Genomic DNA, 119183 nt, shown 5'->3' on the forward strand with positions numbered 1-119183 from the left:
TTAGCTCTAGCAGGGGAAAGGATGCTCCAGTGTGACAACAGACGAAAGCACGGTCAGACCCATCCACAGCCTCAGCTGGGACAGCCAGAGCGTGGTGTCCTGGCTCTGGTGAGAGGTGAGGATGGAGAGCTGGGTCTGGAAGGCTTCACCCTTCTCACCTGCCTTGGGGAAGGGTGAGCGTGGAGAGCGCGGGGCACGTGGAGCCGTCCAAGGAACAGCCTCTTCCCTTGGCAGGAGGCAAAGAGGTGTTCGGGGAGGTGGAGGCAGAGGCAGGGAGTGGTGGGCAGTGGAAAGCTGAGCTGCCGCGATGTGGGAAGACACTAGACGTGGACTTTTCCTTGCTGTATTATAGTGGCTTTGTATGTCCCTCCGTGGGTGAGACCATCCTTGGCATTAGAGCGATTTGCAGCAACGAGGTCTTCTGTGCCCCCCGGGTGGAGGTGTGGGTGAAGTGAGCCCCTGCCCAAACAAGCTGCAGTAAATAAGTGCAGCACAAACCTGCGAAATGCTGCAACAGCTGGCTGGGTGCAGGTAACCCATACAGCTGTGCCCAACACTTAAGCTCCACCAGTGAGACCTCTCTGTGCAGTGAGAGCCTGCTCCTGCACTCCCAGCTGAGGTGTCCGCAATCATCCCTTGATATCAGAGCTCTTGAATGGCACCCGGATGGTGGTGGCCCAAAGACAGATGCAGATGCCTCTTCCACTTCTTAGTGTGTGAGGAGCTGATTTTCGAGCTAGTATGTGTATGTGATGGGAGCCGGAGTTTCAAATCCTCTGGGAGGAAAGCTGGTCCCTTCCCCTGCAGGAACCCTTGACCCACATGGTCCCAGCTCTCCACAGAAGCCAGCGGGCAGCAGCACGCTGGAGGACACCGGGCTCATGTCTGCATGGGGCAGGTGAGCAGAGCTGCCTGGGGAGGGTAGGAGGTTGCTCCTGGAGGCATCGGGCTTGGTTGGGGAGCTGAGAAACAACCAGCAGCATGTGGCAGGGGCATGGCAGTGTGTGCTGTGCCGAGAGCTGTCTGTGGGGATCCCGAGGGCGGCTGGAGAAGGTACTGAGGCTCGAGCTGAGGTGCTGGCACCAGGCGTGATTTCGGCCGGTCTGCACCCGCTGCTGCAGCTCCTCCTGGATGGGAGGGTGGCTTGTGTGTGCAAGCGTGGGCTTGGGGACTGAAATAGCACTGCTCTTCAGGGGGAGCTGGTGGCAGGAGAGACTCTTCCTTGATGTGCCTGCCCAGCCTCCCCAAGAGGAGGAGGAGACAGAGGAGAGGACAACAGAGCAGGGAAGAGGTGGGCTCCCAGCCTGGGCCGTGGGGAGCGCTCATGGGGGCGATGGCAGAGGGGGTGATGTCTCTTTTGGAAGTTCACAGTGCTCTTGTCACTTGAGTAAATTGAGCCCTGTTCCTGGTGGCGGGAACTCTCGCTGGTGGGATGTGCAATAAAGCTCCTCTGCCCATCTGTAAAGGAGCACGGGGAGACACTGGTGGGAGGGGGAGCCCAAGTAACACCCGGCCCGGTCCCTCCCAGGAGCCACCAACCCATGTGAGTCCCATCTACATGAGCCTGGGGGAGCACAGAGGCACAAGGGCAGCTGGGAACCCAACTTAGGGACTCAGGAGGAAGGGACACACTGTCCGAGCCCCTCCTGGCAGAGCCTCAGCCCCAGGGCCCTGGTGTGAAGGCACCTGCTGGAGTGAGGGGGGTTATGTCTGCCTGGGGGTGTCAGAGACATTTCAGGACGCAGAGGAAGAGCATTTGGGGTTTGCACAGGACTTGTTATGGGATGTTTAAGAGAGGAAGCAAAGGTGGGGAAAGGGATGGATCTGGGTGATTCAAGAACAAGCATGGGAAAATAGAGGGATAAGGGGACAGAAAGGGCGGGTTGCCTGTGCGCGGTTTGCTGGTCAGTACGCTCATCTGGCCGTGCCCCACAGCTAGAGATCAGCGCAGGCTGACTTACTTTCTTAGTAAACACCATCTCCAACTCTGCCCTGGGCACGGGTTCTGTATCCTGTGTGCATGTGTGTGTGCACGTGTGCGTGGGGGGGGCGAGTGCGGCAACCGGAGTCAGACCACGGCTTGGAGGGGTGCGTGTCTGAGCCTGGCTGCTGGAGCGGTCCACATGGTATATGTACATCCACACTGTGTCTACGCATACGTACGTATATATATGTTGCCCAGGGAGGGGAAGAGGATGAGGCTGTTGGTGCTGTCTGTGCATCTGTCAGTGCTGATCTGCGTGGCCGGCCGTGCGTGCGTGTGTGTGTGTACCTAGCAGGAACAGATACTCAGCCTTGCTGCTGGTTGGACTGGGGTGCATGGATCTCGCCCCCACTGGCTGCTGGATCCAGCCCAGTTCCTTGACGCCTGCCTTCTCCTGGGTTGGTCAGGCCTTTACCCATGCCCGAGGGATGGAGGGCATGGAGCTGTGCTTGGGACCGGGAGCTCCTCTGGGCAGGCTGAGCAGAGCAGAGCCTGATCGGTATGATGGAGACCCGCTGTGGGCTCTTTCTGGTCATAAATGCCAACTTCCTGAAGCAGTAATCACTGTTCCTCTGGCATCGAGTCCGGCCCAGCACAGCCTGGCTCTCTCCTGAATGTGTTACCCATGTCATGCCCCTGCTGAACTGCCAAACAGGCAATGAATCCGAATCCGCAACTCCAGGCTGGGCAAAGCCCTCCTGCTTACACCCCATTGTAGTAGCGGGTGGGACATAACCAGACACAGGGGCCCAGAGCACCCCTCGAAACATGGCCGAGGTCGTGTGCCACAGGAAATTCCCCTTCGCCCTCGCCGCTGAGGAGGCTGGCCAGGCTCCAGCTCCTCCGAGGGGTCCCCGTCCCTCCTGCTCTGCCTCGTGTCTGCTCCCAGGAGCCACCAGCCCATGCGAATCCCATCCGCACTGTCTGGGGGAGCACAGAGGCACAAGGGCAGCTGGGAACCCAAATTAGGGTCTCGGAGGAAGGGACACCCTGTCCGGGCCCCTCCTGCAGAGCCTCAGCCCCAGGGCCCTGGTGTGAAGGCTCCTGCTGTGGGGGGAGGGGGTATTTCTGACTGTGGGTGTGCGACACATTTTGGGATGTGGGGGATTGCACAGAACTCGTTATGGGATGTTTAAGAGAGGAAGCGAAGGTGGGGAAGGGGATGGACCTGGGTGATTCAGGGAAGAGCAAGCATGGGGAAATAGGGGGATACATGTGGCTCCCGGGAGCCACGGGGCAAGGGTGGCCCTGGCGTTCATGCGGGGGGGCTGTCCCCGGGCGGGCTGAGCTCGGCAATGGTGGTTGCTTTCCCGGAGGAGCGGGAAAGGTGCGTGCCCCCCCCCCGCCCCGCCCCGGCTCCGGTGGGTGCCGGGGTGTCCCGCCCGGGGGGGCGGTGGGTCCGACCCCCGGGGGGGGGCGGCGGGTCCGACCCCCGCGGGCCCCCACCGCGGCCGCCAGGGGGCGCCGCGCCCCAGCGTCCCCACGGCCGCGCTTCCCCGGGCGGGCCGCGCGCGGCCTGGTGGCTGCGGGCACGGGCGCGGATCCCGAGCCGAGCGCCCCGGGAAGTTGGGCAAGACACGGCTGGTGCCCGGCGCAGCAGAGGCGAGCGTCAGGCAGCGCTTGGCTGGCGGGGCCGCAGGCAGCAGGAGGAACAAGCGGTGCTTCGTTCCCTGGAGCACTGCCAGCCACAGGCGGGGGTGTCCGCCCGTCCGTGCCCGTGGGGCTTGGGAGGACAAGTCACCTGCTAAGGGAGGACGAAGGATGCAGCTTGAGAGCAGCATCTCTCAGCCTGGGCGTCCCCCCCGCCACAGCTCTGGGCTGCTCCCGCGTCGCAGGGAGACCTTCACGCCCCCAGCAGCGAGCCCCAGCGCGTTGGGAGGGAGCACACGGAGGGGTCAGGGCTCTCGGAGGCAGCGGGGAGGCCACATCCCCGTCCTGGAGCCGAGGGCAGCGGAGAGTGAAAGGCCAGGAGGAGGGCTACAGGGAAGAACTAAAACTCACCAACACCAGGTTTATCTGTGGTGGAGGTGGTGGAGCACCGTGAGGGGAGCCCCACTGTGCCCCCAAACCCCGGGATCTCATCCTGCAGCCACGTCCCTGCCAGGCGCATCGGGAGCCCCGGGCTAAATCCGTGTCTGACAGGCTCCCAAGAAATCTCTGAGCATCTCCTCCGACACAGGCAATGTGGCATCTCCCAGTCAGCTGGTGGTCCCTCATTTCATACCCCACAGCAGTTTGCTTAGGATTCATGCCATTTTCATTCTCTAAAATCAGTCCGAGTCCCTCAGATGTTTAATCCGATCATCTTAATTTTTCTATGGCAACATTTAAACTCGAGCAGGGTTTGCTCAGGCCTTTTCTCATCGAGACGTAGGTCCAGTTCCAGGGATTATCTGCTCAGTGCGTGAACCTGGAGGACCATGGGGAAGAGGTCTTTGTCAAGACACTGAGTTTTGATGGCTGGATGTTTCCCAGGGAACAGGAGCGGAGTTTTCCTGGGACATTTCTGCTTGACTCCCACCTGGCTGGTTTAGGACACCAAAGGCTATTCCTGTGTAGAGCCACTCCCTTCACTGGTGGCTCTGGAGCTTCTCCCTGGCACAGGAGCACTGTGAGAAGGAGACTCGAGCCGCCGCACCAAGCGCATCCCAGCGCTGGTCACCCCAGGGATTCTGGACACATCCAGGGCTGCTGGAGCTGCGGCCAGTGGCCCTGAGGCTGGACCAGCTGGCCCCAGGGCAGCCCCAGAAGGCAGAGGAACCTGTGGGCACAGGCTGTGGGAGGTCCCGCTCCTGCTCTGTCCCTGGGAAAGGGGGTGCACAGGGGTGTCTCCCTGACACCGCCTGTTCCCCCAAAAGCAGCAAACTGGCACCACCTGTTTGAGCCCTGCTGGTGCCCCACTGCTCCCTGCGAGCCCGTGGTTGGGGTCCCCCAGGGTGGACCCCCGCGCTGCCCCTGCCCGTCCCTGGGCTGGGGGTCAGTGCAAGCCCCTCCTGCTGGTGCCCCCAAACTGTGGTGTCTGCCGCATCCCTGCCCCTGCGCTGCCGCTGCCCCGGGGACCCACAGGTGTGACCTTGCAGTCGGCCAGGGGTCCGTGTGCCCCCCGGGAGAGCCCCTTGACGTGATGTCCCACAGGTGTGCCCCCCGGTGTTATCCCCAGGTGGGAGACCCCAGCTGAGCCCCGAGTGTAAGCCCCAGATGTGATCTCCCCCTGATGTTATTCCCAGGTGTGACCCCCCCCCCCCGAGTGTAACTCTCCCAGTGTGGCCCCCCCCCCCCGTGACCCTCCCAGGTGTGCCCCCTCCGGTATAAGACCCCATGTGCTCCCTCATTTGACCCCCCCCCGGCGACTCCACCCAGTGTTGATCCCCCCCCGGTGTGAGACCCCATGTGCCCCCCCTGGGTCTGACCCTTCCGGTGACTCCCCCCCCGCTTTGACCCCCCACAGCTGTGTCCTCCCCAGCTGTGCCCCCTCTTCGGTGTTCCCCCCCCGTTGCCTCCCCCCGCGGTGTGACCCCAAAGTGTGACCCCCCGGTGCCCCTCCGGCAGTGCCCTCCCCCGTCGCGCCCCCCCGCCGCCGGCCCCGGCCCCGGCCCCGGCCCCGGCCCCGGCCCGCTCCCGCCGCCGCTCCGCTCCGCCCGGCTGCGCGCATGTGCCGCGCCCGCCCCTCCCCCGCGCGGCGGCCGGACCCAGCGGCGGCGGCGGCGGCGGCGGCCGGGCAGGATGAAGGACCGGACCGGGGAGCTGCGCGCCGTGAGTGGGGGGCGCCGGCCGCGGGGGGGTGCGGGCAGCGCCTCGGCCCCTGCTCGGGGGCCGCCCGGCGCCGCCTCGGCCCCTCTCCCCGGGCCGGGGGCCGCCGTGCCCCGAGCGGCGGCGCCGGGGGGGGGGGGGAGCTGGGCGGGGGAGGCCGGCGCCGAGCCCCACCGGCCCTCGCGGGGGTGTCGGGGCGGGAGCGGGGTTCCCCGGGCTGCGCCCCCCGTCCCCACCGCGGGCCGCTCCGGTTCCCCCGGCGCCGGGCGGCTGCGTCTCCCGGGCGGGCGGTGCGAGCCGCGGGCGCTGCTTTGGGGACCCCATCTTCCCCGGCACCGGGTGACCCGGGGGGCCGAGCCGGCCGCAAGCGATCCCGGTCGGAAAAAAATAAATAGAAATGTTTATTTTTACCCGGAGCAGGGAGGGCAGCGCCCGGCGGGGATGCTGCGGGCAGAGGATGCCCCGCGGGCAGCAGGGCCCTGCCCGTGCCGTGCCGGTGCCCAGCCGGTGCCGTTTCCCGCCCCGGCCGCCCCGCTCTGCACCCATTTTGCTTTTTCATCCTCCTGGCTCTGCTGATGTCATCTGGCCTGGGAAGAGCCCGGGGCCACGCAGCCCTTCGGGTGCTGCCTCGCCGGGGCGACGCCAGCCTGTGCCCGTGGTCCCCTGCCCGGCGCTGCCCGGTGCCCCCCGCTGCCCTTCGCCGCCCGGCCTCGGCACCTCCGCTGCAAACGGCCGCTTGGCGCCCGGTGCCGTGACCGGGGGTCCTGCTGAGGCCGCGGGGGTGAGCGGGGCTTCGCACCGTCTGTGGCTGCAGCCTGTCCCAGGGGAACGCCCGGGCCCCGTGCTCTGCCCCGCCGGTGGGGCACTCGCAGCCCCTCGGAGACCCCCCGTGGGTCATGGGGGCTTGGGTGGTGGAGAGCAGGTAGCAGCTTCGATGCGTGCCATGGCGGACCCCTTGCTGTCCCTTTGCTGCCTGTCCCCTTGCCTGCCAGGGACTGCTGCGGCGGCACCGCGGGCACCCCCCTCGCTCACACTGGGGTGGGGGGTGCTCCCGCCCACGCGTGGGTCCGAGGTCTGCGGCGGGCAGCGGGGATGCCTGGAGGTCGAGAGAGCCTGAAATCCCAGGGCGCTGCTCCGGCATCCAGCCTCCCGTCTCGTGCCATCACACCAGCACTTGCTTTGCTGCTTTTTACTGTTTTGGTTTTTTTTTTTTTTTAAATTACTTCACAATTGGGTCTGCCGAGCCGCCTGGGAGGCGAGCTGGGGGGTGTGTGGAGAGGGAGGCGAGCGGGGGTCCGGCCGCGCCATCTGTGCTCCATCCCAGGGGGGTGACCTGCAGGAGGGGAGGGGGTGACCCAGATGTGGAGCAAGGGGTAGCGGGGACGACTGTGGGTGCCCAGGCTGGCTGGTCCCCGCAGAGACCCCACCGGAATTGCTTCAGCCGGGAGTTTGGCTTGATCTGGAAAGCGCCAGGAGGATGGAGCTGGGGTGACGCCAGCAAGGGGACGAGGGGGTGGCTGTCGATGCTGGAGGAGGAAGGGACTATATAAAGAACAACTGCACCCTCCCCGCCCAGCCGGAGTGCCTGGAAAGCACCCAAACAGGGGGCTTTTTCTCCACCAACAGCGCAGGCTGTGAAATAGGATTGGAAAATAGACTTTTTAATAATAATAGTAAAAACCAGCCCTGTGAATGTCCTCTTGGCAGCCAGTGCTGGCTGAGAAGTGATGCCGTAGAGTATTTTAAAATCTCTCCATTCCTTTAAATATGTCTTAAGAAAAATAAAGTGCATTTTTGCCTCACTGCTGCTGCTGGTTCCTTATTCATCAGCCTAATGCTGAAGGGCTGCGCAGCCCCCGGGCGCAGCATCCTCCCTGGGGCTCCCTGCTGTATCCGGGGGCTCCTGGGGATGGAGGTCCAGTTTGGAGCATCCAGATGCCCCGGAGCTGAGCGGGTGCCCATGCCAGCGCAGAGCCTGGCAGGGCTGCAGGGAGTGGGGCAGCGCGTGTGGGAAACGAGGATTTACAGCCTTGGTGATGCTGGTCACCTGGGAGGAGCGAGATGCTGCAGTGGACGGAGTATAGGAAGTGTTTGGGCTTGTTTTTCCTGTGCTGCCAGTAGCCAGCCTCATTGATAGCCTGGGCCAGTTTCTTCACGTTTTAATATAGTGTCTAAATTCTGCCAGGGATGATAAAAAAGAAGAATTAAAAAAAAAAGAGCTGGCTTTATTGGAGCCGAGGAGGGGATGCCGGGCTTTCACTGCTGTGCAGAACAAGAGCTTCATGTCTTAATGGGATTTTTAAAATGGAACTTGAAATTAAAAATGCTAATCCCATGTCTTTTCTGAACCTTGGTGCTCCGGTTGTGTTCAAACTCACTCGAACTTATCTAGTGCGCTGGGGTGGTGGTGCCCCCAGGCCTGCTCTGAACCAGGGGCAGGAAATTTAGCTCATGGCTGAAAAATGTCCTCTTGTTGTGGAGGAAGAGCAGCCGAGGACCGGCCATGAAGGATGCCCAGAACAAGAGCAGCAGGTCTTTGCTCTCAGCTGCTCGTGGGTAGGTGCCACCGCTCTGGCCACGGGTGGTGCTCCTGCCCATCCGGAGCAGAGCTGGAGCCTGTCCCCTTCCCCGAAACCCCCAAAAGCAGCTCCTCCTGCTGCGTTTGTCCCGCTGCAGTGTTGGTGACAGAGCAGAGATGGGACAAAAATTATCCGAAAAATAATTCATTTTGCTTTTGGGACAGTCTCTAAGCTGCTTCTCCCTGTGCTCAAGGCACCTAATATGTCTTGATTTAGGCTCAGCTTGTGTTGCGTCCTACAAAGCTTGAGGAGGGCTGATGCTCAGGGTGCTGCATTATAAAGAGCCATCAGCTGCTGCAGATGGAGGAAGAGCCTGAAGCTCTGCTCGGCGTGTGAGGACTCTGCTGTCCAGGCTCAGCAGGGCACCACGGCCAGGGTGCTGCACCAGGCTGGTGTGTGCGTGCAGGACTGCGAGGGTCCCACGCTGCTCCGTCCTGCCTGGGAGGTGACAGCTCAGTTTGGGCGAGACGTCGGGATTTCCAGGGTGGGAGACAGGACCAAATGGTAAAATAATTATGAATGATGTTTTGAGAGAGAGCGGGAGGAGGTGAGGGAGATGTGCAAGTGTGATAGGATCACAGGGTGGTTTGGGTTGGAAGGGATCTTCAAAGACCATCTAGTCCAACCTGTGGCCGGGGCAGGGACATCTTTCCCTAGATCAGGTTGCTCAAAGTCCCGTCCAACCTGACCTTGAACACTTCCAGGGATGGGACATCCACAGCTTCTCTAGGCAACCCGTGCCAGAGTCTCACCACCCTCATCATACAACATTTCTTCTTATGTCCAACCTAACCCCACCCTTGTTCAGTTTAAAACCGCTGCCCCTTGTCCTGTCAGTGCAGGCGCTGCTCAAAAGTCTCTCCCTCTTTCCTAGAAGCCCCCTCTAAGTACGAGCGGCCGCAGTAAGGTCTCCCCGGAGCCGTCTCTTCTCCAGGCTGCACAACCCCAACTCTCTCAGCCTTTCTCCACAGCAGAGGTGTCCCAGCCCTCGGACCATTTTGGTGGCCTCCTCTGGACCTGCTCTACCAGGTCCATGCCTGTGTTGTGCTGGGGACCCCAGAGCTGGATGCGGTGCTCCAGGGGGGTCTGAGGAGAGCGGAGCAGAGGGGGAGCATCCCCTCCCTCGAGCTGCTGGCCATGCTGCTGGTGATGCAGCCCGGGAGATGCTTGGCTTTCTGGGCTGCAAGTGCACATTGCTGGCTGATGTCCCATTTGTCACCCACCAGTATCGCCCAGTCCTTCTCCTCAGGGCTGCTGTCCGTCCATCCATCCATCCATCCATCCATCCATCCATCCATCCATCCATCCATCCCCCAGTCTGTGCTGGTGCTGGGGGTTGCCCTGACCCAGGTGCAGGACCTTGCACTTGGCCTGGTTGAACTTCACGAGGTTCTCATGGACCCACTCCTGCAGCCTGTCCAGGTCCCTCTGGATGCCACCCCTTCCCTCCAGCATATTGGCTGCACCACTCAGCTCGGTGTCACGTCCAAACACACTGAGGTGCACTCGATCCTACTGTCTGTGTCGTTGATGAAGATGATGAGCAGGCCATGGAAGTGGCACTTGGCAGTCCCTGGTCTCAGAGTGCCCTGTTTCCAGCAAGACTCAATTCCCTGCGCTTGCTTCCCCATTGCTGAAGCAGTGAGATGGTGCCAGGGAGCTTCAGGCTGCTGTAAGTTGCCTGCCCAGGCCAGGAGAGGGGGTTTCGAGGAGATACGGGGGCTGGAGGGGCATGGGGGGTCAGTGGCTGGGTGGACCTGGATGGTTCGGGTCAGGGTTGCTGTTGCTGGAGGAACTCCACGCACTTGGCGTTACTGGCCATTAAGAAACAGGTGGTTGGGTGATTTCGGGAGGACGGGACTCTGCTGTCAACATTTCATACAGCCAATTAGCAGAATTTCCAATAGTTAGTGATTTTTGATGACTGTAGCAGTTGCTGGGCTCTAATTGGCCTGGGAAAGACCATTTATCGGCTGACAGATCCTCTCCCTGTTCTCTACCAGGCAGTGCTCGCCTGATGTTTTATCTTGCAATTACATGATGGAAGTCTTCCTTGAGGTGCTAGGGTGGACACTGCCCAAATCGCATGTTTGGGCGCTGTGGGGAGAGGTTTGGTAAGGCCACCGTGCTTGAGGGATGGTGTCCAGGCCTGGCAGGTTTCAGTGCTGGCAGAAGCTCCCCCAGGATGATGAGGACCTTCTCCAGAGCGGTGACAGGAGGAGGACAGTTTCAACGTGGAGGTCCCCTTTGGCCCCCAGCACAGACCTCGTGTGGTGGGACTGGTCATCTGTCTAAGACTGGGGGGGCGTGCAGGTGTTTGTAGGACTGAAGCCTCAACGGTTGCTTGCAATGAAGCAAGCGTACAAAGTGATGGTCACATTTCTGATGACCTTCCCGTTGGGTCTAAAGGCTTGCCTTGCTCAAATGAGTGTTAATTGAGAATAATTCCTCCGGGGTTTGAAGAGTTGCTCTTTATTTCATGTCTAGCTTTTGTTTCTCATCATACCTTGTTTTGGAGTAAGGAGGTGTTTCCCAACCCATGCCAATGGGAGGGGCAAGGGTGCAAAACCAGACCTGCTTTACATGTCACCAGCTTGCAGAAATGGTCGAAATGGTTTTGTGGGGCCCTTTCCTCCTGCGCCCATCGCTCCTCTCTGGCAGCCGTTTTCAGGTGCCTTTCTCCAGCGATGTCTGTATGTCTGTGCCGCGCCGTAGCCTCCCCAGCCGGCTGAAACCCCCCGCTCCTGCCTGCCTGCCGCGTCCCTGTTCAAAGCACTGCCTTCTGCCCGTGGGAGTTGCGGGGAGGTGTGCGTTAAAAATAAAAGGAGAGAGAAAGTGAAGTCGGCTCCCGGTCCGGCTCCATGGATCCACCCTCTTCCCTCCTGCAGCAGCTGAAATCTGCAGCGTGGCCCCCCAGGACTGGCAGCCAGACTCCATCCCCTCTCGTTAATAACCCCATGCTGCTCTGGCTGATGGTTTCTCTCTTGGGGGCACAAATGTGAAGTCGACCAAAGTTGCTGTTTGCAGCAGGAGTCGGGTCTCGTTGATCTCCATCTGGGCAGTGGGGCTTTTCCCCGTGAGCCACCCCCCGATGCAAAAGTCCCTGCTGACCCTGGAGATAGAAATATTTGCTTATTTAAATGCTGTCTTCCTTTCCTTTTTTTAACCCTCTTGGTTGCCCGGCATGCTTTCCAGCTCTTCTATTCAACCAAAAGGGTCACGTAAATAATTCAGCTTCTCGTCTTCCCTCACCCATCGGGGAGCTGGGGCTGTCACGTGGCAGGTGGCAGCCGGCAGCTCTGTATTACATGTCCGCAGCCCGCACAGCCGCCTGGTCTGGCTGTAGTCGGTGGGGTGGGTAGCGATGCCGAAAAGCTGATTTTCTGAGGGCTGGAAGGAGCAAAGCTGCTGTGCACCATGGCTGCCCTTGGACCATGCCTGGCCCCACCATCTCCCCGCTGTGATGGTGTGTCTCCAGGGCAGGGAAGCTTCTTCGCCTGCTCCCTCGTGGTCCTGGAGAGCTGGAGGGGGTGAGACACGGGTGAGTCCTTGCTCCCTGGGGTCTGCCGGGCTGTCAGCCAGGCATGGTAGAAGATAATGGAGGTGATGTAGAGTGAGCCTGCAACGCCTGCCTTGCACGCTCTCCATCTGAGAAGTTTTTCTGCTCCCCAGCAGTTTTGGGGTCCTGGGCGTCCCTGTGCTGCAGGGATGCTGTTAGCAGCAGTGGGCATGCACCCGAGTGGGGCAAGCCAAAGAAAACTTAGAATTGGGAAGACCCTTTGATGTGCTTTAAACACAGCAGCATGCAAAGCCCAGCCTCTAGGTCAGCTCTGGGTGGTGTTTCATGTCCCCACCCCGGGAGGAGGCTGCGGTCTGCAGTGGGGGTCTGCACCCCGCGGGGGATCGGCGCGATGGATGGGGGTTTGGAGGACAGGCGGGCTCAGCCCCCACTGGCACCGGCCTTGGAGGGGGATGCTGAGCCCTGGGGTCCCTTGCTGTCTGCTGGGGAGCTCAAGGTCCAGTGCGGTGAGGGCTTGGTGGTCCCACTGAAGTCAAGCTGAATGCAGAAATACTTTTTGTCTCCTGAAACCTGGTGCCATGCTGTGGACGCCGAAGAGTAATGAGACATTGCGTTCGCAAGCCACGTGCGTTGGCTGTGCGCTGGATGCCTAAAAGGGCTCGAGCCAAAGGGGTTTAGACTAGTTCCCATTGTTTTAATTGCAAGTGTCTTTGTCTTTGTGCAAGCTGCTTGGAGGCTATACAAATGTTTGTTTTTCTATGTATCTCTCCGTTAACAAGATTTCTCAGGAAATATGCAAAATTATCACTACAGGCAGAATACGTACAGTAAGATCTCCCCAGGCTGCACAACCCCAACTCTCTCAGCCTTTCTCCACAGCAGAGGTGTCCCAGCCCTCGGACCATTTTGGTGGCCTCCTCTGGACCTGCTCTACCAGGTCCATGTCTGTGTTGTGCTGGGGACCCCAGAGCTGGACGCGGTGCTCCAGGGGGTCTGAGGAGAGCGGAGCAGAGGGGGAGCATCCCCTCCCTCGAGCTGCTGGCCACGCTGCTGGTGATGCAGCCCATATGTCTTTTTATGTGATGCTGGCGGTGATATTTGGAGGTGAACCTGGAGGCACCCCGCTGCCATTCCTGCAAAAGGCCATAGGCATGGCCCTTGTCTACTGCACTTCTCCATTACCTACTCCACACTAATGTGTTTGAAAGCTTTGAGGTTGAGGGTCCCTTTGAGGTTGAGGCCAATGCTGTGTGTGGGCGGCTGCGTTTGAGACCTTGCTGTTGCACACAACCTCCTTGGCCCATTCCACAACCTTCTTGAGACCTGTTGTAGAGAAGTTGCTTGTCGCTGCTGCCATTGGACAGCCATCGCAGGACTACAATCATCGAATCGTTGAATGGTTTGCGTTGGAAAGGACCTTCGAAGATCATCTAGTCCAACCCCATTGCTGTGGGCAGGGACATCTTCCACTAGATCAGGTCCTGACGGGGTTGTAAAATTCTGAATCTCCTGCCCAAAATTCTTTGTGTTCATTTGTTCTTAGGTCAGTGTTCTCCTTCTGCTGGAGAAGGTTCCTCCTCCCTGCTGCCTGCTCCTCTGGCGTCCACCGGCACCTCGGCGTTCACCGCCAGGTGTAGGGGACAAACCCGGGCTGCATAGCATCAAAATCTGCTGCAAGATGGGACTGAGCTTTCTGTTAATAGTGCGGTATTTCAGTTTCTAGTGGATACTTACAGCCCCGGGTTTCTTTTCCTGGGAACTAACTAAAAAATAATTAAAAATAAAATCTTCTGCTCACATTGTCCTGTGAGTTTTCAGAAGCTCACTGCCAGCTGTGGCCACTTCCCGTCGTGCAGTACTTCTGCTGTGATGTCTGCTGCAGATTTTCTGGTATTAAGTCTTCCTTTTCATCTGCCGTTGCTTTCAGATGTTCCATCAAGTCCTGCCAGACTTCGGGTTTGTGGTGTATGAAACAACTGTTCGTTTTGGTTTTGCAGAAGACATTTGCCTTCTGGGAGGGTCGGTGTCTCACCTGGATGGTGCTAAGGTTCCTTTCTATGGTCTAGGCAAGAGCACCAAAGAAACGTCATTCCCATGTTTGAGCATTCATGACCATTTGAGCAACCTGGTCCAGTGGAATATGTCTCTGCCCATGGCAGGGGGGTTGGACTGGAGGATCTTTGAAGGTCCCTTCCAACCCAACATGTTCCATGAGTGTCTGTTTGTAGGCAGTGCAGTCTGATTTGAAGGATAACCATTTTACAGACTGCCTTGATTTTCACGTGTTGATCCTTTCCTGGTGACACAGGCTGTGGGAGCTGTGGAGCTGCCTGTGTTGCCTCCTCTGCCTGAGGCTTTCCTTCTCTTTTCACCGGCAGCTTCTCGGTTCAGACCTCATGGTCACTGGTGGGCATCACCAGGGCTTTGTGTCAATTATAGAGCACTTGGTAGACACCAAAGCGTGGTGGTGAGCCTGGCAGAAACCTCTCCGAGTGCTGACTCTGGCGAATACGCGATGGGGTGGAGAGGAGAGATGAGTGCCGTGGCTGCAGGTGCTTCTGCTGCCCCCGTGAAGCTCTGGTCTGCACAGCAGCAGTAACAAGGATGGTGCCACTGCCAGAAGGATGTTAAGAAATTAATTTCAGATGAATTTTCTGCTGTTTTCCACCCAAATTATTCTTTAGCCATGTTTGCAAATTTGTACAGTATTGGCTGTAAAGTATCGATGCCTTTCCAGTAGATCATAGTACTGTCCATGTTTTAGAGCTACAGGAGGAGGTCGGTGAGCTCAGCTCCTTGCTCTCTGCAAGACTGGTGGCACCTCTGTCACCTCTGACATTTGTTCTTAATAGTTAAGTGGAATTTTACATACCTGCTTCTAAAACTGAGTTTAAGAGTTGACCACAGCTCTGGTAAAAGGCTTGGGCTTCGTGCCAAAGGCCAGTAACGTAATTCTGCAGCAATGAAAGCCAACACCTAAGGACAAAACTCTTGGAAGTCCTGTTCTCCCTTGCACTGCTAGTGTTGGAAATTGGAAATGCCTACTGACTCATGCAGATGTTGCTGAATGCTAAAGTCATTTGTGCCTTGAACTTTTATTCATCAAAATGTTGTTAGTCGGAAGTATGGGCTGGTTTTGGTGAATATTGGAATTGGACATAGCTGAGTTGAGGCCTGCGTGCTTAAAATCCCCAACTTATTGTGCTGCATAGCTGTACTATATATATAGTCTGCAACAAATGCTAAGACTGAAGCTGTAGGTAATTTAAGCCGTGGTCTCAGGTGGTTCAGCTCTCCAGGGCACTCTCCCGGGAGCAGACCCTCCGGCAGTCTTTGTCCTCAGCCTTGACACCACCTCCCTGAAAACCCTCCGGAGCAGGACTTCTGCCTCCGGACTCCTGAGGAAAGACTTGGTTTGGCTGCTGGAAAATGCTAAAGCAAACCCTAAGGTGTGAAGGGTTAACGCAGCCTCCCAGGATGAGGGTGGTGGTAGTTTGGTGGGTAGGAGACCCATGGGTGCTTTGGACCTTGTTCACGTGAAGCTTCAGCAGCAGAGCCGCAGTGACCTGCTCTTCTGCTGCCGAGCATTGCAGAGCTGGGCTGGGATGTTTCCAGGGATCTGGGCATCTGTACGCTTTAATACGTGTCCTGTAGGCTTTTTAAGATGGCTGAGAAGAGATCTCGGTGCAGCTTGCTGCTGAGTTATTCTGACCTCGTCCTTCTTCTCCACGATGGGCGCAGCCTCACGTCGGAGCCATGGGGAGCAAGCTCTCCGGGTGCCGACAGCAATGCCCTGGGCTCGTGGACTTGGACGCAGGGAACAAGGCAACTGCTGTTGGATCCCCATGTGCCGCTCCGTGCAGGGACGCGGTCCTGGCCACGACCCACTGCTGCTCAGAGAGCATCCCCCCACTGAGCAGCCTTGTGTTGTGCATCCTGCGGGGCACTTTGGTTTTGGTACAGAAAGGGCGGTCATTTTGCAAAGAAAGTCAAGCCCAGATGGCTGAAATTTTTTAGGCTGGGCAGATCAGTGTGGAGGCATCCGGTAAATAAAAAAAAAATAGATTCAGCCTGAAAGCGAAGCCGGCGAGCAGCATCCTGCATCTCTTAGGGACGAGGCCTTTTTTTCCTTAACTCAATGGTCCCTAAAAGGGGGCTGTTGTGGCTTTTTCCTTTCATTGGGCTTTTGTGAAGCTTGCCTTATCTCTGGTGGGGATGGGAGGCAGCGCGTGGTGTTGGACCCCGCAGCCCTGCGTGGCAGCTGGGGGCAGGGCTAGGGCTCGCTGCCTGCTGCCTGTTTGTGCGCGCAGGCGTTCCCTAGGAAAGGGTCAGCTCGTGCGGTTGTGAGTGCCGCTGGCAGGGCTTGGCGAAGGGATGAGCCGGGGGGTCAGGATGGTCCCCTGGGCAGAGGTGCCCAGCGGCGGTCGAGCCCATTGCTCCTCTGCCCTGTCGTGGCTCTGCTGCCTGTACCGGCTCCGCAGATGCATCTAGACATGGTCAAATTCATCTGCAACACTAGCAGAAGAGGGCAGGAGCTAAAGCTGAGATAATAGCGACCTCCTTACGCCCTGCCGCAGCTCGCCCTGCCTGCCACCTCTTGCTTTTCGGAGGAGAGCTTTTCCTTTGGTTTGTGCCCCTCTGCTGTCTTCCAGAAAGCGCCTGCAGAGGCAACGGGGCTGGTTTGAGCCAGAGGGATGTAATCTGTTCAATAATGAATTTATTAGTGGTGTGCTTGTTGCAAAACCCACGGAGCTGGGATGCTCCGGGGCTCTGGGCCATCTTCCCATCCACCGCTCCGCTTTGCCGGGGAGGGTGTTGCAGCTCCGGGAGGGTATCACAGCTCGGGGATGGTATTGCAGCTTGGCTCTGCCTCCTCTTGGGATTTCGGCCTTTGTGGAGGGGCACATTTAACCCTGCAAGGCCCCAAAAGACGCTGGAGGAGCTTTGGCTGACCTGCCCTCCCCATCCCGCTGCCCGCACTCACCGGCACTGGAGGCACCAGGGAGGCAGCAGCTCCCAGAGCCACCCCCATCCCGCTGCCCGCTGCGCTGCCTGCCGCTTGGCCTCCAGTGGGCTGGAGAAATAAAAAACCCTAAGAAAGAAGGGTTATCTTCACCTATCCTGTGTGGGAGGCAAAAGCCCGGAGAGCCCGGGCTCCCTGGTGCTGCCTGAAAGTGCCCAAGGCAGGACCGGGTGTCGAGGGAGGTTGATCAAACCCCTCCTGCTCTTCTGCTCTAGACATGCTGGTGGCAGAGCACCCGCGCCCCGTGCCAGTGACGCAGGCGGCGATCAGCACTGCCATGCGGTACCTATACGCATAAAGTGGGCAATGCCAGTGACCCACCAAGGCTGCAGGGCGGCGGAGCTGCTTGCTGGCTGGTTGTGTTAATTAACTTGGTCTCGTCGCCTGCTGTAAGCTGGTTTTAGAGCTAGTCTCACCTAAGGCACTTAGACTTGCAGCGCTTTGCTGTGGCTCTGTTTCCTCTCTCCCCTGAAGGAGTCTTGGGGCAGCCTTTGCTGCCTGAGGTTGCAGCACACCAGGTGCACCCGGCGAACGCAGAGGTGGGTGGACAGCCGTGTCAGCAGCTGAGAAGCACAAGGAGGATGGCGTGACCGGCGTGCTTGCGTGGCGTTGGGAGTGCATGCTCCTCGCTGTTGCTGGCAAGCAAGCCCGGGCTTTTGAAGGCTGTGAATTGTTGAGCTGCACCAGCGGGTAGCTTTGACCTAGACCGGAGCTTTCCATGTGGCTTTGAAAACCTGGGATGCTCACAGCTGGGACGTGTGAAACTGTCGGCTGGGTGGACGCTTTAGGTTTCCTTAGGAAAGGTATTTTGGTTTTGTTTCTACTTTGGCAGCAGTGTATGGGAAGACACTTCAGGCCTGGGGTGAGAGTGCCTGTGAGGGCCAGCAGTGTGCCTGGACCGAGCCCTGGGATGGAGGGAGATGCTGGGAGCAGATGATCCTTCAGTGCCTTGCGTCCCAGGCAGCTGTGCCTGCCCGGTGGTATCTCCTCCCCCTCGAGTCCTGGTTAGACCCGCAGCTAACGCCACTGCTGCCTCCCTCGTGCGGGGGTGTCGGGCTGGGGCCGGTGGGGCCGGGCAATCAGCCTGATGCTGTGTGTCAGAGGCGGCGTGGCACGGAGGGTATTTCCAGTGACGTGGGTTGGACAGATGGTGCCCTTCTCCAGCCCGGAGTGACGTGTGCCCTCCCTACCAGCAGGCTCCATCCTTGTAATTTCCTCTTCGCAGGGCTCCCGGCCGGGCTTTTGTGCCGCTCTCCCCGCGCGCAGCAGGGCAGCACCACGTTCAGTGCCTGCCCTAAATAACCATCGCCCTGCCTGTGCGCGCTCTGCTGCGCCTGGGGGGCGAGCTGCCTTGAAAATAGAAGTGCCTCCAACAAGACTGCCTGTGGCTTTGGCAGAAGCCCTCTCGCTGGGTGGTGGGTTGCCTTCCTCCGGGATTTCTGGGTCTAACAAATGGCAGGGTCCAGTGGGCAGCAGGGATGGGACCAAGCGGTGATGTGGCATCCTGCGTGCAATGAGCCAGGACCGTTTCAGACGTGGAAGGGACAGGCAAGAGGTGACAAGGAGATGGGCATCTTTGCGGGCAGCGTGCTGACCTGCTGCCTTTCCTCTGCTGCCAGTACTCTCTGGCCTGTGTGGTCACGGTATAAGCCTGCGTTTAAAATTAATGACAGAGAATGCTTTCCTTGCAGGCTTCAGAAAGGGGCTCAAAATTCCTGCAAATTAAGATCCTTGAAGGCAAGAAAAGCCGGATAGGCTTGGGGGAAGTTGTGACGGAGGTGCATTTTCCTGTGCAGGGCTGCAGAGGTTCGCTGGTGCTTTCCATCCTGCTTGCCCTCCTCAGGAGGGGGCTTTCGTAGGATCACAGAGTGGTTTGCGTTGGAAGGGACCTTCAGAGATCATCTGTTCCAACCCCCCTGCCGTGGACAGGGACATCTTCTACTAGATCAGGTTGCTCAAAGCCCCGTCCAACCTGACCTTGAACACTTCCAGGGATGGGGCATCAACAGCTTCTCTGGGCAACCTGTGCCAGTGTCTCACCACGCTCACAACATTCCTTCCTTATGTCCAGCCTAACCCCACCCTCGTTCAGTTTAAAACCGTTGTCCTGTGCTGGGGACCCCAGAGCTGGATGCGGTGCTGCAGGGGGGTCTGAGGAGAGCGGAGCAGAGGGGGAGCATCCCCTCCCTCGACCTGCTGGCCACGCTGCTGGTGATGCAGCCCAGGAGACACTTGGCTTTCTGGGCTGCAAGTGCACATTGCCGGCTGATGTCCCATTTGTCACTCACCAGTATCGCCCAGTCCTTCTCCTCAGGGCTGCTCTCAGCCCCCTTTCCTTTGACCCTTTCCTGTGGATGGCCATCCTGTTGGGCGCGTGGCGAGGTGGCACGGAGCTGCAGGCAGGACACGTCCCCTGGCAGAGCTGCTCTGCAGGCAGAGCCTCGCGAGCCGTCTGCCCCCAGCCCGGCCTGTGGTGCCAGCCCTAACCCCCTGCACAGCCCCTGCGCTGTGAGATAAACCTCCGGGCAGGACGTCGTGGTGGGCTGCGTGCCCTGAGATGCAGGGATGAGCCAGTCTGTCCATGGCGGGTGCTGGGGCTGGATCAGGTGGTGGGCTGCTGCCCGAAGAAAAGCTTTGTGCACGGAGCTGGAGTCAGCAGAGCTGGAAGGAGCACACAAAAGTAGTGGTACGGTGGGTGTAGGAGGTAGCAAGAGGTGCTCATCCTCAGCTTGATCTCGCCCAGCTCCGTCAAAATCTAAATGCACTGACCCGTTCCCGGGCTGGCGGCTCCTGCCATGCCCCAGCCTCGCCGTGCAGGCAGCGCCTGCCTGCTGAGCCCTGGCTTGGGGGCCCAGCTGTGGCCAAAATGGACAACTCCTGAATTCCTGGCTTCAGGGAACGTTTCTTCTTTGTGCCCACAGAGTGGTGGGCCAGGGCAGCAACGTGCCTGCTTTTCCTTGTCAGGGTGAGATTTTCACTTGAATCGTGGTAGCTCTCGAATCTCAAGGTCTCTGGATAAGCCATTCATGAAGCGGCCACCAAAGCAAATGGTGCCACGAGCGGTGGCAAGGCTGAAAGCTGAGGTCTCCTCTGGGTGACTCCACCCAAATGGGTCACCCTAGGTTGAAAGGACAATTTTAGGAGGAAGGATAGGTATTTCATCTGACTTATTGCAAGGTAAGAGGCATCTCTCTGGAGACTGTATTGGCTAGCCCTGCGAAGTGCGAAGGGGCCATAGGGTGACGTGTAACCATCTGTAAAATGTGGGACAATTATGACATGAGCAGAGACAGTCCTCTCTCTTAAATCTTCTCCATTCCACTGGCTCCTTCTCTCTAGTGAAGATGGAGTATGAAGAAACTTTTCCACCCCATTAATTTTCCATTTCCCTCCATCATGTATCTGCTTTGGATAATAATCTTTTAAATGTCTCCTTATACAGAGGACTGTAATTTTTCTTCCCCTGCGAGCTTGCGTCCTCTGCCTCGCTGGGACGGGAGGTGTTTTGATCTCTGGTGACAATGACACCCAAGGACAACCCCTCATTTGCCTGCTGCGGCTTTACTAGTTCTGTTGTATTTTCTGTTCTCTCCCACCTTTCCTGTGCTCTGCAGCACCCCTTGTATTTTCCCGTCGCAGCATCTCTCGTGTTTTCCCCTTGCAGCATCCCTTGTGTTTCCCATCACTGCTGTTTGCAGAGCCGTTGTGCTCACACACAGCTGAGGATAGCTCATGAAGTTCTCCAGCTCTCTGTAAATGCATAGGTATCCTTACTCTTGTTCTGCGCTTGCCATGGGAGGCCACACGGTGTGGCAGCTGGCTGCGGTGGTGTTTTGCATCATACCTTTATTGCTGGAGCTGGCCGTCCTCTGCTCTCTTGGTGTCTTTAGTGCTCCGGTGCAGCAGTGCCCGGGGCGTCCCACGCTCTGGCTGGCGTTTGCCCCCGCTCCTGGGAGCAAGTGAGCAAAGGAGAAGGGGAAGACGCCCCTGAGGAGCTCCTGAAATGGAGCTGCAAACTTTGCAGGAAGCACTTGTTGATGCCTCTCCCCATGTCATTGCAGGCAAAGGACAGTGATGATGATGATGAAGTCACCGTCAGCGTGGACCGGGACCGCTTCATGGACGAGTTCTTTGAGCAGGTGAGAGGTTTCTGCACTGCAGCTTTAAAGCCAGTTCAGACCTTTCTGTTAGCGCTGGCACAGGCTGCAGGGCTGTGGTGCGTGCTCCCACTGCAGGTGGGGAGCAGTGGTCGAGGTGGGATGGGGGTCCTGCCCTGGCTGATGCTGCTCAGCTGATGCTCGGGGTCCTCAGGGGTTACGCTCAGAGCGCTGATTAGCAGGAACCAGGCTTCCACGCAGAGCTGGGGCTGTCGTGGGCTTACCTGCCCCTATGGATGCTTTGCTGCGCCACCTCCTCCTCCAGAAACCAGTGGGGCAGCTGGGCCAGGTGACCAGTTGGGGGGGCGGGTGAGCCTGCTGCTAAAGCGGAACGGCTCTCAAACCTCTCCTGAAAGCACCTCTGCAGAGTAGCAGTTTCTGCATGGGATTGGTTTAATTTTGTGCCTCTCGTTACCAAACAAGAGGTTGTCTTCTGGCATGTGGGTGGCTGTAAGATCTGCATGCGGATTTTTAGCACACCCTTAGCATGGCATGTGTGTAGGGGGTGTTAAAATGTATCTGTGCAGGCAATGGGGTGGGGAATGAAAAAAGTCTGGCGTGCAGATGGAGGAAGATGAGCAAAGTGGTGGTGAGAGTCGAAGGAGGAGACAGAGCCGGAGGGTGGGCAGCGCGGCAGGCAGAGGGCACAGGTAGAGGTTCCCCCTCTCGGCGATGCCGGCGTGTCTCCTTGTAGTACAGAAGTGCGGGGAAGATGCCAGCATGGATTTGGTGGCAAATTTGGCCTCCCTGGTCTGTGGGGTGAAAGTCAAACTGGAGCTTCTCAGCCCCTGGAGCAAACAGCCATGGGGGACTGAGCCGGGACCGAGCCTGGCTTGTGCAACCCCAGCAATGCCGGAGGTGCAGAGCCTGGGAATCTGTAGATCTGATGCTAATTTAAATAAACCCTAAATGTTTCTCAGTACATTGCAAAGGATACAGGATGTGGAGTCTGTATTACATTGCTGTGACTGCAAAGCTGGCTGCTGTGATGTGGAAGGTTTGATTTCACGGTTGTCCTACACAGTTTGAGGATCCAGCTGGAAAATATTCGTCCAGGAAACGTTTACTGTGGTTCAGATGTGTTATGGTTGTTTTGGGATAGGGTTTAATAATCTGTCTCCTTTCCAAAAGTCCAGGCCTCTCACAGGAGACCTGTCTTCTTGTCCATCTCCACAGGTGGAAGAAATTCGAGGGTTCATCGATAAAATTTCGGAGAACGTGGAAGAAGTGAAGAGGAAGCACAGCGCCATTCTTGCTTCGCCCAACCCGGATGAGAGTGAGTGAGCCATGATCTGCTTGCGTCCTGGCGGGCACCTGGGTGCGCTGGGTGGGCGCTTGTGGGGTGGACGGAGTCAGGCGGCAGTCCTCTTGTCTTTAGGTGGCCATGGCTGGAAAGCCACAGGCTGCTGAGGTGGCTGATGGCTGGGGTGAGGGAGGGCTGGGACCTCCGTGGGAAGGAGATAGAGGGATGGCTGATGGTCTTGAGAGGTGGTGAGGGTCCAGCGAGGCTGCTGGAGGGGAATTCCTGAAGGGTGGGGCAACGTGGAGGCTGAAAAGAACAACAACAATGCTGGTTGGCCATTGCCCTGGGCTGCCTGGGGAGGGTACCTGGATGAGGCAGCACGTGCAGAACAGGCTGAGTGTTGCCTGCTTGGCCCAGAAATGGTGCAGCTCTTCTTTGAGCCCACAGTGTGCACTTGTGATGCTGTCCTCTCCGTCCGGAAGGACATTTTGTTGCTGGCTGGCCAAAGAGTCTGTCCCTTCCGGACCTTACTGATGTATCGCTGTTTTCTTCCCCAGTCTTGTGTTCCTGAGAAGAGGTTTGTTGCCCGGAGAGAAGTTAAGGATAGCAGCACCCAAGAGGTGGCAACATTTGGGAGTCCGCAGGATCTGGCAGAGTTAGAGTTGTGGGTGATGAGTTCCCCTGTCCCCAGGTGCGAGCAGTGCATCTCCTGGGGCAGCTGGAGGAGCCGGCACTGGCAGAGCACCTGGGGCTGGTGGGGTCAGCTGGGCTTCCTTAGCGCAGAGGCTTTCCAGCTTTGGTGTCTGCAAACCCCTCGTTGGGGAGCAGGTGGGACCAAGGTGCTGAGCTGAGCAGGGGTGAGCACAGCTGAGCCGAGCTGCTTATCGGTGGGGCTGGACCACGGGTCCAGGGCTGGATGCTGGACAGGCTCACACACTGAGGGACATCATTTGAACATCTCTGTTGCCCCAGGCCTGTCCTTCAGTCTTGCCGTGAGCCCATGTCTCCTTCGTTCACCTCCCTCATGGTGCTGGTGGTCACAGGGCTGATGGTTGCTGCAGGGGTGACCACGCAGGATGGCTCCGAGCTGCCAGCAGCCCTTGTCGTTGGCAAAGGTGTTGCTTTCATGGGCCAGTGGGCGACTGCTGAGGAGCTGAATGCTGCTTGTGCCCTCCAGGCTGCAGTGGCTCTAGCTCAAAGGTGTGATTAGGGGGCTTGGAAAGCTGAGACCCGGTCTCTGTCTTGCCACCCACCCTTCTCCCGTCCACTTCTCTTCATTTGCAATTCCACATCTGCTTGTATCCAACTGTGAATTGTTTCTAGAGGTCCCAGGAGGTTGCCTGTACACACATTTTCTTGTGTCCAGCCTTATGTCAAATCAATACATATTACTAATTGCTTGGAAGAACCTGGTCCTTCCTAAATTGTCTCACGCTCCCCTCTTCTGGCAGCTGCTCCTCAGCTAAAATTCACTTGGCCAAGCCTGGAAGCGAGGGATTTTCTCAAGGGAATTTACGTATCTCAGACTGTTGCTCCGTCATCCTCCAGGCTCTTTTGGTCTGCGCTTGCACTGTAAGATTTTGCAGTGTTTCTGTTTGGGTGTTTTCAGGGAAGAGCTGTCATTGCTTTACTTCTGGCTGCTAGGCTCATACAGCAGGCATCGGCACGGTGTCCGCTCGGGGCTGAGCCAGAGCTCGGGCTGCAAAGGGCACTCGTGGCCTAAAAGCATAATAATCTATTTAAAAGTCTGAGATCTGCAGCGAACAAGATACTGTGACATTGATGTGACTTCAAGAAGCATTCAGGATGTTGGGAGTGCTTCTGGTTTTGTTTTACAGTGTTACCTTGCCTTGGTATTGTAGAAAATTCAGTTTATAATGCCAAAAACTGTTTGAGCAGTGAAAGAAGAGCCCACACCTTGTTCAGAAATTAATGTTTTATAATACTGTGGTGTGTCCCCAGAGCCTTCTCTTCTCCAGGCTGAATAGAATCATAGAATCATAGAATAGTTTGGGTTGGAAGGGACCTTTAAAGGTCATCTAGTCCAACCCCCCCTGCAATGAGCAGGGACATCTTCAACCAGATCAGGTTGCTCAGAGCCCCGTCCAACCTGACCTTGAATGTTTCCAAGAATGGGGCATCTACCACCTCTCTGGGCAACCTGTGCCAGAGTTTCACCACCGTAAAAAATTTCTTCCTTATATCTAGTCTAAACCTACCCTCTTTTAGGTAACCATTCCCCCTTGTCCTGTCGCAACAGGCCCTGCTAAAAAGTCTGTCCCCATCTTTCTTATAAGCCCCCTTTAGGTACTGAAAGGCTGCAATAAGGTCTTCCCGAAGCCTTCTCTTCTCCAGGCTGAACAACCCCAACTCTCTCAGCCTTTCTTCATAGCAGAGCTGTTCCACCCCCCTGATCATTTTCGTGGCCTCCTCTGGACCCGCTCCAACAGGTCCATGTCTTTCCTGTGCTGAGAGCTCCAGAGCTGGACACAGCACTGCAGGGGGGGTCTCACCGGAGCAGAGCAGAGGGGCAGAATCCCCTCCCTCGACCTGCTGGCCACGCTGCTTTGGATGCAGCCCAGGATACGGTTGGCCTTCTGGGCTGCGAGCGCACATTGCCGGGTCATGTCCAGCTTTTCATCCGCCAGTACCCCCAACTCCTTCTCGGCAGGGCTGCTCTCAGTCCCTTCATCCCCCAGTCTGTATTGATACTGGGGGTTGCCCCGACCCAGGTGCAGGACCTTGCACTTGGCCTTGTGGAACCTCATGAGGTTCAGATGGGCCCACTCCTCACAGATGCATCACCACAAATCAGCAAGAGCTGCTTCACCACGACTGACCCCTCCCAGCTGGGTGGACACCAGGTATTGTCTTGGACCAGCCTCCAGCTCCCCCAGGCTGCCCGTGGTGTGGTGTCAGCTGAGCCATGTTCCTAGGGCAGCACCCATGTGCCAGCATCACTGGAGCAGGGCATGCACCCCGTCTGAGCGCTGCTCCCTTCTGTCCCACAATACCTGGGGGTGGGGTGTTTGAAATGGTCCTCAGTGTCCTCAGGACAGGAGACAACCTCGGACGTAGCTGCAGGGGTCTGCTTAGATGATCAAGAGAGGCATTAAACTCATGTGGCCATGTAAGGGCAGGCCATGTGCTGTCTCATGGGACCATGGGTCAGCTCTTGGGATAACTCAGGGTTGGACTGGATGATCTTTAAAGGTCCATTCCACCCCAAACCATTCTGTGACAACTGATGATGTAGTGCTCGTAGCTTTTCCATTTCCCAGTGACTCAGTCAGACTGAGAGCAGCATCGCTCCCTGTCTGTCTGCTCCTTCAAGCCCTGGTGAGACGCATGAAATGTGGCAGAAGTTCAACCAAAGACGGGATTAACCTCCGTGTTAACCTTGGCTGGAGCTCAGTCCTGTGCTTCGGTGGGGTGGAGGCAGTGCAGAGCCCCACGGCGATGAAGGCAGCGCAGCAGGGAACAGTGGGTACTGGCATGGTGCCTGGCAGCCCCCCCCCACCTCCCCATGCTCCTGAGCCGGCAGAGGACCTGGCAATTAATGCAAAAGCTTGTTGTAATCCAGGGAAGTGAATTTACTGAGATTAATTTGGAAATTAAGCAAGGTTTCCATGAGGCATGAGAGGGAGATGCAGCCAAGGAGCACTAAAACATAGGCGGTGAAAAGCTGGTCTTGGTGTGTGCTCACTGGTGGTTGCTTTTTAACATGGCAAGTGAATGACACCTGTGATGACAATCAAGGCAAGACATTGCTCTTTGTAGGGGCCAAACTCATGGGGGATTTGGGGTGCCACTTATCCCCTCTGGAACAGCACCTCAGTTATTTCTTAGTGATCTCTAAGCACTTTAGCATCATCCACTACAAAAGTGATGGCATCAGGGTATCAGAAGAAAGACATAGACTTCTCATTCTTGTCTGGAGGCAAATGTGCTGTGCATGGTGCAGCTTGGTTTGGTGTGTGGTGCAGGTCCTCCGTCAGGAGATACAAACTCCTTAAACACCACCGGCAAGTCCCTCCTAGAGGTGGAGGACCTTGGAGTGGGGCTTCAGAAGATGAGGACAGAGCCGGGCTGGTAATTTGCAAAATGAACAGTAGTTGGATGAACAGTAGTTGGAGTTGCCGTTGGAGTGCTGAGTGGAGAGGGGGGTGGGTGGATGGATGTAGAGCGTCTGCTGGCTGAATTGCTTGCTGCCTTTTCAGGGTCTCTTGACAGAAGAGAGAGACTCCACAGGTACAATCCTACTGGAACCTGTCTCTTAAATGACTCTGTGCTTAGGTGGATGCAAGCCCTTAGTGCTCTCCTGCACGTGCTCTGCTGTTGCAGAAGAAGGTGAGGTCCAGGTGTCTCTGTGAGACCTGGATTTACCCACCTGCCCGGTGCAGGGCAGAGGTGCTGGGCTGGATCCGTGTTGCACAGAAGGGCTCATCCCTCCATTCCCCGCCCTCCCCGCTGATCCCTCTTCTGGCTGCACAGACTGTTCTCAGATCCACATTGCTGCTGCTGCCTGGGCTTATTTTGGTGCCCCGTGGGTGGGCAGCTGGCTGGCTTTGCCACCGTGCCAGCAAGGTGGCAGCCCCCCGCCTGCCTGCCTGCCTGTCTGCGCCTTGCAGCTCCGGTGGGCTCGTGCCCGGTTGTGGGGGGACGGGGAGGGTCTCCCCGCTGAGCAGCTCCGTGCTGTGGGGTGGGCAGCATCATGTCAGGGCTTGGGTGGGCTCGGAGCAGCTGAGGGGCTGTATTCCTCCTTGGGTCAGAGCTGTTGCTGCTGCTGCTCCTGATTTGAGTCACAACTCCTGGTAAACCGGTTCCTAAAATCCTTCCTGGTGAGCTGCTGCATCTGTTGTCACTCCTGGCGCTTGAAGCAGGCCGTTCGTCCTTGGTCCACACCGCTTCCCAGAGGAGGTGGCTTTGAGCGGCAAGTTGCCAACTGGAGAGGCATGAAATGATGGTTTTTTTTTTTCTGGCATGGTCGGGAAGGACTTCTCCGCCATTCATCTCCATGCATCGCATCCATCCCTGCAGCCATGCTCTGCGACTCCTTGTCGCTGCATTATATAACGGATGCTGTTCGCTGAATGAATTGCCTCCGGGACGTCGGTCTTCAAATCTGAAGTCGTGTCTTTCAGCCTGTCGGCTCAGTTCATCTCCGCAGGCTTCGGAAGACCCGATAAATATTTCAGACCTGGAAGTAGGTCCATTATGGCTCTGCACTAGGATGGAAAGGGACGTTCAGTTGCATGTACACTTGACCTCCAGTTTCATAATTTAAGCTGTGCAGACTCAAGGTGGTGGCTTTGGACACCAGGGCGCAGGTCCCGGGTGACTTTGTTCAGGCTCTCCGTCTGCTGGAGGAGATTTGAGTTATTTGGAGAGTGGTCTCTGTAATTCCTAGCAGACCTTCTCCTGGCAGAGAGATGTGCCAAGTGGTCAAGGAGACAAATCATAGCTGTTCACCTCTGTCTAATGCGTTGAGGCAACACTGGCCGGTGCCAAAAAGGCAATTTGGAGTTGTCTTGGTGCCTAGGCTCTGGCCAGATGCCTCTGAGCAGGCTTTGTGCTCTTGTGTAAGCATAACCTTGCTACTCACCAGGTCCTTTTGATAGGTGTCACAGCTGGAAGCCCACTTTGCTCAGAGGAGATGCTGCTCGGGCGCTGTCGGGAAGAAGGGGGGCTGCAGCTGGTTCTTGCCAGAGCTGCCCTCCTCGGGCACTGATTTCTGTGCCCTTTTATCTCTGTTTCCCACCATGCAGTGGTTTTTCAGGGGGTACATTCCCCCTGGTGCCTGGTCCCACCAGGGCAGGGAGGAGATGTCCTTGCAGACCAGGAGTTGCAGTCATGCTGCATTGGAGGCTTCAGGCTCAGGCTCGTGTAATGCTCCTTCGGGAGGAGAAGTGTGAGAGGACGAACGAGGGTTTCAGTGAAAAGCCCGACTTTGTTCTCCTGGCCTCTCTTTGCTCCTCCACCCTCTGTGCTGCTTCTCCCCACTTCCCTGGCATGGGAAATCAGAGCCAGCCCAGACTTCAGCAGACCTCGGAGGTGGAGACGAGAGGAGATGGAGCTGCGGTGAAGCAAGTGCAGCCCCAGCAGAGCAAGGGACCTGGCAAAGGGTGTCCAGGCATGTCCTGGACACAAAAAGCAAAGCAGCGTGTCCCCCCATTCACCTGCTGCTCTCACCCCTGATCTGCAGCCTCATCGGTGCTGCCCCTGCCCCAGTCGCATCCCGCTCAGGTCTGGCCAGGTGAGGTTTTTGGTGCAGGCAGGACTGCAGGGTTTGTCCTCGGTGCAGTACAGGGGCACGGCAAAGGCGGCTCCAGCTCCTCAGCCTGAAGCAGGGATAGACTCACAGAGTAGTTTGGGTTGGAAAGGACCTTCAAAGATCATCCAGTCCAACACCCTTCCAGGGGCAGGGACGTCTTCCACGAGATCAGGTTGCTCAAAGCCCCGTCCAACCTGACCTTGAACACTTCCAGGGATGGGGCATCCACAGCTTCTCTGGGCAACCCGTGCCAGTGTCTCACCACCCCCATCATACAACATTTCATCTTATGTCCAACCTAACCCCACCCTTGTTCAGTTTAAAACCGTTGCCCCTTGTCCTGTCAGTGCAGACGCTGCTCAAAAGTCTCTCTCCCTCTTTCGTAGAAGCCCCCTCTAAGTACGAGCGACCGCAGTAAGGTCTCCCCGGAGCCGTCTCTTCTCCAGGCTGCACAACCCCAACTCTCAGCCTTTCTCCATAGCAGAGGTGTCCCAGCCCTCGGACCATTTTGGTGGCCTCCTCTGGACCTGCTCTACCAGGTCCATGTCTGTGTTGTGCTGGGGACCCCAGAGCTGGACGCGGTGCTCCAGGGGGGTCTGAGGAGAGCGGAGCAGAGGGGGAGCATCCCCTCCCTCGAGCTGCTGGCCACGCTGCTGGTGATGCAGCCCAGGAGACGCTTGGCTTTCTGGGCTGCAAGTGCACATTGCTGGCTGATGTCCCATTTTTCACCCCCCAGTATTGCCCAGTCCTTCTCCTCAGGGCTGCTTTCCACCCACCCACCCACCCATCCATCCATCCATCCCCCAGTCTGTGCTGGTGCTGGGGGTTGCCCTGACCCAGGTGCAGGACCTTGCACTTGGCCTGGTTGGATGGCAAGGTGTGGAGTGGATTTGATGGATGTAAAATTGTGAGTGGCCCCGGGGTGTTGGACAGAGTCTGGTTGCTCACCACTCCTCCCAGAGCAGGGCTGGGGATGGGGAGGACACCAGTGCAGTTGGTAGATGGCAGGGTCCGCACCAACAGGGGTGGTTCTTCAGCCTCCTTGGGGTTGGCAGGGCATGCGTGGCAGCAGAGCTGCCTGCTCGCTGCATGACCCAGGGAGCACATGCTTCTCTGGGCCCTGCTCGTTTCGGGAGGGAGAGTAGGGAGCCCCATCTTCCTCCCCTGTAACTGCCCCTGCTGCCTCCAGCGCTGGGAGCAGTGGTCCTGCTGCCCGCCTGCTTCCTTCTGCCGCGTCTTTGAGGCGGTTGAACTGACCCCGAAATGAGAAGCCGTGTCGTGGCAAAGGTGCACTTTGTTGTGCCAGCAGTGGCATGCATGGGAGGGCACGGGCGCTCGTGGGGATGGTGGGGAGGAGTTGCCATCTGCCACCCTGGCTCTCGGCATCCTGCCTCCCTGCGTCCTGCTCCTCTTCCTCCTCTGGGCAGGTCCCTAAGGGGAAGGTGTTTTCAGGCTATCTTTGCACCCCGTGCTCGGTGCAGCCATGGCCTCAGACGGTCCCAGGGCTCTGCTGGGCACTGCCCAGCATAGAAAACCTGGTGTGAGATGGAGAAACTGGAAGGGTGCTTGGTGCAGGGATGGGGGGTTCCTCTGCCCACTGCGGAGGTCCAGGAGCTCCTGCAGAGCAGCTCCAACACCTCACTTGGCTTGGGCATCCTGAGCAGAGCTGCCTAACGATGCCCATGGTCATTACAGCAATGCCATGCTGTGCTCAGGGGCTGCCTCGCGTGGCTGCGTCCTGTACGTCACACAGAGATGCTTTTTGTCACCCTTTCATACATTTCTTCAGCTCCATCTTGAGGGATTTTTGTTTCTTCTCCTGGTAATTCTTGTTGAAGGGCCGCTGTAGGACTTAACCTCCAGTGGTCAGAAGCCATCTTCTCATTTCCAGCCTGAGTCTATTTGTGATCGATTTACATACCAACGTCATCCCAAGAACAAATATATTTAGCTTAAATAGCTGTTTGCCCTTCTGGCTTCATCTTGTCAGGTCCACAGCAGCAGCAGCTCGGTCATTTTGCAGGGGTTTTGCGCAATCCCTGCCTTCCCTGTCCCTGTCACCTGCCCCAGCTCTGGTTTTGAAGGGCTGGGGTACCCCAGGGAGTGAGGTCTCCAGGATTTTTGTGGGGCCCTGGCTGCTGGTCAGCATTTCTTGAGCTTTTCAGACTGGGTTGCCCTTCTCTTACCTTGTCATGTTGCTACCCCTATGGAAGTTGGGATCTGTCTGTGTGGGACAGGCCAGGGCTTCCCATGCGCGGGTGGTGGGTGCTGGGCCCGGGCACTCACAGGCGATGAGTTTGAAGGAGATGGGCAGAGTGAGGGTTGGCGGGTTGTGGTGGCACCTCTGAGTGTGAGCAAGAGGCTCAGCTGTACGTTGGGTTGTGGAGACGGCTGTCCAGGGAGTGGACAGTCCAGCCCTCCCCGGTGTCTCCGGGGGATCCCTAGTGGAGCTGGGGAACAAGCTGGCAAAACACCTCCCTTCAGCGCTAAACCAGCCCAGCACCTCCCGGCACTGATTCAGCGGGCGTTGCGGGGTGCAGGCTGAGCAGGGGTGAGTGTTGGTACAGGGATGCTCACTCTGGTCCTCACCTTCCCCGGCCACTGCCGCCGCTCAGCACAGACCTGTGTGAGGCTCCCACAGCTGCGTCGCGCCCAGCACGGTGACACCCGCTGCCAGCCCTTGGGTGCTGCCCACGGGAAGAGGACGCATGGAATTTCTGTGCATCATCCCAACGCCGCAGTGAGGGTGCCTGGGACATCTCTGTGCTCCCTCCCTTGTGCCCGTGTGGCTTTTTCGTTCGTGTCCCCTTGATGTGCCACACGTTAGTCCAGGTGAGATTCCCTTTTACCGTGCAGCAGCTGTGCAGCCCCCCTGCACGCCCGAGCTTCGTGGTTGCCAGCACCTATTGTCTGCTCTGTCATCCTGAACAACACTGGGTGATCCGCCACGCCGAGCGAATGCAGAGTAAATATCAATTAACTGTAGTCTGATTCATGGCAACATAAAAAAAGACTAAAAATCAGCTGCTCTGTTATTATTTTGGGCTTAATTTAGACCAAACAGTTAGTGGCACTCCTGGAAAATGTGTTATCGCTGCCACGAGGTGCAGCTTTTGCTGAAAAAGTCTATCTCCTTTGGGCTGTGCACGCTGTTGCGCCCCAGAGCCCGTTGCATGATGGGCAACAAGGAGGTGGCTTTTGGAGCAGCAGCCCGTCCCTGCTTCGGAGGTATTGCTGCTCCTGTCGTAGCGCAGGGGAGCTCCTGTGGCTCCTTGGCTTTGTGCGTCTTGCAGCAGCATAGCGCCGGGACAGTACCGCAGCCCCTCTTCTTGCTGTGTCCTGCGTGGTTTGGGACAGGGCAACTGGCAGGAGGCAAGCAGCCCTGGGGGTGAGGGGACACGGAGCCATCACTGCCCCAAGCCCCGCTGCCCGTTGCACCCTCATGTCTTTCTCATGGCTTTTCTTGCCTGTGTGCGAATTCGGCCCCGCTCCCCACCCTGCGTCTCCTCCCCTTGCGCTTAACCAGCCGTGGCTGGTCCTTGAGCCGTGGCTGGGCTCCAGGCGGGTGGGTGAGCGGGGCCGGGCCGGGGCATGCCGCACTGGTGGTGCCAGCTGCACGGTGAGGCTGCCTGCCCTTTCCCGCAGCCTGAGTTGTTTGGCCCGGGGAGGCTGGAAGGAGGGAGGAAGAAGGGAAAGGAGCAAAAATGAGAGGGGATATACAGCAGCTGAGCCCCTTGCAGCACTGGCTGGAAGAGTTTAGCCCTTCTTGCCCAGCAGGCTGACCAGATTGGGGCTCTTCCAGCAAGCAATGGGTTCGGCAGGCTGCGTTGCTGCCTGAGGTGTGCGGCCGCATGGCTGTCCTCGGGCTCTCTGCGCCTCTCCCTGCTGGATTCATAGCAGTTGGCGCTGGCTGGGCCCTGGATGTGGGGGGGAGAAGAGGAGCCGGAGGCCCCTTGGCAGCAGCCGGGAGCCCTGCTCCAGCAGAGAGCGAGCAGGGGTGCAGCGCTGGCCCCGGCGGGTGGGATGCTGGGAGGCATGGGGACACGCGTGGCAGTGGCACCACTCCTGGGTATTGCTTGCTTTTGACTCCGGCCTGTGGTTGAGTTTCTCTCATCAGCAGCCAGGATCCCCTCCCTATCCCCTTCTACACTCCACGTGGCATGAAAATTACTGTGTTTTCTAATGCTTTTAGCTCTCAGCCTTGGTGTTGGGGGGGGGGAGGCAGGCGAGGGGGGCTTGAAGGCCAAAGGGTGAAAGAGCAGAAACGTGGGGCTGCTTCGGGAAGCTCTGGGAAAAGGGAATGGCAAGATCAGGGGGTTGCGACCCAGCATCTGTGCGGCGGGCAGGCGAGCCCTGCCCTGCACGCCTGCACGCACGTGGCTTTTGCAGCAGTGACAGTCTTTGGAGCCCCATCCCCACTGTATGAGTGGCCATGTCGCCCAGCAGTGCGACTGTCGCACAACAGTGTGCCCTCGCCTCAGGGCTGGCACACCACCGGGCGCTGGGGGTGCTGCCTGCGCAGGCAGAGAGGGGCAGAGACCCCGAGGTGGGGTAGGATGCTCTCCAGCAGACCTCATCCAAACCCAGCAGTGTACGCTTTGCAGCTAGATCTCAGCTTTCTCTTCCTAAATCTCCATTGTCTTGGTGTTGACACCGGGGGATAATCCGTTATTTGCAGAAATTAGTTTAGGAGGGCTGAGATGAGCAAGCCATAAATCCTATTACTGTGCTTTCCCAGGATTACTTCGGCACTGCTGCACGCTGCGGCGCAGGGAAGGCTTTGTGCTTTCTAGGTGTGCCGAGAGCAGGAGGGCAGCCTGGATCTGGCTGGCAAAGCAGGGCAGGGGCACAGGCAGGAAGAGGAGGAGGGTGGCCAGAGGTCCTGTGATCTGGGTCCCGAGCATCACTCGTGCCTGGGGACCATGCAGCAGGCACTGCTGCGGCAAGGGGCTCCTGCTGCGGGGGGGTTCCAAGAACTGGCTTCACAGAGCTGTAGCTAATTTATGGAGAGATGAAATAGTCAGGGATGGTGAATTGGAAACTGCTGGAAACAGCTTGGGGAGGAATTACTGGTAAAAACCCATCGGGTTTGGGGTAGCTGGGAAAACAGCAGCTGTGCATATGTCTTCAGGTAACCTTTACCTGCATGCGGCGGGGTGGTGTGCGTGGTTGTATTTCAGGTGGAAGGAGGGAGAGGAGGAGTCGATTAAAGCGGAGTTTTTAGGCAGGTAGCGGGAGGAGGCAGGTGGATGGAGCAGGAAATCTGAGTGCTGAAGGACCCTGAGAGCTTTTACAGTGTGGAGAAACAGGAGCACAGCAAGGAGCGCACGTGGGCTGGGTCTGGAGGAGGAGGTCCCTGGCATGGGTGTGTGGGTGCTGTTTGGCTGGGCTGGTTAGGTAGGCGATCACGCGCCAAGGAGCGGAGACCGTGGCTGCAACATGAGAGACTTTACGCTAGACAGGGCTGGTGTTTGCCAGAAGTGGCTCCTCTTACCCATTAGGCTGTGTCGTGTCCAGGTCGGAAATGGGGAGTCCCTGGGCCTGCTGTGTTGTCCTCTGGAGTGAACGGACACGAGTGCGGCAGCCAGTTTGGCTGTCCACGGTTTGAGAACAATATGCATCAACTGATAAAGACATTCAGGAGAAACTGGAAGAGCGACCGAGGGGCTGACAGCCGAGGTACCCAGTGGGAGACTGTGTGGCCTGCTGGGAGAGCAGGTTGGACGGTGATGGGACCAGCTCTGAGACACTCCTGCAGGGAGCAGAGCCCTGACGGTCGCTCTCGGTGCCAGGGAGCACCCAGCTAGACAAGCCCAGCCGGGGAGTGGGTTTGATATCAGAGTGGGTGGCTCGCCGCTGGGCAGAGGAGCCTGTCCCATCCCTGACAATTGTTAGTGGAGAGCAGAGGTCCTCATAAAAACAATTCAGGAAAGAGCAACCAGTGTCTGTGAGTGGGTCAGGCTGGGAAATGGCAGGAACCGGTGAAATGAGCTGCTCTGCCTCAGCCTGTGGCAAACCCGGCTGCTGGGCGCATCTGCCCCGCGTGGGCAGGACCTGCCGAGCTGCCCACCGCCCTTCCCTGCCGCTCTGCGGTGGGTGCTTACTGCTGAGCTTGCTTCACTCCTTCAAGAACAAGACTGGAGTTCAGAGTTCAAGCAACACCGATAGTGCTGCTGGAAGTCTTCAGGAGATACCTACGACCTTCGCAAAATAAAGACATCTATTATAGGATCGTAGGATAGTCCAGTCCAGCTGTGCTGGCCCGTTGCACGGCAGCGGGGCTGTGCCGCACATGGATCCACACCCAGAGGGGCAGAAACCACTGCGCTTGAAAAACAGGAGAGGAAGGAGAATACTGAAAATAGAGAGAATTCCCACTCTTGACTTGGAGATCCAAACCAGTATTTTACCCAGTGCTCAAAAATAGCGTACAGAAGTGTGGCCCAATATTATGATGCGGTAAGGCCAAAAAAAGTTATTCTTAGGAGAAGGTTTGGAATATAATCCTGTTCCTTTTTTAAAAGGTAGTTAACACAGTGCTGCTATATATTTGATTGAATTGCTGCGGTAATCAAGTGTTTGAATGTTGTTCCAAATCTTTTCAGCTCTTGTTTTAGGAGAAAATATTCACACAGAAAATATCTCCTATTTCCCCCTAAACTCCCCCCAAAATCCCTGTATTTTATTGCCTCACGACACCGCCTACCTTCAGCACGTAGCTCCTGCCTACTCTCCCGACACGTTGCGCCAGCCCCTCTCTCTCGGGTCCCTGCCTGCTGCACTCCTACTGCACCCGCGTTTTTGATCCCGGGGGCTGCTGCCTGCCTGCCGCTCCTCAGTGCTGTGGGCTGTGCATCCCACGTTGGCGTGTGGGTGCATCAGCAGCTGCACGGGGGTAGTTGGAAATAATGACTTCCCGGCAACCCAGGAAGATGATTAATCGCCACTGCCCAGTTGCCGTTAATTGGGAGCCCTGCAGAGAGCTGATGGCGTGGGTCTGCCTCCTGGCAAGTGCCTGGGAGCTGCCAATTCGGAGTGGTCGCTGCTCTGGCAGCTGCCAGCTCCAGCCCGTGCAGGCAGAGCCCCGCTGCCTGCACAGAGCTGGCTGCCTGCCCAGCGCGGGCTCGTCATCTCCGTTGGCAGAGGTGGCCTGATGTTTAACAAGGACATCAGAGGTGCTGGCAGGAGCACCCGCAGGTAGATCCAGGCTGTGCCTCGTGCCTTTGGGAGCTGCTGCTCTCCAGCCCTTCTCCTGCCTGTGCGGACTGTCTGCACGGGTGTTCGTCAGCCCTCCCATGGGGTATGCATGGACATCCACATGGGTTTTCACCAGCCCTGCCACCTGCGTGCTAGGCACACAGCCCAGGCATCCATGGGACATTACTGAGTATGACTGTGACCTCTGATTTCCCAAGCTGGGCATTGTTTGTGGCCAGGAGCTGCCTAAAAGCTCGAATAGGACTTGGGGTTTATTTTTGTTTCCCCTTGTCAGGCTCCTTTGCCATCTCCCTGGGTTACCCACACCGGGTGGCTTGTGTGCACCTCCCTTCTGCTCAGCTTTAGGTATTGGTGCAGGAGATGCAGGAGTGGGAGGAAGCCTTATGTGCCTGGCATGGAGGGGTTGGCTTCATGCATGTTCCAAAGCCGAGACCAGCGTGTCCCCTGGTTTCTTCCCCCACTGTGGAGGTGGACTCTCTCCTGCTGGACAAGACACCAGTTTATCTCAGGTCCTGGTGAGGCTGAGGCTGTTTGCTCAGGGATTTGGGGTGAATAGCGGGGACTGTGGTTGCTTTGCAAGTCTGAGGATGGCAAGGCACTGTGGAGCCGTGGCGACGGCTTTGGGTGTCAAGGCCCACAGTTACAGCTTCAGTCTGCAGACAGGAGAAAACCTGCTCCAGTGCAGGCTCTCCACGGGGTCACAGCTTCCTTCAGGGCACATCCACCTGCTCCAGGGTGGGATCCTCCATGGGCTGCAGGGGGACAGCCTGCATCACCACGGTCTTCTCCAGGGGCTGCAGGGGAATCTCTGCTCCAGCGCCTGGAGCACCTACTCCCCCTCCTTCTTCACTGACCTTGGTGTCTGTAGAGTTGTTTCTCTCACATTTTCTAACTCCTCTCTCACAGTTGCTGTTGCATAGTGTTTTCTACCCTTTTCTTAAATACGTTATTACAGAGGCACCATCAGCGTCACTGACAGGCTCAGCTTTGGCCAGTGGCGGGTCTGTCTTAGAGCTGTCTGGCACTGGCTGTGCCCAGCAAGGGCGCAGCTCCTGGTAGCTTCTCACAGAGCACACACCTGCAGCCCCTCCGCTGCCAACACCTTCCCATGTAAACCCAATGCACCTTTGAAAAGCTCAGCGTCCTTAGGCTTAAAAATGGATGAGTGGCTCGCTCATTAAGCCAGCCAAGCTGTGGGCCTTGGTCATCAAACCTCACATCCTTCACTCTGGTGTGCCTTTAACTCCCTTCCCATCTAGAGGGTTCATCGTGCTGGTGCCTGTGCACATTCCCATCCCAGCAGCTCCCGTACTGCTGGGTGTGAAAGTTCATAAAATCACGGACTCACGGAGTGGTTTGAGTTGGAAGGGACCATCAAAGATTATCCAGTCCAACCCCCCTGCCATGGGCAGGGACATAGAATCATAGAATCATTAAGGTTGGAAAAGACCTCTAAGATCATCCAGTCCAACCCCCCTGCCATGGGCAGGGACATAGAATCATAGAATCATTAAGGTTGGAAAAGACCTCTAAGATCATCCAGTCCAACCGTCAACCCAGCACCACCATGCCCACTAAACCATGTCCCTAAATGCCACATCTACATGTCTTTTAAATACCTCCAGGGATGGGGACTCAACCACTTCCCTGGGCAGCCTGTTCCAATGTTTGACCACTCTTTCAGTAAAGAAATTTTTCCTAATGTCCAATCTAAACCTCCCTTGGCGCAACTTGAGGCCATTTCCTCTTGTCCTATCACTTGTTACTTGGGAGAAGAGACCAATCCCCACCTCACTACAACCTCCTTTCAGATAGCTGTAGAGCACGATGAGGTCTCCCCTCAGCCTCCTCTTCTCCAGACTAAACACCCCCAGTTCCCTCAGCCGCTCCCCATCAGACTTGTGCTCCAGGCCCTTCACCAGCTTCGTTGCTTCTTCCACTAGATCAGGTTGCTCAAAGCCCCGTCCAACCTGACTTTGAACACTTCCAGGGATGGGGCATCCACAGCTTCTCTGGGCAACCTGTGCCAGTATCTCACCACCCTCATCGTACAACGTTTCTTCCTTATATCCAGCCTAACCCCACCCTCGTTCAGTTTAAAACCATCGTCCTGTGCTGGGGACCCCAGAGCTGGACACGGTGCTCCAGGGGGGTCTGAGGAGAGCGGAGCAGCGGGGGAGCATCCCCTCCCTCGAGCTGCTGGCCACGCTGCTGGTGATGCAGCCCAGGAGACGCTTGGCTTTCTGGGCTGCAAGTGCACATTGCTGGCTGATGTCCCATTTGTCACCCACCAGTATCGCCCAGTCCTTCTCCTCAGGGCTGCTCTCTATCCATCCATCCATCCATCCGTCCCTCCCTCCCTTCCTCTGCGTACTCCCCCATTCTGTCATACCTGCTGCAAATGGTTGTATTGGTCAGAGTTGAAAAAAATTCTAGAAAATTAGGAAGGGATTGAGTCAGCATCTTGCAAACTGAGCATCTAATTTTTTTCTTTTTCTTTTACTTAACTTGAATAAATAAGTTGCAATGTCAGACTCTGAGCTCCGTTTCCAAGAAAGAAAATCAGTGTTTGGGAAATGAAGGACTGCATAGAGGTCATTGATGTCCCAAATCTCTTTTGGCAGATGGGCCTGCAGCTGGAAAGCCCTTCTCTGCAGGGCTGCTCTCCATCCATCCATCCATCCATCCATCAATCCATCCATCCATCCATCCATCCATCCATCCATCCATCCATCCATCCCCCAGTCTGTGCTGGTACTGGGGATTGCCCTGACCCAGATGCAGGACCTCGCACTTGGCCTGGTTGAACTTCATGAGGTTCGCATGGACCCATTTCTCAAGCCTGTCCAGGTCCCTCTGGATGCCACCCCTTCCCTCCAGCACATCGACTGCACCACTCAGCTTGGTGTCATCCGCCATCTTGCTGAGAGTGCACCTGATCCCACTGTCTATGTCATTGGTGAAGATATGAAAAGTGTTGGTCCCAGTACGGACACCATTCATTACAGGTTTCCACTTGCACATTGAGCCGTTGATTGCAACTCTTTGGCCGCGGCCATCCAGCCAATTCCCTATCCATCTTACAGTCCATCCATCAAACCCGTATCTTTCCAATTCCAGTTTCTCCAAGTTCCCCTGGCTTTTCCTCTGGTGAAAGCTCTGCTGCAGTGCTGGCTCACTTCAGCTGTGATTCAGCAGTTGTGCTGGAAGCTGTCTTGCTTATGCCAGCGTCTCTTTTGTTTCTGTACTGGTTTGAACATCCAAGGTCATGGCCAAGTCCATGTTTGCTAGCAGCAGTGGCTGCGAGAAGGTGTGCAGCCATCGGAGCTCGTGTGGTTTTCTGGAGCTCTGTGACCAAGCGCCGACTCACCTGCCATGCCACGAGGAGAGGGACGGTGCTGGGGCAATGCACCCTGCCCGCAGTCTGGCAGGGTGCGTGCAGCCAGCTTTCAGCAGGCACCACGGTGAAACACCTGCAGCAAAGCAACACAGGAGAGGAGCCATTCTGACCGCCCGCTGCCGGGACAGCAGAGTGCCCCCCAGTTGACCAGCTGAAGATTTAACCAAAAATCGTCCTCTGCAGATGAGATCCCTGCCCAAACCCACAGGCTGCACAGCTGGGTTGTGGGTCCTGCACCCCTGTACACTCTGGGGGTCTGTAGGGGCCATGCACACATCAGGTCTTCTGCATTGCCCCCCCCAGATCCTCCCCCAAAACACCAACCCCCAGCGGTGTTTCTGCAGACCCAGCTTTGCTTGGACCCGGCTTGCTGGGTGCTGGCTGGAGAGGAAGGGGCCCCACGGCTGTGTGTGTGCCCACTGTTGATGGGCTTGCCACCCGCGGTGCCAGGCCAGCAGCACCCTGTCCCCGGGCAGCTGATTTGTAGGTGCCAACCCTGGATTTCGTTTCCTCAGCTAGAGCAGAGCTGCAGGAAAGGGGCCCTGAGGTATTTTCGAGTTAATTCATCAGGCAGGTATAAATCACAGATGTTGGGGCAGGGCTGATGAAGTGAGCAACTGGGAAGTGAAATATCAAGGGAAGGTGCTGCCGTAACCTGGGACAGTTGCTGCTTACGAGCTAGAGATTATTCAGAAGGAGAAAAAAATCCTCTTGACCTGTCACTTGGCTTCTTCCCCTGCAATTTGCTGCTTAATTATCAGGGCTTGGATCCCCTACCTGTAATAAGCGGGTGCTCACTGGTGCGTGTTGCAGATGCTGTGCAGCTTTGTATGCACAAGGTGGGATGGAGACATGAGCGTGCACCCCAGTTGTGTCTACACCTCGGACACCCCTTCGCTCATTTGGTGCACCCAGCCCGCTGGGGCTGTCCCTGATGGTCATGTCCTGCCTGTGGCTGCGGATGGTTTCATGGGACATGGCACTGCTGAATAATTTTTCTCACACCAGAGACTTTCTGCATAATGTGGCTGGCTCGTAGATGCAATTAATGCAATCAGTAGATCGCTGGGCTGTCCTTTCAGGGACTTGTCGTGTCGTTAGCACGCTCCAGTTCCTTTCCTGTTGGCAATGGTGTGCCATGTTTGGACCAGTCTCCTCTGGAAATGGTGACATGAGGACACGTGGGCTGGGAAGGTGTTACCATAAATCCTGGTTTGTGACTGAGAGATTAGAAATGGGGTTTGGATTGATATTCCAGACTCAGCAGCCTGAATATGTGGTGTTTGCAGGTGCTGGCTGATAGGGGCAAGGAAATCACTTGTTTGAAATCTGTCATCCCAATAGCAACGCCTGCACCGTGTCAGTGACAGGGATGGTCAGTGGCTGTCTGGTCACCCCTGGCAAGCCAGAGATAAGAGAAACCTAGCATGGCCCTTTCCTCTGCCTGGTCTCTCAGCCTGGGACGGTTTTCTTTTTTTAGGGACTTTCATTCAGTTTTATCTGTTTTTTCCTTGCTGGTGAGGGCTTTGGTCCAGGTATCAGCTTGCAGATCTTTCCCTCTTGGCTCTTCTCTGCCAACGGGCGCCAGAGCTCGGTGTCCCGCATTGGTGCTGGTGGCCACAGGGACGAGTAACCCTCTCCTGGAACTGGTTTCTTTTTCCAATGAGTTGTTCTTGGTGACTTCTTGAAGGCCAGGCTTTCCCCTCTCCTCCCCGTGCTTCCTCCACCTCTGGGAGCAGCCCTTGACGTGGTGCATCAAGGGTTATTACCAAAGCCATAAGGAGAGTCTGGAGCTGCGTGAGCTGAGGTTGCTCTCCGTGAGTTCGCTGCTGCCCTCGCGCTGCCTCCGCATATTGCCCTGCTGGGGTCTGGTCTTAAAAGTGGTTTTCAGAAAAAGGCTGCGTTTGAGTTCTTGATGTCTTGGACTGTGGGCTGCTGCATCCTGTGATGATGTGGGAAGTGTTGATGTCCCGCGTGGGTGGGTGTTAGGACAGTGGCGGCCCCTTGGGAGAAGAGTGGTTTGGCAGGGTGGACACTGTCTGGAGCTTGGGTGGTTTGTGAGCCGTATTTTGCAAAGTTGCTTTTCTTCCTCCCTGCTTTATTAATTTTTTGGGCAAAAACCTTACAGTAATCAGGTGGACCTCAAAATACGCATTCTTGTCCCGTGAGGGGGCTGCTCTGATGGAGCTGGCGGCGAGTATCTGCTGGTGGTCACTGACTCAGGGGACTTATCTTTATTGTTTGCCAAGTGGAAATATTTCTGAAAACAAGTTGTTTATGCTGGGTAGGTGCCTGCGCCAGGGCAGGAACGAGTAGTAAAGAAGTGTCTCTTCCCATCGGCCGGATGGTGCCGATTCTCTCTGGTGATGGAGAGAGCAGTGGAAGAGGCATTAGGTACAGTAAAGGCATTAGCTTATGTTTAAAAAAGATTTTGATAAGAAATATTTGCTCACCTGGGGAGGTCAGCACTGCAGGAACTCAGTCCCATTGGAGGGCCTTAAACAAAACCGTGGGAGGTCAGGAAGGGCCCCTGAGATCACTTTGAAAGTCTGGATTAGCGAAGACTGACCCTCAGTAGAAGAGGATCAGGTTTGGGAACATTTCAGAACAGCATACACAGATCTGGGGCCCCTGATGGGAGGTACCCACAGTGCTGGGGGAGCCAGCTGGTGTCATTGCAAGGCCACTCGTAATTATCATTGAAAGCTGATGGTGATCAGGGAGGTGCCTGAGGACGGGAAGAAAGCAAATGTCCCTCCTGTCTTCAGGAAGGGCCAGGAGGAGGAGCAGGGAAGCTGGTAAGCCTCCCCGCGGCGCCTGGGAAGGAGCAACTAATCCTGGAAACTATTTCCAGGTATATGAAGGACAAGAAGGTGATCTGGAGGTTTTACAAAGGGAAAATCGTTCCTGGCCAACCTGATAGTTTCTGTGAAGGTTGGCTCGGTGGGTGCAGGGAGCGCAGGGGGTGTTGTTTGTCTTGGCTTTAGCAAGACTTTTGACACTGTCTCCTGTAGTATCCCCATTGACAAAGTATGGGTTAGGTAAGTGGCCAGTGAGGTGGATTGCAAACTGGCTGAGCTGCCGGGCTCATGGTGGTGATCAGCACGAACCCCTGGCGGGAGGGTATGAAGAAGACAGAGCCAGACTCAACCACATAGTTGAAGAAGCAGCTGTTTTGTGCCTGCAAGCCCTTTTGATATCTGATACAGAAGCAGTCAGCTTCGACACGGAATGCAAGCTACAGTTCAGCTGAGCCACCTGCGGGGAAGAGGGAGCCGGTGCCTGTGGAGCACGGGGTGGGCGGGGGGACGAGCTGGGTCCTCCCTGCAGAAAGGGAGAAGAGCAGTTCATGACTGTGGGACGCAGGGGAGGGGGTGGGGAGGAGAGGTGATACCGTGCTGTGAGCTCAATGTCATGGCCAGGATGTTATCCTGATACTCGAGGGAGAGAGGAGAGTGGCCCCGTTGCTTTGGGAGAAGTGTCCTCTGACCCTCGTGCCAGTAACCGGGTGCTTTTGCCCTTTGCTGGGCTCTGCCTGTGGTGCAGTGGAGCTGAATGGTCACCTCCATGGTGCATGTGGGTGCAGATCCTCCCTTGGCTTGCAGAAGTGCCACACGGTGCAGACTGTAGCGGCTTGGCTTTCCCCACAGAATCACGGACTCACAGAGTGGTTTGGGTTGGAGGGGACCGTCAGAGATCATCCAGTCCAACCCTCCTGCCATGGGGCAAGTTGCTCAAAGCCTCATCCAGCCTGACCTTGAACGCTTCCAATGATGGGGATCCAGTGAGCAGCAACCAAATGTGTGTGACCAACAGAGGCTTCAGTTTGGTGTTGAAATCATCCCCTATGTGGTCCTGGGTGGTGAAATCATAGTTCTTACAGAGGTCCCCATCAGAGTCTAGGGGGTGCTGGAGGTCTTGGCTTGACGCCCTGCTTCCTGAGTGGGCTCGTGGTGTTTGTTATTCAATGAGGTCTTTGGGTGCATTGTGGGATCTCGTTGCCAATGCCAGTTGTGCCCCCAGGAGAGGGGTGCCGGGTGGAAGTGCTCCAGGAGAGCAGGGGGTGATGGCACCCCCATTTGGGATGGAAACTGTTGAGGTGATCCATGGCTATGCCCATGTGAGAAAACCTGTCGTGAGTGTCCTGGGTGTCACCCTGCGTAGGGCTTGGCTGGGGGCTTGCTTGGAGGCTTCTCTTCAAGCAGCTGCAGAACCACCGGGCATGTGATGGGACTGCTGTGGTGGAGGGGTGATGGCCAGGTGACATCCCTGTCTCTTCTGGCTGTATTTCTTATGATTCCAGTGTTAGGAGATTGGACCATGGGTTCCCCCAGCACTGAGCCTGCAGAGCTGGAGATGTACAGATGACCAGCTCCTGCCTCCCGCTGCTCAGAGGACCCTGAAATGAGTGTTTTGGGCTCCGGCCAGGCAGGTGATGTTATTGGGGGCACTGGGACTGAGTCACACATGGCAGCTGTGTCACACCACAACGCAGGCAGGCAAGGACCTCAAGTCAGGGACTTGTCAGCCACATGTAGAACACCAAATCCCCTTAAAAATCCCAGTCTGAGGTCCCAGTTTTATGAGCGGATTGAGGTGAATGGTGTGTGGGAAAGACCCTGGGCGTGGGAGCGGGGTGCGAGGGGTCTGGAGTCACGTGCAGAAGAGGTGGGAATGAAGGGGCTGGAGGATGGAGGATCTTGGTGCAGGGTTACTGGGGGACTTTTCTTGTCACGGCATTTCTACCATCCAGGAAATCTGCTGAGTTACAGCCTCAAATTGAGCCAAAAAGAAAACTCCTCTAACAAAAGAAACCACGAGTAACAATGGAATCAAATAGCAGTGGGGAACCTGTGCATTGCTGGCAGATGCTGATGCAGGTACTTCACATGGGAAGCAAAGTGGTGATGAGCTACAGCCTCACAGCAGAAACACCCTAAACCTGAGACCTTTGAGGTTTGGGAGGCCTTTAGTTTGCATTTGGCTGGGGAAATGGGAAAAATTATTGCTGTTTCAGGCAGGATGGCTGCGGAGGCTCCGGCTGGGCAGCACTGGGTTTGAAGACTCTCGGAGGAGAGCACGGCTTGTACGTGGCCCTGATGCTTCCCTCGTGGTGGCATTTCTCCTCCCGTGGCCCTGGAGACCTAGCCGCTGATCCTGCCTCAGTTTCTGTGGGTCCACTGGAGAGAAATATTTTCTGAAGACAGGCAGCATAAATCTTGAGCTTGCTTTTAATGCCAGCAGAGCCTGCTTAATAGGTTTAAGCTTCTTGCGATCTCCTAGCACTGTTAATGAATTTCCAGGCTCCACAGAGGTGGAGCAGAACTGTATTTTCCTGATCGAGTTATCAGATTATTAGCAAAAATGCAAATAAAAGAGCTGCTTTAGTTGCAGGTAAAAAAAAGTGCTGTCCGGAGAAGCACTCTGTTGTGAGCACCACATGGTGAATAATGGAGGATCAGGCAAGATCACATAATTGTCAGGGAAAGAAGATAAAATGCAGCTGGGATGTGGCCTCCTCTGATTTCTGGCCTCGGGCTCTCTCATGAAAGTTTTTTCTTTTTAATCGTACGAAGCTGTAGATGCTAGAAGCATTTATTGGGTCAATTCATGAGTGTACCCTACTCATGAAGAGTTAATGGATGATTAATTAGCTTTGAGGTAAATAATTAATCAGCTGGTGTAGAATCCAACAGGTCAGAACTTGGTTTCTGATCTGTAAATACTGATGTGTGCACAGCTGAAGACCATCTTGTGCAGATATTATTTATCACTAGCCTCCAGCCCTTTGCGAACCTCTTCTTTGTGCACTTCTAATACGAAGAGTGATCATTGCTCAGATAACTGCCAGAGTTTGTCACGGTTGGTAGTGGTGCTTAGGTAGTAGCATTTTGACCTGTAAATCTAAAATAACTCTGCATAGGAAGGGAAGTCAGCTCGTGTCCCATTTACAAGTGTGACACTGAGGGACAGAGGAGATGAAAAGCTCCCTGGTGTCCCCGCACTGGTGGCAGTGCCTGGAGGCAGGCGGTGGAAATGGGAGCAAGATGTCTGCAGTGCTGATGGTTGTACAACTTGGTCATCGGCAAGAGGAGAGGTTGTGCAGCACAGAGGTGAGATGCGAAATGGCGCGGAGACATTGCACCTTGTGTTGGAAAGGACTTCACCTGGGGGAAGCATCTCTGCTCTTGTGTTTTGAGCTCTCTTGTGCTCCCATTAGTGTTGGCTGAGGAGGGTTGCCTGGTACCCTGGCTACCGAGTCCAGCCATGTTATGTCAATAAGGATGAGAAGACTCTTACCCAGGACGAGGTGAAACCTTTTATCCAGGGCAAAGTGAAACCTCTTATCCTGGACAAGGTGAAAGCGGCAAGGAGGAGCGCAGGATGAGCGAGAATTCCGGTTATTCGTTAACTAGCATTATTCCACTTTTTCTTTATAGCAAGGGATCTCTGTACCAGATTCACTCTCTGCCTTAGAGAAAAGCACTGGTATTCTGTCCCTGTGGTAAAACACAGGGTTCACTATTTCCACTAGCATGTAGCCTGCTTGTGGAAGGCTTTGTATGTGCCCAGCTGTCCTCAGAGTCTTTCTGTTTTCTCCATGTGCCCCCCAGTCAGAGCTGGAGGCCATCAGGAGATGCATTGACCTGATGATTTCCTGTAGCGGTTGCTGCCCGGACCTTGGCTGTTGTACTGTCTCTCCTCCCTGCCACCCAGCATGCTGGTGAGTCAGAGAGCTAGAAGGTTGTCCCACGGTGGATCCCATGCACAGAGTTTTGGGGGTTGTTGGCATTGGCAAAATGTGCTGCTGTCCCCACGCGGAGGACCCACCCTGTGGGCACCCTACCTGTTTACTGACCCTGTCTGAGACGGGTCAGATCAGATGTTCATTTAAATGTCCTTGATGTTGTTTTAGTCTGTTTTGATGGAAACTGTCTCCAAAGCAGCTGTTACGTGTGCGTGCGAGGGCATGTGTGCCATTTCCTACATTTCCAAAGGCTTCTTTGTTGGCGTTTTCGTAGCTGTCACCTCCTTGGCCCCAGTCTGAGCGTGCTGGAAGCCTTTCCTTCTTGGATCTGGTCAAAAGTGGTGGGTACAAATGTTGAAACTTCTTCCTCTGTCCCTCTAACCGCAGCCACAAAGGGAACAGCTCCTGGGGAAAGTTTCAGTGGAAAATAATGAAATCCTGACATGCCCACATGCAGACTTGAGCCTGTGTCAGTTCCAGCCTTTCTCCAGTGCCACGATGTGAAACCATCACTCATTCCGTGCCTGTGGTTGATGCTTTGAATATTGCTTGGCTTTTTAGTGCAACATGAAAAGGTTTAGAGTTGCATTAATATTTCAAAAATTGTAATAAACAGTTGGGCTATTACAACTGGACAGATTGTGTTGAAGGGTTTCAAGTTCACTGTTTTTATCTTCAGGTCTTAATTTCCACTTCAAACAATTATTGGTCTTTAATCTCTTAAATTAAGTACCACCTTAAAAGATGTAATCATAAAAAGGCTCAGCAGAAAGAGAACCTCAACCTCAGACAAAGAGCACCTGGGTTCAAGAAGGAGCTGACCCCTTGAGGAGTCTCTGGAGCCCTGAGAACAGTTGGGGCAGCTCAGTGTGCATTAGCATTTATCTAGAGCAAAGAAGCAAAGATAGGAAGACAGTGCAGTTTGTTTCTGTGGTTACTTCAATTAATCAGTGGATAGAAAACCACAAGTTTCTCCTAAAAAGTTTCTGGGTCAAAAGCAGAGCAGGGACAGACTAGCTGGAAGGTTTTTTCTGTGCTCCCTTTGCCTTTGACTTGTTGGAACAACCTGTGATGATGCTACCTTGCTCTTCCCGGCTACAAGGGCGCAGCTGTTCCCAGATAGCCAGGTCTTGTCTTTGAAGCTTTTCCATTGAAGAAACGAGGCTGAAGTTGTGAAGTTCTCGTAGTCAACCAAAGCCTCTGTTGAGAAACCATAGCTGATCCGACATTTCTTGTTATTTTTTAGCATAGTGAGAAGGTTTTGAGAAGAGGTGGCAATGTCAAGACTTGAAAGGCAGCCTCTTTCTATAGGAGGAACACGAAAGAGAGCCATATGCTAAATCTGCTCTCCGAATGCAGGCAGTAAAGCTCTGTCATTGTGTGGTGGAGAACGTCTTCCCTGTTGTACCTCAGCTTGGAAGGAGCACTGGAATCTCTGCATTCCTTCTTGTCACCCCATCTACTGTTTTTTGATGAAAGACAATTCAAACCTCATGCTGATTCCCAGGTTTTTGGGGCCAAGGCCCTCCTGAGCACAGGGTCACCTGTAAAAGCATCAGCCTGTGGTGATGGTAGAAGATGACACTATGTGTGCGGCATCCTAAGCTGAGGAGTGCTCTTTGCGAAGCGTTTGGAAATTATGTATGTAGTAACATTTTTTCCATTGAGAGCTTAAAGGTTTTGAGTCACGAAGAAAAAACGAGCATGTCTATGCCTTTATAATGCCCTTTCTGCTAAGCAGGTTGGGTATGTGAAAAAGAAGTTGGGATTTTTCTGTACAGGTGTAGGCTTTTAGAATAATGCAGCTGAGTGACTCATGTGTGTCCAATCCAAGTCAGAAATTAGGACACTTTTATGCAAAGGCATGTTAAAGTCTCTTAAAAATGCTACAGCTATAAGAAGTACCTTATTCTTGGCATCCATCTGGGTTCTTGCAGAGACGGTGCTTAGAGTGGGTAATGGCACCATGTGTGGATTATATATCTCACCATGACCAAAAGGAATCTAGAGCTCCCAATCTGGAAGATAATTCTGTGCGTTGAGAGTACTGCAAGGGCTTTTAATAGCTTATGGTGCTACAGGAAAGCAGCCTGCTGGGAAAGTGATTTCAAGAACGTATGCAGAACTTCACCTTATTTTCCTCTGAGTTTTAAGAAGATCCTGCTTAGCAGTTCCACTTCTGCAGTGGTGGAGCCGTGTCAACTGGAGCTGCTCTCAAGATTTAGCTGTGGAAGGATGCACAATTTTTGCTCTTAATTGCGAATAAAATGGAGCGATACCTAAACTCAATCATATTCTTTTTTGTTTGTCCTGTTGTTCAGTTTTACGTGAAAAAATGCTGTCTAAAAGGAGTTGTCAACATATGGCATCGTAGCTCCATTTCCACAGTGGATCCATCTCTGTACCAGCTCTGAGCAGGGTGTTGCTCACAGCATCCGAACCCTGGGGAGCGCCTGCTCTCTCACTAGAGAAGCTCTGAGCTGCTATTTTCAGCAGCCTGAAGTGAAGAAACTAGTAGTTAACTTTGCTGCTGAAAGGCTTCCCATCGGACCAGCCTCTGCCCTTGTCTGAACACACTGCTGGTGGGAAGGTGGTGACTGATATGGATGGAGCGACTGGGAATGGCGTCCCATCAGCTCGCTGGTTGTGAGCAACAGAAGGAATGGAAATAAATCCATATTTTTGTGATTGAAGTAATTTGTTATGTGAAAAATCGTGATTCTCGTGATGGAAACAGGCTTTTATGAGCCCCCGGTAGTGTCTTCTTGCAGACGGCTGCTTCGGCACCCCTGGCAGTGAGGACCACTGGTGCTGAGCACGAGCCTGCCTTCCTCCATTTGTAGCAAGAGGACCATGATGCTTGGCTGTCACGGTTGGTATTCAGGCAGTAACCTCTTCCTATTCCAGACTCTGAATTCAGTGAGAGACCAAATTAAGTTACATGAAGGCACTAACTTCTGAACTGTCCAAGTTTGTCTAAAGCGTGACCTGGAGTTTTAGGCAGCAGTTCTGGCTTGGTGGGACCTGAGGCTTGGAAACCTCTCCTTCATTACATGTGCCTGGGGATCATAATTAACATCACTGAATGAATGCAAATGTAAAATCCATCCCCCTTTGCATGCAGGCAAAAATGTGCCCAGAAGGAATGGAGCGCACCAGCCCGGTGCTGGCTGCCAGCCCTGAGCTATTGCCCCCAGGCTCGGTTCCTGGTAGTGAGCCGTGCTCTCTAACCTGATCCTCCAAAGGTAGATGCTGTGCAGGCTCCTTGGCTTTCTGCCGAGCTGCTCCTGCTTCGGCGCAGGCTCACCCTGTGCCCGCTCGTGCTGGGACGTGCAGGGTGCTGCTGCTGCTGGGGGCAGTGGGAAGGGGGTTGGTGGGGTTGGTTTCCACGCGTGGGGGACAGCCCTGTGGGGGTTCCCAAACCCCCAGCCTGGGGTGGGCTGGAAGTGAATCTGCCCTCATGTCAAGCAGCCTGTGCAGCCAGGGATGCGGTGCAGGTGGGCTACGGAATGAGCCTGCTGGCAGCGGTGCTCATCTGCACCGTCCACTGCTGCCATGAGCATCCATCCAGGGGCTTCGACTCCTGCATCCTCCCTTGCCTCGCCCTTCCTCTCACTGCCCGTGTAGGAGCCCTGCTCTCGGCAGAGACCGCACGGCAGGTGGACAAAAATAGCTCCTGCAGAAGCTGTTGAAATGTCAAGAGTGAGCAGGCAAAGCCCAGTCACGGTGTTGACAAACCACTGCTGCGTACGCAGTCGGGGCGAGTGCCCTCCGCTGTAGCGCGGGGATGCGGCACCTGCTGAGGGCTCGTTAAAACATCGTTAGAGTGTGGCTTGGAACGAGCACCGGGAAAGTGCTAGATAAAATCTGCTGCAAAGCTGTCCACCCTTGCTGGTGAAGGAAGGGCCACCGCTGCGAGTTTGTCCTCCCCTCCTGTGCCGCCCAGCCTCGCGCTTGTGTCTGTTCAGGGAAAGCATTAGCAGTGGGGAAGGGTCCTGGCCCCTGTCCCTCCATGCTGTTGGGGTGCAGGAGCGCCCATCTGGGGGGCTGAGGGCTTCATTTGCTGCACGGCGTCTTCCGCAGTGTGGGGGCAGAAGGTCCCACCTTGCCTTGTCAGGAGGGATACGCTGAAACAACTAGGAAGAGCTTTGGAATTAGCTGTTAAAACTTTGCAGCTCCAAATGTGTAATAATTAATAAGAGGAAATGGGCTTGTCCCAGATGAGATACTTGGTGTGCCAGAACGGGAACTGCTCTCGTTGCCAGTGTTTGCATGTGTAATCGATACTAAAAGGCAGCGCCAACCTTAGCTGTTACTGCTCTGGATGGTGTTTTCAGTGTGAACCTGCTGGAATTTTTTGCCAAAAAAATTACTGAGATTCACCCCCTCGGAGCCATCTGGCCACAGAACGCTGCGAGATCAGCAGCACTGCTCAAGCCGTTGGATATCGCATCCTTGTTGAGTATGACGCCACTGCATGTTCCGGGTTATTCCTTATTCCTGTGGTGTGCAGGCTGTCCGGGGAAGGAGATGAAGAGCATTGTGTGTTGCAGGACACTGCCAGATACAACATGCAGAGAAAAAGGCAGCCGGATGGTTTAGTCAGCCTTGGATGCGGGGTTTGGCTGGGCTTTCTAACCAATGGGCAGGACTGCGGTGCTGCCTGGGTGCCCGTATGCCTTGAGCCGTGGTGTTTGTCCTGGTTCTCCCTCCACTGAGCTTGGTAACTTGAGTTTGACAAAGGAGGTGGTCCAGAAGATCAAGGTCTTGATATAAGGACATGGTGAAGATTAACCAGCTCTTCAGTTTTCAGCATTTCCTCCTTGTAAGGTGGTAGCAGATTGTAACGAAGGCAGTCTTCTCTTGGTCTCTGGAATCTCCTTCTGTAAGGCATTTTCTCTCCTTCTTGAACAATTTCTACTGTTAATGCCATCTCCTTGCTTTACTGGGTCTCCTCCCATCTGCTTCAGCTAGTCTCTGGATAAGGAAGTTCCCCTTGCATGTGTCCAGCAAGGTGCAGGCTGTCCCCCTTACCCCCCAGCCCAGGGTCCAGCATCAGTGATGCTGCCTGGGGGCAGGTGATGTTCTGCAGCCATGTAACCTCCTGTGACACAGCCGCTTTCCACAGATTTCATGAAAGACACAGCACGGCAGCTTCTCTTGTCTGGTCTGGTACATCACAGGGCACTGCTCCTTATTTTCACAGAATCACAGATTGTTTGAGGTGGGAAGGGACCTCTGGAGGTCTCTGCTCAAGCTGGGTCACCTGCAAGCAGGTTGCCCAGGACCATGGTATTTGAATATCTCCAAGGATGGATACTCCACAGCATCTATGTGTGACCTGTGATCAGTCACCATCACAGTAAAAAACACTTTCCTTCCAGAACCACAGGCTGGCTGATGTCGTCATGGATCTCTGCTCCACCTCTGGGGACTGTGGTAGGTCAAAAGCAGGAAAGAGTGAAATCCTCCCATGCCAAAGGAGTTGGTCAGGTGATGTGTCCTCCATGAAAGACATGGGGCCCCAGTTGGTGGAGGTTCCTGACAACCCAAGTGCAGATTTGGTGCTTAGTTTGGTCCAGAGCATGTGAGCTTTGGATCAGAGAAGACTTCTTGAGGACACAGATCTTCACTATCAAGTGGACCATGTCCAGTGATGGCTAGTGTCTGGTCTTCAGAAGTTCAGAGACCATTAATTAGTTACTTAGATGGAAACAAGAAGAACCTATCCCTCCCTGACCATTGCACACAGGTGTCCTATCTTCTGCAACACAGCATTTGAGTGCAGTCCCTGTACCAGCACCAGGCTGGCAGTCTTGTGGCCTGGCTGAGGCTGGTATGGGAAATCCTGATCATCCCTTGACCCGGAAGGAGGAGACTGAACAGGGGATTAACTGTCCTGCAAGAAGCAGTAAGCCAAGCATTAGTGGACACCAACTACTTCCAGAAAATTGGATTAACTAGATCTTTTGCTGAGATTAGGTAGCGTTCAGACTGCTGTGTGTGTGGGCAGCTTTTCCATGGGCCAGCACCCACATGCAGCAATCAGGCGGCATCTCCAGACCTCCCTTGGGTGAAATCCTGCTTTCTAGCCTCTGTTGCACTTGATTTTCTCCTGGTACATCCTCGTCCGGGAAATGTGGAAGTGCTGTTGGGACACAACGTTGTGTTTGGAGGTGGGATCACAGCCCCATTCTGTCTGCACTGCCCATCCTCAGCATGGTGCTGCGTTGAGCTCGGGGAGGCAGTTGTCTACCTGAGTCCTGCTCAGATTTGCTGTTTCCCAAGAAAAAAATGCCTTCAGTCCCCACACGTATAGTCCTGTCATTGGCTGCTGCCTTCCTTGCTGGGTCTCATGTAACCTCCTCCCAGCATATGAGCGGATACAAGGTCCTAGAGTTGTATTTGGCCGTTAGATTATTGCTCTCCATGGGAACCAGCTGAGATTTGTCCTTTTTCAGTATCTCTGTAATTGATTTTTAGCCTGGTTTTGTCATTAATCAAGTGTGTCTTTAAATCAGATAGCTGAAGCAAGCACAGCTCTTCTGTGCCGCCTCTGCGAGCTGCTGAGTGGATTTTCCTCCAGCCTGCAAGCTCTTAATGAAAACACGGAATTGAATTCAACCCAGGAATGACCCCCGCATGGACTCATTCATCATTTTTCCCCAATCTGACTCCAAATCTTTAATCATCTGGTCCCTGTGTCCAGCCTGGCAGCATGGGTGTGATATACCCATATCTCCCTGACTAGCCCCCGGCTGCTACATACTGCAGGAAAACCAAGGGTACACTCTCCTTGCCGCTTTTCCTTCCTTGCACATTTTGCTTTGATTAAAACCTTCACCTATCCTGAACCTAATTTTGCTTCTGAGCTGTGTTAGATCCACCCCACTGAAGTATGCTCAGCAGCAGTGCCTTTTTCACATCTGCAACAGCTGGAGGTTTCTGCTGTCTTTCCCGAGCATCACCTGTGTGTATTAAAGCTGTCCTTCACTGAGAGTTAAGAGTTGGGCCTTGCAGTCTTGGAGGAGAACGTTGCTGTCCCTGTGAGAGCCACTGCAGAACTGCATGCGTGGGCAATGGCTGTGTGTTTTGTGCATGGAGCAGCCCCATGCTTGCAGTGTGAGAGCTTTGGGTTTGGATCGAGGGGCCAGAAATGTGGGGCAGGATAACTTGGAAAAAGGCAGTTGGTGGGGAAGAACCTCTGTCTATTAGGGTTTGGTGAGGAGGACCAGGATGCACCATGACTGTAGTGTATAGGGTGGGGGACACAGCCACATCTTGCGACCCAGAATGCCCACAGACATTTGGAAGACGCCTCAGTACGAGATTTCCCCAAGGCATCCCCCTGGGGAATACAAAACCTGCTGTCTAAAAGATAGAAATACCACCGTGCAGGGAGAGGGACATCCCTTCCTGGGCAAGCTGAGGAGGAGAAGAGCTCCCATGGCCGTGTGGGGCTTGCTGAGGTCCTGGGTAGGGTGAGCCTTGGGCATGAGGACCTTCTTCTGCCAGATGCGTGGGGTTGCCCAGCCGCGTGGCAGCAGGGAGGTGCAGCAGGGGCTGCGGGTGCCTGCAGACGGCTTCACTTGCACAGTAATTAAATTTTAAAGAGATTTTTTAAGTATGCAAATGATTAGACAGGTAGCGGTGGTTGGCCAGCCAGCTGCCAACAGCAGATGCTTGGGGCAAAGTGTAAAGGGTGGCAGGGCAGAGCCCACTGTCGTGCTAGGTAATTAGCTAAGACTGAGCACCGCTGCAAATGGGGAGGGCAAATCCTGGCGAAGACAGACATCTGGAGAGTGAAGAGGCAGGGGAGGGTGAATGCCAGTGCGTGGAGAGGGAACAGGCTGAGGAAGCCGTAATTAAGGGAGACAGACGGCGGGAGTAAGACGAGTCCAACGTAGCGGGGGAATGGAGGGCTTTGGAGGAGGCTACGGAGATGTGGGGCCAGGAGGGCATGGGTGCGTCGGTGCCGAGGAGGAAGTGCGGGGGCCACCATGAGACAGTACATAAAAATATTTCCTATGCAAGAGCTGAGGAGGGCGAATGAGTACTTGGCAGTTAGTCTGTGCAAGCCCAGACCTGCATCCATCCTATTTTCCCCTTCCTTTCTGTACAGCCCGAACGCATCCTTGCATTGTTTTGCAGTAATTTTGTAGGTTCTCTGTTATTTTCTGTTCATTCAAGCTGTGTTGTTTCATCTTTTTTGTTAAAGACAAGTTGGTTTTCCTCCCTTCCTACCACCATTCCCAGTTTTTCCGTTTTTATTTTGAGCAGTCAGAGGTAACCTGCCCTTCTCTGAGGGGCACTGAGCAAGGACAGTGCTGGAAGTTTGGAGAGATGAAGCAGGGAGCAAGCAAGGTTTGCTGGTCACAGCGCTCCCCTTGCTTTTGGGATTCCCTCTTCCCTCCTCCACTGGAGGGGAGATTTCCCCTCTGATGAATTAATGAGTGCTGTGGAAAAGGCAGCTGGTGACACGCCGGTGACGCTGGCGGCTGACGCTGCGCTGGGGAGGAGTGGGAGGCTGGAGCGAGCGTGCCAGGGAGCACGTCGGCGCTGCCTGCCACAACGCACAGCTCCTGGTGCTGCCCATGGCCGCCGGCTGCCGGGCCCCTGCCGGCTGGCGCAGCGAGGGTGGGGGGAGGCTGGGAAGAGCTCACAAGCAGCAGCGCCTCGAGAGTCGCAGGGGCTGGTTGATGGGGAGATGCGGGGGAGAGCTGGGCGATGGTGGCAGGGAGGACCGGTCAGGGACCCCTGATGTGCTAGAGGCCTAGCAAAAAAGGTTTAGGCTGGACATAAGGAAGAAATGTTGTATGATGAGGGTGGTGAGACACTGGCACAGGTTGCCCGGAGAAGCTGTGGATGCCCCATCCCTGGAAGTGTTCAAGGTCAGGTTGGACGCCTGACAGAGCTGCAGGTTGCAATGACTGGTTGATCCGGACAGGGTGTTGCCCTAGCAAACCTTCTGGTGGAAGCTCCAGCCGAGGTCGGGAGCTATCAGATGGCCGCTGCCCTGCTCAGGCCCCAGGGTGGGGAGAATGGGGAGAATCTGGGGTGAGGGGGACTGGGAGCCACAACAGCAGAACAACCAGCCAGCATGCCTGGGAATGGGCCACGAGCAATGCAGTTTGTCATGGTCCATTTGGATCTCTCAAATTTACAGGACAATGTATTCTGTAAATTAAACTTTATTTTATGAGCTCATTAGGAAAGAAAGCAAACAAGGCAAACAAGGGCTCAATACCCTTTGCACAGACTAGCCTAACATGAATTCACTAATCCATCACTTAATTCATGATGTTTCTAACTCAAAAGTTCTCTAATTCATAACTTGCAACTCATAACTCGCAACTTGTAACTCATGCATCTGAGCAAACTCATGAGCAAAACAGTTACCTAGTAGAGGGTGCGAGTGCTCATCCTTCCTCCTCGGTGCGGGCGTCCCCTGTATCACACCGGGAAGCATGAAAGCCTCAGCAGTCCAGGCTGCTGATGTAGCCACTTACAAAACTTTTTGGGTAAGCTAAGCTGACGTGGTTACGCCTTCCAGCTTGGAAGTTTGGTCTATACCATTTCCGTGAGTTAGTGGATTCTGAAGAAACTGCCAGATAACCCATATGCAAGGATGATGGCTGCAGGAGACAGCCTGCTGCAGGCGACAGCGGCTGCAGAATGACCTTTAGCCCTTTCTGGCCACTGTGTCCTGCCCGCATGTTGTCCTCGCTGGGACCTAATGGTGCTGCTCCCAGCATGTTTTAGCCAAAATCTGAGCAGGAGTTGAGTGAACAGTCACACAGTTCCCTGCACTTCAGTCCGTGTTTAAAAATATAAATCAGGCCACTTTTTTAAAGAAAAAATGCTGGATTGGGCAGCAGAGGTGTCTGAACTGTTCGGTGCGTGCTTTCTGGGGCTTTATTTCGCACATGCTGCTTTGGGTACCCAATAACTGCATCTTGAAGAGCGCTGTCTTGCAGCTGAAGCTCCGGGTGGCAGGACTTCTTCAGGTCATTTTTTTCCACCAGTGCTAGAAAAAGTTTTCTTTCCAGCTAGAGGTAATACTTGCTCTTTATCATGGAAATGTGCAACTCTAAAAATAATCTTTCCACAATTCGCTGGCTGGCTGCATTTCTGCACAAAGCCCTGTTTGTCTTTGTCCAAATGGGGTCACCGTATGTGATCTGCATCACCTTGTGCGTGGGGTGAAGGACTTCCCTCCTCCTGTGGACCCAGTCCCTCGATCAGGCCCTGCTTCTCCACCGCCCTTCGGTCTGCTCAGTCGCCAGGGCCCCTCATGGACGCAGACTGTCTAGCTTAGACTCGCTCTCTCATCTTGAACAATTTAAATATGGCATTCGGGGTACATCTGCTTTTGGGAAGAGCCATGGTGTGTCCTGGGTCAAATAACTGCTGGGCCCATGGTGGGTCATGCGTTGGTGGACCCGCTGGATCTTCCCCGTCGGAGCCCTCTACTCCCAGCAGAGCTGTTCCTGCCCCTGCCCAAGGGGCCTGGTCCATCAGACAGGCTAGGGGAGATGTCCGATGTAGGTCCTGATGTAGGCTTGTGGCATATATGATCGTGCAGTCCTGCAGAGCGGTGTCTGACGTGGCCTGGGATGGTTGGTGGCCCTCACGAGCTCTGCCTCCTGCACTGGGCTCTGGGGTTTGGAGAGGCCCAAAACTATTTTTTTGTTTAATTTTTTTTTTTTTTAAACTCTGATTCAGCTGGGGTTGCATTCAGTAAAAACCTTCTAGAAAAGGGTCAGATAAATGAGGGCCTGGCCTCGGGAGAAAGCAGCGTGGGCTGGGGTGCTGAGGGGTGGTGGAGAGCATGGCCAGGTCACCATGCTCATCACAGGATGAGCGCTTGCCTGAGGGTGGATCAGAGCCGACCTCCCGAAGCAGGCGACGATAAAAAGGGAAGGATGGGTGGAGGTGCTTTAGTATACAGCCAGAGTGCTAAGAATAAAGTTGTCAAGGCATGTGAACCTAATAAGTTTCAACCAGGCCAAGTGCAAGGTCCTGCACCTGGGTCAGGGCAACCCCCAGCACCAGCACAGACTGGGGGATGGATGGATGGATGGGTGGGTGGGTGGGTGGGTGAGTGGAAAGCAGTCCTGCGGAGAAGGACTGGGCGATACTGGTGGGTGACAAATGGGACATCAGCCGGCAATGTGCGCTTGCAGCCCAGAAAGCCAAGCGTCTCCTGGGCTGCATCACCAGCAGCGTGGCCAGCAGCTCGAGGGAGGGGATGCTCCCCCTCTGCTCCGCTCTCCTCAGACCCCCTGGAGCACCGCGTCCAGCTCTGGGGTCCCCAGCACAACACAGACATGGACCTGGTAGAGCAGGTCCAGAGGAGGCCACCAAAATGGTCCGAGGGCTGGGACACCTCTGCTGTGGAGAAAGGCTGAGAGAGTTGGGGTTGTGCAGCCTGGAGAAGAGACGGCTCCGGGGAGACCTTACTGCGGCCGCTCAGTACCTAAAGGGGGCTTCTAGGAAAGAGGGAGAGAGACTTTTGAGCAGCGCCTGCACTGACAGGACAAGGGGCAACGGTTTTAAACTGAATGAGGGTGGGGTTAGGCTGGACATAAGAAGAAATGTTGTATGATGGGGGTGGTGAGACACTGGCACGGGTTGCCCAGAGAAGCTGTGGATGCCCCTTCCCTGGAAGTGTTCAAGGTCAGGTTGGATGGGGCTTTGAACAACCTGATCTCGTGGAAGATGTCCCTGCCCCTGACAGGGGTTTGGACTGGATGATCTTTGAAGGTCCCTTCCAACCCAAACCACTCTGTGAGTCCATGATCTTTTGATTAAAGCATGGGACAAAAAGGAATTATTTAATTCCCCCAGACATCTCTGTTATAAGACCAATTAATAAACCAGAGAATTGCAGTTGCTCGTTTGTGATCCCAAATTCAGCCTCGTTTATGTTACTCAGACCTGGAAGGAAGATTTGCATTGCTGGAGTGTGGAATATCCTCGGCACAGCCTGGGTGGGAAGGACCCCCTGTGCATCCGCGCTGCTCGTGTTCAGGTCTCAGCACCGGGGCTGGCCAGGTGTCAGCACCACAGCCTTGAGGTTGGTAGAAATGAGAAGCAAATCTTCCCATCATGCAAACGTGCCGTATCCCATGCCAAAGAGCCTCGATCCTCGTTTTGTCTCGGCAGATAAAGGGGAACTGACTACAAGACTAAAAGTGAGAAGCTGTGGTGCAGATGATCTTGACTTGCTCCTTTATATCATGTGCGCACAGAATAAATTTAAAGCACTATATTCTCACTGCATCCTTTTGTGTTTCTTACAACTTCTCTGTAACTCCTACTTTTGGCGTTTTACTTGCTGTTGATTTACATTCGTCTCCATTTTCCCACACGTGGTGGGGAGGAGGAGAATATTTTCCCGCCCTGTCCCAGTGGCACAGAACCTGAAGCTGGGAGTTTCAGGGAATCGGAAAACCCAGCAAGCACCAGGCCGAAGGTCGGTCTGAATTTTTTGTGACACGCTTAAAGAAGAGCAGAAACCTCTCAGCTGTTTTGGTGCATTAATAAAGGAAAATGGGAGAATAATGCAGAAAGGACAGAAACATATGGGAAACGCTTTTTTTGAGTGTTTGAGAAAACACGTGATGTATCTTATGATGATTAAATTCTTACGTTCCAACAGTAATTCAGGTTGTTGCTAAACAGTCGGTACCAAAAATAGACACTGCTGGATCCAGTCTACTTGAAGTTATTGATTGGGAGGTTTTCCAAGAGCTGAGTAAGATGGTGCCTCTGCCATTAGTGTTGATTTCCAATAAGTGTCCGCATACCTGATGGGCATCAGGGGCACGGGAGGTAGCACAACGTCGATTTTTTAAAGAAAGAAAGAGGGAATGAGTTGGGTAATTATTGACGGATTAACCCGACCTTGCTTCTGGGCAAAATAATGGAGTATTTGAAGTGGAATTGGATTGAGAGAATTAAAGGAGGGTATGACAATTAATGTGGTTCGGTGTTGTAAAAGTAGATCTGAGCAGCTTCACTGGCTGCCCACTGAGTGCCCACAGGAGGCTGGGTTAGCTTTGCTCCCTGTGAGCTCCGGCACTGCTGTCCCACTGCATCCTGCACCCGTCCTGGAGCTCCCTGGGGTTTGCATGTGGCCCTGAGTGGGATGGGAGCAGGCAGTGAAGGGACAGGGTGCTTGCGCAGTGCAGCTTATGATGGCGTTTAGTGCCACCCTGGAGCTAACGGAGGGTGGGTTGAGAGGCTTGGAGGAGAGCCATGGGGCTCTGGGAAGAAAATGGGAGGAGGCTGTGGAAAGGGAAGGAGCGGTTTGCTCGTCAGCCAGCTAATTGCTGTCAGAGAGGTGGGTGCCCCGAAACCTTGCGGGCAATGCTGTAAAACAGCCGGGGCTGGAGATCTCTGACAAATGGGCATATTTGCAGCTGGTGGGAGCAGCCATCCAAAGCTGTTCGATCACATAAATTTTGCTGTCTTAATTGGGTGCCCCTCGTGGGGGCCGGGATGAGTCCCTGGGGCCGCTGGCTGCAGCTGCCTGCCCTCACCCGCACAGCGTCCACCATATCGGTCCTGTGCAAAGCTACTGTGCTTTCATCGGGCCCGTTGCCTGATTTGAGCCACGTTTTAGCAGGATCTCATTGCTGTGCAAACAGAACTATGCTCTTCAACTTGCATTGTAACTCAGGGTACGTAACTATTGCTGAAAAATTAATTAAAACATCTCCTAAATTCCCCCTGCTTTGAGGTATTGATACTTGCTGTTTCCTGTCAGCTCAGCGATCTCCCACTTTCCGAACAGCAGCTCCGGTGGAGCTGTAAGCTGGAGCACTGGCATGGAACGTGATGGGCTGGAGATGCCGGGAGCAAGCTGTGGGTCCCACTAGGTTTGCTGCTGAATGCAAACTGTTCCTTCCATGGCTGTGGTGGCAGGCAGCTCCATGAGCCTGCTGCAGGCAGGATGGGCAGCAGGTCTTGGGAGCCGTGTTGTTGCACGAATTGGAGGATTCGAGCTCACGCGAATGTCCCAGCAGGGTTATAGCTCCCCTTCATCCCTAGCTCTTCATGACTGCCTGCAAACTGTTGTTTTTGTGTCAGTTATTCGAAAAAAAAAGAAATTCCAACACTTTCTCTGAAAAAAAAAGAAACTGGAATAAGGCACTGTGCTGCACTGTCTCTGTCTCCTCCAACTTTTGCACAGGTTCATCACCAAACCAAAATACTTTGATCCCATCATTTGTGCTGCTGGATTGTAAGTAACCAAGAAGTGTGGCTGCAGGAGAAGCAGTTAATGCATAGCACGGCTCTCCCTTCATCCTGAGATTTGCCCCCCAGAGCGGGTTTCTGGCTCCGAGGGAGCTCAGTTTGGCAGGAGCAGTCAGAGGAGGACAGCCGCGGGACGAGAACACCCTAAGGTGTAGCTCAGCCGTCAGCCAGCTCAGCAACAGGCTGTGAAAGGCTTTGCATGCTGGGCTCCTGGGTGCAAGGCTGCCCATGGCCACTCTGTTGTTGCAATCCCAGTTGTTGGTGCAAAACTCCCAGTATCTGGCCAGTGGACTTGGACTCCCTGCTTCTTGGTGCCTGCAGCTCAGCGCTTTTGTCTGGCTGGACTGGCAGCCTGTGAGTTGCCAGGATGTGTGAAACAAGATCCATCACCGCTAATATAAAAGGGTATTTTATAAGCACAGTCCCACTGATATTACTGATGACCAGCTTTTAATTACCTAAAAATATGTTACAGAAACACGTTAAACATCTCACCTGCTTCCTTTTTCAGTAACTTAGAAAATCAAAAGCTACAATTTTAATCTGTTGTGGATCACCTCCAAACACAGCCAGATGGTACAGACAAGGCGTTCCGGGGAAAGCCTTTAGTCCCAGGGGATCCGTAAGAGCTGTTCAGACCCTTCCGTGCATCATCTCTGTTCTGCTCCTGTGTAAAAGCCTTGTGACATTTTGCACTGACATTGAATCCCAACAGCGTCTCTCCTTGCTGCATCTCGAGCAGGATTTGTCCCTCCTGGCATGCTGGAAGTTAAAAATCCTGGGGCTGCTGGCCCCTCACGATGGTACCGATGTCTCCTGTGCCCTCTCTCCTGGCGAAGGCAGATGGACAGAATCACTGTGTCCTATTTCTGCAGCTCGCCAAGCAGCTGCAGCTCCTTGTGTTGCTTCTGCATGGAAGGGACAATCCTGGCTCTCTATGGGGCAGTGGTTGCGCAGCTCTCTCCTACCCGCTCCTCTGCGTACTCCCCCATTCTGTCATACCTGCTGCAAATGGTTGTATTGGTCAGAGTTGAAAAAAATTCTAGAAAATTAGGAAAGGGTTGAGTCAGCATCTTGCAAACCAAGCGTCTAATTTTTTCTTCTTGCTTTACTTAACTTGAATAAATAAGTTGCAATGTCAGACTCTGAGCTCCGTTTCCAAGAAAGAAAATCAGCGTTTGGGAACTGAAGGACTGCGTAGAGGTCATTGATGTCCCAAATCTCTTTTGGCAGATGGGACTGCAGCTGGAAAGCCCTTCTCCTCAGGGCTTCTCTCCATCCATCCATCCATCCATCCCCCTGTCTGTGCTGGTACTGGGGGTTGCCCTGACCCAGATGCAGGACCTCGCACTTGGCCTGGTTGAACTTCATGAGGTTCGCATGGACCCATTTCTCAAGCCTATCCAGGTCCCTCTGGATGCCACCCCTTCTCTCCAGCACATCGACTGCACCACTCAGCTTGGTGTCATCCACCATCTTGCTGAGGGTGCACCCGATCCCACTGTCTATGTCATTGGTGAAGATATGAAATAATATTGGTCCCACTACGGACCCTTGAGGGACACCGCTTGTTACTGGTTTCCACTTGCACATTGAGCCACTGACTGCAACATTTGGATGTGGCCATCCAGCCAATTCCTTATCCATCCATAGTCCATCCATCAAATCTATATCTCTCCAAATAAGAGGCAAGAAAGTTGTGGGGGACCGTATGAAAGGCCTTACAGAAGTCCAGGTAGATGACATCTGCTCTTCCCTTGTCCACTGATGCAGTTACTCCATCATAGCAGACCACCAGCTTAGTCAGGCACTATTTGCCCTTGGTGAGGTCAGTTGGCTGTCTCTCATCACCTCCCTGTCATCCATATGTTTCGACATATCTTCCAGGAGGATCTGCTCCATGATCTTAGCAGGCATGGAGGTGAGGCTGACTGGTCAGTAGTTCCCAGCTTGGGGCTGGAACAGCCTTTCTAGCCAATCTCCTCCCGGGTGGTTTTTAAAACAGGTTTCATTTTTATTACTTTAAGGCCATGAAACACTATGGAAAATGTTTCAACCAACTCTGTAGATCCCTAGGAAGGATTCCTTATGGTTTGCTCCCAGAGACCGGATAGCTCATGGGGCTGCCAGGTCTGTGCTTCCTCTTTGCATTCACCTTTAAAAAATACCCTACATTTCGTAAATGTAAGTGCCAAGATAAAAAGGCACATCAATGGTAACCTGCGAGAGATAAGAAAAATTTTAAGGCAAGAAAGGTTTATTGTTTAAAATTTCCTTGGAGGAACTGTGGTCAGGATCTTCTTTAATTTTTTATTGAAAGAGCTAACTCTTTGCCAAAAAGATCCTTCTTCTTAGCTTTGTCAGCTCACTCAGTTATGAATTAGTTTGAAAATGTGCTTTTCTTGATTATGTTGCTTGGTTGTTGTCAGTAAAGAATTGCGGGTCGCAAAGAGGTAAAGGTTTGTTAATCCAAACAATAAGTGAGTGGAGGAAGCTTCGATGGCTGAAAACTGTATCGTGTGTGCAGAGTCACCATCACGGTGGTCCTTAGGCGTGCTGCGGCGGGCGGGTGTCAGTCGCCTGCAGTTAACTGTGAAGGGTGGTGGTCTGGTGCCCACCTGCCTGCCTGTCTGCTGCTGCCCTCCTGCTCGCTGCTGGGCGGTGTGGAGGCTTTTTCCCTCCTCCTTTATTGATAGTGTTGAACATCAATGCTGCGTGTTGGGCTGCAGGCAGAAGTCCCCCCCCAGCCCTAAGAAGCATCCTACGTGGCAGCTCCGCGTGCCGGTTCCTTGTGTTTGTCCCCTTCCCTGTTCCGTGGGGGATGCTTTTGGGAACTCAGAGAGCTGCGGGGAAGGGGAGCACAAAGGAATCATTTTTTTCCTCTTTCCCAAGCAGCTGAGGCTGTGCTGGAGCTGAGTGGTGTTACCAGCCTTGGCTGGGTGTTTGCCCTCTGCCTGGTTGGTGCCCCGTTTGGTGTTGGCAGAGGGAGAAGAAAGAGCTCCCACTGGTGCCTGCACCCCTGCCTCCTCCCCTGCCTCCCCTGTGCTGCCTGGGCTCCCTTCCAGGGCAGGTCACAGCGGGCCCTGGGGCTTCTCGGGGGCATGAGGCTCTACCTCGGACCAAAGCCTCCTCCCCACTCCCAGCAGGGACTGGGGACATGGCCTCACGGTGCTGGTGGCCGTGGGGGCATCCCTGCTCCCTTGCTGTGCTCAGTGCCAGCAGTTTGTGGAGCAGACATCCCGGGTCAGCTGTGGGATGCAGGGAGCCTGGCCCATCCTCTTGCCCATCACGTCTTGCCCCTTGGCGCTGCTCTGCTGCAGCAGCGGTGATGTTGTGGTATTTCAGCTTCCTGTTGCTGAATACCACTCACCATGAACAGTTAAACAGATTTGAGTGAGTCACTTAAACAGACGCCATGGATGTGAAAATAATTGTCTGGGAAGCCTGTGCTTGCCAGGTCGCCAAGTAATCCTCACACGTCCTGTGACTCAAAGCCAGCCAGGAGGAGTGTTTTCTCCCTGCTGCTCAGTTGGAAATACTTTGAGGGAAGGCAGCCTAGCTCCCCGTCCCATCCATCCACTCCCTTCCTGAGTGGCCAGCATGGGAGGGTGCTCACTTGCGCTCACCACTTGCCCTGTGCGTCCTCAGGGATGCATCAGGGATAGCATCACTGCAGCGTATCCCTCAGCCCAAATTGTTGGGGATAAGAGAAAGTACGTAGCAGTGAGTTATGTAAAATTGTTTCATAGGATCAAAGGTGGGTGTGGGTGGGAAAGGACCTTGGAGGTCCCTGGTCCAGTACCCTCCAGCAGGTCCATGAGATCAGGTTGCTCAGGCCTTCACCCAGCCACATGCTGAATATCCTTAAGGACGGAAATCCCACAGCCTCTCTGGGTCCAGTGTTTGGATCGCCTTCATGATGACATTTTTTTTCCCTAATATCTAATTTGAATTTTGCTTGTCTCAGCTTGGTCCATCACTGTTTGTCCTGTCCCTGTGCACCTCCAAGCTTCAGCAAGAAGCTGAAGGTCACATTCAAGGACCAGCAGGAATTCTGGCTCCAGCTTCTCTCCACCCTGCTGCTGGGTAGCCGTGGGCAGCAGTAGGAACCCCTTCGCTTTCCCCTTTCCAGGTGAACAAGTCCAGCTCTCGGCCTGTCCCCGTGTTCGTGGCAGCCTGTTGTCCTACAGCACTCCAGGGTCTTTGTCTGCTTCCCCGTCAGCTGGCCCCAGCCTGTCCAGGTGCAGGGAGTTACTCAGCCCAGGCTGGTTTGTTTCTTTATTAAATACAAGTTCTTTCAAGAATGGGGAAAAAATAAATAATTAGTCACTTAAATGAGAACTCAAACTGAAAACGTCCTCCTCCTTTCACTGCATTTGTGCTTATTCTCTAGCAAATACATAATTGTACCACTTCCCCCAGTGAGGCCGCTGTGTTGGCTTGCTCAGAAATACGTGGAGCCTGGGGTGAAGGTATTTGCAGTCGTGTTCGTTTTCTCCTTTTCCCAATAGTGCTGAAGCTCTTAGCTCTGAGTCAGAAATGTGTACAATCGTCGATAGGATGTGACCTTCCCCCAGCACATTCCCATCATCATGATTTTCTAATTATGCCTGTGACTGCCAGCTGGGAGCATACAGCATTTGAAATGACTACCACAGCCACTGAAATGACTCAGTTAATGTGCCTAGAGTCTATTAAACAAAGTTTTATTCAATTAACTAAGTCTTGATCTCATCAAAATCAAGAGGGAGCATTAGAGTGGCAGCATTTCCGAGAAATCATATTTGAATGGCAGGTTGTTTGTACATTCTTTAGTGTCTGGATCTTGAGATATTGCAACGTGCTGGTCTCACTGCTGAGTTTTAGGGTTGACCGGTCCCTCGGTCGGGGCACAGTTACGTCCCTGGCAAGCCAGCTGGGCTGCCACAAGCCCATGGGTGAGCACAGGGCGTTTCGTACCACCCAGCCTTTTTGCAGGTGGGGCTGCACAGGCAAAGCACGGTTGGGTACCTGCGTGCTGCGCACAGGTGCTGTGCCCCCAGCTCCAGCCCTGCCGCTGTGCTCGGGGGGGTCCGGCATTTTCTGAAGCACAGGGTGGCGAGGGACACACCTGCACATCTTGGCTCCTTCAAGGACACTCTGGTTTCTGGGAGAGGAATCTGGCTGATATCACAGACTCACAGAGTGGTTTGGGTTGGAAGGGACCTTCAAAGACCATGCAGTCCAACCCCCTGCCAGGGGCAGGGACGTCTTCCACTAGATCATGTTGCTCAAAGCCCCATCCAACCTGACCTTGAACACTTCCAGGGAAGGGGCATCCACAGCTTCTCTGGGCAACCCGTGCCAGAGTCTCACCACCCCCATCATACAACATTTCTTCTTATGTCCAACCTAACCCCACCCTCATTCAGTTTAAAACTGTTGCCCCTTGTCCTGTCACTGCAGGCCCTGCTCAAAACTCTCTCTCCCTCTTTCCTAGAAGCCCTCTTTAGGTACTGAGCGACCGCAGTAAGGTCTCCCCGGAGCCGACTCTTCTCCAGGCTGCACAACCCCAACTCTCTCAGCCTTTCTCCATAGCAGAGGTGTCCCAGCCCTCGGACCATTTTGGTGGCCTCCTCTGGACCTGCTCTACCAGGTCCATGTCTGTGTTGTGCTGGGGACCCCAGAGCTGGACGCGGTGCTCCAGGGGGTCTGAGGAGAGCGGAGCAGAGGGGGAGCATCCCCTCCCTCGAGCTGCTGGCCACGCTGCTGGTGATGCAGCCCAGGAGACGCTTGGCTTTCTGGGCTGCAAGTGCACATTGCCGGCTGATGTCCCATCTTCCACCCCCCAGTGTCGCCCAGTCCTTCTCTGCAGGGCTGATCAAGGAGCTTCGCTCTGCTCCGGGTTTGCCGAGCACGGCTTGTGGCTTGGAGGTGCTGCTGCAATGCAGAGAAAAGTCGTACAAGACACGGGTGCCTGGAGATGTTGCAATGGTTGTCCTTCAGTGGTGGTGAGCTCAGAGCCGATTCCTGGTGTTTGCGCACGGGAGTGAGGGCAGATAGCCCTGTGCCAGATCCCATCGGTGATGCAGGGCTTGGAACTTCCCCAGCTGATTTACTTCTCTTGAGTGTGGCATATGCTGTAGTTTCCTCCTCTCTCTAGCCGAGTCAATAGTCCTGGCAGCCCAGGAGACTCTTGTAAAAGCCCTCGCAGTCTTGGAGAAGCAGCCCTGGGGAGATGCTGAGACTCATCAACAGGCTCTCTGCTCGGCAGGGCTCTTCTCCTGGTGGGAGCTGCGCACAGGTTGCGCAGGCGCGCGTTGAATGCTCATGGGGACAGGGAGGAAGGGACTTGCTTGTTCTTGTTTTTATTTGCAACTCCTGTGCCCCTGCCTGTTGAAATACGAGAATTGCTTTACACCCTCCCGCCAATGCTGGGCTGCTCGGAGTCACTCCTGAGATGTGGGCTGTGGGACTGTGGGGTGTTTCTGGTTGCTTCAGCCCCTACTTTTCTGCCAAAAGCAGCAAATTCAGGCTGGGGAGTGAACACATACACTGGCTGTTAGTCAGGGGGTACTGGTGGAAGACATGACCTTTCGTAATGCCCTGGGGAGGGCTGGCCGGCATGGCAGGCGCTTGGGGAGATCAGCCCTTAGTGAGCAGAAGGTTTTTGGTGTCCAGCAGTGGTCTCCTCTCCACTACAGGAACCAGCACTGTGGATTGTGTATCCCTTCCCTTCCAGTCTCTGCAGAGCGCTAGCTATAAGGCAGGTTAGGACTGTGCGGGCAGGGGGTCCTGCAGAACAGCTCCCCGGCTCCCTGCTTGCCCGACCAGCAGCAGGGTTATTTCCAGGCTCAGGACTGTGAGGAGAGTCCAATGGAGTGCGTGGGGTGGAAGTGCTCCCCGTCTGGAGGTGGGAGTTCTCACAGCTCTGGTCTCCACATGCTATGGAGCCGGGCAGCAGATTTTAGCGGTGTCTCCAACACATCCATGTTTGCTCTTTTCTTTCTCCCCAGAAACAAAGGAGGAGCTGGAAGAGCTGATGTCTGACATAAAGAAGACGGCGAACAAAGTGCGCTCCAAGCTAAAGAGTGAGTATTTGCCTGCGGTGCTGCTGTGGGGCTCTGCCTGCTGCGCTCCTGCCCCGCAGCCCCAGGCAGCGGGTATCGCGGCTCCCATCCTGGGCTGGGCATGCAGCAGGCAGGAGCGTAGCTGCCCTGGGTCCTGTTCCATGCCCCCACCGCTCAGCACTTCCCACTCATTCCCCATGACCAGAAATGTCGTGCCCTAGCTGTCATCTCAACTCTGTGCTCGCAGCAGCTGGTGTTTGACTCAGGTCGAGACAGTTTCGGGGTGGTTTGCTCTAGGTAGGAAAGGGCAGGTTACAGACACACAGCCCGGCCCTGTCTGTGTGTCCTCTGGCAACCTGAGCTGGCTCTGGGAGGGGTCGCAGAGCGGGAGGAAGGGCAGCCAGAAGTGGCATCTGCCATTGCTTTGCAGGGATCACCTGGGGATGGGCGTCACCTTCCCACCCCCTACCATCCTCTAGCTGCTGTTATTTGCCCTTTGTGAGTTTGCTCTCTTGTGCCCAGGGGATGGAGGAGAGGGGATGGGGCCATGAGCACCTGGTGGGCTGCGAGCAAGTCGCCAGTACTTGCAGGCGTTGGGCTCTCCCAGTGAGCCCTGGCTTTGAGCAAAGCGCGGCATGGCTTGGGTTGCCAGGGCTGAGTGGTTGAAGAGGTGCTGCTGTGGGACTTGCAAGCCTCCAAGAACAGCTGGCTCTTCTCTGGTGAGCCAGGTTGGCACGGGCAGCCTAGGCAAGTGCAGCACCAAGGATAGCCATGGTCCCTCTTTCCTGTGCGGCTCTGGCCGGGCTGGGTGGTGCTGCCGGCTCTCCAGCGGTGTGCTGGCACGGGGCGCGCTGCCCTGGGGCTTGTGCTTCTCTCTGCCCCCATCCTGCGCCCGCCGGGCTGGTCTTGCTTTTCAATCCCCAGTGCAGGCTGCATCACTGATGGCTCTGCTGGAGGCACCGCTGCTCCCTGACATGGGCTCTGTGGGGCAGGTGGTGGGGGAAAGGCACCGTGGAGCTCAGGGAAGGTTATCCTGTCTCATCGGCACACCCTGTTGTCTTGGCGTGCCTCCGCCTTGGGCAGTGCAGGGACTGAGCGCGGCCAATGTGACCATTAGTTTCCACCATTGGAAGAGTCAATTAATCTCTTTGACAAGCAGGGAGTGAGAACAACACGACTGTGAGCCTTCTGATGGCCGGGGTTGTGCTGGAGCACTTGGATGAGCCCAAAAGCCCAAGAGTGGACCTCGGGGGACTCGGGGGGTCAGTGAGGATGGCAGCATCTTGAGGCAAGAGGCAGGTCACCCTGGCACGGCTTGGATTTGCCTGCAGTGGTCTTGGACATCAGTGTAGGGTTTGGTTGAGATTGTTGCAGGAAACCTGGCTGAGTCTGAAGGGTGGTGCTTTCCCCATGGCAGCAGTGTCCTCCCTAACCCCAGGGTTTCATGGGAGCCCTGCAGTCGTGGAGGACTTTGATACAGCTGGAGCCGTTTGTTAGGTTCATCACCACTGGCGTGGCCATGTCCCATGTGTATGCCAGAAGGAGACTTGTACCTCTGTTGTCCCCTTGCTGCCCTCCTGACACGTGATCTCAGCTAGACCTAAGAAGGAGAGCTAGGGGCCAGCTTACCCATTTCATAGACCAGGGGATCCCTTCCCATGGTCCAGAGCCCCCCCGGCCATACTGGGATCCCTGGTGTGCAGGTGGGGACAGGGTTTAGCTTGTGCAAAACAAAAATCCTTTTCCATAGGTGTTTTGTTCTGTGTTTTTTAAGGGGCTTTGAGAGCCTGAAGGATTGCAGGACAGGCTCCAATTCCTGTTTCCTTCTTCCAGAAAAGACTCCCTGGTATCGTATTGACCTGGAGCAACAGGTGATTAGTCCTTTTGCTTTGTCCCAAATCGCCTTGTGGCCAGCATAATCAATGAAAGAAAAGAGTCAGGACTGATCAAAAACACCATCTGCTGACAATAAATTGACTTCTTTAGGACAGACGTTGCTCATGCAGTGGCTAATTCTAATTACCAGCTTCTTGGGAAAATGTGATTTTATTAATTATCATAAATGCACAACGTTTGCCAATACTGTTCCTTGGGAACAGGGAATGGTTTATGGCAAGCGTGGAGGAAGACCAATTGCTGATGAAATATGCTGGGCAGGCAGCAGCCAGTGTGCTCGCAGGCAGGGGGTGCACAGGAGAAGTGCCGTGGCCGTCTGGCTGTGTGGGATGGAACATTTCAGGTAAGCTCTAGATACAGATGCTTGTTCCAGGAGACAATAGGAGGGAGTGCAGAATTTCTGCTGATGTTCTCCAGCACTTCTCCCAAGCATGCTGTGCTGTTGGACACCTTCTGGACACCAGCACCGCGAAGGGTTTCCCAGGCCCACAGTCTTCCTTACAGCACTACTGCTCTCCGCAAAGTGGTACTGTGGGGCCACCCGTGCTAACCAGCACACAGCAGAAACACAGATGTCCACCATGGTGCTGGTGTCCTGTGCTCTGCCCTACTGTGCTGGATGGTGATGGGGAGCCACTGGGCAGCTCCAGGGAATGGGGAGCTCCTGCTGTAGGAGGAACCTGCCCCATGCTGGGCTCGTGGGTCCTGCTCCAGCGTGGAAGGTGCTGGGGACAGCTGGGCTTGGAGAGCTGTGAGAGATCTGCATTGGGAATGGGGTCTTCATCCAAACTCAAGGGATGCTACCAGCTCACACCTGGTGGTCTACATGGAGACATGTATCTCTGCACATTGGGCCAGCCTGCTGATGGGAGCTTTCTTCCAGGCTTTTTAAATCCCTGAATTTAATTTTTGAATTAGCATGTCCCGAGTTGGCCTTGAGGAGCAGATTTGCACTGCCTTGCTCTGTGCTAGACCTCCTGCCCTGCAGCCCCATGCCCTCTCCGTGCCCAAACCACGATGAGATGCTGAGCAGGGCAACGCTCCTTCCTGCTGTGATTTATGGTCTTTGGTCAAGTGAGGAATTCATCTTGCTTAGTTGTACTACCGGGCATAATTAAAAGGGAAAATCTCTGCTTTGCTGCAGAGGACTGTTCAGCAAGATGAAGTGCACTCTTGCCAGCCTGGTGGGTCTTCCCTGTGCAAGGCCGGGCAGCTGGCAGACCTATTCTTTTTAGCGTCCTTGGAGAAGTCTTGAGCTTTGGTATTTTGCAGAGACATTTTAGCTCTGGGTTTCCTCCTCCTGCCTAGCAGCAAGGAACAGCACTCCATTTTGAATAACGGAAAGTGTGGTGATCAGACCTGAGCATTACATCGATTTTGTATTGAAATCCTCGCTTACCAGCCTGGGGGTGGCAGGTGCTTGCCTTGACAGCACCAAGTCTTGGCCAGTGGCCAGGCACTGAGTGCTTTGCAGTAATGAAACGGGGCTTTGCTGCCAGTCCAGGCTAAGTCACGGAGCTGGGGACTGCTCAGTGCCAGATGCTCCTCGATTTGCAGGCTTCAGTCTTTTACAGTCCCTTTGCCAAACAATCGCTTTTCCTTCTCTAAACAGCACAAAATAATCTGTGTCCTTCTACCTTGACCAGGTATCGAGCAGAGTATTGAACAAGAGGAAGGACTGAACAGGTCATCTGCTGACCTGCGGATAAGGAAAACTCAGGTGAGTCTCTGCCCTGTGGCACCGGGAAGGGGAGGATGGGAAGTGGCTGGAGGCAGCTGAGGTATCCCAGGAGGTGATGGAAGAGGAGGGCTGTGCTTGGCTTTAGAGCAACCAAGTTCTGGTGTGCAAATACTAGGCAAAGTAATGCAGCGCATTTCCGAATAGATCAGCAAAAAAGCCCGCCTGAAAGACCTGTGACATAAGTATGTGCAGAGGGAGCTGTGGAGGGGACAAAGCGTGCATCGGCTTCATCCTCGTGTGCAAGTCTTGAGTGTCTGCATGGACGAACAGGCGGGTGGGTTTCTGCACATCCATGTTAAGTGTCTCACTAAAGATACTTAACATGGAGCAAAAACTTAACGTGGAGCAAAAATACCTTCTGAAGTGCTGGCTTTGGGGGCAGAACGTTTGCCTGCGATGTGTTGAGAAACCTGAAGTCTCTGTGTATTTCTGCAGTGCCTGGAAGGATGCTTGAGCAGCTTCTAAATGAGACCAAGGCTTACTGATGCAGCTGGGCAACTCACCTAAGATTTCACCTAATCTAAGAAGAGGGGTGGTCTTTCAGAGAGTACTGTGCAGGCCTGCAGCCTGCTGGAAATGTTTTCCCTGTTGGGGCTGTGTTTGCCTCTCCACCAGGCATCAATGTGGCTTTGGAGTCCAGGAAACGTTAGACCTTTGAAGGGCTGACACAACTCTTCCTCTTGTTCCCATGAAACCACCAATAACTAGCACCCTCTTTTGATGAGCTTCTTAGCAGGGTTATCCAGGAATAGAGGTAGGGGTGGGGTACACCTCCCTCTCCTCCGCCTGGGTGGTCCCGAGGCTGCATTATGCTCAGTTGTGATGAACGATCGTGCTGCTGGCGCTTCTGTGTGCAGCCAAGGCGGGGTGGAGCGTGTTGGCTCTACAAGAGATGGGGTTTGAAGGACATGGGGCTTGTCTGTGGGTCCAAGAGCATGCATTGGAAACTGGAAGTCACCGACCCTGCTTTGAGCCAGATGTTGGGCTGCATGACCTCCTGAAGTCCCTTCCAGCTTGAATTATGGTACAATTCTGAGCAATTCCCCTCTCACCCCCCCAAAGTCAAGAAATAGCTTAGAAATATTTGATGAAAGAAGTGTCTTGTAGAGAGGCAGTGGGAAGGTCTGATTGCTGCAGATGTCCCTGCTCGGGTCCTGGCCTGAGGCAGCTGGAAAGCGAGGACAGGTCACAAACATCTCTCTGATGTCCGTGGTGAGTGCTAGTGGGAAGATTTCGAGAACACCAACAGAGAGAGCGCAGTCAATGGGTGGCAAGACAATCGACTTGGCAGAAAGTGCCAAAAGAAAATTTCCTTGGGGAAGCAGCAGACAGGAACAACCCGGGAAGGTAGTGCAAAGCACCGGGGGAGTGCCGAGGGAAAGGACGTTGAAGGGGAGCTGGGGACAGGGGAGATGACTGAGCTTCACACACCCCTCATACAGCCTGCAGAATCTTCACAGGTCTCAGGTTAACTCAGAAGCATTTGACTGATGATGACCTGAGGTCTCATAAGACAAGGTTACCCATGGTCTCTACCTGCTTTTGAAACCAGGGCTTGAATTTCTAAATAATGTGTACTTTGTGAAAATAGGACATACTTTTACTGATTTTCTGAAGCCAGAGCTATGCAATTGCCTTGGACATCCCAGGATTGCAGAGCATGTCGGGATGGAGGCAGGAGAGACCAAAGCCATGGCTCTAGTGGCCTCTGTTGGATCAACCAGTGGTGCAGATTTATCTGGATCAGGCATAGGCACGCAGCGGCACCTTGGTCCCAGCACGTTTGCAAGACTTTGTGCTGACCAGAGCTGCCATACTCTGCTTGCACCACATGTGGGAGAGTAGGTGGCACCTGGCACTGCACCCACAAACGTGTTGTTAACACGTTTTAGAGGAAAGTGGATCCAAAAGAGTGAATTTGTGCTGTTGGCATCTTGTGTTGTGTGACCGTGGCATTTTTTTATTGAGTCCGTCCGTTGTCAGCTATGGCCTGAACTAGTTTAGCTTCATGAAGTGGCACTAGACAGAGGAGATTACTCGTCTCCAGAAAAAGTGTACAAAGCAAACAAGTGTTTCATTTAGAGATGGTATAACTTGGACATACTATTCAGTAATGGGCTGAAAATATGGGTTAATTCTCATGGGGAAATGATAGTGAAAGAACATGGTGTTTTACGGCTTTGGATCCTCCATCTGCCAGAAAGAAAGTCAGAGGCTTGATTGCATGAACTGTTTGATGAGAGCTTCCCCCGTCATCTGCGTGTCACCCTCGATGGAGCAGCTCCCTCCAAGGCCTTTCTAGAGAGGTGTTGTGTCTGCTCGGTGTTGGCTTTGCGGTGTTGCCTTTGTGATGTTCACCGAACGCGGTGGGGAAGCGCGTCCATGGGGGCCTTCTCAAGTGTGGGGTGTGACCCGGCTTCTCCCTGCTGCGTGCGCTGGGGTACTGCTGCCTTTGGGGGCACCAGGGTGATGCTCCAGCAGACCCGTGCTGAGGACGGGTGAACCTGTCCTTGCTGTACAAGGGTGATCAGGTCCTGATGGCAGGATCAGGCCATCCACTGACAGTTGTATACCTAAGCCGTGGCTGACTCCTGGGTTGCTGCTGCACCCTGCCATGGGATCGGACTTTAGCACTGCCCCCTCTACAGCTACCTGCACTCTAAAGCTACTGGCTCATGTATAGGCTGAAAGAGTCACTTCTGCCCTGCAAACCACCATGCATCAAGCTGTCGTGAGGGTCTCGCTGGGGGTGGATCACGCTCGGGTTACCCCAGGTGCCTGCTCAGCCTGCAGGTCCCCTCGTCTCCAACTTCCCACGCGTGGTACGTGGTTCTGTGCTCTGTAGTGTTCATTTGCTTGGTCGTTGCTACAGGGATCTTGTTGAAATGTTTATGCCTTGGGAAATGGCACAAGCACTTCTTTGTCCTCTCACTTTGTCCGGCAGAAGCGGTGAGTCTGGGGACCACTGCTCATGAGCAGGCAGCGTCCCGTGTGTCTCCTGTAGGGAGAGGTGAGAAAGTGTTAGATAAATTGAATGGAAGTGTACACATGGAAGCAGCAGAGGGAGTGGCAGAAGAAAGGATACAAGACTGGCGTAGGTTGATGGCACCTAACGCAAAAGGTCATCGAGATGCCAACATGGATACATGCAGCTTCTAAGAAGGCTTAGGGTGGAAAACCATTGGGCAGCTTACTCCAGGACAGGAGGTGAAAGGACCTTTGAAGGTCCCATGCAATTTAAATCATTCCATAATTGTAAATCAGCTGTGCTGCCTAATGACCCCGAGGCAGGACAGGTCAATGGGGCAGAAGATCAGTGTTGCTGGCAACTCCTGGTGAGCACAGAAGGTGCATCCTAAACCCCTCTGTGGCCACCAGTAACACTGTAGGACATGTCACACAAAAGCGCTGCTGGCTGTACGTCTTGTGGTGCATGTGAGCTTGGGACACGAGAAAATGAGTGAATCCAGGAGGGAGTGAAACCAGCTTTATTTTATTGAATAAATTGCCTTCCTGTTCAGTGCAGTCTCACGCTGAACTTTGCTAGCACAGTTGCAGCACTCTGGTGCTGAGCTTCTTTGGTTCATGTCTATATTTTAAGCAGCCTTGCCTGTCCTGCCTTGTGTGCTCAGCCAGGCTGGAGACGTTTCCCCGGGGAGAGTCACACTGTGGTGGCCTGGCAAACCATCTGCGTTGTGAGGGGCCATGTTGAGGGCATGCACATTGGGTCCAGGGCACCCGTGGGATGGCTGCATGGTTGGTGCAGGGCTATGAGCCTGTCACGGGTGTCTCGTCATCGCAGCTTCTTAAAATCAGCCTTCTCTGGGCTGAAGCTTTGTCTTCTGTCCCACCATGCAGGGTTGCTGTGTAGTTTTTACTGTGGGTTGGCCAACCTTCTGGTGATCCTTTGGTGAGAGAGCACCTGGCACGATGCAGTCATTGCTCCAGCAGTAGAATCTGCCTCTGCATCGCTGCAAGGCAAGCTGCAGTGCCTTGTCCTTGCTGGTCATACTGGAGGATGTGGATGAAAACGAGGCGTCTCAGAGCAGAGAAGCAAGGCCTTGTTCTGCAGCAAAGATTGTGTTTTAGCAAACCATTAAATTGATAAAGGCGGTGGGAGCTGCCAGTGTTGCTCTTCAGCACCCAGGGGTGGGGATCCAGGCATGGATCTGCTGCTCCTGCAGGTTTACACACAAATACAGCTCATTAAAAATCCTACTTTCTCTGAGTGCTTTGCAGTGAAGCCAGAGGAGTTTTGGCGTTTATAGTTTATCTCCTCACGTAGTCTGCTCTCCCATGCTGCAGTCGGCGCCGAATCAATACAGCGATGATGTTAACTGAGCACCTCTGCAGAGGCAGCTTCCACCTTGGAGCCCAGTGTCCTCCTGGCCCTGCACAAGCGGCGAGAGGCCGTCGCAGCTGAGTCTGAAGCAGTGGGAAAACAGTCCTCTGCAAAACTGGGGCAAGAGAAAGGCTTGTCCCTAGAGCAAGTGGGAAGGAGAATTGCTGGTGCATAGCGAAACCAAAGCGAAGGATGGTGCAACAGCACACAGCAGAGCAGGACAGCAGCAAGTCCCTCTGCATGCCAGCTCTCCTGTCCCTCCCCAGAGGGATCCTGGCACGGGCAGAGCTTTGCTCTAGCTGGGCATTGTCAGGGGGAGTCAGCAGATCTCTTCCCAGAAAAAACCTCTGCCTTTACCACTCCAGAGACACTGCTGTGAAACCCCCACTGGGCTTTCTGCTCTGCTGTGGTCTGCGCGGCACCCTTCAGGAGCTGTTTGCCACCTCAAATGCAGGTGCCGGGTGCAGTGGCAGGGAGGGGGAGAGCAGGGAGGTGGCAGTTGAAGGTGGCTATCCCTGATGTCGGCTGTGGTGTGCCCATATTCCCCAGGCAAAGGCATTAATTCTGCAGTGTCCGAAGAAATTAGAGGTGGCCACAAATTGGTGCTGTATAGCCCGGGGCCGTGAATTTGAGCAGGGTTTAGATTTGCTCCGTGTTGAAGCTCTGTGGTTCGGACATCATCCTGGCACATGGGAGAGTAGGATTCGGGGCTCTGCTTCACCGTAGAATCATGGAATGGTTTGGGTTGGAAGGGACCTTCAAAGAACATCCAGTCCAACCCCCCTGCCTGATCTTCCACTAGATCAGTTTGCTCAAAGCCCTGTCCAGCCTGACCTTGAACACAGGGATGGGGCATCCACAGCTTCTCTGGGCATCCTGTGTGTCACCAGTGTGTCACCACTCTCATCGTACAACATTTCTTCTTATGTCCAACCTAACTCCACTCTCGTTCAGCTTAAAACTGCTGCCCGTTGTCCTGTCACTGCAGGCCCTGGTCAAAAGTGTTTCTCCATCTTTCTTATAAACCGCCTTTATATATTGAACAGCTGCAATAAGGTCTTCCTGGAGCCTTCTCTTCTCCAGGCTGAACAACCCCAACTCTCTCAGCCATGGACCACTCAGTCAAGGAAGTGGGAGATTTTCTTGTAATTTGGGCATTTCTTAGCATTTCTCTAGACTCAGGTAATCAGGGGAGAGGAGCTCCTCCGGGCTGCAGCTTGGAGCCCCTGTGTTGGGAGGCTGAGGTGGGCAATGTAACACACTGCTCCACTTCGGGGCTTTGGCTTCTGACCTGGATGGTCCCTGACTCTGGGCTTCTGCAGCTGTTCATCTTCCCAGCGATGCCGACCCCGTGCTGGGACCCAGCGCTGCGCGCGCCCAGCGTGCAGACTTGCGTGCGCAGTACGGGATGTGAGCTGAGCACAGGGCGGTGTTGTCCCAGGGTTACGTTGCTGGCTTTGCTTTTCACCACGCACTGTGGCTGAGAGGAGCTGACAGCTCTGGCAGGGCTGGCAGGCAGCACTGACTGGCTGTGTGTGCCTATGGGTGAGCTGTACCGATGCGACTGTTGCAGCTGTCACCTGGGGAACAGTGTGGGGTGAGCTTGAGTTGAGGCAATTTTCTGGCTGGAACATACCATTATAGTGAAAAAGTCCCTGGCCCTTGCTTGCCTTGGTTTTGCCCCAGTACCCAGTGCACTGCTGGTGCAATTTTGAATTTTTGGTGCCATGGGACAGATCCTTAGCAGGGGCACTGCACTGCAATGGAGCATGGAGGTTCCCCTTGGACTCCGGGCCATCCAGGGACAAGCAACGGCCCAACTAATAATCTAGCACCCAGGTTTGTTCCTTGTCATGGGATCACAGCACATTGGTGAGAAGGGAGCTCAGGAGATCCCAGCCCCTGCCACAGAGCAGTGCCAGCTGCATCAGGTTGCTCATGGCCTTGTCCAGCTGTGTTCTCAGTATCTAGAAGGATGGAGATGCCATGGACATCGGTCCATGGGTCCTCTGGGCCCCGGTCCAGGTGTTTGACCACCCTTATGAATATTTAACTGGAATTCCCTGTGTCCCAACTTGGTCTGTCGCCTCTTGTTCTGCCCCTGTGCATCTCCAAGAAAAGTCTGGCTTCAACTTCTCTCCATTCTTCCACTGGGTTGTTGTAGGCAGCAATAAGATCCCCCTGAGCTTTGTCACCTTCAGCTGGCTATACCCTGCCTGTCCTCATTTGTCCTGTGCTCCAGCCCAGACCACCTTGGTGGCCTCAGCTGGCTTCACTCCCACACGATGTGTTTTGGGGAGCCCCCACAGCTGTGGTCTCACAAGTGCTAGGTGGAAGTGAACAGCCCCACTGGCTGTCCAGGAGGACCCAGCCCATGATGAGTTTTACCTTCACTGCTCACTCCTGGGCAGCCTGATGTCCATGAGGACTCTGGGAGCTTAGGTGCTTTCTGGCCAGCTGGCCCCCAGACGTGTATCCCGTCCCCAACACAGGACGGTGCATTCGCCTTTGAGCTTCATGGGTTTCCTGTCAGCCCCTTTCTCCAGAGTGTTGAGGTCCCTCTGAATACCAGCCCTGTCTTCTATCGCTCTCCCCAGTTTGGTGTCTTCTGCAAACCTGCTGAAAGTGCACTCCACCGTCCCAGGTTACTGGTGAAGATGTTTAGTGGTATTTTCAGACCCAGCATCGCTCACTGAGGGGTTACCATTAGGAACTGGCCACCGGTTGGACTTTGTATCGCTGATCACAGACAATTGTCCACCAACCTTATCCAACCCGTGTCCTATCAAAATGGCTATAAGGATACTGTGGGAGTCTGTGTCAAAGGCCTTAAACTCAGGGTGTGCACCATTCCTTGCTCTCCTCTTACCTGCACAGCTAGTCATCTCATCGGAGAAGGCCATCAGGATGGCACAGCACGATTTGCCCCTGGTAAATCCACGCTGGCTGTTTCCAATTACCTTCTTGTCCTTCTGGGAGGATTTACTCAATGACCTTCCCAGTGACTGACGGGAGGCTGAGGGGTTCCCTAGATCCTCCTCCCGGAAGATGTGTGGCGTTTGCCTTTTTTTGCCAGTCCTCTGGAACCACCCACGATCACCGCCGTCTTTGGAAGATTATGGAGAGGCCCTTTGCAGTGACATTGGCCAGCTCCATCAGCATGCTCAGATGCATCCTGCCTGGTCCCCCTCTGTATTTCCAGTTGACTTAAGCACGCTCAAGTCTATATCCCTCTCCATGGGTAGTGTTTTATGCCACTGGCCTCTGCTCCAAGGGCACCAGGAGGCCAAGGGCAGACCTTACCAGTGATCACCAAGACAAAAGAAGAAATGGAAAGCTTAGCCTTTGCCGTGTCCCTGGTCACTAGAGCTCCTGCCCCATTGAGCAGAGAGACCGCAGCTTCCTTAGCCTTCCTTAAGCTCTTTGGTACTTAGGGCAGCCCATCCTGCTGCCCTGCACACCCCTCACACCGCTCCAGTCAAGCTCTAGCTCTCCCAGCTCCTCCCTGGGTGCTTGGGCAATGTAGAGCCCGGCCCCGCTCCCACCTTCCTTCCTACATTTGCACGTGGATTTAGGATGAGTTGAACTGGAGAGCTGATTTAGATATGCCTGGTACTTTAAGCATGGTCCTTGTGTAGGTATTTCTGCAACAAGGGCTCGACTAGTTTCTATGGACTTCGCTGCGAGCAAATCGCCACGTAAAAGGAGGAATGAGGAGCTGATTTCCCCCTTGTTAACAAATTGTAAATTAGGAGTAACTGAGCATTAAGCTTATGGACTTTTATTCTGGCTTTGCTGTTGTCATCTCTAGCCAGAAGAGCCTCATCAGACCTGGAGCTTTCATAGGAACGGCTTTGTCTCACCCCGGGCCAGCTGGCCGGGCTGTGTCGGAGCCCACAAGGCAGAGAGGCTCATGTGACCACATGCCCCAGCAGATCGGGCAGGGCTGGTCCTACGGCTGCGGTCCTGGGGCAGCCGATGGTGCTGGCCTCTTCCACGGGGGCACAAGTACGTCCGCCAGTGGCTGTCCCAAACTCCACAAGCCTGCAGCAAACTGGTCCCAGGGGCAGCCTGGTTCCTGGGCTGCTTCTGCACCAAGGAAAAGTTGTTTTCATGTTCTAAATTTCTTACATTAAAACCACTCTGTTTGTCTGCGTTTCACAGCAGCAGTTTGAATAAAGCACCCTGCCTCGGTCAGCTCACCAGCAGCAGAAAGATATGGGGGGCTTTGGGGTTGCAGCTCCCAAGGGCATCCCCAGCCCAGAAACGTTGCCAGTGATGCAGGTTCCCAGACGTCTCGACAGTATTTTCCGTGTGTCTATAAGTGTCAAATTTTGAGTTCATAACAGAGAAAAAGTTGCTATTTACATTCTTCCAAATGTCAGTACTTTCGGTCCTTGCTATTCAGAACAGCTTTTGCTCTAGTTGCTTTTGGGCTTGGTTTATCTAGCAGGTGCAATGGAAATACTCACCTTGCTTGAACTAGTTCAAACACTGAAACAAACCCAGCTGGTGGGAACTCAGGAGTGGGATCTCTGCTCCCCCTGTAACCCCAAGGGGCTCAGGAGGAAGGCTGGCATCCCCCCAGGCTCCCCCACGGGATGAGCACTTCAGAAATGTCTTTCTCTTAATTAAAAACATTGAAGGCCAAGGCCCCAGGTTTCAGTGTATGCTTTGTGGGGGTTTCAAAGCCCCCTCTGGGGCTGTATGAGCTTTTTGGAAATCCAGCTTGGTGGTTCAGCAAATTGGGCTCCTTTCCCCACATTTGGGGAGTGAAGAGTTGCTGGCCCTGGGTGAAACAACCACATTTCCTAACTTTAGTTAATATTTTCTGTTTAATGAGTTTCTTTCAAATGCAAGGTACATTTTGATATGCTTTTTATTTACTCTGAATATTCAGGTAGTTTCATTTAATGAGTGAAAGCCATTTAAAATGCTTTTTCCAGCCCATTTTGCATGAAACTCTCTGTTCCTTCAAAAATTAAATGCATTTTGTAGACATGTGGGATGCCCATGGGAACATAAAATAACAATCTGACAAAATAAACACTAAGTTAAATAACTTTTTAAGTAAAAGAGATATGGTGTGGTATACTGATAAGCAAAAAGGGGTGTCATTCAACACCCAGGCTATATTTGGCTGCAGATCAACATATGTTGATACTTTTCAGCTGAATGAGAATGAACTGGATTTTAGGAAAACAATTTTGAAAAGGAAGAAGAAGAGTCGCTTGGATGGCACATCATATCTTTGCCGGATTTCAAGCCATAATGCTCAGGAGCTGTTTTGACCTTGCTTTGGGCCGGGCACCTCTCGAGCAGAGGATGCCTGCTGAAGCTAAAGCTGCTGGGGGGCTTTCGTGTGAGGTTTGCCAGCAGAGGAGGAATGAGATGAGCTGAGTCTGAGGCTCTGCCATAAATACCGAGCTGCTGCTTGCTTAGAATAGCTGCAAAGCAAACGCCAGTATATCTTCAAGATGTCTCCAGTGCCGTCTTCTGGAGGTAGAGGTGTGTTGGCTGGGACTGCTCTGGATGTACCAGTGTACACCAGTGTCGTGGTTTAACCCTAGCCAGCAACTAAACCCCATGCAGCCGCTCGCTCACCCCCTGCTTCCGGTAGGATGGGGGAGAGAATCAGGAGGGCACAAGTAGGGAAACTTGCAGGTTGAGATAAAAACAGTTTAATAATTGAAATAAAACAAAGTAGAACAGTAATAATAACAATGATAGCAACAACAATAACAGAATATACAAAGCAGGCGATGCACAATGCAACTGCTCACCACCCGCCAACCGACACCCTGTGTGTCCCAAACTGTGAAAGCCCCCTTTTCCTGGACCACGCCTCCTAATTATATACTGAGCATGATGTCACATGATATGGAATACCCCATTGGCCAGCTGGGTCAGCCACCCTGGCTATGCTCCCCTTGCAACTTCCCATGCACCTGGCAGAGCATGGGAAGCCGAAAAGTCCCTGGTGCGCTGCTCAGCAACAACCAAAACATCAACGGGCCATCAATGGTCCTCTCATACCAAACCCAAAACACAGCACTCCCCACCAGCGACTGGGAAGAAGGTTAACTGTCCCAGCCAGAACCAGGACGTCTGATCCTGCAGAGATGCTGCGTTGCACTGGTCCCCCCCCCCACGTAGAGCCTTTGAGAGCTGCTCCAGCTCAGCAGGGCTGGGTACAGCTCCTCGGTTCAGCTCTCTGTGAGCTGTAACTCTCTAAGGGTGAGCTCAGGCCATGCTGGTGGCCCTGGAAGTCCCAGGGGGAACACTCATCAGGAGTTTCTTCATCGTGTCAGTCTCTCTGTATCTTCTTTCTGATCCTTTCTGAGTATCCTCTTTTCCCATCCCTTTTCCATCGCCTCCTCTCCTTTCACCTTCCACCATTTCTCCATATCTCCTGTTGCTCCCCACTCCCTGGGTTGGGCTGCACGAGCAGCCCACAGGGTGAGGTTGGGTAACACACCCTTCTTCTCCCTGCAGCAGTACCGTCGGCTGGTCCCACCTTGCAGGTGCCTGTTGCATGCGAGAGTGATGCTGAGTGCCCAGGATGGGTGTGTGAGATGTGGCCCATCAGTCACTCTGCTGTTGCTTCTGCTGCAAAGTTGAAGAAGCGCACAAGCATTTCTTGCTTGACACAGTATTTGGCTTTGCTTGAGACTCCTACACCAGATTTGCCTTCTCTGGAAAGGGAGGCTTTCAGCCCCATGGAGAAGGGCTTGGGGAGACTGGTGGGTGACAAATGGGACATCAGCCGGCAATGTGCGCTTGCAGCCCAGAAAGCCAAGCGTCTCCTGGGCTGCATCATCAGCAGCGTGGCCAGCAGCTCGAGGGAGGGGATGCTCCCCCTCTGCTCTGCTCTCCTCAGACCCCCCTGGAGCACCGCGTCCAGCTCTGGGGTCCCCAGCACAACACAGACATGGACCTGGTAGAGCAGATCCAGAGGAGGCCACCAAAATGGTCCGAGGGCTGGGACACCTCTGCTGTGGAGAAAGGCTGAGAGAGTTGGGGTTGTGCAGCCTGGAGAAGAGACGGCTCTGGGGAGACCTTACTGCGGCCACTCAGTACCTAAAGGGGGCTTCTAGGAAAGAGGGAGAGAGACTTTTGAGCAGCGCCTGCACTGACAGGACAAGGGGCAACGGTTTTAAACTGAACAAGAGTGGAGTTAGGTTGGACATAAGACGAAATGTTGTATGATGGGGGTGGTGAGACTCTGGCATGGGTTGCCCAGTGAAGCTGTGGATGCCCCATTCCTGGAAGTGTTCAAGGTCAGGTTGGACGGGGCTTTGAGCAACCTGATCTAGTGGAAGATGTCCCTGCCCACGGCAGGGGTTTTGGACTGGATGATCTTTGAAGGTCCCTTCCAACCCAAACCACTCTGTGAGTCCATGGTTCTGTGATAAGAGTACCCCTAAAGTCCTGAGAAGCTGCTGCTTTGCAGCAAGAGAACAACCTGACCCCTGTCTGTACCCCATGTGAGCTCATAACTGCAGATGAGGGCTGAGCCCTGCCATCTGTGCACTCACGGGTCTAAGGAGCTGCATAATGCCAATGTCCCATTGGGTTGATCACCCTCTCCACCTTCCCCAGCTCCAGGAAGGGTCCACAGCCCGTTTCCAGACCCCGTTACATGTTCTAGGGTGACAGAGCTTCACTCCCACCAAGAGCGACCCGTGACACCCCCTTGCCAGCCCTCTTCCCCCCTGGTTCAGCAGACAGGACGGGAGTACACTGTGGGGAACAGCTGCTGCCAACAGCCAGGGAGGGCAAGGAGCTCAGCGTGGTGTGAGGGCAGCTGGCACCAGCAGAGCTGCTGCTCTGGCCCCACTCGGTGGGCACAGCCGAGTCCCATGTCCCGCTGCTGGTGACTCTTCACGTTGTGCAAGTGCCATCGGTCAGAGTGAAGCTCCCAGCTGCAGGGTGGGTTTTTCTGCACCTTTATAAGCAGCCCAACCACTCCCAAGAACAAGACGAGGGAAATGCATCCCTGTTCTAATTGCAAGCAAAACTACCTCTAAACAAATCTTTCCACAACTCCGAAGAGCAGTCCAGAGTTCAGGCAACCTCATCTAGTGGAAGAGGTCCCTGCCCATGGATGATCTTTGAAGGTTCCTTGCAACCCAAACCGTTCTCTGAGTCCATGTTCCTAAGAAACTTGATTTCTGGCATATTGGGGAAAGGGCTCATTCAAGACATATAAGCATTTGGATGGAGGATGCACATGATGCTCTGTCCTGACCTTCCTGGAACATCTTCAGGGCTGTTTGCTGTGCTCAGCATGGCAGCTAGATCAGACAGCAAGTCAGGCCCCAGTGTGGGTGCTCACGTGGGGGTGAGCTTCCCCCTCGGGGGCAGCAGCCAGCACTGGGGGTGTCAGCGTGTTCAGCTGGACCCTGGTCACGTGTAATTCCAAGGTTTTCTGGCACCTTTCCTGGAGAACAGAAAGCAGCCTAATAAGATGAGAGTGCTCTGCGCGCAGGGGCTGACAGCTCCGCCACGCCATCCATCCTGGGCTGGCAGCTCCGCAGGCAGCCGCTCGGTTTGGGGCAGGCAGTCACCCCCTGTGTCGCCGTGGGGCTGGTGCTCGGGGGAGCCCTCCAGTGTGGGAGGGAAAAGCAGGACTGTGCTTCTGGAGCGGGGACAATTACCCCGGACATTTCCTGTGCCCCTGGCCCAGCCTGCGTGCCCCAGCCCCGGGCTCCCCCCGCCAGCTGTGCCCACACTCCCAGCCAGGGAGGAGGTTCGATGGCTCGGGGTGCGGGGTCCCCCCGGGGCCTTCCTGACCAGCTCCAGCACTGCAAAGTGACCACCGTGGGTCCATCCTGCACCCGTGCCAGGTCTGGCACATCCCAGCAGCGTTGGGGCCTCAGGAGGGTGCTGCCAGCCATGACCCACAGGTCTGCCACCACCCAGGGTGTTCTTCGGGGGCTGAGGGCTATGCTTGGGCTGGGCTTGGGCGAGGGGTGCATCCGGTCCACCCCACCTGCTGTGTCCCCTGCTGCCACCTGTCCCCCTTGCACTTCGTCACACTCCGCAGAGCAGCTTTTGGGCTAGAAATGTTTTTTGGGTTGCTAGAGGTGCAGGGGGTGCTCAGGGCTGAACCTTCTCCCGGCTCTGGGGTGGCAGGTCTCTCCCTCCCGTGGGACCCTCACCCCCGCTCTCTCTTCCTCTCCCCTCTGCAGCACTCGACGCTGTCCCGCAAGTTCGTGGAAGTGATGTCCGAGTACAACGCCACGCAGACGGACTACCGGGAGCGCTGCAAGGGCAGGATTCAGAGGCAGCTGGAGATCAGTGAGTAAACCCGGAGGGGGAACGCAGCCGGGCTGTGCGCACTGGGGGGCTGCATCCTGCAGCAGCTCTCGCCAGATCAGAGCTGCTCCCGCAGCTGTGCAGAGCTTTCCCGTGAAAAAACGGGGCTGCACAGGGGCTGTGCGAGCACCTGTGGGAGCAACCGGGACATGGCTCCTGCTGGGGGATAGACAAGTGGTGGCACCTTGCATTTCGGTGTCATTGGTTTTTGTGCTCAAAAGGAAGGAGTCTGAAGCCTAGTCCAGGTTTTTTTTCTCACAGACAAATGGGTGTTTTTCTTCCCTTTCACAACTCAGCGTGAATAATAAGATAGGAGATCTTTGAGTCAGAATGGTGTCCTTATGGTCACCTATGGGAATGTCCTTCATGAGCTGCAGATGCCTGGGAATCTGGGTGCTAGTGGGGTATGGTAGTTTCTGTGGAGGGCTAAAAGGAGACTTGGCTGTGCAAGCCTTTCCTGTTAAGATTAGTCTTTATGATGTATAATAATAATAGAAATGTTTCACACTGGCTGAATGGAAAGGTTGACTGACATGCGGCTCAACAAGAGCTTGACGTTTAATGTAGAGCAGGATAATGAGTGTGTCACTGCTCCAGCTGACTCAGGACTTCGTCAGCTAACGTCATTCTGTAGGTGATACCCAGCCGCAGGAGTGGCTTGTAATGTAAATAGGAATTTAAGGTATCCCTATGCCTCCCTCCCAAGAAAGGAAAAGATTTGAAAGGGCTTAGCCAGGTCCTTAATTGTCTGCAGACCTGAAAGAAACCTTTCTCTTGTTTTTCTACTCCCAGATTTTGGAAGGACTCTGCCGCTTTGCTTAAATTATGCAAATATATTATATTATACTTGTCTTCGCTCTGTCCATCCTGCCGGGCTGTCAGTGCCCGACAGAGCATTGATGGGGCGCAAGGAAAAGGCTGCTCAGAACTCACCGTGGTGCAGTGGTTGGGTGCAGAGGAGGTGTCCTAGTTAGTGGCAGTGAGGGACCTGCTTTCCCTTCAGGGCGGAGGTGTGGAGCAGATGCAGATGCAGGATGGCGGTCTGTGCTGGGAAGGTAGACAATCATGTGCGCAGTCCTTTGCAAAAGCTGGGTTCCTCTGTCAGGACAGTGGAAAATCTTTTCTGGCAAAAAGGCTCATCAGAAGCAACAAGCTTATTGAGGTTTTATCAGGAGTGCTTCCTGGGCAGAGGGCTCTGCTTGTCTTGGGGTGTCCCAGCCAGCACCTTCAGTCCTTGCTGCTCCAGGGGCTTTTGAACAGGCTCTTCTGAATGGAGCTCAGCTGGGATGTGGCGACTGCACAAAGCTCTACAAAATTCTCAGCTCTCGTTTTCAGCTGATGAATCCAAAGATAGAAAGCGCCAGGAGCTCTGACAGTGAAGCCAGTAAATCACTTGGGTTTTGAAAGTATGAGAGCAGGGACTTCTCAGCTGCTCTGGGAAGGCTCCCCAGAGCCTGGCAAGCTTCTCCGTCCTGACTGCATCTGCTTCTTGCTCTGGAAGTGGGACAGTCGCAGAAGAAATGGTGATGTAGAGTCACTGCCCCGGGCCGTGGCCACCCTTGGGGCTTCCCACAGCAGCCCTCTTGGGATCTGCTCCTTCTCCTTGTGTAGGCATCGCCATGTCTGTGTGTGCCAGAGGTTGTGCCTCAGTGACCCTCGACGCCAGCCCTGCCCGTCTGGCACATGCTGAGCCCGGGAGCTTGTCTGACGTGATGAAGTGGATGTCCTGTCCTCTCCCACTGCTTCTGCCGCAGCCTTAATCGTTGCCCTCACCCCGCCAGCTACTCACTCGCTCTGCTCCCAAACAGACCACGGCTGCAGATGCCATGGAGGGATTGCAGGATGCGCCGTGTCCTGGGGTTGGTGATGCCAGGACAGATGCTCGGTGGCTGTCCTCACCCCGGTGGTGTCTCCGTGTCTGCTGCTGGGAGCCGTGCTCCCCAGGCATGAGCTTCTGCGCTGTCTGCGGTATTAAGTGTCACTCCTTCCGTTTTTTCCCTCTCCGTTTTGTCCATTATGAGAAATGACATCTTAAATCTAATTAGGTTTTGCTCCCAGAGAAATTGGATTTCAGGCTTGGAGGAGCTTTCTGTGGTGGGTGTGCAGCTTTGAAGCCACGGAGGTGCTGTACAGGCACTGCTTGTTTTTATGAACAGTTTTGTTATGTGCGAGACCGAGGAGCCAAAAATAAAGCATCTGCCGTCTCCAAAGGCACTGCGAGAATTAATCAGCCCCCGCCCCACCGTGCGAGACCAGGTTAACTGATGTGCGGAAAGGCAAGCTGTGGGTGCATCCCAAGCTGCCCTTGAGCCAGGAGAGTCTGGGGGCAGCTTTGGCCCCGGCCGCTCCTCCAGTTAGCCCAAGGTGGTCGTGGAGCCTCTGGTGCTGAGATGGGCTTATTTAGGATTCCTGTGACACTTTCATCTCAGGAATGACCATGGGATTTATCCGAGCTAAAAATGTCTTGTTGGGTAAAAATGCCTGCACAGCTTTGGAAGTTGGCCCCTGCAGCTCCCCCCAGCTGAGCAGAAGGGGTCCTGAGGGACGGGGAGGTGGGTGGCAGTTTGTGACATGCTGGGCAGGCTTTTATAGCTGAAGTCTGCACATCCCGACACCACTGCAGGCAGTGCTAGGCCTGTCTGAGCCGAGGGATGGCCAAGTGGGTCGGGTGACTGGTCCCCGTTACCTCTACACGCACAGGCGGATGGGGCAGTGTTATCCATCTCTCCGTAAGTTGTATGGATTTGTATCTAATGAGAGCTTGAAAGCCAGATCCAGACAGAGGATCCCAGCCTTGGGAAGGTGCCTTGTCCTTGATCTTTCCAACCTGAGCCCTAGCTGTTGCTTTCTGGGTGCTCATGCAGCCCTGCCGCTGGGAGAAGGGGTGCTGCGAGCCGAAGGAGCACAGCTGAGCCATTACAGTTAATTCAGCCATAGCATGTTTGACTTCTGCAGCCCCGAGGTGCCTGAAGTCTTCCCTATTTATAGAGCGTCTGAATGCAGAATTGGGCAAACTGGTGTTCGGCGTCAGCTGGGTGATGGGTGTGAGCTGTGGCACTGGAGGTTTCCCTGGGAGCTTCCCCAGGATCCTGCATGCCCTAATGGAGACAGTCCTGCCCCATCCCCTAGGAGCTGGTCAATGGGGACGATCACTCCATCCAGGTGGGCATCACAGGGCCAAGGACTGTGCAGTGGCCTTGAGGTGGAAAGTCTCCTTGGTGGCTTCATGTCTCTGCCTGTCCCAGAGCTTCTGATGGCCCTGCTGCACCATGACCTGTGCATTGTCTCTCGCCGTTCTCTTTTTGCCAGCTCAGGGCTGAGTTTGCTTCTCCCTCTGAGCTGCAGCTCCCAGCGATGCTGTGGGCTGCATTGCTCATTATCAGAGCTTCTTCTCGCCAGGAAACTTTAATTTCTAGAGATGCCAAGTAAGAGGCAGACGTACTCTGGAGCTCTCTGGGGAGGCAGAGGTCCAGTTCTCATGAGTTTCCAGTGTTTTGCCAAGTTTCAGGGCAGGGGTTTTACCCCAGGCTCTTCTCCTTTTGTGGACACCTTGCATTGACTCAGTCCTTTCATTTGGATTTGTGGTGTGCAGTAGCTTTGTGGTGATGTGGGCAGCAGATCAACGATGTATCTAGCACACTTTCATCTGATTTTATTGCTGTTGAGGAGCTAATTACAGCCTTTCCACCTACCCAGAAGGTGGTGGACTCCCTGGGAAGTCCTCTGGAGTCCTGCAGGTTGGTTATACAGCTTTGGCAAGCATTGTGCTGGACGGCGTGGGCGAGATGCAGCCTCTGGGCCTCATGCGTTGGCTCAGCATTAAAGCAAGCTCTTCCTGACCAGCTATGGCCTTTGGCCAAGCCTGCACTGGCTGGCTGGCTGTTAATCCATGTGATGTCTTTGCTCTCATCCTTCTCCTCGCTGCAGCTTTTACTAGCCCCGTGCTCTGCAATGGGGGAATGGGGCAGCGGGGAGGTGATGAGAGCCGGGATGAGAACGTGTATCCTGCATCCCATCCAGCCTCTGCCTGTGAGACACGTGGCATCTCCTGGAGCTGATCCCACTGCTTGCCCTCAGGGCTGTCTCTAGGGCTTGAATTCGGCAGAGCAAGTAGCCCTTGATGCACCGCGGCTGGCACGGTGCTCCTTGTCACTGTGCCAGTGACTGCTCGGAGCTGAGCACAGTCAACAGGAGGGTTTGTAAATTTGTGCTGTTTGAGCCCTTGTTCTCCCTGGAACCATGGCAGTTTCAGCTGAGAGCGAGGAGCCAACAGGCAGGAAGAGCTGGCAAGTAGGTGTCGCGGGTCACCCGTGGTGGGAGTGATGCTCTGTCACCCTAGCACATGTAACGGTGGCTGGAAACGGGCTGTGGACCCTTCGCGGGGAAAGTGGGGAGGGTGATCAACCCAATGGGACATTGGCATTATGCAGCTCCTTAGACCCGTGAGCGCATGGATGGCAGGGCTCAGCCCTCACCTACAGCTATGAGCTCACATGGGGTACAGACAGGGGTCAGGTTGTTCTCTTGCTGCAAAGCAGCAGCTTCTCAGGGCTTTGGGGGCACTAGCAGGTCTTAGTTGTCTAGACCAGCCTCACATGGGACTTCTACCTCTGCCCGTGGGTCCAGGAGCTGTGTAAAATCAGGCCTGGGTCACCCAGCCCATATCTGAGCCATGCTGCAGAGGTACCTGTCTTCAGCCCTGACTCTTGCCTTGTTCTTGGGGTGGGCTCAGGTCTACTTTCAAGAGAGCTTGTCTCCAGCCCTGTCTCCTGGGACTTTGGATCTTTGTTGTAGTCATGTCATAGGATCATGGACTCGCAGAGTGGTTTGGGTTGGAAAGGACCTTCCAAGATGATTCAGTCCAACCCCCCTGCCGTGGGCAGGGACATATTCCACTAGGTCAGGTTGCTCAAAGCTCATCCAACCTAACCTTGAACACTTCCAGGCATGGGGCATCCACAGCTTCTGTGGGCAACCTGTGGCAGTGTCCCCAGTCCTTTTCTGGCCATGTCTCCTGGAAGGATCCTGGCCCTTCATTGTAGCTTTGTCTCCAGTCTTGTCTCCAGCCCCATCTCCTGTTGCTCCTGACGGGACTCTTTGGAGCTACCCCAGACCTGATTTCACAGCTTGTGTTGTCTGGCCGTGCTGCTGGACACCGTTTTTAGTACCCTGTACTGTGGGATGGGTGCTGGCTTCATGAGGGACCTGCATGTGCTAGGGCCACACTGGCTTCTGGCTCAGCCCTCCTCCAACCCTAGAGGGTCCCCACTCCTGCTCTGCGAAAGGACGGCTTCTGCTGGGGGCAAGGGTCTCTGTCATCTGGCTCCAGTTGCTTCTCTTTGGGGCTGCAGACCAAGTATGGAGGAGCAGGTTGCGACTCCTCTCCCTCTCTGGTTCTTGGTGCTAATGCCTCACACGTGGATCATCTCTCTGCTGCGTTGGGCAAGTCCCTTTTCTTCCTTTTTATAAGCTTTACTGTACTTTTAAAAGATGTTCTTAAGGTCCTCTCTGTTCATTATTTGGTCTCCTTGCAGTACGCAGCTGGATTTGAAGATGTACTCCATTTGCAGAGGAGAAGCAATGAGCTCTGAGTTGAGCCCCCCGCTGAGCCACTCAGCTGAGTTCCTGTCTCCAGCCCCCAGTACCACGGGAGAGGAGCAGGGTGATTTGAGGCTCCTCCTGTCTGTTGAAGGCAACTTGCTTGTCCCCCAAGAGTTAACAGCAGTAGAAGCTGCTGCTGGGAGACCCCAAGGCTGGGACACTTGGCGGTGCTGCCCTGATGCTCTGCCCACACTGTCTGGGCCGCCTTTCCCTGTGTCTCTTTGCTCTCTCTGTTGAGTGTGTGGTCTCAGGGAGGTCTGGGTGCTCCAGTTCCCACACAGCACCACAGCTTGCCATGACCTGGACCAGTGGCCCAGGAGCCATCCCGTTACCTTGAAAGCTCAGTGTCTGGACACAGCGGGACCAAGCTCATCCCATTTTGCTCTCTTCCCATGCATCCCAGGCTGCCTGTCCCAAGCTCCTGCCAGACAGCCCTGGGTGTGCTAGGAACAGTGCTGGCTCCTGTAGGGTCTGTGCCCTGGGTCCCTGCTGCGAGAGCCAGCTGTGCTGTGCTCGCAGTGTCACTGAGCCGTTCCTATCAGTTTTTAAAATAAAAATCCCATTAGCTTTTTAGATTATGAGATAGTAGTCACATAAATAATAGAGGAATTCTTTCCTGGCCACAGGCAGATAACTTGCAGAGAAAGTATTTCATTTCAAGAAAACCAATAAAAGAAAAATTTTCTTTTAAGGAATTTACATTTTCCCCTCCTGGGCACTGTTTTTTCTCTTTTTTTTTTTTAATTTTCTACTTCTCTTTCAACTGTAACTGTTTTTCGGACACCCCAGCAAATGTCTCCTCCTCTTGTGCCACCTCTCGGTCACAGTTCCGTGTTGCTTTCAGAAGCCCCATGAGCTCCAGTCTGCAGCTCTCAGCTCCTGCTCTCTCCTGCAATGTCCCGTCTGTGCTGGTTGCTGTGGACGACCCGTTGCAGGTGCTGGGGGAGCTGCTGCGCTGGATCCAGCCCTGCCCAATGCAGCTGGGATGACACAGGCTTCAGCTGTCACCTCTTGGGTGCCAGGCCCCTTCACAACCCTATATGTAGGCTCCGTCCCCTGTGCTCAGGGCACTGTCACAGCCCTCTAGCTAGTCCTGCCACTTGGAGGCCTTTGGGAGAGCAGCTCCTCTCGGTTGCCGTCCCTTCAGCCCACTCCTTGCTTCCTTGCCTGTGTTTCCAGGAGGAGAAACAAATCTGGTGCAGGCAGCAAGGAGCCATGCAACACTCTCACTGCCACGCAAGGAGGTGCCGGCATGAGGCAGATCAGGGGAACGATCCCAGCTGCCCACTACACGCCTTGGAGTGTGCCCTCCAGCCTCCCAGAGCCCCAGGTCCCAGACAGTGTTTGCAAGGAACCCCAGCACGTTTCTGCACCCTGCCAACCTTCCTGGTCTTGGTGCTCTGTTTATCACGTGGCCCAGAAAGCATCCAGAAAGCTTTGTTACCTGCTTTTGATGAGGAAGCTGCACATTCCTGGCCCAGCCGTGGATATAAACCCTATTGGTCTGGTGGGAAATCAGAGCTGATGAGCGTTAGCAGATAACAAAGCCTTTGTGCTGGAGTCTGCTGCTCGTTGGGTGTGTGTGGTTGGGTTTATTCCCTCTCCCTTCGTGCAGTCTCCTGGTGCCAGGAGACAGCAAACAACCTCCACGTGGCACTGGTAACACTGCCCAGAGCCTGCAGGGTCCCACGTGTTCCTGGCTGCCATCATCACCAGTATCTGCTGATACAGCATTCCTGAGGCAAAGACAGAAATGCGCTTTCCCGTCATGGACACTCAGAGTGCCCATGCCTGCGGGGCCCCAGCAAGGAGCAGAGCACAGGAGCTCCGGGTGGTTTTCTCATTTCTGCATCTCAGGGCAAGAGAATCACAGACTCACAGAGTGGTTTAGGTTGGAAGGGACTTTCAAAGATCATCCAGTCCAACTCCCCTGCCAGGGGCAGGGACATCTTTCCCTAGATCAGGTTGCTCAAGGCCCCGTCCAACCTGACCTTGAACACTTCCAGGGATGGGGCATCCACAGCTTCTCTGGGCAACCCGTACCAGTGTCTCACCACCCTCATCGTACAACGTTTCTTCCTACGTCCAGCCTAACCCCACCCTTGTTCAGTTTAAAACTGTTGCCTCTTGTCCTGTCAGTGCAGGCGCTGCTCAAAAGTCTCTCTCCCTCTTTCCTAGAAGCCCCCTTTAGGTACTGAGCGACCGCAGTAAGGTCTCCCCGGAGCTGTCTCTTCTCCAGGCTGCACAACCCCAACTCTCTCAGCCTTTCTCCATAGCAGAGGTGTCCCAGCCCCATTTTGGTGGCCTCCTCTGGACCTGCTCTACCAGGTCCATGTCTGTGTTGTGCTGGGGACCCCAGAGCTGGACGTGGTGCTCCAGGGAGGTCTGAGGAGAGCGGAGCAGAGGGGGAGCATCCCCTCCCTCGAGCTGCTGGCCACGCTGCTGGTGATGCAGCCCAGGAGACGCCTGGCTTTCTGGGCTGCAAGCGCACATTGCTGGCTGATGTCCCATTTGTCACCCACCAGTATCGCCCAGTCCTTCTCCTCAGGGCTGCTGTCCATCCATCCATCCATCCATCCATCCATCCATCCATCCCCCAGTCTGTGCGGTACTGGGGATTGCCCAGACTCAGATGCGGGATCTTGCAAAGAAAGAGACGTGTAATGAAGTGTGGAGGTGTTGGAGGAACTCCCCAGGCAGGGTGGCAGCATGCACCATGCCTGTGTGGTGGTGGCCAGGCATGACTGGGTGGGCAGGGCCCCCACAGTGCTCCTTGGGACACTGACACACTTGTGTGAAGGTCTGGACTGGGTTCAAGGTTTCGGGCATCTCCCCGGTCTGAGCCCCTGGAGCGGCACTGCTGGAAGCAGGGAGCGCTGTCCTGTGGGCTGTCCCTGCACTCTGCCACGTCTCCTCTATTCCCCTGTTCAGAGGTGGTCTGGACTCATCCTGGAGGATGTTATTGTCCCTTTTGATACCACTGACAGAGCCTGCGGGCAGCTTGTTGCAGGGGAGCACCATACCAGACCCCAGCCCTTCCCTGTCTGCCCTTCTGCTGGTTTCGGGTTTGTTGGGCTTGATAAAGTCACTTCGTTAGCTGCTCCTGCCTGTCTCCCCTAGTTCGCTCCTGTTCACACTGGTGGGATGTCTCCTGCCCTCTCTGCAGGTGTGACCTGCTCCCACTCCCCCTCCCCGCTCCCACTGGGCAGCCCCAGCAAAAGCCTGCCTGGCACCATTGTCTCTGTTTAGCACTGTAATTTCACGGGTCCTACCTGGCTGTTTGCCTGAAGAACACGCTACAATTAATGGTGGAGGATCAATGTAATCCACAGAGTGATTAATATCTCTCTCCTCTCTAGCAGTGTGGAGTATGTCCATGAGGAGGGGAAGGCAACCATGCACAATGGGTGAATCGCTCCCAAAGGAGCTGTGGGGCTGAAGGTACCACCCTGAGGCCAAGGAGGAGGGCTGTGTCACAGGGGGGAGGATGGAGACTGGTTTCTGTTATGCAGCTACCGGGCTAAAACTCAGGCAGCCCAGCAACTGCAGCAGCGCCTGCCAGGCCAACGAGCCCTGCTGAGCCCAGTGTCCTTGTGGCCGTGAACTGGCCCGCAGGAATTGATGGGGTCCTGGCCCGCAGGAATGGGCAGCTTGATCAGGAGGGACAGATGGGCTTTCCTGGGTGAGCTGGGCCAAGCTGGCAGCTTGAACCCCTTAAAAAGAAGGGTCGCAGGGCTGGCACAGACCTGGGCTGCGGGATGGCATCCCCTTGAACTGCCCAGTGCGCTCTCGGGGCTGGAAGCTTTGCTCCACTCCACTCTTAGGAGATGTCCTGGAGCCAGCAGAGCCCTGTGGTAGGGCTGCGGGACCCGTGGCCAGGACAGGGGACTCATGGCTGACCCGTGTTTTGTCACCTGCAGCTGGCAGGACCACCACCAGCGAGGAGCTGGAGGACATGCTGGAGAGCGGCAACCCGGCCATCTTCTCTTCCGGGGTAAGCACCGCATGTCAGCCCCGGTCCAAGCCCGGCGTGGGCAAAAACTGAGCCAGCCCCCTCGCTGGTGGACGTGCTGCCATGGTGGCCTCAGTACAGGAGTGATGAGCACAGCCCACGCAGGAGGTGGGACCTGGGTGGTCGGGTCTGGCCTGAGGATGCAGCCTGAGCAGGGGCTACATCCTGGCCGGAGGCTGGGGTGGGGGTTTGCTGCAAACTGCCTGGCTGGGGTGGCTGGAGGGGCTCCTGCTCTTCCCTCTCTTGGTGCCCCTAATCCTGGCATCTGAGGAGCAAGGTGCTCAGTGGCCCTGTCTTCTTGCAGATCATTATGGATTCAAACATCACCAAGCAAGCACTGAATGAGATTGAGACACGGCACAGCGAGATCATCAAACTGGAGAACAGCATCCGAGAGCTGCACGACATGTTCATGGACATGGCCATGCTGGTGGAGAGCCAGGTAGGGAGACGCCGCGGCCCGGTGGCCAGCTCACCTGGGGAGGTTGGAGGGGGATGGGGCTGCTGGCAGTCCCCTGCCTGGGTGGTGCTGAGGGGAAAAACTGCATCTGGGACTGACACGGCTCCCACTGGGGCTGAGCTGGGATCCCCGGGACCGGAGCCACCCGCCCTGTGCCCCAGAGCTGGGGGCTGCTGCAAGCCTGGGGCGGGAGGTGCGGTGATGGGCTCTGGAGGAGGGCAGCGGGTGGCTGCCATGCAGGTGATGTCTCCATCACCCGGGAGCACTGGGCCCTGCTGGGCGAGCTCAGAGTGCCGCCAGCCTCGGTGGTCCTGCCACGCTGCCCCTGGCTGCGCCACCAGCCCGCGGCGCCTGGCCCTTCAGCTGGGCATGTGGTCCGGTGTCTCTGCTCACCCCCCGTTCTTGCCCGCCATGCTGCCATGTCCCGAGGAGACATCAGTGGCAGGTAAAGCCCCGCCGAGCTCTCGCTGGTGCTGCATGCTTCGCTCTGCATGGCTGCGCCCTGCATGTCTGCAGCTCTCGTGTGGCGCCAGGGCCTGCCTGTGCCAGGCAGGCGAGGGTGGCCGTGACACGGCAGCGTTGGTGCCCCATCCTGTCTGCTTTGGGGGACAGATGTGCGGGATTCGCAGAGCCCTGCCCCACTCTAAGGGCTAGAGCGTGCCAGCACCCTGCATTGCCCTGTGGGGTGGGAGGCTCCGAGCCGCTCGCACCAGGAGTAGAGGGGTGCTGGGCTGGCAGCAGCGCTGGCAGCTGCCTGCTCTGCCCCAGGCATGGCACAGGTGGGAAGGAGAAGCAGCAGCTTTAGGCAATGCAGCCAAGACTGACAGGTCATGGGCGTGGGAGAGGGGCAGCAGGGAAGCTGGTGGGGGTCAGTGCTTGGTGAGGGTAACACCAGAGCACCTCTGGGCTTGCAAGGCTTGTCCTCCCCATGCTCTCCAGCGTTAGGCTGAGAAATGAGCATTGCAGAGCTGCTGGCCATGACCTCGCCAGCTCTGCAGCCCCGATTCCCTGATTGCCTCTGTGCCATGCAGGAGGGCACTGGGCTTTAAGCTCCCCCAACCCCTGTCGACCCTGTCAGTCACATGAACTGTCAGACTCTGTCTCTAGCTGCTGCAAGACCTGGCTGCTTCCCTGCACAGTCAGGAGGGGGCCAAAGGAGGTGGGCAGGCTTGTGGGGGAGCTCGCCCCAGTCCATGTCCCCATGTCCGCAGGAGTCCACATCCCCAGTCCACCCCTGCAGCCCCAGGGGCAGAGTGGGGCAGGAGTCCCTGCAGGGCCCGGCGGTCCAGCCTCACCGGCCTTGCTCCGGGGGCCCTCCGCTCTTGGCAGGGCACTCACGTGGATCAGAGCGGTCATCTCCGCATGTGCGTGGCTTCATGAGCATCCCACGTGGCGCTGCTGGTGCTGTCCTTGCTCCCCCGGCATGCCTCCAGTTTCAGCAGCGTGCAGCGCGGTGTCAGTGTAGATCCTGTTGTGGCTTTGGTGTCACCTGAGATATCAGACAGGGTGGCCACTAGGCCAGGACCAGGCTGGGGAACCCCCTTGATCCTCATTGTTGCTTGGGATGGGCTGGAATGTGCACAGAGGTCCCAGCCCTCTGGGACAGAGCCCGTGGTCCGCAGCCCCCACCCCAGGGCACCCCGGGGCACCCACTGCCTGCAGGTAACTGACGGTCCCTCTCTCTCCCGTGTAGGGCTGCTGGGCAGGGTGACATCCGCATAGTGCCGGGGAGCAGCAGAGCGGGAAGGAGCTCATATCTGCGCGCGCACGGGCGCGTGGGCTCTGTCCCCGCTCCGCAGGGCGAGATGATCGACCGCATCGAGTACAACGTGGAGCATTCAGTGGACTACGTGGAGCGGGCTGTGTCTGACACCAAAAAAGCGGTGAAATACCAGAGCAAAGCCAGACGGGTGAGTCATGGCACTGGCTGGGGACCATCTTCCCCTGCCTACACTGCTGACACCTCTGTCCCAGGGGCAGGCCCCTACCTGGCACCCCTGCCTGCCCCACTGCCTGCACAGAGGAGCGGGCAGCATGGCGCAGCCTCACGGGTGCCTGGGCACTGCTTTACCCCACACCACTGGCTGCAGCGCGGGTCTCACTGGGGGCACCAGCTGAGGCAGAGCTCCCCAGCACAGGCTGCATGAGCGCTGATGATAAGCCGTGGGGCAAGGTTGCTGCTTGGGGGGAGGAAAAGGGACAGGGTGGACCCTGTGGGCCAGGCCTGCTGTAAGAGCCGCGTCCCTTGCCAAAAAAAAGTAGAGAAAAGGGTCCAGCTCTGACCCTGAGTGCAGTGCCAGCTGCCTGTCCCGGTCCCCACATCTGTCCTGTAGCAGCTCGGCAGTTTGGGAACCCAGGGGGCTGCCAGGTCAGCTTTGCCAGCCCAGGGCTGAAGGGGAAGCTGGGATGCCCATCCCTGCCCCAGGGCTGCCGGAGCCCCTCTGGCTCCCACAGTGCTGCTCAGAGCCCACCACAGGCAAAAAGGAACAGGGCAGATCGCAGCCCCCAGCCCGCGGGGCCAGCCTGCCCCCAACACTCACGGTCCCCTCTCCCATTTCTCCCTGCTGGTGCTGGGACACCTGAGCAGAAGAAGATCATGATCATAATCTGCTGCGTGATCCTGGGTATCGTCATTGCCTCCACCTTTGGCGGCATTTTCGGCTAGACTCACCCCACGGGACTGTTTGTATGCGATGGACGGAGCCGCGCGTGCCATGGGGCCGCAGCTGTGCCGGAGCAAACCACGCAGCCCCGGAGCCTCCCAGCAGCATTTCAGTTTCTAATGCATGGTTGTTTGTGACGCTGTGTGTGCGGTGCGGTGCGTCTGTGTGGAGGGAGTGCCGGCCCCGGGGCGCAGGCAGGGTGCAGGGGATGGTGATGGGCGCAAGGGGGACCCTGGGGGGGAACTCGAGCTCTCATCACTGCTCCAGCCTGGGTGGCTGGCTAGGACCAGGTGGGGACAGAGGTGCCTTGGGCACTGCTGCTTCTCCTGTGCTGGCAGTCTGTGTTAGTGACAGCTGAGGATGAGGAGGGCCTGACGAAAGGTGTTAGGGGTCCTCAGGAGCACAGTGCCCAGTCAACCTCCCCCAGCTTCCCCATCACCTCCAGCCAGAGCTCTCATGTCTGTCAGCCGTGTCTGTGCTTGCAAACACCCTTCCTTGGGCTGCTTCTCTCACGGGGTCCTTCCCCAGGGGTGCGCTCTGCCAGGCCCTGCCTGCCCTTGTCCCTGCCTGTCCCATGGCTGTGCCCGGCTGCGGGGCTCCATCCCTGCTGCTCTGCCAGTGGCAGGGCTGCCCTTTCCCTAGGCAAGCCCTTGCCCTGGTATGGGTGCCAGAGGCTAGATGTGCCGCTGCTGGCAGTGGGTGCCTGATGGAGCAGTGTGGGATGAGCAGCTGCCGCTTGGGGCCATCATAGTTGCTTGGGGACGGGGACAGACCACATGAGGACCTGTGCTGCACTCTGGTGCTGGCCCAGCAGGGCAGGAGGGCACAGGTACTTTAAGGCCAGCATGTTTCACTGGCCGCTCGACCTGCACCAAAGCCTCATCGTTCTGTTGTCAGCCCCAGTGTACGGTGGCCCTGGCTCCTGCTGCCCCCAGGCCTGGGCTCTGGCTGTCAGAGTTTAGGGCTGGCTCTGCTGCCTGCAGCCCCCGGCTTGCCTGGGAGCAGAGCTGCTTCCAGCCTCACTTCTCCACATAGGCACCCATGGCTTGGGGTTGCAGGCAGTTGGGCTTTCTCTTGCCATGGTCCCAGGAGCAGCCCTTGTTGCATCCACCCCCCTGCCAGCTAGGAGCAGCAGCCTTCCTCCTCCTCTATCCTACCAGCTCCTGAGCAGGGCAGTGCCTGACTGCCCCTTCCGTGTCTTCGCCACCTCTTGGCATCCACTTGCCCCTGTCACCTCCTCCTGGCAAGTGCCCTTCTGCCTGCTCATCCCCTGGGCCATCCAGTGAGGCACCCACACTCGGAGGGGGTGCTGTGGGAGCACGGGGGTGCCCTGTGCCCTCGCCACACCCACTACATGGATGCAGTCACTGTGGGGTGGCCTGAGCCTGCTGGCAGCTCGGAGGGGCCCTCCATTTTTCTTGGGCTGGAGGCAGGGCTCTGCCCTCACATTACTCGGGAGACTCCAGGGCTCCAGCTGGCCCATGCACATACCAAAGCACTACAGAGGAGCCCAGAGCAGGGTAGGCACCTGGGGCCAAGCTCACAGCCACACACTGGGCTGGACATGAGCCCAGATGCTGGTAGCAGAAAAAGGGCACTTGATGGCAGCAAGTACTCCAGCTGCAGGTAGCGTGTCACCTCCCTGCTCCGATTGGGGTGAGGGCAGGGCTGCTCCAACTCCCCACTCCTCTACCCTGGCTGGGTGCTGTAGCAGAGGCGCTGGCCGTGTGCGTGGTGCCCATGGGTGCAGGCGAAAGGCAGTGGCCTGTAGTCAAGACACAGCGCTGCCTTCCCCAGGCACAGCCCTGCCCAGCAGCAATCCAGACACGGCTCTTTCCCTGCCACTGTTACCCGAGATCCCACAATACAGCTCCTGGTTGCATTCAGCTGCCCTTGGGAAGCGTGTTCAGCCTGGGTCCCCTGCCCTGCCCAGTCCAAGCCCCCAGCCGATGCGGCTATGGGAACATCCAAGACCGGAGCCCCCTTCTTTCACAGTCCCGCAACAACTGATGTGAGCTACAGCACTGCAGCCTGTGTGCACAAAAGGGCTTGGGGCACTGGGACCCCTGCAAGCAGGGGCAGACTGGCTCTGGAGCCCCCCTCCAGGGCAGAAGGCAGGCAGGGGCAGGGTCCTTTCTCTGTGGGAATGTGTCTGGCCACAGGAAAAGGAGCTGTGACACACGAGTGCCTGCTGCTCCTGCCCCTGTGCAGCTCTTGCTCCTGTGCAGCTCCCTGCCACCACAGTCTGCACTCTGCTCTGCTGGGCCAGCAAGAGTGCTGGGCCCCCTCCTCTGGGAAGCAATAACACTGCTGGCAGGGCTGCTCCTGGGCAGGCAGGCAAAAAAGCTCCTCTCAGGCTCTCACCCTGCAGCAATGCCCACTGCTAGCACAAGGTGACTTTTTTCTTCCAAGCAGCAGCTTTTGTGGCACAAGCTCACATGACATCAGGGCTGTGGCCCACCCCCGCCAAGGCACAAGTCCAAGAACAGCACTGGGGTCATTCTGGCACTTGCTCCTTCCTTGTTGGTACCACCACCGCCAGCAGACCCCAGCAGCAGGAGCCGGACGGGGCCACAGTCAGCGATTCTGCCACTGGCACTTTGCTGGGATCCTGCAGGCAACGGTGGCCTCAGGCTCTGACATGAGAGAGGCAGAGGAGCAGGCTGCCATCGCTGCCCCACAGGCAGGCTCACACTGTCCTCACTGTGAGGGGAGGGTGTTTTGGTGCAATAATTAGCCCTGCACTACGGGAAGCCCCGTTCAGTTCCTTTTTACCTATCCGTCGTTGCATGTACAGACCAAATCACCAACAGTGTGGTTGTGCTTTGGGGGGACATTTCACTTTTTCTTTCCAGCCCCCAACCTCAGACCACTTGTCCTTTGGGTTACACCACCTCTGTTCCAAGTGCCACCTGCCCTCCCCGCGCCGGGAGCGTGTCGATGCAGTATTCCACAAGCAGTGTGGGGCACGCACAGCTTGCACTCGAACTGGGGATTGTTTTTTTTGTAATTAATGTACTTGAAGGCTTTCCGAGCCCCCCGTGGAGTTGTACTGTTGCTGTACTGTGAGCTAAGTGTCCTTGTTTTCTATGTGGACCTTGACCCTGGCTTGCTCTGTCTCACTGGGCTGGATGACACTGTATGTTGCCTCTTTTCTCCTTCACCCTTTCCCTCCCTGCTAGCCTCCCTTTCTTCTCCCAAAGCTTTGGGTGCAAAACAGCTTCCCATTTTGTGGAATTTTTATGTAGAATAAACATTTGTAACTGTAAAGCTCTGGCTGGCACCTCTCTGTTTCAGGGGAAGGGAGGAGGTGATGGGGAGCAAGGGCTGGGGTACGGAGAACCCCAGCACTCTGGGAGCACTAAAGTATACAGGGTGGGCCCAATGCAAAGTGCCCACAGGAGCAATTGCCACAGGAATAACACTTCTGCCAGCAGAAAGATTTGCCCTCATGGGACACACACCTGTATACTGCCTGACTCCCTGCCTGTGGCAGAGGGGAAGCTGGCAGGGAACTAGGGGCTATATTCCCACCTCAGTACTCCCCTGCACTGAGGGCAGGACACAGGAGACCAGCAACACTTCTGACTCGTTGACTGTTTAGTGAGGAGGCTGGATATAATGTTCTGGCTCACCTGGAGCTCCAGATAGCTCGCTGCACTCTCAGGAAGATAAGCAATGGCATTGCAGACACCAAGTGGCCGGAGCACTGTCTCCCGCTATACCTTCACCAGAAAAACAGGGCTGGAAGCTTTGCAGTTTGCTGTTGGGCAGCACCTGAGCCAGTTTACACCTGTAAGGGCCACAATGACCTGTCCCAGCATGCCCCAGGCCTGGGGTGCCCATCTGTGCCATCCACAGGAGGCTCACTGGAGCGACCAACACACCATCTTCCACACCAGCAGTGTCCAGAGCAATTCAGAAGCGAGGGCGGCGCTTTCGACCTGTGTATTTCGTGTCTGCTCGCACTTCCCTGTGGAGAAAAGAAGAGAGCAACTAAGCACAATCCACAGGTCATTCTGGGAGGGGAAGGGAAGCGGGTTCATGGCAGAAGTTTGAACGGGTGACAGCAGGCCAGACCAGCACAGTCAGCCTCAGCTGAGACAGGACCCAGCTGAACTTACTTGCCCTGTCGTCGTCTACGCTCCTTCTTCTCAAGGATCCAGTCCCGGCTTTTCTTCACAGACTTGCCCTTGGTGTTTCTGAACCGTGTCCTACCGAGAAAGTAGACAGCAGCTGGAGAGGAACTGAGTTGGGGGGCAGTTTTCTGCCCTGAAGGGGCAGAACTGGGCACGCCCTCTGCCTGATAAAACCAGCGAGTATCCCTTCCACCACCCTTGGGATGAAGGAGGCTCAGCCAGCACTAGGGCAGGTGGCCAAACAGGCCAACTCCAGACGCACCCGGGGAAGAGGCTTCTTCCAGCCTCGGCTCCGAACCGAGGGATACCTACCCTCCATGGGCTGCAGCAGACCAGCACTCCCCTGTGCCGTGTCTGACACACCAGCAGCATGCTGGGCTCTGGGATCTCGGGGAAATACGGGCTCAAGCACAACCACCTTCCCCTTGTCTGCTCTACTCTGAACAAAGCAGACAAAGCCTCTGGCTTCCCAACAAGTTGCCAGTTCTGCTATTGCCCTCCAAGATCAGGTACCCTCCAGACTACGTGAGCAGAGAACAGCAGTGTAAGAGGCAGGAAAACATGGCAGCCACAAGCTCCTGGCAGCCACGACGACTTTCCTCTGTTTTTTGTTCTCTGTCTCTCCCACTGGCTGCAAGAGGGGCTCCTCCCTGCACCACTACCATGGGAGAAGACCTGGCCAGCAGGAGAAACCCCTAGGCCACAGCTAAGCAGAGCTAAGCAAAGAATTTGACAGCAGAAAAAAGGGAACACCAAGCTTCAGGCACAGCAGCCTGCCTCCCCAACAAAAAAAGCCACGCTTGGCATCACCAGCACTGTAAACATTCCGCCTCCCATCACCACTGGCCTACGCTACAGCGCTGAGGTAGAGAGCCAAGTGCCGGACCGAAAGCGTACCTCAAACTGAATGCTCAGCTGCAGCTCTAGGGTAAGCATCAACAACAGCCCCACAATGCCACAGCAAAGCCCTCTAAACTAACCTGTTCCATTCCCCATGTCTGCAGCCCTTCAGCAAGATAAAGCAATGCCCATCTGGCCTGCCAAGGGTCCTCCCAGTGCCCCCAGTCCCTTCCCTTCAGTCACTTATCACATGGCAGCGCTGTGGTCCTCAGTCAGCAAAACCCAGCCCTTACACGCCCTACACTCCTTGCTTGGGGAGGACTTGCAGCTTCACCCTCCCCGCAGTACCTCTCATTGGTGAACTTTGCCTGGTGTATCTCTTCTCCATCAGCACACTCAGTACCGAGGCCCTGAAAAGCAAAATTGGGATGTTTCCGTCTCCTCTGGAGCAGACAGAGCTAACAGTTATGCCATTTAAGGGGAATCCAGGGCTCCGCAAGGGGAAAGACGAGCAGGAACAAATTGGTCTTCCAGAAATTGTGGCAAAGAAACCAGATCTCAGGGAGAGCAGGGGTAGGTGAGACTGACAGCAAACGTATAAATGAAGTCACATCTGCATGCGCAGAGCTGCCTGGCTCCCACTCGGTGCCTCGCCCACAGCTCTTCCACATCACCCAGCAGCCAGGAAGGCAATTCTGCTGCCTCGTGGAGCTCCTCACCTTCGGTAACGTGCCAGATGCCCCAACAAAGAGACAAAGGAAGAACCTGAAGAAGAAGAATAAGGAGCATGAAGCTGGCATTCAGCATGCGATTCCCACTCCCCAAGCAAGACTGAAATTGTATAAGAGTCAGATCTAAGCTGTAACCTCTGTCCAGGACTGTATCATGAGAGAGAGAACAGCTTGGAAAAAAAAATCTGCTAAACCCAGGCCTCACCCAAATACACACATACACAGAGACACAGGACTCACTTCTTGGCTTTGGCGCTGTTGGGGTAATCTACCACCATTCCTCCGGTAAAGCCAGCTCTCATGGCTTGGGCCGTGATGAGCTCCAGCTGGAAAAAGAAGCACGTGGAAAAATTACTTAGCAGTCATCCACCAGCAACGCCCAAGAGACCTCTGGGCTCGACCACAGCTAACTGCGCACGCCGAAGATGGATTGTTCCTGCTCCTGTTAGACTCTGCACCAAGCTCCCAGTTCTGCAGTACCATCTGGACACCAGTCCGATGCCTTTATTTGGTTCTCCCTGCTCCTCAGTGTAGCCTGGGTTAATTGGCGCAGCAGACTCTCTAGGAGAGGGATACTGGGCTGGATTTTCCAGCCCTGGGGAAATACAGTACAGTGCTGATAACTACAGGCCAGTCTTCAAACCCAGTCACACAGAGGAAAATCCAGGACAGCAGATTCAGATCGTGTCCTGCCAATTTCTTTGATTTTAAGGCTCAGCCCAAGACAATCTGTGAAGCAACAAAAATTGCATAGGGCATTCTCCTTATAGGTTTTTTCTGGGCTCTTGAAGAGCTTTACAGATGGTGAGAAGGACAGAGGCACAGACCCGACATGAAGACACACGATGCATTCAGAGCCCCAAACAGCACACGACTTCTCTGCCTGGCTCTGCCTGTACCTCTTCCCCACTGGCTGATGTCCTGTACCTGTTCTGAGTTCTCGGGGTACAGCTGCAGGACGGCTCGGGATCCTCGGGCCTACAGGAAATAAAGTCTGTCACAAACATGTCTTAGTGCAGGCAACCCCTCTGGTCACCTAATTCCTAGCCCAGACACTAGCGCCCACCTCCCCAAAGCCTCCTGGAGAACTCTCCCAGGAGAGCTGCTCAGACTGCAGAGCCACCTCCTCTACAGGACAGCAAGGCACGGGGGTAACAGCAGGGATCAGAGAACCATGAGACACCATGCAGGCAGGCAGGCAGGAGATAGGAAATGGGTGCTCCTGCCAGTCCTCTGTTTCAGAGCAGCATTTACTTAAAATAGATGACTTAAAATATCTTGCTAAAATGCACCAGCGAGGCTGTAAAAGTAGGCAGAGGCCTGACTGGGAGAGGATGACACTTACCAAGGCAGTATAAAGAGTTGAGAAGAATCGATAAAGGCGTTTTGGAGGGCTGTGTGATTTCTTATCAGCATTACAAAGCCACTGCACTGCGGAAATACTGAGAAAGAAAACAAGACCTCCGGAACACTGAACCATCGATTCTTTCGCAGAGCCTGTCACCTCCCTTTGAGCTTACTTCCAGCACTAAGCATGTGCTAGGCTTCAAGGAAACAATTTAATTTTCTCCATGTAGCTTTGCCTTCTGTTTTGCAGTTACATGAACCCCTCTGGAGACTCACTATGCCAAAACCCAACAAGGCGCAGTTTATTCAAGTACAAAAGAATTACCAAGCATCCCCTTTAGACCAGGTGCTCAAATAATTCAAGTGCTTAGCTGTGGCCCTTGCATGGCCATGCAGGGTTTGCCAATGAGCAATCCCAAACACAGCATTCGGATTAGCAACAGACAGTCCCTGCTCATTCCCAGCACCTTTCTGAGGCATTCTCTAAGCAGAAAAGTGTTTCTGTCCCCTTCACCTAGCCCTTCATCCCAAAACCAACCATCAAACCTTTGATCCAGGGACTGACCTTGTAGCTCAGCAATGGTACAGACATACTTTCTGTTTTCCTCCTTGGAGAAGTTCTCAACTCTCCTGACAATATCACCAATTTTATTTTATTTACTTCAATAAACTTCCTAGCTCACCAGCACAAAAAAAGACAAGCATCATTTGGGAAACAGCTGTCGGAAGCTGCTTCTACCATCCAGAATCTCAGCAGCTTGTCCCAGAGAAGTGGGACGGAGTTGCATGGAGTAAAGAGAGCGACTGATAAGGGCAGTTGCGCTTATCTGTTATGCACCATACGCGGCCCATGTATACTGTACAGATGATGCAGTTACGTGAAGTATCAAGAGAGGTCGCTTATGTACACACACTCACCTGATACAGCCATCAAACATGCCAGGCCTGAAGGGAATGCCATGACCCACATCTGCAAGGAGAAGGTCTCCTTCCACCTCCCTCTCCACAGCCACATCTACACAGAACAGAGCATGGCTCAGGCAACCAGCTCACACGTCTGGGGACCACCTCTGAGGTGAGGTGAGGGTGGCAGGGGAGGAGGGCCTGCTCACCCAGCATGGCAGGGCTGATGTCCATGCCAATCCAGTAGTGACCCTCGTCAGAGATGTAATCTCCACTCAGCCCAGAACCACAGCTGAAGGGAGGAAGGGGGGGAAGCGCAGGGATCATGGGCCTGGTCTGAGGGTGACCCTGGCCAGCCTCAACGCTACAGCAGCCCATCCCTCTTCTTCAGCCCGCAACAGAGAGACGCCGGTGCCGTCGGGCCTGGATACTGCTCGCCTCCAGGCGCCTGTCTGGCCCCAGCGCCGCAGCCGGCTGAAGCCCCAGATGCCCCACGTGCCACGACACAGGGCAGGGCCCCCACTCACCCCACATCCAGGAGGAGGCACGGCCGGTCCTCAGGCAGTCCCAGCAGCTCCACAGCCCGCTCCGACATCTGCGACTGGATCTCCACCACCCGGGAGCTGCAAGGCACGGCCAGGGCATGGGCAGCAGGCGGCAACCCCGCGGCGCGATGCCCCCTGCCATCGCTTCACACGTCCCCCGCCGCCGCCGCCGCCGCCACATGGCGGGGTTACCGCTCCCCCCCGCCTCACGATGGGACTCCGCCGCCGCTGCCACACGGAGGGGTCGTCCCCCCCAGGCCTCACGGCAGGACGCCCCCGCACCGCCGGCGGGCTCCCCCGCTGTCCGCCCCATGACGAGACACCCCCCCGCCACCGCCTCACGACAGGACCCCTCCCCGCCCGCGCGGCCCGGCAGCTCCAGAGCGATCGGCCCGCCGTACTTCTGCGTGTACTTCCGCGCCTCGGCCTCATCGTAGAACTGCAACGAGAGAGAGGCGGAGGCGGTGAGGCCCAGGACCCCCGGGAGCGGCCCGGCTCTCCCTGCCGCCCGCCCCGCCGCTCACCAGCTCGGGCGGCCCGCGGTGCTCGGGCCGGCGCCCGCTGCCCGCCATGCCGCCGCGTGACGTCACTGCCCTGCGCCACGCGCGGAGGGCCTCGTCGCGCCCAAGATGGCGGCGGGCGGCCGCTGAGCCGGCGCGGCCAGATGGAGCCGGCAGCGCTCGGCCGCCTGCGGCGCCTCCTGCCCGCCGCCCCGCGGGTCCCGCGGCCCGGTCGCGCCCTGGCGCCGTCCCGCGGCGGGCAGACGAGCGGCGGCGGAACTCCGCGGCCACGCCGCGACCTGTACGAGGTGCTGGGGGTCCCGGCCACGGCGACGGCGGCGCAGATCAAGACGGCGTACTACGAGCAGTCGTTCCGCTACCACCCCGACCGCAACGCCGGCAGTGCCGCCGCCGCCGCCCGCTTCGCCGCCGTTAGCGAGGCCTACCGGGTGCTGGGCAGCGCCGCCCTGCGCCGCAAGTACGACCGCGGCCTCCTCAGCCCCGACGATCTGCGCGGCGCCCCCCAGCCCTCGAGCCGCCCGTCCGCTCCCACTCCGCCGCCGCCCCGGGCCCCCGCCGCCACCCGCCGCGGGCCCGTCCCGCCGCCCTTCGACTTCGACGCCTTCTACCGGGCGCACTACGGGGAGCAGCTGGAGCGGGAGCAGATACTGCGGGCGCGGCGGGAGCAGCTGCGCCTCCGCCGGGAGGAGGCTGCGGCCCAGGGACGCTTCCGGCTCCTCTCCGACATCTCGGTTGGGCTCATCTTCTTCCTGGGTTTCGCTATCCTCTACGGCCTCAAGTGACAGCGGGGCCACAGCAGGGCTGGGCAGCCACCGGGGCACCCACCCAGTGCCACTGCTGCGGCGGAATGGAGTGTCACCAGTGGGCATGGCAGCTGGCTGGGGGGTGTCCCCTGCACCCACACAGTTGGCAGCCACCGTGTGCGGGGTCTGCTTCTCGGGCTGTGACATTTCCCCTCTGCTGGTGTGACCTTCAGGGACGGTATGTGACCAGCAGGCACTGTGCGCGGGCCCTGCTTCTCAGGCTGAGACATGTCCCTTCTGCCAGTGTGACCTTCAGCGATGTGCCCCTGCTGCTAGTGTGACCTTGCAGACATGGTGTAGGGGCTCGACAGGCTGCGACGTGCCCCCTCTGCCAATATGACCTGCAGACACAGTGCCTGACAGGTAAATGCTGTTCATGGACTCTGCTTTGTGGACTGTGATGTGTCCCCTCCGTTGGCACTGCTGTTTGACCTTGGTGGGAACCACGTGCCTGTTCTAAGCCGCAGCAGAGATTAAATGGCTGTCAGTGGTGTTTGTGTGCTGTCTGTGTTCGTGGGGACTGCTCTCATTGGTGCTGAGTTATGGCTCTGTGGTTTTCTGTTAATCCAAGACCTGCCAACTCTGTGCTCTCACACCTGTTGTTACTACATCTTTGGGGGATTTTAGGAGCGTTGATCTCCAAACTGCATCACTGCCCTTGTCTGTTTCTGTGCAGGGCTTGGCTCACTGTGTGGCAAGTACGGAAGTCTTGGAAGAATGAAACCTGGGCCCATGGCAGCTCATGTCTTGGTCAGCGTGCGACATCAACTGGACGTGCTGCCCAAAACACTTCTGTCTTCAGAACAGCCTGTCCTGTCTAGGGCTTGCCAGGAACTTCGCACAAGAGCATCCCGCACAGGCCTTCATGGCTGGGAGTGGTACTTCTGAGCACTGAGTGTCATTACTTGTGTTTTACACGTATCTAAGCATCATTTGCACGTAAGAGTATTTGCCTATTTAAGTATTGAAGTGTTTTAATTACTGAAGATTGTGTCTCTCAGAGCTTCTGTCTTTCCTCGGGTGAAGATTTCACCTGTGTTATGCTGGTACTAAGTGAAGCTTCATGGTATTGAACTCTGAGTGTGCCAAAGACTTCATCTGTATTACTTTGCACTGGATTTGCTGGACTTGGCTGGCCACAGTCTGCGCAGGAGCCAAGCCCTCACCTCTCACTGCAGTGACCCTGGGTTATATTTTCTCCCAACACAAAAATGTTAAAAGCAAAGGTCTTATGTTTTCCAGCTGCGTAGTTCTGTGATACTGAATTGAGCCTGAGGCAGTAGGATGGCAGGGAGTGTAATGTCTACTGGTACAGGGTATATGCTGTACAGGAGAGCTTTCTGCCTTTTATACCACTGCATTGTACCACTTCCAGCTGCAGAGTCCAGAAACTGCTGTGTGTTTGGAGCAAATTCAGCCCAGGGGCAGAGAGAGCGCTTTTCAGGATCATCTCCGGTTGTCAGTTCATCCCTTTGTGTGGGATTATAGTGCTGAAATGTCAGCATGTGAAGAGCAGGAGCCTGGCGTTCAAGGGCATTGGTTACAGAGTGAAAGTCTCCAGAGTTGTGGCTCTGTGTCACACGCTGATGCGTTTTCATGCTATAAACGAAGTCACTTGAAAGACCAGAGGTGGCTTCTCTGGCAGAGTTTGGCAGGAAACATCATCTTCCAGGCTGGAAAAGCTAGGGATGTCCATGGGAAGTGGTGGGTATTAGGGAGCACCTCTCTAGTTGCTGGTGTCGTGGCTTGCAGGTTTTTAAGGTAGCCCTGCCAAATGTGAGGTATCCTCTGGACTGATCTTTCTTAAGTCTATATAGTGCTGAGGCCTGGAGCTGTAGGCTGTTCCCACAAGCAGGCTCCATACCCAGCGCTGAGCCAGCTTCCTGGCAGAGGGAGGGTGCAGTGCAGCGTGGAGCAGGAGGAACAGGCTAGCTGGTGGGCTACCCGTATTGCTCTCCCCCTAACACTGGGACAGGGAAGAACTGCTCAAGTAAGCCGGCTGGGCCGACTCTCCTGCTGTGCCTGGTGCTTGTATCTGAAATTGGAGGGTGAAGTACCCAGGCACCGAAACTGAGCTAATCTACGTGCCTTTCAATGGGTGGTTTGGACGGTTCATATTACTGGTTCTTCTTCTTCTTCCTCAGGTCTCCATGATGTATCTTGAACATTAAAGATATCTAGCCATAAACTGGTGACGGAATGACACATCTTTCTTTTGGTGGGCTTGGGTGATAAATATTCCTTGTCCTTGCTGGAAAATGGAGGGTAGGGGACAGGCTGGTGTTTCACATAGTGACTGCAGCAGGTTGAGGAAGAGGGCGGGAAGGGCAGTCCTGTTTTCCTGAGGCCATGCTGGGAAGGGTGGGCATGCTGCCTGCAGTCAGTGGGGAGTGGATAGGATGGCCTCCCTGGGCCACCGTGGACTTCACTCCTGCCTGCTGGAGACCCGTTCTGTGCTGCCTCTGACACATGGGGGTTGCTGTGCACTTGTGGTGTACCCTCTGTGCTCACTGCGCTCTCTGCACTCACATGCTGCAGGCAGCGTTTAGTTTTGCTGCTGAGTTTGGTCAGAGGAGGGGAAGCATGGCATGTGGGGAATGGAGGGATGCTTTGGGGCATCCAGTCTGTCACTTTTGGGGTGTTACAATGTATACTTCTCCCCAGTGTCACCTTCACTTTGGTCGGGCCTGAATGCTCCTCTGCTCCAGGAAGGATTTCAGGAGCTCAGGCACAAAGTGGCTGGAGCTAGTCCAAATGCACAGGCTGACTGCCAGCTCCCAGCACATCAGGTTTCTACCTCTTTGTCTTCATGTGTCAATGCTGTCATCGCATTTTTGTCTTTCCCTAGTTGTTTCCCTGATGGAGAGGTGCCAGGAGCAACTGGATTTCTTGCGGCTTTCCTTTAGCCAGGTGAGCGCAGTCCTTGTGGGGTGCCTGTTAGAGGAAATCCAGCAGGGCCTAACTGTGACAGCAGTGCTGTGATGTGATGTCAGGGGCTTCTGTGAGCTGTACAAGCCCACCAGGATCAGAAGGTTAAAGTGGAAAAGGAGAGGGAACAGGGCACAAGTGGGGCTGATAGGATGTGTGAGGCTTGCTGCACAGGGACCTAATTTGTATTTAAACCCCATGTTCCACCTCTCCTGTGGCGGTGGCTGAGCAGTACTGTTGTCAAGAGGTGACTATTCAGTGCTGCCATCAGTGGGATGCTGAGCAATCGGAGGGGGTTACAGAGCTGTCTTCAGAGAGGGAGAAGCGCCGGGCAGATCAGTGAGAGCCACGAGGAGGTTGCTTTCCCCTCACACTTGTTGCAAGGGGGCATAGGCTTGTGCACTGCTCCAGCACCTTCGTCTGGCAGCTGGATCTGAGCCATGCAGTAGAAGGTGAAGCTCTGCAACTGCCTGTGGCCTTGGCTGTCTTCACACCTCAGGGACAACAAGGACGGGTCTTTGGGAGTACTGAGCCACAGAGGGTTGTTTCTGTGAGAGACAGAGCCCATCTTCCTGCAGCTGGGGGCAAGGCAGCCATGGGTAGGGGTCACAGCAGGGAACAGCTTCCACTCCCAGGTCTACTATGGGCTTTGCCTCCTTTTGAGGATGTATCCAGTTACTACAAAACAAATCTCAGTAATATACGGCAATCGCAGCTGTTATACGGCCCCCTCCTGGCCTGTGCCCTCGGGGTGGTGAGGATTGCAGTTTCAGCTGGAGAGGAGGTCACCATGAGTTGTTGGCATCCTGACGAGTGTGATGTTCACAGTGGGGATTTCTTCCTCCTCACTCTCAAGTCCACTGGAGCCACTTTTACACATTTTCTAGCACATCCTACCCCTCTCTTCATTGCTCTGCAGCTCCACATTACATCTGCCTTTATAGTAAGTGATGTGTTGTATGCATGCTGGTTCTTTGCTCTCTTATGCCTGACACCGATTTTTGTCAGCTCTTAGATTTGTGTCGCTGAAAGGAACTGCCCAAGGGTGAGCTGCTGGTGGGACCTCAGCTACCACCCTATGCCCACCCCTCCAGGCCTGTACTGCTCTACCCTGCACCTTCACCCCAGGGTTTATTCTGTGTAACTTCTTGTTACTCATTCCTACTCTTGAATTACTAACAACAGACATCACATGATGCCACTGTAAAAGGGAAGCAAAACTAAAACTAACTAGTTAACGGCCACTTGGTAATTAGATGCTGTTACAAACTAAGTAAATTAAAGAAAAGCTCCAGGCAAGCTGAGCTGAGACAAGCGTGGATGAAGCCTGACAGCCCCTGCAAGCTCAGTGCAGACCCCATTCCCCAGTTCTATCCCAGCCCGTTCTTGTGGGCTGACGTCCCCGTAACCACAGGCTTGGTGTGCTGAGCTGCTCTCTTGGCTGCTGGGTGGTGCAGCCTGTGGGCCTGGGGTCTTGGTGCCTTATTAGGGCCTGTTCCCTCCATCTGAATAAGCTGGGTTGCTCTTTGGGAAGGAAGGGGTTAAACCTGGCTCCTGGAAGGTCTTTGGGGGTGCCAGCTGGGCTGAGGGCATGAGGGGCAGAGGCAAGGAGCTGCAGGCTGGGTGAGCAGGGTCCTAAGCAGCACTGGAGGGGTGGCCATTGCGTCCCTCCCACCCCCGGAGGCGCTGGCCTGGCGGGAGCACGATGAGGGGACAAGGCGTGGGACAGCCCCAGCCCTCACCTGCCCTGGTATCCGTGGGCAGAGCTCTGTACCCCAGTCCTGCTGCTGCTGGGCCTGCAGTGGCTCTGCCCCCCAGGGAAGGGCCACACAGTTGGCAGCACCCGTGGATGGGGGGGCAGCTCCCCCTCCCTTCAACAGCATGCCCTGTGGTGACTCCTCTGTTAATAGAGTTAACTGTTAATAGAGTTCCCTCTGTTAATAGCCCTGCTGCCTGCGCAGTGCCTGCCGCACAGGGGGGCCCAGCTGGGGGGGCACCCTGGCACCACCCCTCCCTGGCTGGCCCCAGCCTAGGGTTTTGCATCCCCCGCCGACCTGGGATTGTGGCTCAAAGGGTCTCCTGGAGGCTGTCTGTGCTGGGGGCTCCCCTTCTCTCCCAGGTGTCCTGTCCCTACTGGGCTGGGGGCTGCTGTTTGCCCAGCCTGGCTTCCCAAAAGGAGCTCCCTGCCTGTCCCTCCTGTGTTTGGCTGCACACCAGCGGGCAGAGGGGCTGAGCTGGCCCCAGGCTGCTGCCCGTCCAGGCATAGAAATTAATGCAGGTGCACACCTGGTGACAATGCTTCCTCCTCCTCCCCAGGGCAAGTGGGGGCACATTGAGTCCCCTCGACGCAGCCCTGTGGGCAGGGAGAACCACTGTGCAGGCAAGGAGGGGCACAGAGGGACCGGTCTGTGCTGCTGCCAGCTCCTGCCTGTTACCAATGTCCCCGATTTGTGCCCCGTGCAGGACTTTGGCGTCAGCCCAGGCCTGCCTGCGAAAGGGCCTGGAGCTGCCCGTACGGTGAGGCACTGACCATGCACTCTGGGAGTGAAGAGGCAGACGCCCACTGCTGCCACGTTCCCCAGAGGCGCAGGGTGCACTAATGGCTGCACGTACACTCCCCCCCAGGGCCACTGCGACTCAGGAGTTCGGCCACCTGCCTGGGGCACTACATGCTCCAAACTGGACAGGACCAACTCCAGAGTTGGAGGAACCTCCCCAGGGCAGCGGCTTACCTTGCTTGGCAGCTTCCCAGTGGTTAAAGGACCTTGGCTGAAGTGGGGTGGTGGCCAGCCCAGCAGGACTATGGGGCTGCCAGGCCTGTCCACTGCTACCTGAGCTGGGCAGGCGCCCAGGGGTGCTGCAGGGCTCCTGTGGACAGAAAGCCTGCCAGGGCCGCAGCAGCCCAGCTCACTGTATTCTTTGGACCATTACTTTTAGTGCTGTCAGCTCCAGTGGGACGCATTCACCCCACCCAGGCTGTAGAGAGGCAGCTGCTCACCTTGAGGGCTCACACTCATGAGGCCACATTTGCCCTTGCTGTAAGGTGACTCAGTACTTGTTCAGGGCCAGGGAAGTTTGTCCTGGAGCTGGTGGCAGACCCATGCAGCATTGCCTGGGACTGCCCAGCCCTGCGGAGCCGTGCAAGGCAGGCACTGGCTGGGGAGACCCACTGGTTGTGCCTGGCTGGTTTTCGGGCAGCTTGGCTCCTGGTGCATGGTCGCATGTGCACTAGTGCCAGCCCCAGTGCTGTGCCCAGTCCCATCTTGTGGGGCAGTGACACAGCTCATCAGCATTGCCTTTGGCTGGCATTCAGCCCGTACAGGTGCCTGGCTCTGGGTTCCAGCATTCACCATATCCTCACGCTATTGCCTTGGGGTCCTTTCCTCCTGAGCCAAGTGCTAAGGTGGCCTTCCTCTCCCAGGGAGAAGCCTTGTGCTTACCCACCACCACCCCTTGTCTGTGTGTGCTCAGAGCCCTTATAGCTTGACACACACACACATCACTTGGGCCCACGTCCCCATGCTGCACCCACAGCTCTGGTCATCTCACACAGCGTCCAGTGCAGTCCTCGGGGTAGTCCAGAGGACCCCAGGACACTGGGTAGGACAGGGCTGCCTGTGCATTGCAGCCCCCTCCAGACACAGCACAGATGGTCCCACATGGACCAACTGGCCTCCTAAGTGCTCCTGCTTGGTCCCCTTATTTCTCTGTTTAGCTTAGCCCTGTGGGGCTGGTACGGGAACCTAACCAAGCTCTCATGCTGCGGTTGCCAGCCTGCTACAGTCCTTCCTCCTGGCATGTGGCAAGCCACAGAGCCTGACTGGCGATCAGGTGTGTCCTGGCACCTTTCCTTCTCAGGCTGAGCCCAAACTGAGCGTGGTGGGACCCAGGAAAGCAGGAGGTGCTCTGTGAAACCCCAAATATTCCAGTGACTACCATCTCCTTGCCTGCCAGTAAAGCCACAGCGACTGGTCCCCAATTTACCCTAGTCTTAAACTTGTTTTAACTGGTTATACTGAATGAGTAGCTCCAGTCCCACAAGCGAGGGCTGGAGTTAGGAGTAAAGGTGGGGTACACTCAGTGGAGGGGGTGATCAGACACTGCAAGCCAATGGTCCATATTTTGGGGTGCTTTGTAGCCAGACCCAGGGCCCCTTGCTGCTTTGGATGATTTCTAAACAGTCTATATAACAGTGCCAAGCTGCAGGGTGGGCAGGCAACTGGGAAAGAAGGAAAAAATGCTACAACCAGACAGGGGCTGAAAGCACGAGAAGAGCCTGAAACCAAATCAAAAGCTAGAAACGGCACAAGAGACAGCCCAGAGCAGGGAACAAGTACCCCAGGAGCTGCAGCTGGAGGAACCAGGGCTATGCCCCCCAGCCTTGTCTCACCATCCATTGTGCGAAATTAAGGAAAGCAATAGAGGAGCCTGGGATGAAATGGGGTGAGCTCAGGCCTCCTGCTGCTTTTTCCAGTGGTGGCTGAAGTCAAGGCTAGTGCGAGAGGGTGGTTGGGGAATGGCTACTAAAAGCACTGCAGGGCTGCACACAGGCCGATCAGACCAGCTGCTGCGGAGCCATGAGCGAGCCCAGCTGGCTGTGGGGTATAACCCTTCATGGGAGCAAGGGCTTGGCTGCTGGCACAAGGCATCTCTGGTTACCAGAAGTCTTCACCATGTGAGGGGCCAAACTGCTGGGAGATGGTCCCTGGCACCTGCCTGGGGGGAAACTCACACTCACTGGGCTCTCTGCCCTGCTCGTGGGGGCTCTCGCCTTCCCCAGGGTGTTGATGGGTTGAGCCAAGTGCAGGTGCAACACCTGGGGACTCCCCAGGCTGGAGGACCCTCCTTGACTGCCAGTCACCTCCAAGCCTGGCAGTGTCCCCCCACAACCACTTCCTCCCTGCCTGTCCCATCCCTCTGTTCATAGCCAGAGCCAACGGGTAATGCAGAGCATGGAAAAGAGCCTTTATTTAGAAAGCACGTGGTGCCCAGTGCTCCGCGTCCTCTTCCCTGCTATCTCCCACCTGACTGAGCCCACTGACATCCCAACAAACCACCCGCCCCCACCTCCTGTCACTGTTCCTCTTGCTGTAGATTCAACTCCCCCCCGGCATCTCCCCAAGTGCAGGACCCACTGCCTGGCCGTGGCACCCACCCCATCCCGCCCCCAGCCAAGCACCTCCATCCCTCTGTAAGCACCCGTCCCTGTGCCTGCCCAACAGACACCGCAAGCCCCTCGGAGCTGTGCCTACAGCACGCACCCACCCCGACATGCTCCCTGGCCAGGGCATTCCTGCACAGCCCCCATGGAGGCACAGGGCCAGGAGCAGGGACATTCCCCATCCCCACTCTGCTACCAGTGCAGAGGCTCCCACTTCTGGTGTCACGGCTGCTGCTGCCTGCGGAGGGGCTGGGGGCTGAGCAGGGGGATGTGTCCGATGAGGCGCAGGGGTGAGCCCAGGCTGGGGATTTCGGAGCAGGGAGATGCTAGCTGGTGTCCCAGGGCTGGGAGATGGTGTCTGGGAGGAGCAGCCGGCATGGCAAAGGGCACAATGGCCTCCGAGGGGATAAGAAAGGCGGGCACAAAGCCGTAGGAGAGATCAAAGGCTTTGGGGGCTACTCCACGCCGCAACGGGGCAAGGTGGGCTGGTGCTGGGCTAGCCAGGGCACCTGGGCACTCTGCAGGGCCCACAGGGTCCCTGCCCACCTGGTCCTTCTGCAGCAGCTCCTGCAGTTTCTCCAGCTGTGTCCGGCAGACGTGGGAGCGTGTGCGGCTCTGGCAGAAGGACTCCAGAAAGGAATCGAGGGGCAGGTCCTGGGCCAGGAACTGCTCTATCTGTGCCTGTGGGATGGGCAGTGGGACAACATCAAGCCAAGAGAGCCGTGGCACCACAAAGGGAGCCCAGATGGCTGAGCCCACCCCGGCCTCTTCTCCAGGGCCTGGCACATGGGAGGGCATGGAGAGGAGTCCGGGGCCCAGGCGAGGAAGGGGCAGCAGCACAGGGGTCTCGTCTGACTCACCTCCGACTCTGCCTCGGAGGCATCGAGCTTGGCTTGGAGCTGGCCCAGGGCGCTCTGAGGGCTCCAATTCTCCAGGTACGCCTCTGTGTCGGGAGGGGACGGGGCTGCCAACAAACCTCCCCCCCGACACCCCAACTGCTGGGGATGCAGTCTTTCCCAGCCCCAAGCATCAGCTCTTCCCTCCTTGAACTGAAACACCCCCAAACAGATCCCTGGAGCCACCTGCACACCAAGGCCTGCATCCCACCATGGCATTGGTCCCAGCCGAGGACTGGTTATGTCTCAGGCAGCATCACCCCCCACTGCTCCTGATCATGGCTGGGCCATTTCTCCGGGGCAGGTTAGAGGGTGCTGAGCCCACCAGGCCCCTTGTGTTAATGTGGGTTGCTCTGGCCAGGCCGGGCTCTGCCTCGTCCCATCGGCTGCGCCCCACTCACCCAGGCGCTGCTGCTTGTCCCAACATGCCTCTCGTATCTCCCGCAGCTCCTGGTACTTGATGGCTAGGGAAGCCTTCCCATCCTCCAGCCGCGGGCGCAGGGACAGGTTCGCCCTGGCCAGGGTGCAGTTTGAAGCCAAACACATCTCCCGCTCCAGCTGCAGACTCTGAAACTGTGGGAGCAGGAACAGGGGGTGTGTGTCAGCACTTGGAGAAATGGGCAGAACCAGTCAGAGCTGGTGGCATGCTGGGAGGGGGTCTGTCTCCATCCAGGGGTGAACCCTCTCCTCCTGCACTGTCCCCATCCCTCTGCCGTGCCTAGAAGGGGGGTGCGTCCTGGGAGGGATGCAACAGCTCTACCCAGGCTACCCACGGCACAGGGCAGCTTACCCTGAATGTGGCAAACCTCTCAGCTGGCTATCTAGCCCCCTTTCAGAGGAAAGAACTCCTTGTTAGCTAACAAGGATGTCAGGAGAGAGACACACACCCTCTCTCGCTGCACACACATCTTCCGCCCACGCAGGGAGGGAAATAGAGCGCGGTGCCGGGCTGCACTTTGAGAGGCCCAGGGGAAAGGTGCTGAAATCAGGCTGAGAATGATTTCAAAATAACCTGACCCTGTTCCCGCAGAGCGCTGGGAACTGCTGGAGTCAGGGAGCACTCGGGGCTCATCCCAGCTGTGGGGAATGAAGCTAGATGTGGAGGGCACGGCGAGGGGCCAAGGCCTCCCAGCCTCCCCCAAATCTCTGGGCAGTGAGAGCAGCGGGGGCAGCGGTTGTGGCCCTGCTCAGGGGTTTGGTGTCTCGAGGCTGCCTGGCAGGCGATGGCTGCTGAAACCCCGAGCAGCACCAGGAGCCCCGGGGCAGCCGCCGGCTGGGACGCCCAAGCTGAGGTTTCCCCGCGGCCACCCCGGCCCAGCCGGTGGGTTTTGCTGCTCCTCCAGAGCCCCCGGGCTCGGCGAGCGGGATTTCAGGTATCAAGGGAAGCCCATCGAGCAGCCGTGCCAGGGACCGGCGGGTAATGCCCGGCCCCGCGGGGCACGGCCACGTAGCGCCCTGTGCCCGGGCTGCGGGCGGCTCATCCCGCGCACGGGGAAAGCCCCGCTGGGGGCGAGCGCTGCACGGCTCAGCTCCGCTCCGCCGGCTGCGGGACACGGTCCCCCGGCCCCCCCAGGCTCCCCCCCGGCCGTACCTTCCTGCTGAGGCGGGCGGCGCGCTGCAGCCGGGGCTCGTCCTGCAGCAGGGCGCGGAGCTGCGCGGTGCTGAGCGCCCCGAAGCGGCGCGGGGAGCCGGGCGGCGCCGGGGGCCGGGACATGGGCCGGGGCACGGGCGGGCACGGGCCGGGACCCCCGCGCCGCCGCCGCCGCCGCCGGGAGCCGCGCGCGCCCAGCGCCCGCCGGTCTTAAAGGAGTCGCAGCTGAGCACAAGTCGCTCCGGTTCTGCACCGCGCCGCCCCCGGCTGGGGGCGGAACCGGCACTGCACCCCGCTGTGTGCATCCTGCTCCCCGCTCTGTACATCCTGCACGCCACCTCGCTGTGCGTACCCTGACCCCCACTGTGTGCATCCGGCTCCCCGCTGTGTGCATCCTCTGCGCTGCACGCTGCTGTGTACATCCTGCACTTCACCCCACTGCGTGCATCCGGCACTGCAACCCGCACTGTGCATCCTGCATTGCACCCCTCTGTGTGCACCCTGCACCTCCACGCGTGTATCCTGCACTGCACCACACGATGTGCATCCTGCACTGCACTATGTGTGCCCTGTACCGCATGTCGCAGATGGAGTGAGAGAGAGAGGCAGTTCACTCGTAAGGGAGAAGCAGCAATATGTTTATTGATGTAAGGCAGTGAGTTAACACGATTCGATGGCAATTTGATTATTTACTGCACAGAGGACAGGGTCAGACAAAACTGTCAGGGAGACGCTCCCACTGAGTCATGAGGTTCAGAAAGGACCCCCTTGCTTTCTAAACTCCTTCTCAGAGAGGAGTCTAGGTGTGGCTGGATCCAATCCTAGTCCCAGACTTGGTCAGCGGTTTATGTCTAAAGGATTATATATGCGCAATCAATCCTTTATATCACTTAGCTAAGATTTCCAAGTTTAGCGTGCTAGTAGTCACCGAGGATCTGTTATGGCAAGGAATCTCTCAACCTCAAGGAGTAACCTTGGGAGGCATCCCTACTCAAGAGGAGATCCTGGCGTGCAGCCTGCTGCCGTGCAGGAGAGCTCAAAGGGCTCTTGGGCTGCCCACTATTTATGGGGGTAAAATGATTGACTCATAGTCATATTTACATACCGACTGCAGACATCAGTTTCTTCCATTGATCAGCACTGTGGTTAGGTGAATGCATTGCCTATTGTGTTGTTATCTGCATCCATCAGATGCATTCATCACGGTCGACACAGGTGATTATCGCGTGAGCAGGGTTATGGGGAAAAGTCAGGTCAGGGGCAGGGGGAGCATACCATCACACTGCACCACACTGTGTGCATCCCATTGTCACTGCATTGGCCTCATCCTGTACCTCATGGCACTGCACTTGTGCATCTTGTGGACATCCCGGCACCACGGTACCCATTGGCTCAGGAGAGAGGAGAGAGAGCAATGAGGCACCCTGTCACTGCTGGCTCTGTGCAGGTCCCCTTTGTCCGTTGGGGAAGGGAGAGGTGAGAGCGCTGCCCCACTTGTGATGGGGAACTGCTCGCCGTAGGGTGTTGTGGTA

General features: G+C 55.7%; 4 protein-coding genes across 7 annotated transcripts; 2 read left to right on the forward strand and 2 right to left on the reverse strand.

The window, feature by feature from the left end:
- Nucleotides 1-5671: 5671 nt before the first annotated feature.
- Nucleotides 5672-100513, forward strand: STX1A (syntaxin 1A). The gene is made up of 10 exons (XM_075169089.1): nucleotides 5672-5737; nucleotides 20918-20995; nucleotides 22190-22289; nucleotides 67157-67231; nucleotides 70753-70826; nucleotides 84384-84492; nucleotides 94032-94105; nucleotides 94428-94565; nucleotides 96383-96493; nucleotides 97171-100513. The coding sequence occupies exons 1-10, from the start codon at nucleotides 5708-5710 to the stop codon at nucleotides 97246-97248; spliced, it is 867 nt and encodes a 288-aa protein (XP_075025190.1). The 5' UTR covers nucleotides 5672-5707; the 3' UTR covers nucleotides 97249-100513.
- Nucleotides 100514-100828: 315 nt separating this feature from the next.
- On the reverse strand, nucleotides 100829-106382 carry BUD23 (BUD23 rRNA methyltransferase and ribosome maturation factor). Of its 4 annotated transcripts, XM_075169090.1 has the most exons (13): nucleotides 106276-106380; nucleotides 106153-106190; nucleotides 105734-105829; nucleotides 105416-105498; nucleotides 105222-105318; nucleotides 104302-104398; nucleotides 103884-103934; nucleotides 103197-103282; nucleotides 102945-102990; nucleotides 102574-102635; nucleotides 101371-101460; nucleotides 101134-101219; nucleotides 100829-101039 (listed from the first exon to the last, which is right to left on the reverse strand). In XM_075169090.1, the coding sequence occupies exons 1-12, from the start codon at nucleotides 106321-106323 to the stop codon at nucleotides 101165-101167; spliced, it is 849 nt and encodes a 282-aa protein (XP_075025191.1). In that variant the 5' UTR covers nucleotides 106324-106380; the 3' UTR covers nucleotides 100829-101039; nucleotides 101134-101164. The 4 variants fall into 4 exon arrangements, 3 of the variants coding, with proteins under 3 accessions (XP_075025191.1, XP_075025193.1, XP_075025192.1); XR_012676627.1 differs by having other exon boundaries at nucleotides 100829-101219; nucleotides 103856-103934; nucleotides 106276-106382; XM_075169092.1 differs by having other exon boundaries at nucleotides 100829-101219; nucleotides 106276-106366.
- A 33-nt stretch (nucleotides 106383-106415) lies between these two features.
- On the forward strand, nucleotides 106416-109263 carry DNAJC30 (DnaJ heat shock protein family (Hsp40) member C30). Its single transcript, XM_075169095.1, has 2 exons — nucleotides 106416-107438; nucleotides 107752-109263. The coding sequence occupies exon 1, from the start codon at nucleotides 106416-106418 to the stop codon at nucleotides 107052-107054; it is 639 nt and encodes a 212-aa protein (XP_075025196.1). The 3' UTR covers nucleotides 107055-107438; nucleotides 107752-109263.
- Nucleotides 109264-113356: 4093 nt separating this feature from the next.
- Nucleotides 113357-117774, reverse strand: VPS37D (VPS37D subunit of ESCRT-I). The gene is made up of 4 exons (XM_075169159.1): nucleotides 117652-117774; nucleotides 116462-116633; nucleotides 116025-116107; nucleotides 113357-115845 (listed from the first exon to the last, which is right to left on the reverse strand). The coding sequence occupies exons 1-4, from the start codon at nucleotides 117772-117774 to the stop codon at nucleotides 115387-115389; spliced, it is 837 nt and encodes a 278-aa protein (XP_075025260.1). The 3' UTR covers nucleotides 113357-115386.
- Between the last annotated feature and the right edge of the window lie 1409 nt (nucleotides 117775-119183).

Source organism: Calonectris borealis, chromosome 19, assembly GCF_964195595.1.
Source record: "Calonectris borealis chromosome 19, bCalBor7.hap1.2, whole genome shotgun sequence".
NCBI classification, from domain to species: Eukaryota; Metazoa; Chordata; class Aves; order Procellariiformes; family Procellariidae; genus Calonectris; species Calonectris borealis.

Excerpts from the sequence above, each read along its gene's own strand:
- STX1A (XM_075169089.1), top strand. The coding sequence starts at position 5,708 with ATGAAGGACCGGACCGGGGAGCTGCGCGCC. Across the intron at positions 67,232-70,752 it reads AGTGCGCTCCAAGCTAAAGA|GTATCGAGCAGAGTATTGAA; the intron begins GTGAGTATTTGC and ends TACCTTGACCAG. Across the intron at positions 84,493-94,031 it reads TCAGAGGCAGCTGGAGATCA|CTGGCAGGACCACCACCAGC; the intron begins GTGAGTAAACCC and ends TGTCACCTGCAG.
- BUD23 (XM_075169090.1), bottom strand. The coding sequence starts at position 106,323 with ATGGCGGGCAGCGGGCGCCGGCCCGAGCACCGCGGGCCGCCCGAGCTG. Across the intron at positions 102,636-102,944 it reads CATCTGGCACGTTACCGAAG|GGCCTCGGTACTGAGTGTGC; the intron begins GTGAGGAGCTCC and ends TTTGCTTTTCAG. Across the intron at positions 101,220-101,370 it reads CGTAGACGACGACAGGGCAA|GGAAGTGCGAGCAGACACGA; the intron begins GTAAGTTCAGCT and ends TTTTCTCCACAG.
- DNAJC30 (XM_075169095.1), top strand. The coding sequence starts at position 106,416 with ATGGAGCCGGCAGCGCTCGGCCGCCTGCGGCGCCTCCTGCCCGCCGCC.
- VPS37D (XM_075169159.1), bottom strand. The coding sequence starts at position 117,774 with ATGTCCCGGCCCCCGGCGCCGCCCGGCTCCCCGCGCCGCTTCGGGGCG. Across the intron at positions 116,108-116,461 it reads GGACAAGCAGCAGCGCCTGG|AGGCGTACCTGGAGAATTGG; the intron begins GTGAGTGGGGCG and ends CTCCCGACACAG. Across the intron at positions 115,846-116,024 it reads CCTCCGAGGCAGAGTCGGAG|GCACAGATAGAGCAGTTCCT; the intron begins GTGAGTCAGACG and ends CCCATCCCACAG.